A 144,179-nucleotide genomic window follows, 5' to 3' on the forward strand; every position below is an offset into this window, starting at 1 on the left:
CAGGTCTCCTTCCCTGCGGTTTGCTGGCTGGCTCCGGGACCGAGAGAGCAAACCGCGGGGAAGCTGGTTTCCTTTCCCGGTTTGCTCTCTCGTCCCGGAACCCCCCTTGAAGCCGCCCAACAGCGCTGCAGTGTGGCCACATCTAACACCGCTGGTTGCTGTAAGTGTGGCCACTCTGCAGCGCTGGCCCTATACAGCTGTACTAATACAGCTGTAACAACCAGCGCTGCAAAATTTTAGATGTAGACATGGCCTTAAAGAGTCACTGGAGCAGGGATCCTGGGTCTACCCCATCCTGTGTGAGTGCTGTAACCAGGTTACAGAGTCAGTCTCATACGTCTGCTCTTACTCACTCACTCTCTGTGTCTGGCCTAAATGACACCAAGTATTTATCCACAATGCAACAGCTTCAATAGAGATTCAGGGAACCCACACCCCAAATCAGGATATTCCATAGCCCAGTGGTTTAGGCACTCACCTAACAGGGGATAAAGCCCATCCCTTCTCCCTGTCAAGTGGAGGGGGACTTGAACTGGACATATCCCATTAGCTACCTTACACAGCTCCCTTCTGTTGGCTTTTGTGAATTGCAGTGTAAGGCACCCATCTCTCCCCATTCATTGTACATGAGTCTAGGTGCCTGACTCAGAATTTGTGAATCGCAGGGATTTTCTAGGCACCTAAACATTAGGTGCTGTGATGCTCAGAATCACAACACTTAACTCCTTTTGTGCGCCCTGGCATACGTGACTTCTGTAGGACAATACAGAATGTAAATGAGCACAAATGTTGGTCCATTGTTCTTTTTATTAAATTAATTCCACCTCATTTAAATCTTCTTGTTTCGTTGGTTTCTCATTTTGGGTGTTTGTCCTCTCTTTGGACAATAGCAGGCGAAGCTGAGTTGCAATCAGCAGACACTGCTAGGATTCACAGTAATGAGCTTTGCATCTTAATTAAAAATATTACTAACAGAGCAAAGATTGTATTGTGCAGCTCCCACTATCTGACCTCATCATTGCCAGTTCAGGTTGGGAAGGGACTGACAGTTTGCGTGGCGTGTGGGTCAGGAAAGGTGATGATACATGGCAGTAAGCACTTATTAACCCCTCCCCACACACACACAAAATTTGGTTTTACAATCTTGTGCAAAAGATAATAAAAATATCACACCTCCCCAACACTTCCATCAAAATGGGTTCAAGTGTAATATGCTCAAGAGCTTGGTCATTCTCCTTAGAGCAGTACAAAGAACAAGGATTGGGTAAATTGTGTGGACTTTTCCAAACAGGTCAAGCTGCTTTGGGGATGTGAAAAAAATGTTTTGAGTTTACAACCATTTTTTACGCCTACCTTCTAACCCTCAAGCTTTCCCCACACTTCAACAATAACTCTGTTTTAAGAGAGAAAACATTTTTACTACCTAAGGGAATTTGAGCTTTATATGACCCCATCCCCAAAGCAATCTAAGCTGGTGTAAATGGAATATGCAAAGCATATACCAAGGAATTATATACTTGCTGGGCCTGATTCTACTTTCAATTCACTAGCATGTGTCACTAATAATTCCATACTGTAAACCGGCATAAGAAAATAATCAGGCCCAGTGGATTTTTTTTGTTATAATTTATCTCTCTTTTTCCCAAATAATATACACTCTGAGCAGACGTTCTGAACCCACGGTGCTCAAATGGGTTTGAAATTAACCAAAACAAGTTTGTCCACACCTAGCAGCGGCACCAAAAAACAACTTTTAATGCCTTACGGACACTTACCCACATACTTAACTTGCTTGCAAGATCAGGGCCTAAGTATCTGTGAGGCTATCACAGAGCGTGTGAAGTCCATTGGATTGGGTAGTTTATTTTTCAAGTTCAATCAACACATTTTTCATAATACTGAAACTAAATTCCTCCCACTGATTTGGAGTATCTTCAGGCAGAAGTCAATAAAAGATTAACTTTTAGTCGCCACCTTGTGGCTGATGAAAAAAAACACATCAAAATGACAAAGATACAGTATCACACCTTTATGTAAATAAATAGACAGCATATATTGAATTAGCAAGATTGTTTTCCTATTGATATTACTAGCAAAAACAAACATCTGATAAACACAGGAAGCTAGGCTACAAAGTTCTCAGAAAGTTAATATAACTTAGATAATATTTTTACTTCAAGGTCCCAGAGACACAGACAAGGTTTTCATCTTGAGGCTAAAAGACCAAAAACATCAAGACACTTGATCACAGCCTTGGATAAGCCAAGCGACTACTCACACTTGATCTTAGTTCACAGAGAGCCGAGAAGCATACAGATACATCACATTTATGGCCTGATTTTCAGAGAGCCTGAACACCCCATATCTCCTTGATGTCTATGGGAGCTGCAGATGTGCAGCGCCTTTGAAAATCAGGCCATTAAACGACATCTATGGCATTTTTTCATGGCTGAAATTTTAACTATTGTACAGACACAGAAAAAGGCACTGTACACTGAATATTACAAACCCCTCTCAGCAAAAACATCATGAAAAAGTTCTGTCACTAGTACTAGCTCCTTGAAATAAGTGTCAAGATCTAAATTGCCTCAGAAACAGCAATGACCATCACATACAAAGGGAGCATTCAAGGGGTGTTGATTTTTAAGGGAAAGTTTAGGAAATCTGAAGTTAAGTGGGCAAATATAGCCAGGTTATTGAAGGATATATATATACAGGCTACTGTACTTGTTTTGTGGCCATTTTTCTTATATGACAGGTCCAGCTCGCAAGGATCCTATATGCAGTACTATTTATGAGCCACGTCACTCCTCTATCTTATAAAAAAAGAAATTCCCACAGTATGGGGTAAGAGGGAAGAAAACATCAATGAGATCATTCTGCTAGGGAGGATGGGATTATCCCAAGCCCTCTGCATGTATCCCTTGAGTCCCATATTGAACATGATGGAGGCAGAGGAACATTCACACAGATGTCCTCTGACTCCATGCTGTTGCTACACCTCCTCCATGCTATTCTCCAATGCTCTTCTATCAGTACTGTGCTCCTCTCTTGTGACCCCCTGTTCTTGGGTGGGGGTTCTACAGTGGGAGCATTCTTTATTCAGAAGTTTCACTCCAGGCTGTAATGACTTCCAAGTCAATTCCCTGCAGAGAGAGAGAGAGAGAGAGAGAGATGTGCAGGAGCCTGGGAAGTGTGCAGGGGGGAGGCGAAAGGTGGAGGAAGGGCGCTGATAAGGCATCTGACATCCTCCATTCCACATGAGAAGGAGGAGATCCATGCATAGAGGATTTTCTTTGCATATAGATCGGCATGAGATGTTCTGGCCTTTTCACAGGTTGTTGACATGCTCTGGTGTGCCTTTTCTGCTCTTAAGGTCAATGTGGTGAGGTGTTATGCATCTCCAGCTCCTGCTGAAGTCAACAAGAATGGATGACACTCAGCACCTTGTAGAAGGTATTCAACATCTTCTAGGACTGAGGCTATATCTAAGCAATCTTAATGATATAAGGCTTGATCCAAAGCCCATTCAAGCCAATGGAATTTTTTCCATTGACTTCAATGTGCTTTGGATCAAGCCTAGAGAGTGTTATTCCTATGTGGTGGAGAGTAATTAGGGCAGTGAAGGCTGCTGCAGGATACAGAGTTACAAGTGATTGTTGTTAGCTGTGATTTAGGGCAGTGGTTCCCAACATTTTTGGGCAACTGTACCCATATACCAAATAGTTCCACTATGCCAGTTAGCAATTTCCTCTTCTCCCTAGCCCTACGACCAGCATCAATCTTCCCTGTCAATTTTAATGATAATCTCCCGACTGTAGTGAGCACTGCCACTGCCCACTCCCATTTAGCTGTGTGCCCTCTAACCTGCAATGCGCATTATACTCCAGAGGATTTCAAATCCAAGAGTATGCTCAATTTTGAAAGATCGAAATTTTGACTTCCACTGCTAGTTAGCGTGCCCAAGTGATGGGAGAGGGGTAGCAGTGGCACAACAGGGCCATCATTCTTATGCAAAGGGATTAGGCTTTGAATTCACTAGTACAATAAAAAGCAGTGACTACTAGACTGGGAACATCAGTACCTGAATGCTAAATTGATGGGAAACTGACCACAAGCAAAAGCTAATTTAATTGGGCAAGATGAGGGAAATGCAGAAAAAAACAAACACACCTACAAATTGGAAAAAGTAAATTGGTTTTACATTTTTAAATGTAAATAATTTGAGGTATTATTAGTAATGTAGTTAAGGAAATGTTTGAGCTTAACAACATTTGGGGCCCAAATTGTGTTTAATTTGAACTCAGAGTAACTCCATTTAAGATAATGGAGTTATTGCAGGTTTATACCAGTTTACCTGGAAGCAGAATCTCTCCCTACATTTACAATGAAACCTCAGAGTATTCATTTCGGTAGGCAATAAACAGCTAGAACCTTGGGTTATCTAAACTTGCAATAAATCACCTTAGTAAAATATTCCAAATCATGATAAATTTGATGTTCAAAAAAATCCTTGAATTTTAAGATTATCTGCAAAAGGTTTTCTTGACATTAACATAAACATAATGTAACAACAACAACAAACAGGAATGACTTTAAAATCAAACACAATAAATTCAGTTCAGTAAAAACTGGTCGGTTCCTTTTATACATAGGATCGTGAAGGCTGAATGAAAAGTCCGGAAAATGCATACAAAATGAGTGAATTGTGTACTTTAATCCTGTGCGTAAATGATTCCCTCCATCTGTAAGCCCAGCATGTGCACAAGCTAAAATGGAAGTAGCGGTTGAAAACAAAAAATGGATCCCATATCAAATTCAAGTAAAGGCTGGAGAAAAAAGTCCAAATCTCACCATCTACTGGTCTGTGGAGGAACCATTATTATGCCTTTAAGGAGCAGGCTGAAGCCTACAACCAAACTAGTTTGGGTGTAATCAAGGTCACCCTGCCCTGGGGTTGGGTTAAACAGGAAAAGGAATTGGAGCAGGATGAAGGGGGTTAGAAGCTATGTAGGCTGTGATCTCAATGCCTTCTCTAGGGCAAGACCAGAGATTTTGTTTTCTTACTAACTTTGGAGGCTCTGAACCCGGGATCTGAGGTAAGGACCTTATGAACTCCCTTAAGATTGCTGCTTTCCCTGAGCCCTTCTTAAAGGGGATATTTGTTTTGTTACCTTATAGACTAACAGACGTATTGGAGCATGAGCTTTCATGGGTGAATACCCATGCATCCGATGAAGTGGGTATTCACCCACAAAAGCTCATGCTCCAATACGTCTGTTAGTCTATAAGGTGCCACAGGACTCTTTGCTGTTTTTACAGATCCAGACTAAAATGGCTATCACTCTGATACTTGCTTTGTTAGTATGTTTTGGTCTGGATCCATTACATGCTGCTAAGAATAAAATATGTAAGAATTGTTGTTTGGAGAAAACACAAGTTTAGTTCTATAAATGAGGAAAGGAAGCTTTGTTCAGAGTACCAGGAGAACAGACTTGTGTGTTTATCAGGCCAAACTGTAATTCAGTAATTTAACAAGCGTTATGACTTACACCAGTGGAATCACCATTCTTACCTGCTTGATGTATTTATTTGACCCGGATTCAGATACTGCGGAATACAAACTTTCATTTAAAAACAAAGCTTTCCAGCCCTCCTACCGTAAACTACCATAGCTCTGTTTAAAGCAGATTGAAATAGTTCTTAGATGTGGAGACTGCCACACTGATCTCAATGCTGGAAGCTAAGGACTTTAATAGCAAATTTTCTTTTAAAAATGCCAGTGTCAACTGACCATACAAAATGTGCATGTATCTGGATGCTTAACTTCTGTAACTGTGTATGCAAACGATCAAATAAGTGCAGTTTATATAGTCACTTTTCAGAGGAGAATCTTGTGTCAGGTAATACTCACTGAATGACAGATTCCTGGTTTTACTGGAATTTGGCTTTTAAAATAAGTATTAATGATTATGGCCCTGCTCCTGCACACCTTTGCTCATGTGTGTAATCCTTACTCTTGAGTATTTTCACTGACTTACAGGGAATTTCTCATGTGAGTAAGAGAGTACTCATACGAATGAAAGTTTACAGGATTGGGCCAAAAGGATGAAATTCGCCCTTTGGATTCAAGACCCTTTGAGCCAAAAGGTGGAGTTTCACGCTCTCTCAGAAAAACGATGGACCAGCAGATATAAGTGTTGTACTGCAGCTTGCTGGTAGTCCCCCACACCCTCAAATAAAGCCAATTTATTTGATCTTTGTGAACAGGCAGTTGAACTTCGCCTTAGCTGACTACATGCAGTCATGACATGCAACTACATAGCTTTAAAATAATTGCAACTTGGTTTGATTATTAAAAATGGAAAAAATACAATATATTAAAGTGATGTTCTTCCATCAGTCTATCAGAGATCCACATGTTTAGCCTAGAGCTGACTAGGAAGACAACACTGAAAATCACTCAAACTATTCCTGAGCATATGACTTCATTTTGAATGTACAGTAAAATATACTATTTTATTACTACTTTTATGAGCATTCATATTTACAAAGTACATATAAATACATGCTATAAAAGTTTATGGAGCTGAAGTCAGGCAGCACACAACAAAAATGAAACAACTCAGCATTTTAGATCGCAAGTTCAAGCAACAGCAACATAATTTAAATTGCTTAATTTGTTCTCTTGTATTTACAGTTTTTTAATGTACACCATAATAGGCAAGAACTATGAAGAGTCATGACTTAGTCCAGGGGTAGACAACCTATGGCATGCGTGCCAAAGGCGGCATGTGAGCTGATTTTCAGTGGCACTCACACTGCCCAGGTCCTGGCCACCCATATGGGGGAGGCTCTGCATTTTAATTTAATTTTAAATGAAGCTTCTTAAACATATTTAAAACCTTATTTACTTTACATACAACAATAGTTTAGTTCTATATTATAGACTTATAGAGAGAGACCTTCTAAAACCGTTAAAATGTATGACTGGCATGTGAAACCCTAAATTAGAGTGAATAAATGAAGTCTTGGCACAGCACTTCTGAAAGAAGAGGAGTACTTGTGGCACCTTCGAGACCAACACATTTATTTCAGCCTAAGCTTTTGTGGGCTACAGCTCACTTCTTCCAACGCATAGAATGGATCCGAAGAAGTGGGCTGTAGCCCACGAAAGCTTATCCTGAAATAAATGTGTTAGTCTCTAAGGTGCCACAAGTACTCCTGTTCTTTTTGCAGATACAGACTAACATGGCTGCTACTCTGAAACCCGTCACTTCTGAAAGGTTGCCAACCCCTGACATAGTCATATGTCAAGTAACAACTCTGATGCTGGTCCTTGGAGCAGAAGATTAGCCTCTACTATATAAATATTTTCTTTTTTGCTTTGAAAAGGTGGGGCCATATCCTCAGTTGCCGTAAAACTGTGTCATTCCATTGGCTTGGATTGACACCAGCTGATGATCTCATCCTTCAATTCTTTGGTAATTGTTACACTACTATCTCTACTTTCCTGTCTTCCACAGAATTCCAGTCTCCCAAAACAAACACTTCATCCCAAACATGGTCCTGAAACAGTGCCCAGTCCTTGTTGTAAAGTTACTTTCTGTGCCACATGACAGCAGCGTTCACTATCTGGAGTTATTTCACCCATTCCTGAAATTGGAACCCAAATAAGGTGAAGTAGAGCAGGACAGTGCTATGGACAGTAGGTGGAGATGTATATAAGTGACTGAAAAGAGACTAAAAATGTATTGGTGCTTCAGCAGAAAGCATGTGGAACACACCATGTAAACCTTCTCTCCAGGGGCCTGATTTTCAGTGGGAGCTACAGAGCTCAGCACATTTGAAAATCACAATCTAATGGGATCCATCATTTTCCCTTATTCTTCAAACCTCATAGGAGAGGTGGGACTGATCAGAAAGTACAGAAGTTTCATCTAGAAAGTTTGTTGGAGAGGAAGAGGGAGAGGAAATCACAACAGAGCAATAAGACAGTTGTCAAGTTCCTCAGAAATGTTCCGAGTAGGCTGGAAAAAGGGCCTTGAATATAAATTATTGGGAGAGGGGGAAAGGTTCAGGCAACAAAAAAGGCTTAAGAGATCATTATAGATGCCATATGTATGAGCCTGAAGGTTTCCTTAGGCATTTAATGTGGGACATTCTGGACAAGGAGTAACCATAAAATCAATCTATAGCTGTCCCAGACTGACTAGAAAAATGCTATACTAAACACTCCATCTTTTCTGTCCACTGATCAGTTTGTTTTAGCCAAAGAAATTCTTTAGAGTTAGGGAAAGCAGTGCCACAAAACACAGTAACTTCAAAAGTATAGGGCAATGGTTACTTCTGTGTCTTTGGTCTAGACATTGAAATAAATGTGTTATTATCATAATTCTTGGGCTACCTTGCTCCTGACAACTCTCATCTCTTCCTGCTGACCAGGTAGGAGAAATCACACTAAAGAAAGATATGAAAAAGAAAGACTCCAGTTCCCAGGGACAGGTGTCCATGTCACGAAAGCCACCACCACAAATGGCAGCCTCAGCAATGAGAGGGAAGAATGGTCTGAAATACTGAATTACACAGACCTGAGGAGGAGGGCTGAAAGGGGAAGGCTACCACTCTCATTGCTCAGGATGTGTAGACAAATAACTTCATTCAGTAGGGCTGTCAGTTCACTTTTCACCAGCATGACAGTCACAGCCTTTTTTTAAAGCTATGAAAGAGGAGCTGATTGAAGTGAGAAGTTTGGAATTGCTGGGCTTTAACTCATTCCTGCTCCTGGGAAATGGTAACATTACTCCACTGGGCTTAATTTTGCTTCCAACATTTGAGGGGAAAATATTTTCAAGGGTTATTTGAATCCAATTACTGTCACTTGTAACAGTGTGATTTTATGTAGACAAAACCAGGCTACTGTCTCACAACAAACTTATCTTTACTGAAAAAAAAGGGAAGAAATGCATCTTTTCTCTAAACCATTGTGGGGCTAACCCTGCAAGCTATTCAGTAACTTCAACCTCCATTGCATCACTAGGAGCTCAGAATGAACAGGAGCTTTCAAGATAAAGGGCCCAATCACAAGAGAGTGAACATAAGAATGGCCATACAGGGTCAGACCTGTAGTCCCATCTAGCCCAGTATCCTTCTCCTGACAGTGGCCAGTACCAGAGGCTTCAGAGGGCATGAACGGAACAGGGCAATTATCAAGTGATCCATCCCTGTCATCCAGTCCCAGCTCCTGACAGGCAGAGGCTTAGGGGCACCCAGGGCACAGGGTTGTATCCCTGACCGTCTTAGCTCATAGCCATTGATGGGCCTATCCTCCATTATTTATCTAATTCTTTTTTGAACCCAGTTATACTTCTGGCCTTCACAACATCCCCTGGCAACGAGATCCACAGGTTGACTGTGCACTGTGGAAAGAAGTACTTCTTTATGTTTGTTTTAAATCTGCTGCCTATTAATTTCATTGGGAGACTCCTGGTTCTTGTTTGTGAAAGGGTAAATAACACTTCTTTATGCCCCCCTTAGTCATATCTTTTCTAAGCTGAACAGTCCCAGTCTTTTTATTCTCTTCTTATATGGAAGTTGTTCCATGCCCTTAATCATTTTGTTGCCCTTCTCTCTACTTTTTCCAATTCTAACATTTTTTTGAGATGGGATGATGTGATGGAGTATACCAAACCCTCGGAGGTCCCCTGCTGAAGGCCTCGTGGCCCTGCCACACCCTGCCCCCCAAAAAGGGCAGTGGAGCGAGTCCTCCAAAGTGCCTAGAGTGGCTGTGTGGGATACAGCCAACCAGGGCCCAGCAGCCTCGTATAAGAAGAGGTGCAGGGCCAGAGGAAGATAAGTTCCTTGCTGGAGCTGTAGGAGTGTGGATGGTATGTTGTTGCCTGACTGAGCTACAGAACCCCAGACAGGGCAGTGCTGCCAGAAGCTGCGGAGAGTAAGAAGGACCCGTGAGCTAGTTGCTGGGACTCTGTTAGGACAAGGTCCTGAGGTAAGGGTGAAGACAGCGCAGGGCTGTGGGGAAGTGGCCCAGGGAATTAGAGAAGCTGTGCAACACAGTTAAAGGAATACAGCAGATGGCTGCAATCTACAGGGTTCCTGGGCTGGGACCCAGAGTAGTGGGTGGGCCTGGGTCCCCCCTACCTCATCCCCCATTAGCCACTGGGGGGAAGTGGCCTGGACAGTGAGGCACCCCAGAGGGGGAACTGAACTATAGTGACCCAGATGGAGAGCCGTAGCCAGGAAGCCCCAAGAGGGCAAAGCCATTGTCTCCAGGGAGGGAGCCCTGGGGTGCTGCTCTATCCCAGAGGAGGGATAATCAAAGTGTGTGCACTTGGCCAAGGGGGTGCTCATGAGAGATGAGTGCACGCTGTTACAGGTGACCAGAACTGCATGCAGTATTCCAAGTGTGGGAGTACCATGGATTTATATAGTGGCATTATATGATATTTTCTGTCTTATCTGTCCTTCTCTGAACAGTTCCTAACATTCTATTCGCTTTTTTGGCTGCCACTACACACTGAGCAGATGTTTTCAGAGAACTAAGCAGGATGACTCCAAGATCTCTTGCTTGAGTGGCAATAGCTCAAAACATTAAGAGGGTCACCTTCTGTATGACATAAAGCAGCAAAACCTACAAGGTGGACTTTAAGGAAAATAGTCTAAGACTACAACAAAGGCAGCTGTATAAAAATATTCAGGCCATATCCTTGGCCTATCACCAAATGAGCGGATGGCAATTCTGTAGCAGCGGTATGATCTTAACTAACAGAATCTCTTCTGATTCAGAAGATTACTTCAAAACATTCTCTGCTCCCCAAACCAGTCTGATTTTGTGCTCTTCTCTCAAGAATCAGACTTTAACTTTGCATAGATGAGCCTGGCCAGTTCCATTCTCTTATAAAATCAACAAAACTCTTCTCCATCAGAAAGAAAAGCAAATCTGTCTCACCCTATATGGCACATGTGTGTCTCTGCTCAATGGAGAGTGTATGGATTTGATTCTCCTCTCACACACTGCAGTGTAAATCAGGAGTAACTCCACTGAAATCAATGAAGTTACATGGGTGTCAGTGTGAGAAGAAATCAGACATTTTATGTTTTCCTAACCTTATTCGCTAGAATCTTCTTACATAAGCAAGTGTCTACTCTTTGAGTAAAGACCAGTGGAAGACATTTGTCTTCAGAGAAAAATATTCCCTGTTGGCCCTGCTAGTTTAAGGTCCAATGTACTTAAATGTGCAGAAATTTGCAGCAAGAACAATTTTCTACAAGATTTCCTGACCAGGAAAAACCATGGTCCCTCCACTCTCCAGCAGTCAGCAATGCATTGCCAATTTACTAATTAATTATTCTTCATTATTTAAATGTACATGATGTTTGCTTCACACCATTTGTTTTTAACTTCTTGTCCCCTGTTGGTTTCTTGGAAGGAACATAATTATTAGCATTACCATTCTTCTTCAGATTTGAACATGCCTGTGTTTTTCGCCCCTGGGTGGGGGCAGCTGAACTATGGAACTTGGGGGATTGTTTGAGGGGTCTAATATTACCAATATCCTGAATACCAACATCCCGAATCTTAGAGCTGCTTGCACAGGCCTGCATATTGAGAAGTTGCAGCTTGATGACTGATCTCTTTTTCACCTCATTCCTCATTTCACAGGCATGTCTCTGTGGGGCTGACGTGCCACCCATAACCTCAGCAACTTTTGAGTGACTTGGATATGCATTTAACTGGCTATTTTCTTCACAGTGTACATCTCTTCTGTGAGCTGAAAGGCTGGTGGGGAGCTTTATAACACCTTCTTTGGGAGTTAACTGCTTATTAGGTGAAGGGCTATGCAACGATTTGCCTTTGCCAGGGCTTTTTAGGGTCCGAATGATACTAGGAGCCGTCTGAGGCCTAGCTTTGGCTGTCTTTCCTTTCTCGTTCTGTATAGTTTGCACCTGCAGCCACTCCAGCTGCAAAAGCCGATCGATATATTTCTCAATGAATCCTGCTGGTTGTGGTCGAGATTCCGATTTACACTCTGTGTTAACAAACACTGCCAGCTGCTGCAGGTCCCAGGAGTTGAAAGGAGGTGGAAGGAAGTCAGGATAATAATATATTGATTCTTTATAACCTGCATCAAAGAGGTGTTCAAAACATGCTGGGTCAATTTCTTCAGCTCTGAGGTTGAGTTCCGGCAGTGTGCAGGGGGAAGGGGGAATAGGAATTTTTTCTGAGTCAGAAAGGTCACTGGCACTATCCTCAGCAGCATCCTCTTGAATAATTCTCACTGACTGAAAGTCAAGAAACATCTCATTTACAGAGGTCCTTGGATATTTAGAAGTGCAAGGGACAGCTTCAGTCACATGCTCTCCAAGACTTCTTTGAGTTTCTCCTTTTTGATTGGAATAAAATCTTTGCATCAGTGCATCTTCTGCCTTACTGGAGCCACCTTGTGAATTCCCCTTCAAATTGGAAGGGATTCTGCATAGTCCAGATTCACTTTGCCTTCTTTCCATGAGGTCTTTCTTTGCCCCTCGTACTTTGTACAGTGATGTGCAAACACTCATCATTCTATATGAAAAGAAAGAGCACTTACAGTTAGATCATTTAACCCCTTTTGGAACTCCAACTACCCCAGGGCTTGCTAATTCCACAACCTCTGGAGCCCCAGTTGCGTCCACAAGATGAGTCAAAGACTGAAAATAAAAGATAAGAGAATTGGTATGACTTGAGAATCTATGAATGAGATGACATTAATATTAAACTTGCAGAAATAACCTTGCCTAATGTCCCATTTAATGGTTTGACTATTTTGATGGACATCACTTACAATGTGTTTATATGTACAGTGTAGAGTATATAGAAGCAAATTTGGATCTGCAGGAAAAGGGAGGCTCTTGCAAGAAGAGATCTGAGACAGAAATAAAATAGCAAATAAAATAGCTAGGTTTTGCGGGCCCTATCACCAACTCATGTAAACTGATGTAGCTCCCTTGACTTCAACTGAGCGTTGCCAATTTATACCAGCTGAGGAGCTAGCCCTCTGTGGGTTAAATGGTTAAAAACCAGAAAACTTCTGCTCTTAGCTCCTAAACTGTAAATATAGACATTAGCCACCGTTTGCCCATGGGTACAATGAGGTGAACTGGAGAGATCAGTTTTTAATTATACTTAGACCAGGAAATAACAATGGTAAGCGTGTGGTTCCTGTTGGGAAATGTTATCTTTATAAACACAACTGACTTTTTTTTTTTCTTGCTGTCTCCTGTTTCATTCAAATCTGATTTTGACTATAAAGCTCTTTGAGGCAGGATAGCAAGGTTCCAATACTGGTAACTTAAATCTGTGTTCCTGATAACTGAACAGGAAGGGTGATATCATGGCCCCAATTAAGTCAAAGGCAAAACTTCTATTGACTTCAAAGCCAGTATTTCATCTGAAGACTTATGTGCAGTTCTGAAAAATCTATGGACATCAAAAGACAATATAAAACACTTTACCTGTTTTGCTGATGAGCCTCATCTAGCCTGTTTCTTTCCTTGTAAAGAAAACTTGGTTGACTGTCATCCTGGGTGCAATGGAAAGTCTAGAAAATAGATGCAAATATGTGTACCTAAAACTGTAATAAAGAACAATCTGACATAAAATATAAGCACATTTTTATATATGCAAAGGATTTGAATTGATTTACCTTTTTGGTGGTATTTAAAATACTTTTGCTTAAGCTGCTGGGAGAAGGTCTCACAGGAGAAAGTGGTTTCTCTAGTCCTTTGGTACTTGGATGTCCCTTTCCACCACTGGAACTAGCAATAAACAAACAAGATATTGTAATTAATTAACAAGATACTTGACAATCACAGCTTCAGTACAGATTTTCAATGTACATGAATTTTAAAAAGGGGGCAAGAAAGAGAAGGTCATAATTACACTGAAGTGTTCCTTAGATTTAAGGGATTTCTCATTTATGCTTCACTAAAACTTTTTCATGCATATTTGGTGGTCCCTTTTAATTTACATGCCACATAAGTGCTTAACTCACAAATAGATAATTCAACAGTGATACTTCACACTTTTATAGCACCTTCTATCCAAGGATCTCAAAGCAATTTACAAACATCAGTAATTAACCATATTGCTATTGTTTTGCACAGTGCATAATACAACGAGGAACTGGTTCATGACTCGGACTAGGTGGTTCCACAATACAACTAAAGTAATTATAATAATATGCAGTATTAAGAATATAGCAAGCCAAATCTTGCTTGCCTTTTTTATGTGCATAGTGCCAGTGATGCTCAAGGGATTACTCATGAGAATGTAAGCAGAATTTGGCTCAGAATGTGCAGTCTGTTACAATATTAATAGAAGCTATTTAACAACAGTGGCACAAAGTAAAATTCAGTTGTGTGTGATTACAGGGTGGTGCTTAAAGCAGGAGCAAAAAATCCCACACACATTCAAACTGAATGATATGCATTACTGACCTGGACAATTTGACATTATAATCCAGAGAGTATTTCCTTAAATAATCCAGACTCTCTCTGGGGGCACAATAGAAAAAAAACAAAATATTTTAACATTTAAAATAATGCATTCTCTAAGAATAAGAAAAGTTGTATTTGCACTGCACATGAGCACTATATCTTTTTTTTTAAAAGAATGCTTGAAAATGTCACTTCAAAACAACCACCATATTTTACCTCCACGTCTGCTTTCAGATGGATTGCAGTAAAATTCACTTCTGTCAATACATAGTATTCATTTTTAGTTGGGAGTCAGTAACGTGTTTTGTTTGGAAAAATGATGTGTTGCCCCTTTCATGGATTATAAAATAATGAAAGCAAGTCCCAGACCCTCCAGCATGGAAACAATCACCTCTAACTTTGTGACCTGCGCATGAACTATCTGATTATCTGTTTCGTTCTGAATAAACAAATAGATAAATGAAAATGAAATAAATGACCCTGGCTCACCCACTGAATCACACAATCAGTTAGATACTAATCTGCAATAATTACGTATTTCCCTAGCAAAGAGAGAGAAAACAATTTCCTTACATTACCATTCCTTTGTGGGTTTCATGGATTTGGCTGTCCTTTTTCAGTGTCCCTCGTTGCAGTAGTAAGGGATAATCTTGAATGCCTGGTCCCATTATTATTCCTTTTAAAGAGTACTTGCAAGTTACACTTTTTCTTTTACATCGTTTTTCACAATCTTAAACAAAGGACTCCAACCTTTTCTGCGTACAAGACAGAGTGGAGTGGATACATATATCACCACATCCTCTGGATGCAGTAAACAAACACCATGCACTCCCCCCAGAAAACACGTGATTTAATCTTTATAACAGTAGGATAAAAATACTCAGCTAGCCAGCTGTGCTGGAAAACAATATTTCCCTCCCACAAAGCTTGCTGAAGAAGCAGCTGCATTGTTCATCTGCTTATTGCTGATCTTTGCTGAGCTGCCATTCCCAGGGCTATTGAACAGAGAGCAGCACAGGGCCCCCGCCCCCGCCCCCTTCCTCTTCCTCCCTGAGGAATAGGTTGACCATTAGAAGTGCAAAGCATTGTGGGTCAAGGATGGCAGGGTGCTACGCATACTTTTCTACAGGAAGCTCGGCGGCGGCTGCTGCTGCAATATTTATCAGGCACAGGCTGCTAGTCACTCCTGCCAAGCAGACCCTGGATTAGGGGAGGCTGTGCCAGTACCGTCCCAAAGCATGAGTACCCCTGGGAATTTGTTGACAAACAGGGCTCTGCACGCTCACTTGTAAAAGCAGAGGGCTGTATTTAAATGCACAGCAGCACTGGAACAGCGACCCTTCGTACTCTCCATTGTGATTTAACTTCCTCTTGCACAGAAGTATTGGGTGGAGCTGAGTCGCATTTGCCAATGGGTGTGGGTATCTCTGCTTTTATAACAAGAACAGGTGATCAGGCACCTGCGCTTTCCCTTTGAGCTGCCCTTTTGTCAACAAAAAAAATATGCATAGACCTTGCATATATTTGTAAACACTGGCAAATTTTAACACTACATCCATTTCATTTTTGCTTCTCCTTCCAAAACTGCAATCCTAAATCTGAATTGTATATCGAAAATGCCTGGACTAGAGCAGTCTATCGGCTGCTCTCTCTTATCCCCTTGAAACTGCATTCTCTGGACCAGTGATAAAGAGAGGGAGGTGATGTAATTTCCAGAAGGTGACAGATAACCAGTTCCAAAATCCCATCCCCTCACATGTCCTCGGTTCTGATGTAGCAAAATGCAGTTTCTTAAACATTTCGCTCTTCATCAGAAATCTCATCCCTTGGACCAGGAGAGAGGACACGTGGGGATGAGATTTCTGATATGTTTCTCTGCCATCCTTCCGCAATTGCTTCAACCACTTGTCTTCTGCCCTGGCAGGGGATGTGATTTCTGATTAAGCAAAACATCTCAGAATTTGCACCCTCAGTCTATTCTCGGTCTTGTCCCCCTGCCTCCTCCAAGGGAGCAAATTTTGCATCACTCTCCCTTCAGAGAATTTTGCATCACTTCTTTGCTTTAAAAGCTGATGACTTTTTTTGTTACTTTTAGTAAACATTACATTTTACTTGGAATGTCTCAATTCTAATTGTACTCCAGTGGGGAATAATATTTTAAATGCTACTCTATAAAGATATAATGATGAGCATTCTGTTGGGAAGGAACACCTGTTCTCATTTTCAGGTAACAAGAAGTGGGCAGCATTATCTCCTGCAAATGTAAACAAATTTGTTTGTCTGAGCGATTGGCTGAACAACAAGTAGGACTGAGTGGACTTGCACTACAGTACTTGTATTAGGTGAATTGAAAAATATTTTGTTTTCCAGTGCAAATATTTGTAATAAAAAATAAAGTGAGCACTGTACACTGTGTATTGTGGTGTAATTGAAATCAATACATTTGAAAATGTAGAAAACATCAAAACATATTTAAGTGATATTCAATTATTTTTAATCATAGACTCATAGACTTTAGGGTCAGAAGGGACCAATATGATCATCTAGTCTGACCTCCTGCACAAAGCAGGCCACAGAACCCTACCCATCCACTTATATAACAAACCCCTAACCTATGCCTGAGTTACTGAAGTCTTCAAATTGTGGTTTGAAGACCTCAAGCTGCAGAGAATCCACCAGCAAGTGACCCATGCCTCATGCTGCAGAGGAAGGCGAAAAACCTCCAGGGCCTCTGCCAATCTGCCCCGGAGGAAAATTCCTTCCCAACCCCAAATATGACGATCAGCTAAACCCTGAGCATGTGGGCAAGACTGACCAGCCAGCACTCAGGAAAGAATTCTCTGCAGTAACTCAGATCCCAACCCATCTAATATCCCCTCACCAACCACTGGGCATACTTATCTGCTGATAATCAAAGATCAATTGCCAAAATTAAACTATCCCATCATACCATCCCTTCCATAAACTTATCAAGCTTAGTCTTAAAACCAGATATGTCTTTTGCCCCCACTACTCCCCTTGGAAGGCTGTTCCAGAACTTCACTCCTCTAATGGTTAGAAACTTTCGTCTAATTTCAAGTTTAACCTTCCTAGTGTCCGCATGATTAATCTTTTTAATTGCTTGACAGCCCTAATTTATTTTAGAAGGCTGACAAACTATGGAATAGTATAAAGTAGGAATCCTCAAACTGGGGGTCAGGACTCCTCAGGGGGTCGCGAGGTGATTACATGGGGGTTTGTGAGCTGTCAACCTCCACCCCAAACCCAGTTTTGCCTCCAGCATTTATAATGGTGTTAAATGTATAAAAAAATGTTTTTCATTTATAAGGGGGGGGTCATACTCAGAGGCTTGCTGTGTGAAAGGGGTTGCCAGTACAAAAGTTGAGAATCACTGGTATAAAGGCTTCTAAGTCTGCAGATGTGACAGTTTAGCATTCAGCTCCCTCCCCACACACCTCTCTTGAGTCCCAGTGTGCATTTAACCTTCTAGCTGTTAGAGATTTGACCCCTCCCACACAGGCCTATGATTTTTTCCTCATGCCTCAACTTACTCCACTGAGGCTTCTGTCAAGCAGGTTCTCACCTTATAGGGGCAGAGACTCAGATTGAGGGCAAAATACATACCACTTGCTCCTTTATTCTGGTATTCTCCTTTCCAAATTAACCCCCCGCCCCCCATGGGAGAGAAGTTTTGTGGTAATTTATACAGGCACATAACATGTCATTCGCTGCAATGGTACCACTGTGAGGCTTTTCAGTTGTGTTATCACAGTGTAACTGAAGCTGGCATGTGGTGACAAACTAATGCCACCTAGACTCATGGCAAGTAGCACAGTTATATGCACCAAGATGTCATGCAGTTTTGAACTGGCAACAGGACTTTGGTCATGATTACCAACAGCATATTCTCTCATCTGTCTCCTCAAAAGGAAATCACCTCTGTTACGCTGTTTCTGTATACAGTATGATTGCCATAGCTTGGTTGGAGATGAAAGGGTGGGAAAGTGGTAGCAGCAGACAAAGGAGATAAATTAAGAATATCAGTGTTGTGTTACCACAGCTTTCCCCAATAAGGGCTGGAAGAAAGGACCATTTTCTGAGCTGCATAGACTTCTTTCCCCAGGTGTTGCTATGCCCATGAAGAGGGTATAAGATTACCATTGACCCCGTGGCGACCCATGTGCTCACCCCTAAGCCAGAGGCCAGCATTCAAAAACACAGCTGTACACAAAAACCATGGCAAACAACAGCCAGAATCAGTGATGTCCATGCATATATGTTGGTTTCTGACAGACAATCATGCTGACAGTGAAGTAGTCTTTTCAATTATGAAGAAATGACACAAGAATGATCCTAAAAGAATAAAAAACAGTCAAGATGAACTCTTACGGGGAAAACTGAGAGCAAGTAATCACCATGCCACATGCAAGCCACACACAAGGCAGCATGCTCTGATTTGTACTGTAACAAGTGTGACATGCACTTGCAGAAATGTCCCTACTCTCCACACAAAGCAGCTGTTTCCTCATGCAGCTCACTCTGCTTATCTGGCCGCAGACAGAACAGGAGCCCCGTGAGCACTCTGTCACAATCACAGCCCCTTTGGCTTCCTACCTACCATCTTCCTAGTCCAGCATCTTTGTCCAGACGGCAGCTGCTCCCTCTCACACACACCCCCCATACCCTCCAGTAGCTGCCTTTGCCCAGGGAGGGGAAATCATAGAACTGGGAGGGACCTTGAGAGGTGGCCTAGTCCAGTCAAGGTAGGACTAAATATTAGATCATCCCTGACAGGTGTTTGTCCAACTTTCTCTTAAAAACCTCTAATGATGGAGATTCCACAACCTCCCTAGGCAATTTATTCCAGTGTTTAACCACCTGACAGTTCTGAAGGTTTTTCCTAATGTCCAACCTAAACCGCCCTTGCTGCAATTTAAGCCGGCTGCTTTCTGAAGGGAAGGGGGAGCCAGAGCGTTTGCAAAGCAAAAGCGCTGCCCTGCGAAAAACACACCCAGCTCACCCTCCCTGTTTCTCCCCCCCACCCAGCCAGCTAAGGTGCCACCAGGGACTGTCCCCCACCCCGGGCCACCCGCACCAGCCCCGCTGGGAGGTGAGGGCTGCTCTCAGCACACGCAGCAAACCCCTACAGCGGGCAGCCCCTCGCACTGCCCTGGCAGCGCGGCCCGGCCAGGCCCGGCTCCAGCCCGCTAGGGGAAGCACAAGCAGCCCGGCCAAGACTCCCGCGCCGGGGCCGAGAGCAGGGAAGTGAGCGGGGCCCCCAGGAGCCGGGCAGCAGAACCCCCGCAGAGCCAGAGCCGCGCTGGGGCGGGACAGACCCTGGGACAGAGCCCGGCCCGCCTGCCCACGCCCAGGCGGGGGGAGGGGAAACCCGAGGGGGGGGAGCTTCCCCCGGCTCCTGTGGCACCATTATAAACCCCACACAAACAATCCACTGACGCACTGCGTACAAGTCTTCTCCCGCCTTTTTGCCTCCCTCTCTCCCCCTTTGTCCCGCGTCCCCCCAGCTCCTTCCTGCTCTTGCCAGCAGATCCCGCCAGCCCCTACGGGCAAACCGAGGGGGCCGCCCACGCGACAGCGGCGTCGTTTCCGCTAATGCGCATGCGCTTAGGGGAGGGGGGGGGGCGGACCGTACGATTTGTCGCTGAGGGAAGGTGCCTGGGAGGAGGCGCTACCATTCTGGGACAGAGGGGGCGTTGCACTAGAGCGTCGGAGGGGGCGTGGCCTGCGTGCCCATTTTGCAAACCAATCTGCCCGCTGACGCGCAGAGCGGCTGGAACCCGGAGCGCCCTGGGATTTGGCTGCGCGGCTTGCAGCGCTCGGCCTGCGGTGGGGCTGAGTCTGGCTCCCGCCCTGCAGCGGACGGGCGCCGTAGGAGAGTAGTGTGAGGGGCGGGGTTACAGGTGGGCTGCAGCGCCGCCTCTTCCCCCCACCCCAGACCTGGATTCCTGCTTCTCCAGCCAGTGACACTGCAGCGATTCCTCCACGCGTCATCCTGACAGCCTCCAACCTCCTCCAGCCTGTGCAACAGCCTCCGTTCTGCAGCCCAGTGACCTCCAAGACCCTTCCAACCTGTGCAGGAGGCTTGAATCATCCAGCATCAAGTGGGACCGCTTCGACCCCTGCTCCAGTCAGGGCAAGCGTCTTGGAGCCATCATAACAGCCTCCAGTCCCTCTTGAGTCTATGCAACAACCTGGAACCGCATAGTACCCACCACAGCAGCTTGCAGTCTGCCTTCAACAGGTGCAGCAGCCTTGAATCCGCCAGGATCCAGCACAGCTGTCTCCAGCTTTTGTGACAGCCTCAAGTCCACCTTCATCCAGTGTGACAGCCTTGATCCCACCTAAGCCTGTGCAACAGCTTCGAGTGCTCGTGCTCCACCATTCAGCGTAATAGCCTTTTAGCCTTGAATTCTCTACCCTGTGAGACGTGTATCCTTCCATCCAGTGCATTAGCTTCAAATTCTCTTCAAGCTAGCGCAATAGCTTCCAGATTCCTGTCATCCGTTGCAACAGCCTGTACCACTTCAGCCAACGCTAGTTACACCATCCAGCGCAATAACCTCAAATACTCAGTCACAGCCTCTGTGACTGCTGTCATCCCGGAGCCCCCTCCCTGTCACAAAAGAGACAGTTTTCAGTAGCTGCAGCACCAACTTTGTCACCTTGCCTTCAGGAAATAATGGAGGTACGTGTCCCTCGGAGGAGCCCTAGTTACCTCTCTGATCTGTATCAGAACATGCTAAGGGCTGAAGAAGCATTGGGTCCAGGACGGTGGCAGCAGGAGCACCAGCCACTGCGTGGCAGCAGCGCCAGTCTGAGCACCCCACCCAAGAGGGAGCCACATCCAAGTCATCTTCAGAGCAGCACTACTATCAGCTGTGACCCACACCTGCAGCCTATCATTCGCCGACGAGCCAGGTCTTTGCCCACTTCCCCTGAGAGGCTGAAGAATACAGCAGCACAATGCCATGTTCCTGGGTGCAAGAGAAGCCGCATAAACCGTGTGAGATTTGCTGATGCATTGGGCTTGGAGCTGGCTGAAGTGAAAGTCTTTCAGGTTGGGGAGGACCCATCCATCCCCTTGCATGTCCTCTCCAGGCTTTCCATCAACTCGGACCTTTGCTGCAGCCAGCTGGATATGGAGATCACCATGCAGTGCTTGGTGCCTAACTTCCAGCAGCCTGTGGACTGTGTGGACTTCTCCACGCGCCTTCATCAGCAGCTGGTGTGTCTAGAATGTGTGACCAGCTCAGACCTGGGGCTCAGTGGCACTATCCAAGTTCTCAATTTGGCCTTTGAGAAGCAGGTGTCTGTGCGTTACACCTTCAACCAGTGGAAGAGCGTGCATGAAGTGTGTGCTCATTGGCACAGCAGCAATCCGGAGGTGGATGGGAAGGGCCAAGCTGATGTCTTCACTTTCTTTCTTCCCATGCCTCCTTTCCTCCTCCAGCTGTGCTCTGTAGTCCAATTTGCAGTGAGATATCGTGTCAATGGGCAGGAGTACTGGGATAACAACCAAGGTCAGAACTACAGCTTCACCTGCAGGAGTCACCTTCTCAAGATGCCGAGGGAATGTGAGGCGAGCTGGATCCACTTCATCTGAGCAAGAAGGAGATATACGAATATGAAATGGCTGCCGTGACCTTCTCTTCCTTGGTGTTCCTCTCTGCTTCTCTAGCAGCACAGAAATCCTTCAAGAGGCAAAGCTGTTTCAAAATGAGAGTAACAAGTGATCTGTACAAAACTTTTTTGTAAGAGCTTCAGAAAGGATAAAGGACCAAAATCTGCATGGATTTACATCCCCGGAGACTTCATGGGATTCAAAGAGATTTCATAGACAGGAATCAGGGCAGAACTGGCTCAAAGGGACACTGTCAGGCTAAATATATCAAAAGGAAAATTGTGTTACTAATAATACTTTACGTAAACAAAAATTTAAAATTCCAACTTTTTTGTCACCATTTTATACTGTTTAATTTTATACACTTAACTAACTGGAAAATAGGTTAGCTTTACTTTTTTGTTACAGTTTTGTTTGTAGTATTACCTTGGTTCTTGGGCATAATTCCAGTGCTGAAAACACTGCAGGGCAATGTTTATATCCAAATTATTTGTATTCCTATTTAAACACATAAAAATATTTCTATTGATATTTGGTTTTATTATTATTTAACAAAATCTAACTATTGATCTGAAACTATCTGACAGGGTCCCCATAAATAAGGTTTTAACCTGATTCTTTTTCTTTCTCTTATTATTTTTAATCTCCAGTGCTTGCCATTGATACAGTCAGAATGATTCTTGCTAAGATGTGTTTCTTAAGCCATAAGGCTGGCATCCTTGGGGAAGGCCTGATATTTTCAAGGGGAGATTCAAGCAGTTCTTTGGATAAAGTTTTAAAATACAAACTTGTTCTTTTCTTGCATAACTATTTTCACTAAACAAAACCAGTGCAGTTTTTGCACTTTTAATTGCATCTTCCACCTGAGGATCTCAAAGCCCAATACAAATGTTAATGAAAGAAGCCTTACTGCCCCCATGTGAGACAGGTAATTGTGCCTATTTACAAATGGAAACAGACACCAGAGGTTGAGTACCAGGGCCACACACTGAATCAGTTACAGAAACATGGAACAGAGCCCAGGAGTTGCGATTCCTAGCCCTCCCTTCCAATACCCTAACTATTACCATAGTATTTTGAGTCCTAAAATTAGGTAGTTCTGATCTTTTTTGACCAGTGGAACAAGAAGTTATGGGCTCCCTCCTCTCTAGCAAAAAGTGGGGTCTTCAGGGAGGTCAGTGGCATGGCTGGTAAATCCATGTCTGCTTGGATCCATAGGCAAAAGTCTCCCCTCTATGGCAGTGGGAACACAGCAACCACTTGGAGAGAATGGCCTCAGTACTCAGCTTATTGCTTTGCCTATTTGTTGGTGAGGATTTGAGCCTATACATTTTTTGCAATATATGCAAGCTTCAGTTTGGAAAATAGGAGATGACATCTGCAGTTATGAAAATGTGTGAAAAACTTCTCAGATAGATAGATACGTTGTTAATACAGCCTAAATATTAAAAAATGATTTGTGATCTTGGGTGCCTGAATTTGGAGTGCTCAGCTAAAGGCACCTTAAAGGGGACTGATTTTTCAGAAGGCAGGTGATCAGCACTTTCTGAAAATCAGGGCCCCTTTAAGGTGTCTCAAGTTGGATATGAAAAATTGAAGCACCAAAATCACTAATCACTTCTGAAAATTAAGACCATAAGCAACACACACAGCCAGGTGCATACTGATACAAATATGCACACACCTGTGTTATCCAGCACAGCCTTATGTCATTAAACACCTAAGAAGTGATTGGTATCCAACTACTGTGCAACTTAAAATGTTAATGCTTTTTTTTTAAAAAAAGTTCATTAAAGAAATAAGGAACAATTACTTTTTTAAAAGTGCATACATAAAATAATTGGACTGGAGATGTCATTCTAACCTTAATCAGCTTTGTTTTTTTATTTAAGCATTTTTAACATCCTGTCCTAACATTGATTTTAACAAAGTGGACAATAGGTTTTAGAGGCCAAAGAGCTTAAAAACCGCTCTTTTAAATGTACCGTCTGGTACCTAAAGTCTCTAGGTAACTCTTGGAATTCCTCATTTTCAAGTTTCAGTTGTCAATCACCAGCTGAAATTGACAAGGGATATTTCCCACTCTCCTCTGCTGGTTGCCAAATAATCAATACGTCTTAAAATATAAAAATCCTGTGGGGGAACTATCCCAATTAATACCATTAAAAGGCAGATTTGGCTGGTGGAAAGACCAGAGAGTGGCAATCTGAAAATCCAGGTTCTGTTCCCCACCATTCTACTGTTTTCTGTATGACTTTGGACAAGTCATTCAACCTCTCCATGATCTGTTTGTCTTATGTAAAGTGGGAATAATACTCACTTTTTATAATGGTTTTGATATCCATGTATAGAAGGTGCTCTCTATAATAACTGTGTTATAATCTATAATAAGAACACATACAGAACGTATATCATTTCAATATGACTCATTATTAAAGTAATATATGTAATTGGCTGAGAAGCTTGAAACCATCAAATATCTAGTATTATTACACAGGTCAGACCTAATGGACATTTTTTCTTCCATGAAATTATATTCTGATCAGTTGGGGAAACATGTTAAAGCATATTTCTTTAATGAAATGTTTCCCCACAATTTATAATATGGTAGTGTAACCTTAAGGTGTCTGATTCTCAGTTACTCCATAGCAGAAATGAGATAAGATGGCAAATGTGCCTTTAGGCCACTTTTGAACTACCTGTATTTTCGGTATTGCTGGGGCCCTGCTCTTGTGGGTCCTGAAAACCTGAGAACAGCTATGGTGCATTATGGCTGCTCACCCAGCACTACCCTCTACTAGGTCTGGGAGGAGGGCCAGAGTAGAGCTGTTATGACAACTCTTCATTGACCGAGTAGGCCCTATAGGAAGGAGGGATTTTCTACTCTCTTTAAGCCCCCTTTGCATTGCTACACCTGTGTAGAAAGGAACTTGTTGTAACTGAGAATCCCTAGGAATCTGCTGTCCTAATATATGTTGTTTTTTTAAAATCAACAGTTTCTCAGCTGACAGCTAACAGCTGAAAATGCTAAAAGTTTGCACACAGTTACTGTTATCTATTTGACAGGGTGTTAACAGGCCAAGGGGCTTTCAAAATTAACCTAAACTCTTTTTTGCTCATTTTGATTTTCCTAGCTCTGCAATGGCAAAGTATGCAAAACTTTTAAAATCAATCAGACATCCACACTGCTCAGTATCTTTTGAACTGCACCAGCTTCTATCTTTCATTTTCTATTTTTTAAAAATTGCCAGGGCTGGTACTATAGTAATGCAGTGGGCTGTCATGCTACAAGGAATGGCCTACAAGCTTAAGCTAAAGGGTTGAAAGCTCTGAACCACCTGGAACCAGGGCCGCCCAGAGGCAGGGGGCCGGGGACTAGTGGGGCAATTTGCCCCGGGCCCTACAGGGGCCCCATGAGCCCTGGCCCGGCAGCGGTCTGGGTCTTTGGTCTGAAGCCGCAGAGCAACTGAAGGGCCCCCCGCCACCGAAATGCCGCCAAAGACCCGGACCGCCACCGAGTGAATATAAGCGCCGCAGCTCCACCACTTTGTTCCACTCCCCCTGAATCCGCTGGAGGCAGTTTTATTAAGTACTGCATAGTTTAATGTCTATGGGGCTTTTGAATACAGCCTTCAAAACTGAAGTCCTGGCTGCTCTTTGTAGACATTAGAGATTCCTGGTGGCTGGTAAAAGTGGGGATTTGCCTCAATCTTCTGGCCAAATTTCAGATTTGACAAGACTGAGCCTCCAAGTATGCCCGTTAACCTGTGCAGAGTCAAGAACTGAAACATTGTTGGGCCTAGTATGTGTCCAGCTGGTTTAAAAAATAAAAATAAAGCTAGAGATGGAACATGAGAAACCCTCGGGGAAAATAAATTATATCTAAGCTTAGTCTCAAACCTATTTTTACAAGAACTGAAAGTTAAAAGCCTATATAGCTGCTAGTAAGAGCTATTCAAAGCCTAGACTGGTAGGCTAAAATGTAAAACTGAAAGGGGAAAAGCTCCCGGGTTTGCATAGCAGCTGAAAAAAACTAGAAAAGTTTAAGGAATTTTGTAAAAATAGTCATCCATTATTAATAATATACAGTTAGCTGTACATAAGTCAGTATTTCCATTGTAGATGTCGTGTAATAACAACAAACAATTCAAGCTTGGCTAACAGCTTTTGTTTTTGACACAAACCCAGAAACTATATTGTTATATAAACAGGTGTACACTTTCTGGATTCTTTATTTTCATATAACGTGTCTTATACCTTGATATACAGTGGTAACATAATCATCATGATAGGCTAAAACTGGTCAAATAATTTAGAATTAGCGAGGCAGTCCTCACAATAAACAATTTAACAACTAAAACTAGGATTTTCCAAGAAGTGTAAAGGAATCAGGTACCCAGGTTCCTTTGAAAATCATAGCCTAAAGTCAGGGAAACCACTCCTGTAAGTTGTTGAGCACCTTTTGCAAAGTGCTGAGAAAACTCAACTCCAGTTTAAGCTAATGGGAGTTGACTGTGTTTATCACTTTGCAGGATAGAACCCACTGACTGCAAATTAAATTGGACCTATGTATTTGACTGTATTGTTCTTTATATTTTGAATTGCAAAATGTTTGAGTGTTCCAACCTACAATTCTATGTACATAGCTGTAAAATCAATCTGAATTTCAAAACAGAATTCACACTTCTCAAATCAGTGTTAGCCTCATGGAGTTTAACATTGTGGTATTTAGGAGAGCTTACAAGGTAGTTAAAATTCCTATATTGAATGCTTACAAATTGTTTTGGTAGGGAAGAGAGAGGGATTTCTTTGAAAACAATCATTCACCAAAATTTGCCGCCTGTATTGCATTTCATACTGTAATTTGAATTTGCTTCTCAGTTTGCTTTGGCAAATGCTATTACTGAAGTCTCTGCTTATGTGCCTTTTGTTCTTTTAAACTAAAACAAACAAAAATCTAAGACGAGTAATATGACTTAATGTTTCTGCTAATGTACTGTATTATTCAGTACAATATGCACTTTATTCAGTGAGGGGTCTGTCTGACTATCAGAGGTGTCAAGCATCTGTCCTCCCACTGAATTCAGCTGGAGTTGTAATTACTCATCACTTCTGAAAGTCAGGCCAGCCCTGAGTGTAGATCTTTATTATAAATGACTTCAAGCTACTAGCAATGTTTTCTACAAATTGTGTATGTAAATTATTTCCAATTACAAGGATGCTGAGTTAAACTACCAAGCTTCCTGTTGTAAAAAACATAATTAAGGTTAAGATTTTGTCATTTGTATTTTTAGTAAACAAAAATTCATGGAAGCCCACAACCTGTCCCTGACTTTTACTGAAAGTACCCTGTGGAGGGAAGCGGGGGAAACAGATCGCTACCGGGGCTTGCAGCTGCTCTTTAGGCAGGGGCTGGCTGCTGCTGCTCCGGCCCAAGGGGGGATGACCGAACCCCTGCTGTTGTTCCAGAGTCTAGAGGCTGTCCACCGATCAGCTGTTCCAGCGACCTCGGGGCTGGCCAAAGGGCAACTGTTCCGGTGGCAGCTGCTCCAGCTGTGCCCCAGAAGAAGTCATGGAGGTCCTAGAAAGTTGCAGAATCTGTGAGCTCCATGACAGAATCGTAGCCTTAATCGTAATTTCTATATTCGTCTTTATTATAGCCTTAAAGGTCCTGTACAGTATTAGAAGAAAATGAAATGCAGTAATACTTGGAAAAATGATTCTGCAAAAATGCCACTGTGAGGTTCCAAGTTTAGATATAAATTATGTCTTTAAGGCACACTGCCAGGATCTGAGAGGCAAGCACAGTGCTCCTGGGATTGCAAATGTATGCACTTTGAAAGGGTGTGGCATGCTACCCACTCACCTTCCCTGTCCTCCAGATACAGGTCCGAGGAGTGGAGTATTAACACAATCTGTGGCAGCACTTGTGCTCTGCCAGTATAAGGACGGATTGTATATAGCCCTTGTGCAGGGATGCCAGGAAGAGTGGAAGGCTCTGGGCGTATCCAAATAAGGCTGAGCACAATCTAATCCTAAAACAGATTGTTTCTCAGTGGCTCCAGATTACATCTGCTCCCTTTCTGTCCAAATGCGTACCTCTTACGATGCAAAACACTTTCTCACTTGAGTATCTCATTAAAGTAATTGGGACTACTCGTGTAAGAACTATTCAACTGGGCCTTTATTTTTTGTCAGAAAAGCAGATGAAATGGAATACACGCAGGAAGCACTTATATTGAGCAAGAAAGTGCCACTTTTACATAGTCATTTTTTCTGATCATAACTGCCTTTCTTCCATTTGTAAGAAGCACTGAATTGCCTATGGGTGAATCACTAGAAATCTTTCTTTTTTGAATATTGAACTAAAAACCAGTTTATCATGGATGCTACTAAACCTGAATGTTTTCCATTGGTTTATGGTAGAAATACACTGCTGGCTTCCACTGGTAGAAATTCTAAGTGTTGGCAAATGTTTAAAAAAAACTTTAAGTGTGAGTGCAGGCAGTGCACAGTAATAATGCTGCCAGATTATGCAAGGTTGAGGCTCTCAGTTTAAAGGTTATGTCATATATATTGCAATGTCTGGAGAAGAGGGTAGAACTCAGTTGTATAGACTTTCAACATACGGTAGTTTTATGTCTCCTCCCTTCCTCAGCATTGAAGGAATTTACACAGGCAAAACCTCAGTATTTGCCCACTAATATGCAAGTCAAATTTTGCCTATTTGCCTAGCTTGCTCTGCTGGATAAATAAAAGCTAAAAGTAACTCTTATTAAATTATCTGTATAACATTGCTGACTATGTGGGTTGAGTTGGCCCAGCATGAAGTAAAACTGAGAGCAGTCTTGCTTTACTTTGATATATGAAATGGCTTTTCTTTGAGGTGCTTCTGAGTGGATAAATATTCACACACTACTAATGGTTCCTATCACTACGTATGACATATGACATACTCCTGCTTATATCATTTTTCCTTACACATATTCTGATAATCAGCTGGTTTTGAGCTATCCAGCCCAAGATCTGTATGTGATGGGTACATAGCACCTCCTGTTGCATTGTGAAGGCAAACTTGTGACCACTTTTGTAAATTCACAGGGCAACTAAACTTGTCTACATGTGCTATCTTCAGATTCAGTTTTTCCCATCTCATAGTACAAATTTTGTAAGAGTGAATTCTTCACAGACAGATTGCCACATAATGCACTTTACAAAAAATCAAATTACTGTATATTTAAAATGTTCACATAGTAACTGAATGTCGGTTAGTTTACATCTTGCAAGGATGTTTCAAATTCATTTTTTTTAAATTAAACATGTGGAATATGTGTCAATGAGAAGAGAATAAAGGCATTGTCATGATCTGTAAAATGTCTCATAATACTGTACAGAATAAAATTGATCACGAATTTACCACTGCACTACAACAAAAATACTTTTGCTTTGGTATATGTAATAACGTTTTGTGTATAGCACATATTATGTAAAATGCTCTATCCATTTAAAATAAATAATTTGAAATTTATAATTTTACTATAAAAATTGTGGCTATAAAGCATTCCCTTTTCACTGTTTTATGTTGTCGTTGGTCAGTGATACTTTTGTTGTATGCAAATACACAGCATTTGGAAAGCTCAATATGCAGTTTAGCACTATGTTATTGTTAAAAGAGTGAGAGACTCAGGTTACTTAGAAAATAAATAAGATGATGTTGGTTGATAGAACCAATTTGAATAAAGATGAAAATTTCAGACACAGTGGGCAAGTTCCACAAAGGGAACTTAGGCTCAACATAGCAATGCCTCATTTTAGGCATCCTGCTGAATCTTCAGCTCTGAGTTAGATTTCCACGTTCTCTTTTCAATGCATGAGGGGAGTTAGACTCCTAATCAGGGGATTCAGAGAAGTTGGCAAGCTGAGTGAGGAGCTGCCTAAACTAGCTAGTAGGAGAGGGTTGCTGTCTAAGCCTCACCTCTCAAAGGAAGCTAGGGTCCTAAGTGGGCTGGAGAGAAGCACCTATTTCCACTTGGGATTCACAGCCAGGAACCCCTCTTGGAGCTGGGTGCCTGAGACAGGTCAGCCCTTTCTCACAAAAAAACAATTGGGAATTCCATACACAGAGCATCTGTAGGACTAGTCTTAATGTCTATGGAAGTAGACAACACCTCACTCTTCTTCATCACTTGTACAGCCTGTTTATGTTGGCAATTCATGCCAATGAGAAAAAAGATAAATAGCTGCTGGGGAATATCTGGGATATGTCTACATCTTTTTTATTTCAAAATGGCACTATTGTTTCTTAAACTGCTTTATCATACTAGACATCTAGTCAAGTTCTGTTTGTATTACACATACTGATTACATTAATTTCCGTTAAGGAAGAATTGCGCTATATTATGGGAGAATTGCACAATAATATCCTCATAAGTCTATACACAACAGAGGAGGCATGTCAATTATTTTTTGTGTAATATTTATCTCTTGGTCTACTCTTTGTGCCTAGCTATCAGAGGATATTCTACCATTAACAATTTCCATATGTTAGTTTATATTCCATGTCTTAAATATTATTTGATGTAGTGTTTGTGAATAAGAATGTATACAGATGGAGGAATCTTGTTTCTACACTAATAAACAGAACTACCCCCATTGTGATAAAGCAGAACAGCAAAAGAATAGAAACAAGATGTAGTGAGCCAAATCCCTGTCCCACTGAAGCCAGTGAGAGTTTTGCAACAGACATTAATGAGAACAGAATTTGGCCCATGTAAATTGCATATGTTTTGCATCAGTTTTATGAAGTTATACTATATTTAAAAAAATATTTTGGGAGGATTAGCCTACTGGCTTTTTTATCTTTTAAGGTCAGGTGAGGGTTCAAATTTGCCTGAGACTCTTAAAAACTTTACCCTGGGTATACTGAAAATATATTACATGCAGCTTTCCCCCCAACCATGAACATCCAACTTTATTCTCTTCATTGTCTCCCTTGTTTTTACTGGATTACGTTCTAACTTCTTGCAGTTTTGCCCCCACCTGTGTCTCCTCTTTCCCTCTAATCTTCCCTCTGTACTTTTCTCAGTCTATATTGTTGCAATATTTCTCACAGCATATTGTTTTCTGTCACATGGCTCTTCAATATCTGTCCACCTAGGGTATATTAAGATACTCTTATTATGCACAGTGATTCCTTTAAAACTGTAATAGTTACAAAATGCAAATTTAGATTTATCCTCTATCTGAAATGCCTTTCCCTCAACACTGAGCAAACACCTATTTGAGATATGTCAGGTGTGTATGTAGATACAATTAAATATTTGAGTCATCAATTGCAGGGCTTCTTGTAATTCAAAAGAACAACCTGTAATTAATTGTGATGTATATCATCAATATACATTTTAATCAGAATTAATAACTCTGACATTGCATTGTCAAATTTATTTGGAGAAGAACACATCGCAAATGACAGACTAAATAAATGATAGTATTTACATTACTCTAGTTTGCTTAAGAATGTCAGTTTCACTTTGCAATTATAATATAAAAATTTTCATTGAAGGTGGGAGGATGTAAATTAGAGTGCTTTTAGAAATACATAATGTCATAATGCTGTCTGTATGACTCTCTTCCCCTTTTCCTATGCTACTGCCCTATGAACAGTTCATTATTTAGTACTCAGGTGAAACCAGAATGGACTTTACCCCTTTCCCTCTTCTTGTCTCCTTTAAATTATGTGTATACTGCAAATCTGTTGGCTGAAATGAGGTGGGAGTGGATGTGGTGGTTGCACAGACATATATCACCCATAGTTTTTATACATATGGCCAATTTCTGCACTGTTACACTAGTGTGAATCTAAAGTAATGCTATTAAAGTCCATGAAGTGATTCTAGACAATAGATTTGTGCCCATTGATTTCATATAGCACTTTTCACATGTATGCTAATACTTTGCAGAAATAATAAGCAATGGTAAAATCAGTCACAAGTTTAATTAATTTTGTTGCTTAGGTCATCATAGGGTTAAGGAGTGATAAAATAATAGCACAGCTTTGCTGATAAAATGACAGTATCTAAGCAGAGAGAAGCTATCTACTGCTGATCAATATACACACTAATTGATTGTAATCCCTTTGCAGCCATTAGTGCTATATTTTTACTGGAAAAGTGATCCCTGCTATTTATGTTGCCTCATTGTTTTATAGCTCCTGTGAATGGTATCAAGACTATTAAGATCAGGTGTTTTTCTAAGTTGCTGACTTCATGTTTCAATAAAGTGAAAATCTATCCTTCTGCTTTATTTCAGTGGTAGTTTTATAGTTTTAAACATATTTCTGTTGTTCTTTTATGTTTATATTACCAATCCCTGTTGTTTTTATTTGCCTTTTTTTCTTTACAAGAGAAATAAAATTGTTAGCTTCTAGTAATAAGTTATAAAGAGTCAGTTATAGCTATACTTATTTTAGAGCATAATCAGTGTCTAAGGTCTCTTATCTTACTATACCAGGGGTTGGCAACCTATGGCACGCGTGCCAGAGGTGGCACATGAACTGATTTTCAGTGGCATTCACGCTGCCCAGGTCCTGGCCGGGGGGCTCTGCATTTTAATTTAATTTTAAATGAAGTTTCTTAAGGTTTTTAAAATGTTTACTTACTTTACATATAACAGTAGTTTAGTTATATATTATAGACTTATAGAAAGAGACCTTCTAAAAACTTTAAATGTATTACTGGCACGCGAATCCTTAAATTAGAGTGAATAAATGAAGACTTGGCACACCACTTCTGAAAGGTTGCCGACCCCTGTACTATACATACTTTCGAGATTCACTTGTTAAAAACAAAGACAAAAAAGGGCAAGGTTAAACTTGTCAACACAAGTCTAATGTTACAAACAGCTTCTTCCCTGATTAGCTCTTCTGCCTATGATCTCAGACTCACAATTATTTCTGTTAAGGTAATCCAATATGACACCTGATACTGGAGCTTTTTGGCATAAACATCTTTGACTCTTCATAAGGTCTTCCCACATCAGTAGAGCTGACTCCTCATTAAAATATTTAAGATCATGAAGTACTAGAGTAGGAAGAACAAAATCTACAAATCCTTTTTTTCACAGTATTATAATACTCAGAACTCAATTTTATTTTGGGGACTTGCATAACGATCTGTTTTGCAAAGGTTTTTCTGTTATACAGTCAAATAGTCAAACTTTTTTCACTTTTTTTTATCTTATCATTATCCTTCAATTTTTTATACAATCTACAGGCCTAAAAGTGTGTAGTCACTTTATTTTTAAATGTCTTGTATGTCTTATTGCTTTATGATCTGCAACATTAATAAAATCATCCCATGGCGCACTTCCCCTCTCCTTTGCAATCATGTAGATCACCTCTCTTCCCATTTACAATCACATAACATTGTTGAAGCAATTACAGCAGCTGTTTATACAGAAAACACTAGGAAAATATTTAATATATTTTAGCAGTCTTTATTGATAATTAACACCTGGAAAACAAGGGAAATGAGTCAGCACCATGAGACCAGCCAGCTTCTTACAAGCCAGTTTGAGTACTGCTGAAATAGCCTACAAATGCTACTTATTCTCACACATAATCCATGCTACACAGAACACCACCTTAATCTGACCTTTCACTCACACCAGGCAGAAACATATTTCAGTAAGATAAAGGGTCCACTGTAATGGCAGACAGTGTCAAGATGCTGGGAGGGAAGACTGGTATTCTTACATACAGGTGCCTGCTAGTGTCTTTAGGATGGGCAACAGGCTCAGTGCACAATTTTTGGCAGTTTGGGGAGTGACATCTGCAAATCAAATATTAATCCCTTTAGATTCAGAGATGAGGAGGAGAAACAATTGGCGTGGAGGTGATGGAGGAGGAGTCATAGTGGGGTCACACAAGGAAAGGGTGTTGTGATGGTGGGATGGTATCAGGTTCATGGGGTACAGAGGGAAAGGGGGTTCATGGTGGGGGCATCACACGAGAAGGGGTGTCATGGGGCACAAAAGGAGGAGACACAAAGAGAGATGTAATGGGGGGGGGGGGGGGCTTGTGAGGCGGGGAGGGTTAAGAACATAGTGGCCAAACTGGTTCAGACCAATCAACTCGTCTAACCCAGCATCCTGTCTCTGAGCGAGGGGCTGACAGATACTTCAGAGGGAAGGATCAAGAGACTGCTCCCAGCTTCTGGGGGCTTAGGGCCTGCCGAGCATGGGGTTCACGGACAGGCTGCTACGAGGGCAGCGCCTGAGTCTCGGGGGAAGCCCGTGCAGACACAGCCTGGGGGTACCGTAACGGGAGGGGTCTGAGGGGGTTTTCACCCCATCGGTCAAGAAGCAAAACCCGCCCCCTCGACAGCAGCTGATTGGCTAAAAGGCGGAGTCGCAGCACACCGGAGGACAGGGAGCAGCGCGAAAACGCAAACACAGCGCTCAGAAGGTGATTGGCTGCCAAGACGCCGCGCTGCGCTCGCGGGCGGCGATTGGCTAGGAGCCCTTGCCCTCAGCAGGAGAAGCTGATTGGCTGAGAGGATCTGGCGCCCTTTTTGCTCTGGTGGCGGCGAGGTGTTGGGGAAGCAGTTGCGTGAGTCCGTAAGAGGACGAGTAGAGGGCTGCGCCCACTGTCCGTCCCTTCGGGGCTTCCCCGGCGCTGGGGACGGGCACGTTGTCAGTCACTAAGCGTCTGGGGGAAAGGAGTGGGCCACGGGGCTAGGAATCGGATTTCTCACCTCAGTGAATGGGGTGGGGGCAAAGTCCCTCTCCTCGCTGGCTGGGTCTGGAGGTGGTCCCAGGGAGTATACGTAGCCGCTCAATGACTAGAGGCAGGGGGCCCTTTCAGCAGGTATGCGGGGGCGGGCAATGCCTTTTAGAGTCCATAGGCCTCAGCAGGGGTCAGATCTCTCTCATGAATCCATGAGGGCTTGAACTCTCCCACCCCATCCTCTAGCACATCTGGATCCTCAGGCTCACCAGGGTGGTAACATAGAAGCTGCTTTCTATGGCCCTTGTTGTGTTGTGGCCCTTTAATTGTCACCATTTTTGACAATCTCAGCAGGGAGCTGAAGGATTGAATGAGCAGGATCATTTCAATACAACGGTGTGCCATTGCTTCAAAACCATACAGCAGGGGTTGCAGAACCCATTTTCAGAAGCCATTTGACACCTTGGAGAGGGCATGTTTGAGGCATATTAGTAGGGCAGTACAGAGAACATTGCGTTCCTGCTGTCTGCTGTTTCAGTGAACAAAAAGAGAGGAAGGGCTTAAGTTGCCAAAATGTTACTTGGAGTCTAGCACATTGTTGTGGAATATTGTGCTTGGTGTCTCCTCTGGATCAGTTGTTTTGATCCTCTCACCTACAAACCTGCCCCCCCACCTGTTATATATATAGTTTCCTCATAGCTGCTGATATCTGGACTACTGACCCTCTGCCACCTGCGGGGGGGGTGGATCTTTGGTTGTCAAATACCTGTTGTCAAATAGATTGTCTCTTTTTCACAATCACAGAATTATCGCATGCTAATAAAGACCTCTTATTGAATGTAAGATTTCTAAAAGTAAAATGGAATTTGAAACTAGTTGAAAATTCATTAAGCTAAAGCAAGGAATTGCTTGAATACTAAAAAATAATGTAGGCTTTAGGTGAAGTCTTAGGGCTTGATCTTATGCCCATTGACATCAGAAGGAGTTTTACTAGTGACTTCATTGGGTGCATGGTTGGTCTCTTTCAACAGAACATAATACTTATAGTGCCCCACTCAAATTTTTAGAAATTCTAATGTACTTTCTTACTAAAATCAATTCTAAACTGTACTGGAAAACCCATTTTAGTCATTTGTATTTTTTCTATGACATTTTATTCCTTTGTTGTACAGCTGATTATGTGAAGTTGCCAAAATGCCAGCTAGACGTGAGGTGCAGGTATGTATTTGTAAGGTAGGAAAACTGTGTTTACCATATTTTAGTTAGTTGGTTTAAATTAATTAATTTACTATCTTTTCTAGTCCCTAGTTGTAAGTAAAGATTTAAGTATATAACTCTCATTAACTCCCAAATTCTACAGATTTTTAAAAAATATTTTGATATAGGTTTATTATTTAACAATTGAGCACCATTGTGTGCTTATTGATGTAGAAAAATATAGGAATACTAGGTCAAGAACTCTAGTTCCTTTCCCCAAGGATTTTACAATGTGACAAATTAGAAAAAAACAATTTGGAAAATTGAAGAACGTAAGAAAATCATTCATAGACATCTGAGATGTTGAAGAAAGCTTGCATCACTATATATTGTTCTTGTTCCTTTTCAAATGACAGCTTTTCATCATAATAAAAAAGCTATGAAATGCTAGACAGACTACCCAATCTCTGAGTGACCCTAGGAATGGGACAAAGAATACCAATCTGTATTAGTATAGCCCTGCATGGATATAAAATTTGCATGCACATCTGGTCCATGAAAAAATGGTCCTCAAATGTAAAGCGTATATCTGCAGATTTGCAGGGCTTTAGATATAAAATTTGGAGCCACATCCTTCCATGATCTGCAAAAATTGGATGCAGGTATCTGCAGATCTAAAGCAGATATCCAGGGATTTGCAGGGCTCTAATTATTAGGTAAATTAGAAAATTAAGAAAATACCACAGAAATAAGATATATTTATTCTAAACCTTATTTTTTTTAAAGGGACAGGTATACACTTTTTGAAATGAATAAGTTGCTGTAACATCAATGTATTTTTTAAAAAAATGAGGTGGCTGAGAGACAGGGTTTCCTGAGGAAGAGCTCTGTGTAGCTCAAAGCACCCACCTTGTCTCTCACTAATAGAAGTTGGTCCAATAAAAGATATTACCTCACTCTCCTTGTCTCTCTAATGTCCTAGGACCAACACGGTTACAACAACATTGTATGCAATGTTTTTAAAAGTTGTATTAATTTTGCAAACTTTTTGGGAATTTTATTTTCAGCTTGAAACAATTTTTTGTGAAATTACTGTTTTAAATTCAGAACCATCACGTGTTTTGGCGTGTCATATATAGCTGTACAGTAAATAGAATTTTGATGGTATGAAGTAAATAATGTTAATGATAGAATGTCTTATTTATACAGTCTGCTGATTCTACATGCCTGATCCTGCAGACACTTAAATACATGAGTAACTTTAGAGAAGTGAATTCTATGTAGTTCTGGAATACTAGAAAAATGATTTTTTTCTTTACATGTTCAGCTTTTCTTTTAAACAGTGGTATGGTGGAACTCAATGAGATTACTCACAACTGTAAAATTGCTCATGTGTTCTGCTGTTAGCAGGATTGGGCCCTATATTTGATATTAAAGATATTGCATAATTAGTTTTATGGCATAACACTGAGAGGTAGCTTTTTAGCACTGTCCAAAAAGCTGAAGTGCTAACATTATACTGTATGAATGTTACTAACAGTTAAGGCTAAGTGTGTTTAACACTTATAATTTTAGATTATAATTTCAAAGACTAACTGTAAGGAAGTAGGACAGTGTGGGCCCCAGCCTTGCTGCAACCAAAATCCGTGGAAGTTTGCTATTGACTTCAATTGGACAAGAAGCAGGCTGTTGCTTATTTAAAAAATAATAATAATAGTTTTTGCTTGATTTTAGTTGATGTCAGGCTAATAAGAAATGACAATGACCAGTGTCTATCAACTGTTGTCTTTTTCTCTTCACTTAGACATCTGATCTTGCAAAGTGATAGTGTTCTATTATGTGCTTTTCACGTACTTTCAGTATTATCATATTAATATTGAAAAGCACATTATTAGCTAAGGATCCTTTTTGCAGGCATAGAGGGTGCCCGAGGCAAGCAACAGTGGTTCGTTGCCCAGAGTGCGTAGCGCCAATAAACACACCAGGGCGGAGAAGGAAGCAAAGTTTATTTGAGATCTCAAAGCGGTGCAGGGAGGCTGATGCCTCAAATCAAGCACAGCTAAAACAAGCAGTCTGTTCCTTTATATCCCATGAGAACTTTTCTTGCTGACTAACAATCCCCCGTTTCCCCTCCCTCTTCTGTCCGGCTGCAGCATTCTCTTCTCACACACTCCTTTGTCTTCCCCCTTCCTCTCCCCCTTTCTGCTACAGAGACATGTATGCTGTATCTAAAAGCGGCCTTGAAACTTGCTTCAATTTAGCTCCAGTGTGTTACAGCAGGGAACTGGCTGTTACAATCAGAAAACTAACTGCTGACATTACATTTTACAGCTCTTAACATATTAGGTTACACTAGGTTACACGAAGTGTTTAACATGGAGGAACATTGGTTCATTGAGGCCTACAACAGGAGGGCTTCATTGACACTTGTGGTCTACCACCCTCCCGAGTTACCTAGGGTTATGCCTAGTGACACCAACATCCTGAAGAGGAGTGTGTTAAAAAAATTGTGTATCAAACCTTGTTAAAGTAATATAAAATCTCAGCATATAGTAATATAGTTTTTTTTTGTTTTCTTTGACAGTTGGAAAAATGCATAGATGATGCCACAAGAAAAAATAACTTCCAGTTATTAGAACAGTTTCTGCAAACAGAAGGATGTGACAATGTCTCTCATAAGTGCAGCAAACAGTTTTTCAACAAATTTGACAAACTTATATGCCGGGTAATTCGCTTTTTATTTCAAAAAGTTCCAGGCTATTATTGCTTGTGGAATATTGCAAAAAGCATTATGTGAGATGATCTGGATTACATCAGCAATTCACTGGAGAACTGAAAAATAATAAAGACATCAAAACTCAGGGTTTGATAGTGTTCTTAAATTAGTATTTCCTTCAGAGAATGAAATATTTGTTATTAAATATCTACTATTATCTACTGTTCAAATTTATGACACTGACCTTAGGTGCCTTGTCACTTTTCTATCTGTACTAATTTTCTTAATACTCTTCCACCATCTCAACTTACCTAAGGGCACCTTCCTGTGCTCCTTGTGCACGCAAAGTTCCCACAGAGATCATTCTCTTCCATTTTCACTTCCTTTCAGCAAAGAACTATGAGTCAGATTTTCAAAAGTCCTCTGCCTTCATAGGTAGGACCATCTTCCAAAAGAGCTCAACACCCAGAAGCTCCCACTGAGAATATAGTTACTCAACTTATTCAGCAGGAGCTGCTTGGTGTGAAATATTTTTGAATAATCTGCCCAGTTGTTTAGGTGCCTAAATGGGAGCTGTTGTTTGGTGAGTTCTTTTAAACATTTGGCCCCTTATATTTAAGTGATCTCTGCCCACTTAAGGTTCAGTCCTGCATTTCTTTTCCATCCAAAACTCAGTGTGCATGTGCAAAGAGAGGTTGCTGAGAGCTTCTCCTCCATCATAATCCCTATATAGAGGCCAGGCACTCTTGCTCTCTTACTGGGCTAGTGCTTCTGTTGACTCCAACCTCTATTCCACAGAGATATATATGAGAGGACATTGGGGCAGAGTGTGGTGCAGAAAGGGACACATGGTTCACCTTTAAGGATGATGCAGTGTCTGTCCTCTGAGCTCCAGAAAGTATTGCATTTACCTGACCTCCCTCAAGGGCAGTATGATTCCACATTGTCCCCAACATGTGCTTGCTTAATACCACAATTTAACTCTGATTAATTACAACAGTAGAGGTCTGCGGGTTCTAAGGCTACTAATTAACCTTTCAGGTAATTTATACAAAAGTTTTATGTTTGTCTGACCCATTGAGAAAAAAAATGCAATTATATTGTCTGTACGATCTGTATTGCTACAAAAATATAGCAGAGGTTTTAGCTGCAAATGCTTTGCTCGTATATAGCCAGCAACCTAGCGAAATATGTCTGGTGCATGCTACTAGCATTTTTTTCTTTAAAAAGATCTTCCTTTATGACCACAGTATACTTTTGGATATTTGGATGGATCACACTACATTATATTAGTTTTCCTCTATAATGGTGACATACTTCTTACTTGACCATTCTAAAGCACCAAATAAATTCCATAGCAGTCATATCTTTTAGTGTTACATTCAGAGGAGTTTACAATGGCATTGCTGTGCTTACTTGTATGTATGTCTTTAATATCAATGCTCCCCATGTACAGTTATTCAGTAGTCCTGTGTTAGAAATACTAATCTGGAAAAAACACATTTCATTTTAATATATGTTAATTATACCAATTTAAACATAATGAAATATTATAATCCTACTTTTTCTAATTGAGTTACAGAGTATGTAGAAGAATGTCAGGAATCTATCTAACTGTTTAAAGGATAGACAGAATTTTCTTTTTAAGTGTCTTGAGGTGTGAGATGCTGAACTAGAATTAATATGCAAATTAGATACAATTAACTCAGGCTTAAACAGAGACTGGGAATGGTTGGGTCATTACATTAATTGAATCTATTTCCCTATGTTAAGTTCTCCTCACACCTTCCATGGGTCATCTTAATTATCACCTCAAAAAAATTTTTTCTCCTGCTGATGATAGCTCATCTCAATTGATTAGACTCTTCCTGTTGGTATGCATACTTCCACCTTTTCATGTTTTCTGTATGTATAAATATCTCCTGTCTGTGTGTTCCATTCTATACGTCCGAGGAAGTGAGCTGTAGCTCACGAAAGCTCATGCTGAAATAAATTTGTTAGTCTCTAAGGTGCCACAAGTACTTCTGTTCTTTTTGCAGATACAGACTAACACGGCTGCTACTCTGAAACTTAACAATTATTGTGACAGGTTTTTTTTTCTTTTTTAAACAAATGCATTTTTATTTTTGAAAGTTTTACTTGCTTACTTGTTCATCTTGAGATTGTTCGTTTGTTCCTGAGGTAAGGTGATTCTCTCCCCAGGAAGATAAACTTTTTCATATATGCATAAATTAAGATTAGTTACCTCTAATTTTTCAAGAATAAATCTCAACATACTGTTTAAAAATATGTAGTTTTGAATAAAAGCCTCAGATTTTATTTGGTTTTTCTTTCTCTGACACTAAAATTAAATATCTCTAGTGACCTCCAGTGGTAAAGAGTAGTAATAAAAGGGTATAGATTACAACTGAATCACTGGGGCAGCGGTCCAACATTTAACAGCAATTTTTTTTTCTCTCTCTCTCTCCAACTGTTTGAAGGAAAAATATTATCCAAGCATATGTAATAATTTTTGACAACACAAAAACATTTATTTTGCTAAATGAAGTACAGATTGCTTTATACTGTACACTGAAGCTTCTATTGGTATTTCAATTTTAGGAACTTGACAAACAAGAAGTTAAGAATGTTTCAACTTTGCTAAATTCTCTTCATAAATATGGTAAAAATATCATCATACCAGGTGGAGACGGTTTTCAAGCAATGATCAGATATGGTCTTGTTGAAAAGATAAGTATAACAAAAATCATATGTATTGCACTATAAATTCATAGATTCATAGATTCTAGGACTGGAAGGGACCTCGAGAGGTCATCAAGTCTAGTCCCCTGCCCTCATGGCAGGATCAAATATATATAAAGCATATATAATGCGATGGGTAGTTTAATAAGTAAACATTTTTTCAAGATTGTCGGAAATTTTGTTAATTCAGAAATAATTGAAGACCAGAATAACTGATTAATCAGTTCTAAATATTATACAACAAATTATATCTTGTAAAGAGAGGTTGGTACAGCACAGTGAAGTCTTCATAAATAATGTAAGGTGTAATGAATTTTGATATTCTAGTAATTATTGTAATAACAATGGTGATAGATATTTCATGTGAGCTTTGTTCCTGGCTAAATTAGGAACCCTCTGTATTTTTGAAAAAGAGAGAAGAGAAAAGAAGTTCTGTTTTAGGTTTTCATAAAATATTGCTTTAGTGCCAGAAACTGGAATTTCCTGGTGCAATGTGTTAATAAATTTTGTATTAGAGCTAGCAATAGTAGCCTCAGATCTAGCACCTTCAAGGGGTTAACATACAATTTCAATTAATTAATACCAAATCAACCTGTACAATCCATGACTCAAACCTGTATATAGACCACTGATATAGACCACTTCCAACTTACATTCAGTATCTGTTTCACTGAATAGAATTAACAGTGGTAGACTTAGAAAGTGTTGCTGCTGTCTTGTTTCTCAGTTACCTTCAGAAAAAAAGAGAAAAATGACAAAATCAGTGATAATGGCATGACTCTATTCACATTTATAAACAAAGTTTCAGCCAGCCTTGAACCCCCCTCCCACTTTTTTGTGTAAACAATAGCAGTCCCAAAACTGGGCACATAGTTATTGTGAGTACAAATCATGCAATAGGGTATGTAGTTACAGAAGTGATCACTTTGATCGATAGAAATCAGCTGCATTTTCTTAAGTATATGTGCAAAATGGGAGCCTGCGGTTGTAATCTACTCCTAGAAATCTGGACACTTTAATAAAGAATAATCTGGAAATATATATTACAAAATGTTGCTTTTTTGTTTCATGTTTAATAATAAAAGTAATGTTTTTCCCCTTTACATGGTTAGTTGGTTTGAAAAGGCAAAAGAAATTCTGATATCTAGAGGAAATGAAAAAAATGAAGCACTTACAAGTCTAGTTGAAGATTTCTTCGATATTTTGATGGTAAAAATATTTCATAAACCATTTTATAAAATAATTAGCATGTATTTGTAAAAACAGTGATTTAACAGCAAAAGCTATTTTCAAACATTCTTTTCCTATTTAATTTTCTTTTTCAGCTAATGTTGCACTCATGTGGTTTTTTTTACAAAAATACATTACCAGCTCATATTGTTAAAAAATACTATTCTTGCATTCAGACTTAAATAGTAGGAAATACTGCCTACTAATAAAAGACTTGACCATGCAAGTGCTTAGTGCACAAAATTTCCCACTTTATCCTATTATTTTATCCAATAGGTAGTAGCAGTGCATGTCTACTAAGCCTCTGAGGCCCTGATCATGCAAATAGTTTACATACATGCTTAAATTTATGCAGAGAGACAAGGTAGATGAGGTAATTTTTTTTATTGAATCAACTTCCGTTGGTGAGAGAGACAAGTTTTTGAGCTATACAGTGCTCTTCCTTGGGTCAGGGAAAGGTACTCGAAATGTCACAATTAAATACAAAATCAAACAGATAGTTTAGCATAAGTAATTAGTGCACATTCAAGCTGTGACACTGAGTACCTTTTCCCAGATCTAAAGAAAAGCTCTTTGTAGTTTAAAAACTTGTCTCTCGGCAACAGAAGTTGGTTCAGTAAAAGATATTACCTTACGCATCTTGTCTCTCTAATTTCCAAGGGCTGACACAGCTACAGCATCACTCCATATAACTTTATGCAGTTATTGGCACTACTCATGTTCATAAAATTGTGAGCATAAATGTTTACACCATTAGAGATTTAATTATTGACATGTTTATTCTATATTGGAATTGGAAAAGGTTCAGAAATCATGTGGTAGGATCATGTAGTTACAGAAGTGATCACTTTGATGGGTAGAAATCAGTAGTAGGAAAGGTTCAGAAAAGGGCAACAAAAGTGATTAGGTGTATGGGACAGCTTCCATATGAGGAGAGATTAATAAGACTGGGACTTTTAAGCTTGGAAAAGAGACAACAAAGGGGGGATATGATAGAGGTCTATAAAATCATGACTGGTGTGGAGAAAATAAATAAGGAAATGTTGTTATTTATTCCTCATAACACAAGAACTAGGGGTCACCAAATGAAATTAATAGGCAGCAGATATAAAACAAACAAAAGAAAGTATTTCTTCACACAATGCACAGTCAACCTGTGGAACCCTGCCAGAGGATATTGTGAAGGCCAAGACTATAACTGGGTTCAAAAAAGAACTACCGGTAGATAAATTTATAGAGGATAGGCCTGGCTCTGGCTATTAACCAGGATGTGCAGGAATAGTGTACCTCACCTCTGTGTGCCAGAAGCTGGGAATGGGTGACGGGATGGATCACTTGATGATTACCTGTTCTGGTCATTCCCTATGAAGCACCTGGCATTGGCCACTGTCAGAAGACAGGATACTGACTAGACAGATGTTTGACCCAGTATGGTCGTTCTTATGACAGAAGTATTAAAATAATATACATGTCTTAGTTGTGGGAGAGAACTGTAAAGTCTGAACGTTGACCAAATATTTTTAGGTATATGGACACAAAGTAAGTTACTCTGCATCTTAATATGTAAAATGTTAAAAATGTATTCATATTCTCATTTTATTATAGCTTGTACATGATACCGACAGTGAAGGTATGTACAAAAATCAGCATTTAAGTTACTACTAGTTTGCTAATCATATCCACTTTTTGATTGATCACTAATGAAATAGCTTCTTTATATTACTGGCAAAGGATCTGATCTAGTCAAAATCTATGACCTTTGAAATCATGTGTATTCTGGAAGGTCTTGGTTATTTGATCTAGTATGGAAACCTCCTGTCCTAAACAGATGGTTAAGGGTTACTGTCTCTTTTAACTGTAAAGGGTTAAGAAGCTCAGTGAACCTGGCTGACACCTGACCAGAGGACCAATGGGGGGACAAGATACTTTCAAATCTTGGTGGAGGGAAGTCTTTGTTTGTGCTGTTTGTTTTGTTCGTTGTTCGCTCTTGGGGCTAAGAGGGACCAGACGTACACCCAGGTTTTCTCCAAATCTTTCTGAATCAGTCTTTTATGTTTCAAAATTGTAAGTATAGCCAGGCAAGGCAGATTAGTCTTATGTTTGTTTTCTTTCAACTTGTGAATGTTTTTCCTTTTGCTGGAAGGATTTTTACCTCTGTTTGCTGTAACTTTGAATCTAAGGCTGGGTGAGGGAGGTCCCTCTAGTCTATATGAATCTGAATACCCTGTAAAAAATTTTCCATTCTGATTTTACAGAGATAATTTTTACCTTTTCTTTCTTTAATTAAAAGCTTTCTTTTTAAGAACTTGATTGATTTTTCCTTGTTTTAGAATCCAAGGAATTGAGTCTAAACTCACCAGGGATTGGTGGGGGGAAAAGGAAGGGGGTAGGGTTAATTCCTTGTTTGTTTAAGATCCAAGGAGTTTGGATCGGTGTGAAGCTTCCCAAGACAACCCAGGGAGGGGAAAGTCTTGTGGGGGGGAAAGGTTAATTTCTCCTTGTTTTAAGACCCAAGGGGTTTGGGCCTTGGGTTCCCCGGGGAAGGTTTTGGGGGAACAGAAGTGTGCCAAACACTATATTTTGGCTGGTGGCAGCGTACCAAATTTAAGCTGGTAATTAAGCTTAAAAGTGATCATGCAGGTCCCCACTTTTTGGACGCTAAAGTTCAGTGTAGGGGAAAAAACCTTGACACCTCCAAGCATTTGTGGAGCCACCTAGAAACACAAGAGTCAAACAAATGAGCTTTTAAGTCCTTGAGAAATTAAAGCTCCTCACTTGTAGATACCAGTGTGAAGGTAGCAGAAAGTGTTCCCACAGTATGTTGAAGCAGTTCTGTGTGGTCATGACTGAACCATGTGCATACAGAATTGTATTTTGCCAAACGTGTGACATTTGTTAAATTGCTGTAGCAACTATTAAGCACATTCTTTTTCAAGTATGTGTCCATGAGGATCTCACACTATGTGGAAATCAGCATCTTTCAAACAAGTGTCCATTGGCCCACACCAGTGCCATGCATATCCTCGTGCCCCCCCATCCAAGATCATGAAGGGCAGAGTGGCTGCAACTGTTTTTGTTTCCTCTTACCATCCATGGCCGCGAGAGGGAACTAGGGCTTTGTGCCTGCTACCCTTTAGAAGATTTCTCTTCTATCAGTAATTATCTACTTACAGTTAAATTTCCCTTCTTTATTGTTTTGTTTTTCTGATTCAGATAAAAAAACAGAACAATCCCCAACCCTCCCCCCCAGATTTTCTAATTTTTTCCTGTCTGATCAAAGGCAGATCCCATTAGGAGGTGCTGCAGCCTTGAACTATGTCCTTCAGTCATTCACTCAGCTGGGCCTCATAGCTAACTATAAGAAATCATCTCTCATTCCCGCACAGACAATAGAATTCATAGGAGCTGTATGCAACTCCAAAAATGGCAAAGTCATATGTTTCTGAAGACAGATTTGTCTCATTAGTTGATAGTCACCTCAGTATCAAATTGAAGCCAGCAGCGACAGCATGGAACTATCTCAGACTTTAGGTCACCTATCACCCTGTACCTGATGCTGCTTGCCAGGCTTTACCATCATCTATTACAAGCCTGGCTAAAGTTGGAGTATTGCCCTGTGAGATATCAAATGTACATGCAGATTGTTGTTTCATCACACAGTCTGTCATCTCTGAACTGAAGACCCCACTCTGACCTGCAGAAATTTGAGAAAGGGGTCTTTCTCCTATAAAGACACTGATCATGGATACATTGGAGACAGGTTGGGATGTGCATTTTGCCACCTCTAAATACAAGGAACTTGTTTTCAAAAGGATATGGCTCTTCACATACGTGTTCGGAAGCGAAGAGTGATAGCATGGCATTCTATCCTATCATGTGGAATTCCACAATGCAGATTCTCACAAACAACACATCTGCAGAGTACTCTAAGCAAGCAAAGAGGTGCTGCCCCTCACCCCTGTATCAACAGGTTATCAGATTATGGATATGATGTCAACAACATGGAATAACTCCAAGAACTCTTCACCTCCCAGGAGTCAACAACAATCTAGGAGACTTTCTAAATAGACAATCCATGACCAACTGCAAAGGATATCTGAAGAGCTCCATCATCAAGCCAATATTTCACCAGTGAGGCAATTCAATAATATTCTGGTTTGATAACAATGACAATGTGGAATGTCCAGCCTTTTGTTCTAGGGCAAGCATGAGCCCTTGATCTGACGGTATGAGGAAGGTTCTTTTGTTCAAGGTCTCATGTATACCTTTCCAATCCCCTTGACTCCCTGAGTGACATACAAGATCAGGCAGGCTGTAATGGTACTAATCCTGATGTCTCCATGTTGGCTGAGACAATGCTAGTTATTTTCTCCACGTCTATTTCGTCTCCTATGCAATTCCAGCACAAAAGATCCTACTGCAAAGTAAGATGCTTTCCACAAGGAAAACACATTCCTGTAAATGGAAAAGGGAGGAGGGACAGCTCAGTGGTTTGAGCATTGGTCTGCTAAAGCCAGGGTTATGAGTTCAATCCTTGAGGGGGCCATTTAGGGATTGGGACAAAAATCTGTCTGGGAATTGGTCCTGCTTTGAGCAGGGAGTTGGACTAGATGACCTCTTGAGGTCCCTTCCAACTCTGATATTCTACAATATTTAATCTGGACAGCTCAACACAATCTTGACATGGTGAAGGCCCTTATTCCAAACACTCTGGACTATATTCAGCATTTAAAATATTCTGGTTTGTGGTCACTCTGCACTCTGAGGAAATGCACAGTGCAGGCCTGGCCCACTACTATTTAAAAGGTTCTGAGCTCATGTTTGTGGGGCACATGCATATCTAGAGTTGAATCCACACAGCTGACATCAAAGAATCTCATATATAAGGTAAGCAGCCATTCTTTTTGCATTTTAACTGCAATATATGGAATTTAAAATGTCCGTACACTAAATATCAGCAATCTTGTGTGACTTTGGAAAGGAATTATTAATATGGACTGTTTCATTGGATATATAATAATGCTAGACTTGTGAATACTGTTGAAATGTGTGCAAAACCTCTTAGTTCATGGATAAACTGGTTTTTAACTTTTTTTTTCTTAATTGATTAGGTAAAATACAAACATTAGAAAGCTTTATACTGAGAATATGTACCCTTGTTGCCGATGTAAGAATCAATGTTTATATTCAGCAAGAGGTAAAAAAAAAAAATTAACCAACATTTTTAATAGGCATTTAACAGAAGATTGTGAATTTCCTTAGTAATTTAGCTAGACAGATGTTGTGAAAAGGGGAAGAACAAAATATTTGTAGAAACATTTAATGATCCTTCCATCTCTCTAAGAATGTACAAAAGTTTACTTGCCTAGACTAGAAATTCCATTTTAGGCAATAAAGTACAAAGTATATGCTATTTGTCATACAAATACTATGGTGATAAACATCATATACAAGCATATAAAATAATATTCTATATTGCAATTGCCAGGAATATCTCTCTTTAAAGTCTGTTAATGTAAAATGGTTAATGTAAAATACTGTATCTGCAGTATACGGTATTTAACATAATATGCTTTCATGCCAATAAAATATCTTGGGTGAAATCGTGCCCCCGTTGAAATCAATTGGAGTTTTCCCATTGATTTCAGCAGGGCCAGGATTTCATTCCTTGGGTATGAAACTATTATAAAATCATTACCTTTTATAGAAAGACACTCTCCATTAAGGACTAAATTTTCAAAAGCCCAGCCTTTTTTATGGATACAAATTGCCCACATTTGTTGCATCCATAAAAATTGCAGATAATTTTTGCTCCAGCAATGAATTGCAGGCACCCTGATTAACATCAGCAAGTCAGGATGCTGGCCTTTTAAGTGCTTATATCAGTGTCCATGTTAATGTAATTAATTGAAGTCCAATTGTGTTAATTTGGATGTACACTAGTGTAACTAAGATCGGCACCTGTCACTCTTTTTTATTTTGCTTTGTGTCACAACCTTTGTTATTTAAACATGTTCTTTTCTACTTAATATGTTGTAAACCTATATCACTGTAGGCCCACAATGTAATGAGAGAATAATTTTAAAACTTTTTTCAAAAGTTTAATAGTGTGTTTCTTTGTAAACATATTATTTTTTCTCCTCCTTAGGCTGTAAGAAAACTTAATTCAATGCTTGATACCATGCCTCGAGAAGCCAGAAAAAAAATTATTTCCACAAAGGAAATGTTCCTTGTCATGTAATTAATCAATCTTTTAATATACTTTTTTATATGAATATATTGTTTACATAGTTGTGAAGAAAATTTGTTACACCTGACTATTTTATTGGATCCATTTATCTGTACAAATATAAGCTCTATTCAACCCATGATTGCCTTCGTCACTACATAGCACATGGAGACTGCACTTTAATCCATGCAGGTAATTCTTCCTTGGATGCTCAGATCTGCCCTTCTCTCAGTCACAGCTGAGTCCACCTCACCTGATTGTCCTAAAATAATTGGTTCTTGGGACTCACTTCTGAGGAGTCTTTACAAATGCACTGGTTGGCGGTAGATTGTTCATCCAGGGAAATGTCTTGAAAGGTCTGCATAGCCAAAAGAGAAATCTCCAGGCTGACACGTCAGAAACAGAAACATGGACCTGTCATCCATGAAGAAAGATCCATGGAGTCTGTGAAAAAATATTGTAATTTCAGAGGAGTGGAATGTGGAAGATAGAATGAGGCTACCAGCGCCTTTTTCACATGAGTAGACCTTCTCCCTGGGGAGGGATGATACTGCTATATAGGATCAGCTGACCCCCTCTCCCTCGCACACTTGCCCTAGGTGGATTTGAAGTGAGTGGCCCTTCATTTCTTCCCTCAGCTACAGGTTTGCTTCTGGTTTCTGTTTTTAAAAACATCTCAAGCATGTGGGACTTTTTCCAGTTTCCTCTGGTGGACATGGGGTTGGGGATTTACTGTGGCTCTAAAGTTTTTTTGCAGAGCCACAGCAGAGTGGCAGAAAAAGAAATTTGGATTGCAAGTCTAAATCTTCTACACAATCCAAGTTCTTAAACAGAACAGGGAGTAACACCAAATGTGGAGTGGGAAGCAGGAGGCATGGCGAGTTCATTTCTACGGTTCTTCACTACCACCCCCAAAGACTCAGAACAAAACAAATGCATCTAAAGGTCTTTCACATGCAATTAAGGATGCTCACTAAACATTTGGCCTGTAAATTCCTACATTTTAAAATTACTAATTTGTCTGGAGCCAAAAACACTGCTGTTTCATGGATGATATATTGGCCCCGTTGACATCAATAGCAAAACTATCAATGAGTTCAGTGAGACCAGGATTTCACTCCATATTTTGAAAGTTATTCTCTCTGATGCCAAGAGAAGCTTTTCTTATGTACTTCTATATTGCCATTTTATTTGAGTCAAACTGAATCATCTACATTGTTTATTTCACAGGAATGATATGGGAAAGAGAATTTTAGATGCTGGAGGTAAGCACAGAACCTCACTTAAGAGGTTCATTATTAAACTGTTTAATTACTTTGATGTTATATACCCATTAAAAACCCTGGCAATAAAAAAAGACAAGAATATATTATTCAGTCATCTGAAAAATGTATTTTTCAGAATGGCAGCTAAAAATGGCACATATGCAGTATTAATATACATTTAGAAATTTTAAAGCATTTGGAGTATTTTAGGCATTTATATATATACCAGCTCTATCAGTCCCTTCTGGCCTTCTCCACCATAGAAGTTCCAAAATGAATTGAAATAGTGTGGACCTTTGAGGACCATTATATGCCAGCACAGGTTAGAGCAGACGTCTGGCAGACAGTAAGCTGGTATACAGCCACCTATCATCCTTTCACCTTCCATGTGTGTTGAGTGCTGTTCTGGTGCACCTGGGGATCTAGCCTGTAATACTTATTTTTTAATAGTAGTTTCTTTAGCAGCTTTATAGCCGTTTTTGTAGGACATCACTGCATTATATGGTGGCATTTTATTTAATACCAATGTAAGAACATCTAAAATGTACTTTTAGTTTCTTTTTAAGTTGAAATAGCTTTGTTTTTTTTTTATATAAGACCTTATATTCAACAATATTAGTATCTGTTTCCTACATATAAACTTTTAAGTTTGGCATTGGATTTAATAGTACTGTTGCTGTAAAATGTATGTTATAGACTATGACTTGCAAGTAGCCATTACTGAGGCTTTATGCAGAATGACATCAGAAAAACAAAGAGGAGAACTGGCACGCCAGTGGTTTTCTATGGAGTTTGTGACCAATGCATTTAAAGGAATTAAGGACTCTGAGTTTGAAACAGTAAGTCATATAAAACACTAATTATTTTCAGAGAGAGAAAATGTTACATTACTTAAAGGTTTTCTGCTTCTTAATAGGACTGCAGAAAATTTCTTAACCAGGTGAATGGAATGCTTGGAGACAAAAGAAGGTAAATGAGTATTGCTAAAGGAAAGATGTTTTCGGGTTGGAATTGAATGGCTATTCAGAAAGAAAATGTCAGGAAAAAAATCCTATTTTAATGAATTCTGAGCTACAATAATATTAGCAGAAGAACATGATGCTGCTCTGTTGCAAAAACAGCCAAGGTGCCATGCACAACTATAACATTTTAGAATCAATAAATAGCAAATATAATGAGAAATGCTGAAGAGTTTGGTATATGTTCATTGTTGTTATCTTTTATAACTAGATTCTGGGTTTATAAAATTCCCAAATGTGTGTTTATAAAAAGATAAATTCATAGATTCATAGACTCTAGGACTGGAAGGGACCTCGAGAGGCCATTGAGTCCAGTCCCCTGCCCTCACGACAGGACCAAATACTGTCTAGACCATCCCTGATAGACATTTATCTAACCTACTCTTAAATATCTCCAGAGATGGAGATTCCACAACCTCCCTAGGCAATTTATTCCAGTGTTTAACCACCCGGACAATTAAGAGCTTTTTCCTAATGTCTAACCTAAATCTCCCCTGCTGCAGTTTAAGCCCATTGCTTCTTGTTATATCATTAGAGGCTAAGGTGAACAAGTTTTCTCCCTCCTCCTGATGACACCCTTTTAGATACCTGAAAACTGCTATCATGTCCCCTCTCAGGTTTCTCTTTTTCAAACTAAACAAACCCAATTCTTTCAGCCTTCCTTCGTAGGTCATGTTCTCAAGACCTTTAATATTCTCGTTGCTCTTCTCTGGACCCTCTCCAATTTCTCCACATCTTTCTTGAAATGTGGTGCCTAGAATTGGACACAGTACTCCAGTTGAGGCCTAACCATCGCAGATTAGAGCAGAAGAATGATTTCTCGTGTCTTGCTCACAACACACCTGTTAATGCATCCCAGAATCATGTTTGCTTTTTTTGCAACAGCATCACACTGTTGACTCATATTTAGCTTGTGGTCCACTATAACTCCTGGATCTCTTTCTGCCATACTCCTTCCTAGACAGTCTCTTCCCATTCTGCGTGTATGAAACTGATTTGTTCCTTTCTAAGTGGAGCACTTTGCATTTGTCTTTATTAAACTTCAGCCGGTTTACCTCAGACCATTTTTCCAATTTGTCCAGATCATTTTGAATTATGACCCTGTCCTCCAAAGCAGTTGCAATCCCTCCCAGTTTGGTATCATCTGCATACTTAATAAGCATACTTTCTATGTCAACATCTAAGTCGTTGATGAAGATATTGAACAGAACCGGTCCCAAAACAGACCTCTGCGGAACCCCACTTGTTATATCTTTCCAGCAGGATTGGGAACCATTAATAACTACTCTCTGAGTACGGTTATCCAGCCGGTTATGCACCCACCTTATAGTAGCCCCATCTAAATTGTATTTGTCTAGTTTATCGATAAGAATATCATGCGAGACCGTATCAAATGCCTTACTAAAGTCTAGGTATACCACATCCACCGCTTCTCCCTTATCCACAAGACTCGTTATCCTATGGAAGAAAGCTATCAGATTGGTTTAACATGATTTATTCTTTACAAATCCATGCTGGCTATTCCCTATCACCGTACCACCTTCCAAGTGTTTGCAGATGATTTCCTTAATTACTTGCTCCATTATCTTCCCTGGCACAGAAGTTAAACTAACTGGTCTGTAGTTTCCTGGTTGTTTTTATTTCCCTTTTTATAGATGGGCACTATATTTGCCCTTTTCCAGTCTTCTGGAATCTCTCCCATCTCCCATGATTTTCCAAAGATAATAGCTAGAGGCTCAGATACCTCCTCTATTAGCTTCTTGAGTATTCTTCAAGTTAGAGTTGTTAGGGAATAATTATTTTGAGAAATACATACAAAGAGTATTACAGTTTTTAAAAATAACTAAGAAATAAGAAACAGAAGTGTTCAGTTCTCTATCTTTGGTGCAAGATGAATGGAAACAAGGTCATATATGCATTGTTTGCAATCACATTCTTCATGTCTCTACTGCAAGATTCTTAGTCCTGGAAGAAGGTGCCTCTCTTAAGTACTGTGGGTCTGATTATCACTGATTCCAATAGACCTATACCAATTTACATCAGCTGAGAATCTGGCTATGGGTATTTATCCCGTGATTCCTTTTTTTAAGGGTATTTTTAGACTGAGATAATGCACTAGTCCAGGATGATACCTATTGAAGAGGTCAGACCTAGCAGAGGTGAAGAAATATAAATATATGTTCAGGGTACTCCACATGTCATTTTAGTCTCATGAGTTGGCAGGATGGTTAAGTGATTGTGTGATATGCTCTCATGTCAAGGGTTTACTCAGTTCTTATTTTAAAATTATTGCAGCCAAATTCTGTTTTTGCTTAAATTGTGAGGATGCATTGTGGAAAACTGGAAAATAGTTATATTTTTATAAGTATCATATGCCCCTCATTGTATGTTTGTCATATTATCCTGCATGAATGTGTAGTTAGAGGAAAGGAGTTGTTTAGGAAACCAGGCAGGAAAGATAAAACAATGGCCTCAGTGAGGAGCTGCTCCTCATGCAATAGCCAGATTTATAGCCGTGAAGAAGGACTCTTCAGATCCTACTCTGGCAGCCGGGGCAAGATCCTGGAAGATCAAAAGACCTGACCACTTGAAAAGGTGCCACTGCAACGCTCGGAGGAGTGGTCAGCATGTCATGAAGTTGACACAGGAAGTTTGTGTTGCAGGCTGGCAGAGACTGATTGTGAGCCAGGATCATAAAATCTTAAAAATGTAGAGCTAGAAGGGACCTCAAGAGGTCATCTAGTCCAGCTCCCTCACCAAACAGAAAGCAGGCTACAATTTGATCTCCAAGAGAACAGGAGACACCAAAGCTAAGTCATGTCTACCTAGGGGCTCAAGGGGAACACCAAGCCTGGACAAGACAATATGTGTATTGGTCTCTTTGTTACTTTAATCCACTTCTCTAAGCATTGTGTACCTTTTGGTAAAATAAATCATACTTTGTTCTGGAGAAGCTGCTTCTGTGTCACTACATAGTATTATTATCCAGAGACTGCCAGAGGAAAACCCTTCGAGATGCCAAGCCCATTGGGCCAGCTAAGTAACATGGTTGGCAACCAGAAGCAGGATGTAACCCAAAGATTGTGTCAGAGAGTGGTTGGGCCATGGGGCCCCATCCCAAAGAGAAGTGGAGGCACTAGCCTGTCACTTAAAAGAGATGCACTTGGGGGACAGGGAAAGAGGCTCTCAGCAGCAGCAGCCTATCCAGGGACTGTGACGTATAAATGTAATTTTTAATATTTTTAGAGTGCAATTTTTGAATGGTCAACCTTCCTGGACTATCCCACTGATTGTTTTCTACTCTTTTTCTCTGAAGTAGAAATTTTTGGTAGAGGGGAGGAGAACTAACCCATTATTTTTATGTTGTTCTAGTCTAGGTATAAAATAATGTAAATAATTTTGCAAAAACATTTACTAGATATTTTTCTTTTAGAGTTTTTACATATCCTTGTTTGTCAGCAATCCTTGATCAATATGAGGTAAGTTACAACTTCATTGTGAATTGTATAGATTTTCCCTTAATACAACTGATGTATAGTTCTGTCTGTAAGTAGAGAACAAATGGGACTACAGAGAGAGTAAAAAAAAGATTATTTTAAAGTGCCATACAGACATCTTGTATGTATTTAAGGTTTGTTTAAATTACCTACTTTTGTGTTATAATACATTATTTTGAGAACCTCCTGTTCCTCCTAAATTAATTTTTAAAATATATTTTAGCTACAGATACCTTTGGATGAAAATCTTGAAGAATTTTGGATTGATTTTAATGTTGGTAGCCGAAGTATATCCTTCTATGTTGCAGCAGATGATGAAGTAAGCTAACTTTCCTTGACCATATGGAAAAATATATATATTTTTCAAACAAAACAATCAGCCTGAAAAGAGATGTTCTCAGCACTATTGTGAAATTGGAGAGTGAATTGCAAACTAGTACAGTTCATTTTAAAATAAGTGCTAAGTGGAAATGCATAGATGGTATCTCGCTTATTCTTAAAACAGAAATATTAACAGAAAATGAATGGCAAGTACCAATTTACGGCATTATTCATTATTGTGGCCCACATTTTGTAATATGTTTATACACACAATTTCCTGTGCAGTTCTATGCCTAAGTTGTTTGAAAATCTGTTCTTGTGTGTCTTCATTCAAACAGGCAGTGGCATTACTAAACGTTCAGCCATAATACATCAGTTCAACTTCAGTTGGGATTCTTTCACTTTCTAAATCCCTTACATTTTTGTACACATTACATGTGTACAACTTCAGAATAGTAAAAATTAAAGGCTGTTAAAACTAAGAATTTCCCTTCTGAATCTAATTTGCAGCTGTTCATTGCTGAATGAGTCTGCATCAAATGTTCTAGTTTCATCTTTGGAAATGCCACTCACACTGTTGCCAGATATCATAAGTTCTTGTACTGATGAGTCTGAGCGTTCAGATGTGAGAAATATCTTTCCTTTTATAGAATTTTAGTTTCTGCATTTCAGCTCCTTCGTTCAGAATACATTCTTTCCATTCATTCCAGTTTGTTCTGAATTGATGGATTTGAAATCTCAATAAAAAAAAACTGTCACAAATGTCTTGATGTTCCAGGATGTTATAGTTAAAAAATAATTGTAATAATGCACATTTACATTTAATTAATTTAATATAAGTTTTTATTTTCAAAACATCTTGTTTTTTGTTTGAGGATCATCAATGGGAAACAGTCAGCATACCTGAAGAAGAGGTAGAAATGTACAGTATTGAAGGTATTGACACACATGAATGTATTCTTTTACTCCTGAATTATTCTGTCTACCTAACTATAAATTAATTTTGTATTGTGAATTACTCTGGATCAAATCCTAAAGTCCTTACTCAGTTCTTAAATGAGCAAAATTCTCATTGCTTTCAGGAACTTCAAACCCTTGCATTCATATGGGTACTGATTTGTCGTTCGTTGCGCAGTTGCTCTGCAAAATGCATGCTTAATTTGCTTGTGCAGTTACCACAGCTGCATACATATTTTGGGTGACTGTCCACAAGTGGCTAATTATGATTTCTTTGCATAATTAATTATATTTGGACATGCACATTAAATATACAGTTTTGACTTATTTTAAAATGTTATAAAATTACTTATAAACATATATTAAAGAAAAGCCCACAGCATGAAAGAGTGATGCATTATACATTATAAAACTCTTTGAATCCTGATTTATAAAATTATTGCAAAATTTTCGAAAATATAATAGTATTGCAAGGATTTTATTGGGAGAATAAAATTAAATTGTTCTGCTATTATGGTTATTGTGAAAGAGAAAATAAATATTAATTGGGCTTGATTTCTTCAGGGCCTTGTAGTTACTTAAATCTACAAAACGGGTGCAAAATGTTATCAGATTGGAATTCTCTACTTATGTACAACACTGTCAGTATTTTACACCTATTTGTCATTTTACAGAGGTGTTACCAGCTACACTAACTTCAAGGCAGTGGATAATCTGGCCTTTTTTCCAGAACATTACAAAAAATGTAAAGAATTAAACCATTCTTTCTACAGTACTTATTAATTAATCTGAAAATGCAGTAAATATATTTTTAAAGAAATTTTTGAAGGTTTAAAGTACTTTTATTTGTTAGAAAAATAACTTTTTCATACAGTTGAACTTTGAATTGTTTCATTTAAATACAATCCAGTTTAGATTTGATTAGAGAGCAGCAGGTAGGCAAATTGAGAACTCTACATTTCAACTGAGTTTTGTGTTCTTTCAAGTGCTAAACAAGAAGTGTTTGAAGCCTAATGAATGCTTCATCTTTATGCAGAAAAAGAGTCAAAGAAGTTACTAACAATAATTCTAAAAAATCCAGTAACTGTGGGTAATCAAGAAGGGGAGCAAATGTTCCTATATTTTGATCCTGTCTTGGAAATCATGGAAGTGGCCCGAAAGGTTTATGGTGCAAATAAATGTAAGGTAAGACTGAAATTTTCTTCCGCTTTCAGCATTTTCTGTCCAGCTGGAACAAAAAATTCCACTGTGGAACTGTTATTTTAAAATGGTTTCTTCATTGATACTTGTTCTGTATTGAGATGGTTGCGAACATTTTCACAATAGATGCTCCACCATTTCCATTGTAAGCTTTTCTGTTAAGGGTTAACATCTTTTAAAATATACTACAATTGAATTTAATGAGCTATAATGGGAGTTTAATTGGAGATGCTAGAGGTTGAGACGAAGATTTATAGTATTGTGTGTCTGAAAAAATGTATACAATTATTGGATGCATGCAAAGGCAGCGAATGCATTCACATGGACACTTAACTGTGTGTTTACCACTGTTATGAGCACAACCCTAGTAATTGTGCATGCAAGCTAGCAACTAGGTAGTGTCTTTTTGTGTGTCCTTTTTGAACAGGGACCTTTTTCCATTCTATTAATCTGGGACTGAATTAATGTTAAACCAAATAATTAGTTTAATTCAGAATGTAACAAGCCTTCTTCTGACTCTGTTTACAAATCACACAGAGACCCTTATGCTGGTTCAACACCCTGTGCAGTTTATTTATAATTGTATCCCACCATAACTAGTGCCTTTACAAGCAGGGAGAGAGCAGTCTCTCTCTTCCTCTCACTACCTGCTTTCTCCCCTTTTCACTTCCTTCCTGTGTCTATTTGCGGGCTCTGGCTAATGGCTTAATTAGTCTTTCTGCCATGCCCCATCCACAAATTAGGCACAGGTCTGCCTTGTCAGCTCCAATCTGCTTTGCCTGATTTGAGCTGCTGTGAACAGAGTGCTGACTCTGGGTTTCATACCTAGCACTCTGTCACACAGGAGCAGTACAAACCTCTGTATACAGTATGCCTCAGCTCATTCTGATCTGGAGGTGCAAATCTAGTTCACTCTCCATGCTATTCAGTCTCTGCCATCTTTACTAAGACTAACATCAATGATCCCAGTCATGATCATTTTCTTTTTATTATGTGGACACCTGTCTACTAGGAATTACACTACGATCTTCAATTTATTTCACATAGGCTATAGAACAACAAAGAGATGCTAGCTACTTTTAGTCACTACTGCCCTAGATCTGATATCCCATGTTATGATATTTTCTCTTAGCCAGCCAGTCCTTTCCCTACTTCCAGGCATTTACAACTTGGCCTAAGAGTTTGCTGTAGACTAAAACCAAATACACAAGCTCTCCATCTGGAAGCAAATTTTTAAAGTAGTTCTCTTCCAAAAGTCTCCCCAGCTGCCAAAACTTCAGGCTAAAACAACTAATGAGGAATTGAGCTTCTTATTAATGAACAAAAGTGCTCATTATCTCCATTGATCAGGATTAAAAAAACATAATGGGCTACTTTTTGCTAGTCAGAGCTGGAGCTTTATTTTTCAGTGTTGATTTTTTAATTCATGCACACAGGCAACAGTGGAAGGGCATATTTCCAGAAATACCTGATTTATGAGGCAGTAGCAAAGCTATAAATATTTACAGCATCCCCAATCACAGGCGCCGACTTTTCAAACTGCCAGGGGGTGCTCGACCCCAGGGTATGCCCCAGGCTCTGCCCCCACTCCACCCCTTCCTCCAAGGCCCCGTCCCACTTCTCCCAACCCTTGCTTCCCCCCACCATGCCTCTTTCCGCCCAGTTCCACCTCCTTCCCTGAGCATGCCCCATCCCCACTCCTCTCCCCCCCCTGTCAGCCTCCCTGCACACCACGAAGCAGCTGATTGCAACAGGCAGGAAGCACTGGAAGGAAGGGGAGGTGCTGATCCACGGGGCCTGCCGGCAGGTGAGAGGCACTGGGGGGAGTTGATGGGGGGGCTGCCACCCACCATTTTTTCCCTATTGGCGCCTATGATTCCAATTACATGTTAACCTTGCCTAATCAACTTCATAGGCTATACAGATTATTTAAATACAAACAACAATTTGGAATCCCTGTGGTGAATTTTTTTGGTCCGTTTTTGTTTTATTTTTTCTTAGATAAGAAAAGGCATTTCTAAAGATTCCAGAGATTCCTTCTGAACTTCATTCTCATTCTTTTCATTGTCATGTATTTCAGTGTACCACATTTCTTACAAGTGAATGTGGACCAACATCCTTGCCATACAAATAATGGACCATATTGTCCCATCCTTCTCTGCAGATGGAGGGAGTGAAAGCAATCAAATCCTGGTGGGGGGAGCCTCAGTAGAAAACAGTGCTGCTTTGGTGGCTTTCTCTCAACTTTGCAAAAGTCCCTCTGTAGGATTTGGGATCCTTGAGTTGAGGCAGAGAAAGAATGGTACAACAGATGTTGTCTACATCACCTCTCCCATAACGTAGCGGGCTTTCTGTGAACATAATAGTGATTCTTTAGCAGGACATTAATGAACCTCACCCGCCTCCATGATGCGGAACATCCCATAAGGGGAATTCTAGTACCAGTGGCTTCCAGAGGAATCACTGACAGCACAACCACACCAGGAGAATTTGCTGCCAAGGAGCCAGCAGTTTCTGTGACCCAAAGCCATTGTGGGACTCCACATAGATGGTCATGTGCCTCTGGATATCCTAAAATTTGATGGTTTGAAGAATTTAACTCCCTATTACTTGTGTGGATTAGCAAACTGCTTTTCCCTGAGCGCCATTTGATGGAAGAATTCATAATAAATTCATCTGGTGCAAAGTTGAAGTCTTTTCCCCTATGTGGGAGTAACCTCTGTTGAGGATTATATAATCCTGTGAACTTAATGTTTTAATTGGGATTCATATAAAAATATGAGAAAATTTAGATGGTAGAGCAAGTGTATATGTTACATTAATTATTTGTGTTTTGTAGGGATTTACCAAGAAGCAAGCCACATCAGTTGCCAAAACATCAGTTCATATAATTTTTGATGAAAGTGGATCACAGGTACGTTACACAGTTCTGGTTGGGAAATTATTTTAATCATGAGGATTTTCAGACCCAAACCATGTGTCTTTTCTGGGGCCTTACACAGTTGAGAGAAGCTGCCACAAATGGTGAATTTTGTTAAATGGATTTCTCTGTTGGTTATAGCGATCATGATCCAATCTAAAGACATTTAACATGTATTTCTTGTATGTTGATGTTCTCCAATAGCCAGCAATTCTCTTGTTTATTAGCCAGTTTGGTTGTTATAAATCACCGTAAGAACAGAGGGGCTTTTAAGGCAGATAGTAAATGGTTGGAAAATAGATAAACAACTAACATAACAAACTTTTTTTATTTTGTTTTCTTAAATAGAAATCTTGTATTTATTTTATCAAAATGCTGCAGCAACATGCAAATCATAAAGCTGTTTCGACAAAATCTATGCAAAGAAAACACACTGAGTGGCTATGATAACAATGAGTATGATTCAGGAAACTGTCCATATTCAGGATAGCACTTAGATGTTTTCCTGAATAGGAATGGACTTGAGCACATGTTTAAGTGTTTTCCAGAATTGAAGCCGCTAGTCTTCCACACTCCTTAAATTTCCCACCAGTGGCAGCAATGGTGGGAGTTATGCTATAGACGAGGCTCCAAGAAGCTGCTGGCATTTTAACAACTAGGTTGTCTAACACTTTTTTATAACTGGCCTATTTTTATAACTGGCCTATACAAATATGGTGAGTACCACTGACATACACTAATACATTGTTTGCAATGTTAGCAACACTGGAAAATTTTAGGAGGAAAATGTAGTATAGACAAGACCAAAATATACAGATGTAGTAAGAATACGGGGAACTGCAGAGGAAATCATTAAAACATTCTGAGTCAAGAACTTTGAAAGCAAACCAACTGGAGTAGAGTTTTTAGTGTCTCAATTCATTCTGTATTTTTCCCTTCACTTTTTTGTGCCACATTCCACATAAACCGCTACTCACCTTGCATGTAGGAAGACAATCGTGAGAGAAGCTGCACTGGTGGACCAGAGTCACATACAAAAGATTGTAAACAGTGATTAATCCTGCAGCATTAATTAGGGCTTGTTCTTGTAAACTGTCCCACTTGTCTAGTCATACCGCATGTGAAAAGTTTAACTGATGTTAACAGGGCTACTATTTAAGTAAGGTTTTGTGGAATTGTGGGTTTTTTAAAATTTATTTTAAAATAATATATTAAATATTACATGTGATGTCATTTTCCCCAAAATACTGAGTAGATTCTTGTACCAGAAAGTCAATTGTCACCTTGCTTGAAAGAAAAATCAAGAATGGAAGGGAAATCCAGTAAGTCTGTAAAACAACAACTTCCTGTACAACAAAGGAATCAGAATGAAAAAACTAACCAAGACAACTGCAAAAATATTCAATCTAAGGTAAGTATGTTTATCAAAACAGAAATAGTTTAGCATAAATAAAAATTAAATTAAATTCTTGGTTATAGAGCCATGACTAATATATTGTAGTTACGCTGCAGTTCATAGACTTCAAGGTTAGAAGGAACCATAATGATCATCTAGTCTGACCTCCTGCACTTTATAGGTCACAGAACCTCACCCACCCACTCCTGTAATAGACTCATAACTTCTGGGTGAGTTACTGAAAACCTCAAATCATAATTTAAAGGATTCAAGTTAAAGAGAATCCACCATTTAGTCTGCTTTAAACCAGCAAGTGACCCATGCCTCTTGCTACAGAGGAAGGCAAAATAAAACCCCAGGGTCTCTGTCAATCTGACCTGGAGGAAAATTCCTTCTCAACCCTAAATATGGTGATCGGTTAGACCCTGAGCATATTGGCAAGGCCCACCAGCTGGACACCTGGGAAGGAATTCACTGTAGTAACTCAGAGCCCTCCCCATCTAGTGTGCAATCTCCAGACATTAGGAATATTTGCTACTACCCTGCTGCAGAATGGCTATGTGCCACTGCAGGCAACCTCATCATTCCATCCTCTCCATAAATTTATCAGGCTGAGTCTTGAAACCTGGTAGGTTTTTTGCCCTCACTGCTCCCCTTTGAAGGCTGTTCCAGAATGTCACTCCTCTGATAGTTAGAAACCTTCATCTAATTTCAAGCCTAAACTTGATGATGCCAGTTTATGTTAATTTGTTCTCATGCCAACATTGGTACTTAACTTAATACTAATTATCACTAAGCTATATAATTGAAGGTTAACCATCTTTCTGAATTTTTAACTTTTTGGTTTAAAAATTAATACAATAGAAAATGTTATTTTTAAATAGGCCCCTTGCAACTCTGAGAAGAATCTTTAGAATTTTTTCTTAATTTTTTAATATATTTGCATATCCCATGGTAGATGGAAGTTTAAGTATATTTTAGCCCCTTGCTGGCCTGTTAATAACCTTCAGTATTAACATTTCTCCTTAGAGTCAGGTTTCTCTCTCTCACACATACACTTGTGCATGCATACACCCCCACACAGAGTGCAGCTCTAGGTGAGCATGTGAGAAGCCTGTAAAGAGGATCTGCATCCCTTGTGTATGCAAAGTACAACTCTGTATGGATCTTCCTGTGCATAGGTGATACTGTAAGCTAGGCCATTTGAGGAACAGAATCAGTGAATTTGTGAGTGCATAGGTCCACTAGTCATTATTCCACACGGTGGTTCTGCAGCCTTAAAGTTACAAATATAGCAACTGAGTGGCTCTACTGCTTCATCATAGCCTACTTGATGGATTCTGACACCAGTGGAACTCCTTTTAGTCAACCAGTTACTTGTGCTGTGTATTGAGAAGAGGATTTGTCCCTTGCTGAATTACTTCAGAAAATCCCAACGCATGATCTCAGTTACAAATTACATGCTAATTAAAACTCATTATTTTATGTCACATTATTCTCTTAGTGTTTGAGAAGTAAAACTTTAAACACTGCCATCAGCATAGGGTGCAAAAACTGAGATACTAATAGTTAAAATATTGAATGACTTCAAGAAATATAAAAAAACCCACAGTGTCCTAAGCTGTGGTATTAAAATGAATTGTTTGTTTGTTTTTTATGCATTTCAAGATTACTACGCCTACTAAAAGGAAAGTGTCTGAAGCATCAGTGATTGTCCCAGGTACTGGTAGACTGCCTCTGAGGAGCCCATTGGTATTTGTCAATACGTGTAAGTTGGTATTTATTTTTAATGATAAAAATATGTTTAAAATCGTTTTTGTACTTTACTTGTAATTTAAATTTAATTTCTTTACCCGAGGCATTATGTGCTGATTGTTAACACTGCCAAGAGAAAAACTTGCATTATGTTACCACAATCAGGCATGAACTATGATATGTTTGTGAAGCTGGAAACAAGGCTAAAATGTTAATCATTGGATTTCCCCAGCAAATGCATAATCCTTAAGTTTCTATGCCATACTACTCAAAGACCTGAAGAGATTCTGAAGTGCAAATTATAAGGAACTCTACCACCTTCGTTGGCATATTAAGTATCATTGTCAGGAAACTCAAATATAAATAAGTGGCATTTCATAAAGATATTGGGCAGCATTTTCAGTAATGTGTACAATGTCTACAGCAATCACAGTGAATCACATTTGTACACCCATCAACCAAACTTTACTCTTGTCTTCTTGGCAAGGCACCTCATCAGCTTTGTCAGAGTCATTCAGCAGCACCTTTTCCCTAACACTTTTTGTGTGTCTCTTCAAGAACAATCTGACTATCTTGCTCACTGATGAGGTGTGGGAGCACTGCAGGTCTGGGTAGAAGAAACCAGGTCTAGAACTGCTTACATTCTCTTCAGAAGAGAATCACTGCTTGAGGAGGAAGTGGGGGAGGACCTTTCCCTAGTCATTCCTGGCTCACCTCCAGGATCTACCATCTTCCTACTGGCAAACCCACTAGCAGTCTCCCATCACTTGCTCCTTTCCCTTTACACAGAAGCTGTGTAGGAGAAAGGCCAGTAAGAGTTCAAATGTGACAGGAGAGGAACTGGTGGTTGAGGAACATTCATTGACTTAGCTTTCTCACAGAATCCCCTTAAATGCACAGTATCCTCATACTATGTATAATATACAAAGCTAAGTTAAAAGAATAATGAAGTTGCAAAACCAAGCTTTCAAAAATTAGGAAATGCCAGAATGGCAACCTTTGGTTGACTCATCTGTGCATATGCATTATAATAAAGACTTTAATTACATGATCAGGTGCTCTTTTTCACAGGACTCATGCCTCTTTCAGTACATAGAATCACTATCTTCTTATCCAGTAGTGTAGCTTCCTTAATTTCACTGGCAGTATTTTTGATTTTCACTTGTATGATGTCAGAATTAGGCTAAAATTGTTTAAAACTTTATTAAATGAATGTAGTGATGAGAAACAACCTTTAAATGTTGCGATGCCACTGGGATCACAATAATTTTAATGGACAAAAGTAAAATTAACAAGTCTCTGGTTTGTTTTCAGCAACTCCCCGAAAGGCCCGCTTTAAACTGCCTTTGCAAATGATGAGCTCTTCTGAAAAAAATAACATTACCAGAATAACTGAGAGCGGAATAAAGAATTTAGATCTAGAGCATACAGGGCCACGTATATCTTCTATAGCTGACTCTTTTAAAAGGCGTAATGTTGCTGCAGAAAAAGTAAGTTTTTAGAAAAGAATAATCCATTTTCATCTTTTCTTTTCTTCATAATACTTATTAGTTTCATCAGGTTTTGTGCTGATACAAAAGTGGTCTTGTTGATCTCCATTTTTTTTCTCTAAATCCTTTTTTCCTCTAAATCCTGTCTTGTTTCAGATTCACGCTTTCAGCTGGCTAAAACTGAGCAGTACTCCTACTGGCAAACAAGGATACCTATAAAATTATGCTTGCAGTTTTATCTGTATTGGTCCCAGGATATTAGAGAAACAAGATGCGTGAAGTAATACCTCACCCACCTTGCATCTGTAAAATTATTCTAAGATCTGCATTTTATATCTTAAGGCTGACCATACCTACTCTCACCCTCTGGCAAACTTGCTTTTTCCTTTCCCATTCTCGTACACGATCTGTCAATCTTTTATCCATTGTAGTCTCCAGTTCACTGAGTGTAATAGTCCCATATGCTATAGTGTTCAAAGGTTAATGAGCTTTTTTGGACTAATAGGATAGTTTTACATTACTGACATTTAATACAGAAAACATTTACATGCATTAATTTTTAAATTGCAAAACAGACTTTCTTTGAAGTGAACACATTTTTACTGCAAAGTTTCAAGGACAATGCGAATCTAAAGAAATGGAGACGATAAAGGTGTGGCCTATTTATATCCAGCCTCTACCTCTGCAATGCTATCAAAACACAACCAAAAATTTTTAGTGCCAAATTTTTAGACAGTTTAATTGTCCGATTGTGTTTCTACTTTGTGAACACAATTACTGCAGACGTTTGGGCAAATCAGATAGTTGAATGATCAAATGGATTAGGCTTGTTTCCATACACCCGGGGTAGGCAACCTATTGCACGCATGCCGAAGGCGGTACGCAAGCTGATTTTCAGTGGCACTCACACTGCCCGGGTCTTGGCCACCGGTCCGGGGGGCTTTGCATTTTAATTTAATTTTAAATGAAGCTTCTTAAACATATTTAAAACCTTATTTACTTTACATACAACAATGGTTTAGTTCTATATTATAGACTTCTAGAAAGAGACCTTCTAAAAACATTAAAACGTATTACTGGCACGCGAAACCTTAAATTAGAGTGAATAAATGAAGACTCGGCACAGCACTTCTGAAAGGTTGCCGACCCGCTATATACAATCTCTGAGTTTGCATGAGCATATTTTGTGCATTAATTTAATTGTGCACCTAATTCTCTGGAAAACCATCCCTTGAATGTTCAACTTTATTAAAACTCACTGTCATGAAATATTTTAAGGAACAAACAATAGCATCATCTACATCTGTGAAATGACATTGTCTTCATATGGTATCATTGACATTTCTGCAAACTGATGGCCTGGCCCAAAGCCTATTGAAGTTAATGGAAGCACTCCTGTTTATTTCATTGTGCTTTGGATCAGACCCTGAAACTAAAGGTTAATGGGGTTGCACAGATTCAGTGAGTATTTAACCTGAAGACACTGGTTTTGCACTGGTGTAGGTGAGAGTATAATTTGCCCTAAAGAATCTCTCTTACTGGTGTGAGATGAAAATATCTCAGTTTGACTGTCAGAACCATGTTGAGTTTGTGGGGCTTGAAGGTGGAAAAACATCTTTTTATTTCTATTTGAGCAAATGTCATATAGAAATTCCCGAGACACAATGAATATGTAAAAATGATATTTTGGGATTCCAAAGCAATTTTTCAGGGTAGAACCATGCTGTCTGAAAAACATTTTGTAAGAGCCAGAAAAATAGTTTTCCAAAATTTATTCTTTAATAGTAAAATTACTTACTTAACATGACTGACTTCTGCTTTTTAGGTTAGAGATGGCTCTGTACTGGACAATGTATTTTGTGAGACTCAGCAGAATATCAGCAAAACAATCAGAAATGAGGCAAAACTCCCTGAAAAGATTTTGGGAGTCATTATTTTCTAATATTTAAAAAGAACTTCTATTCTAAATAAAACATATTTTTGTATATCTCCATGCCAATATATTCTTTGTAATTTTTCAGCAGCATATGTCAGCTGAAAAAGTTTTGGAAATGATACAAAATGAGGCAGACAGTGAGACCAGCCAAAAACAAACACTACGTAAGTATTTCTGCAAATTTTGACAATGATATTTTTAAATCATTCTGTTTTCATATTTTTACAAAAGAAACTGAGAAAATTAATGTTTAATATCAAATTTAATATATCTTTCATTTAGATGATCTATTAGATATTGTTCCCGATTCTCAGCCAGTAGGCAGAAATGACAAACCTTTGTAAGTATTAAAAAAAATGCTAAATAACTGTTTGTTTTATCTAAAAAAACACCACCACCTTTCAAAAGCTATATGTGCAAGTATTGCCAAAGACAGAGTGTTTCTGAGATTTTGATAATGATCTCCAGAGATCTCTTCCAGCCCTACATTTTTATATTAACATTAATTAATCAGCAGTGTTTTTATTTGTAAACCTCTTACATTTAGCAATACTGACCAAATTTCTTCAATTTAGTATAAATAAAAAAGGATTATTTTTGTAGATTGCCTGGTCTTTTGGAAAGTTCTGCTGATGAAAATAAAATCTGGAAAAAACATGCATGCTCTGTACCTGAAAAGCTTATAACAAAGTGTGACAAGCAGAAGAGAAGTACATCATCAGGACATACATTCCAACAAGGTTAAGCTTATGCCCTGTTAGTAATAAGTTTTTATGAATGGCAAATTAAGTTTTTTGTAGTCAACCTTTTTTTACAAGTTTTTATCTTAAAAAGATTTTCTTTTTTGTTTGCATTAGTTCCTGTTCTCAGTGAAAGAGCTGCCAAACAAAAAGCTTTCTATTCAATATTTGAAAGTACTTCTCCAAAACAACAAGTTCAGAGTAGAAAAATATCAAAGAAGCAACAAAATGAAACCGAAAAACAAGAAGAAAACTGCATAAGACACAGAGGACAAACATCAAACAGTTCTATCCATTTAGAACAGAAAATACTAACTACAGAGGCAAAAGAAGTTCCCACCACACCTGAAACATCTTTTAAATCAGTTCATCCAACTAAAATGACTGAAAAATCTCTGGGATATTCAACGAAATTAGTGTTGGCCAGAAATTCTAAGGAGGAAGTTGATGTTTCTTTTAGAAAAGGGACTACAAATCATAAAAAATCTGAGAAGGTGATAGATTCTCATTTTGGTTCCTCTGACTTAGCAATAAAGGGAATGGTATAGTTTCAGTGTTCTCTCTACCATATTTTCAATATTTCATTGTATCCACAATAGCATATTTTTAATCCTATTTATTTCTAAATTTGTTTATCATTTGGTTTACACTAATGCAGATGAATAAGGGGTCTACCATATTTTCAAATGTAACTCATTTGTATATATGTTTTGTACTGAAAATTTAAAATATTAATCTGTTTTGATTTCAGGGGGTTCCTTTTGTTTAAAAATATGAACCAGTCCTTTGTTCTAGTGACACTTGTGACTGTTACAATTTAAATCAAGATGCCTGGTGAAACATCACAGTGCAAGCCCAACCCTATTTAAATATTGGATCAGAGATAGGATTTTAAACTTTGTCCATTAAATGTAGCTGGCTTACTGATAAAAGTATCCAGATTGCTGTCACTTGCATCGAAAGCTGTGGTCATTTTGTAGGGAAATTTCTGTGAAGGCTTCCTTACATTGTTCAAGTAGAGGGGTGTGATTTTCTTCCTCTGGAAAAGCTGCCCTCAAGCCTGATGAATCCTGAGAGATCCATGGGTGTCGAGTGCCAACTACATGGAGTCTTTGTACCCAAACTGCAGCTCTGCCCTTTTATTGTACAAAGTTTACTTTCAAAGTTAACAGGTTACTTACAAAGTCTGTTGTTACAGAAAGCAAAATCTAAAGAAATGGCTGAAACAATAGAATCAATAATAAGTAAAATCAGTGACAGATATAAACAAAAGGATGATATCGAACATGCAAGAAAAGCAAGAGAATTTTTCTCTAATAACAGGTATAGTATAAATTGTTTTCTCATAATAGTTTGAACAGCTTGATTGTGACTTACTTCCTTGTGCACTTGCAAAGAAGAGAGAGCACATAAAGCCTCTATGCAGCAACTCCCAGTTTGAGTAAGGATTTTGAAGCCAGCCTCTCAGCCCAGGTTGATAGACTTGGTCTCCTCTAGGGCTCTAAAAATAGCTGTATAGATAGAGCCTGAGCTCCAGCCTAAACTGCAATTTTAAAGTGCTGCCTCTACTTCTATTTTTAGAGCACTAGCAGAGGAACTGTGATGCTCAGAGTTCCTTTAAAGACTACGATAGTTTAGTTGTATGTAAACTTAATCACATAAAGGTGTGATCTTTAGAGATGCTTAACCCCTGCATCTTCGATTGACTTAGTGGGAGCAGTTGTTGCTCAGCACCTTTGAGAAGCAAGTCATAAATCACAATTTAAATAATTTTTATAGTTATCTAATTGTGAACAAATGCATCAATATATGTTGTAAAATTGGTTATGAAAATTATTTTGAAAAATGAAAACAGTAAAACAAAATAACTTGAGGTTATACTTATATCATAACTCATGATATTTGGCAGTTATGGGTTTGTAACTTAGTTCATTTTAAGTGCTATTTGTTTGCAGGCAGTTCCTGCCCAGCTCTCCCTGGAATTGGTTCTCTTCTGCTATGCAGAAATGGAGAATGCTAGGAATTTGGGGGATTGGAATGTGTAGTCACTGGTTCTGTGACTACGCAAATTTTCAGTACTACCTATCCCAGTATGTTGGGGTGCAGATGTTGCTGCCTGGGGATTAAAAATTCTGGGACAAATTTTTCACCAGTGTAAATGGGTGTAACTCCCCGCTACTGTATCAGTTTACACTGCAGAGAACTGGGCCTTTTGTTTCTAGTGCAGCAAACCTACACAAAGAGCAGTGACTTGGGGTAAAATTTTTAAGAGCCTAACACACTGAAATCAATGGGAGTCTGGCACCTAGCTGTGTCTGAAAATCCCTCTAGGCTCTTATGTATATCTAGGCACTAAAATACCTTTAAAAATCTGACACTTAGGCTCCATGAAAATTTTATTCATAGGCTCCTAAATCACTTAGTTTAAAAATTTTATCCAAAGCATTGAAAGTCAGTGGGACTTTGACCCTTATAGTCTAATTCACTTTTGAAAATGAGACTTAGGCTTAAGTCACTTAGGCTCTTTTTATAATTTTATCTTTTGAGCTTTGTGCAGTAATGAGAATTTGGGCCTATTGGAAAAAAATTGAAGTTGCCTGGATTTGGCTTATAGTTGTGCAGTTTATTTGTAGACTACGTTCTAAGTTACTAGAATTTTAAGACATATTTTTACTATATAAAGTCACGTTATCTTAGAATCTGTTATTGAAGAACTCTGATACACTATACAAGCAAATATTTTCTTATCTCGTTATGGTTTTCATTTATATTAGTAATATATTGAACACATTTTTGGTATGCATTTGATGGTATTTGATTTTTTTTTTTTTAGATCATGTTTAAATAAGTCTGGTTTCAAAGTCAGTAAGGTACATTTACTGTTTGTTTTTTTTACATAGAAATTTCATCTGAAAGTTGATATTATCTACTAGAAACTACGATAAAATCTTGTTCATCATAGCACTTTTCATACTTGAAATATCTCAGTGTACTTTAGAAAGCAATGAGGTATAAAATGATATAAAAATATGGCAGTTGGTAGATGCTCCATAATAGTTCCCTAGCATTCCTGAATATGAAATCTCTTCTTTAAAAAGGACTGTTTGCCAAGTCACAGGGTTTATTCTCAGTCATTTTAAAAAATGATAATGGACTATTTAATTTGCATCTCCATTGGATATCCAAGAGTGACAGGCGTATGGGACCATAATTTTAACGTCCCATCCAAAACTGGTACATTGCTGCACCTACACACCTTATTTCTTCACAGCAGTGTCAGTTCATGTGTTGGTGTGTTTTTATAGCTATTCAATAATGCTTAATGTGATTCCTTTATAGTACCACCTATAACAGAAGTGAGCAAACTACAGCCCACGGGCCACATCCGGCCCGCAGGGCCATCCTGCCTGGCCCCTGAGCTCCTGGCTGGCCGCGGCCGTCCCCTGCCTTCTCCCCTCCCCCTCAGCCTCAGCTTTCCATGCCAGCAGCGCGGCTGGCTCCGGCCGGGCGGTGCGGCTCAGGAGCAGATTTGCCAATGAATGCAGGGTGCCCTAGCACAGGCCCCCCCAACAACAGGGGGACCCAGGGACGGGCACTCAGGCAGCTCAGCACCAGCGCACTTTCTGCAGGGGGGAGGGGCTGCACTGCAGGGGCAGGGGAGCGGACGGTGCAGGTGGCGGGAGTGGGGGAGTGTGGGTGAAAGACTCAGGAGGAGCACTGGGCGGCTGCGCAGCCGGCTGGAGAGAAGCAGCACTTTGAAGGGGAAACTGGCACTTCTCTCCAGCTGTGCAGCTGCCCCTGCTCCTCCAAGTCCTCCGCCCATGTTCGCAGGGCCACATTCTGAAAGGGGTTGGGGGGGGAGGTGAATGAGGGAAGGTTTCAGGGGGGCAGTTAGGGGCAGGGGATCCCAGGAGGGTGTGTCAGGGGACAGGAAGCTGAGGGAGTTGGATAGGGAGTGGGGTCCTGGGGGGCAGTTAGGACGGAGATCCTGGGAGGAGGAGGTCAGGTGACAAGGAGCGGGGGAAGGTTGGAAGGGTTGGGGGTTCTGAAAGGAGCAGTCAGGGGGTGGGAAGTGAGGGGCAGGCTGTTTGGGGGGCACAGCCTTCCCTACTCGGCCTTCCCATACTGTTTTGCAAACCTGATGTGGCCCTAGGGGCAAAAAGTTTGCCCACACCTGACCTAAAATAATAGTGACTGATGCTTATATAACACCTATCAGCTAGAATTCTCAAAATTCATGACAAATTTTACAAACTAATTTCATGGCAAACTGAGGTGTGAATCTATCCCACGGTAGCCTGCTGCACACTAATTGTCTGTGTCCCTGCAGATGTGCAGTAAAAGTTCTTCAAGTGCTTGTTCATGTCGATTCCAGTCAGGTGTGTGTGCGCATACACGTGCTTTAGCAAGCGCGTTCAACTCCAGTTGTTTGTATATCATTAGTTTATCTTAGTAGTTATTGATTAGAGTTGTTGGGGGTCTCTACTGCCCTTCCGACTCCCCAGAACCATGGTATGCCACAGTCCCTGGGGTTTAAAAAACTGTGGTCAACACGAAGCACATGCTAAAGAGCGAGCCACAATCCATGTTCATGGTGCCTTGGGGAGGATCACCAAAAGGATCGCTGTAAGGTCTGTCGCGAGTTCCGCCCTAGAATTCTTAAAGAAAGGAAGCAATGGCCTAAAGTGATCCTCATGGAGGCAGCTCTAAGCCTGCATTCGGATCCGGGCTCAGGCGGCTCATCTCCTAACTCTTCCTTATCAACGACGAGTGCCCCAGTGCTGTCATCAAGTTTGGTGCCAAAAAAGGACAGCTCCCGGGATGCTCGGCACCAACACGGCATCTCCCGAGGTTCAGCAGAGAGCAGGCACTGGTCTCACTTGCTGGCACCTCAGAAGAAAATGAAGCCAAAAAGTCAGTCACCTCCAGCTAAATCTAAAGAAGGGAAATCCCAGGTGGGCCACAGCTCAAAATCCCTGTCGAGGCAGTTGACTCTGGGGCCCCCACATTCACTGGTCCCTGTGGGACAGCAGATGTCACTTCCTTCAACACCGGAAGTTTTCAAAGCTGCTCAGAATCTTCTGCACCTTACGGTGCTATTCTCGCCCCCTAGGAGGGAGGAACGTCAGGCACTGGCAATTCTACCCTGCCCTCAGGTGCAGTCAAGAGGGAGGCTAGCAATGATATCCAGATATTTCCCCCTCTCCATGACCTTCGGCACCAGCCCACTCGGACAGAGAGCCTAGTGGCTCCCCAAGCTCTTGATGCTCGAGGCACCAAAGCTCGGCTCCCCCATGGTCTTCAATCTCGGAGACCTTGAAGTCAGAGTTTGACTCCTACTGCTCTTGGAAGAGTAGGAGCTGACGATCGAGGTCAAGGTGAGACAGACCAAAGCCCCAGGCTTGGCCACCGGAGTGGCAGAATCCACCACAGTGGCATTCTGGACCCCCTGGGCCTTTCACCAAAGCCAGGGAGGGAACAAAGGGCACTGCTCCACAGCATCTTCGGTGGCCTCAGTCACATTCATCCTGACGCCAACTGTGCAGCTTGCCTTGGTGCCTATCCACATGCTAATGCCATTGGCTGTGACACCATCGCCGGCACTGGTGACTCTTTCAGCCTCGGTGCTGACAGCATTTTCGGCACTGATGATGACCTTGGCACCGACAGCGGCACAGACAACGGCCCGGCCACCTTTGTTGGCTCAGGCAGCTGGTTCAGCACCGGCTCCACCAGCGGTACCGTCAGTGTCTCCAGTGCCCATTCCAACACCGAGTTCGGCATTGACAGCCCTGGCACCAACGGGCGCTCCATCAGCACCAAAGTTCCCCTGAGATCCCCAAGAGTCACAGGACCCTTTGGGAGCTGATGGAGGGAGCATCCACTGCTTATAAGGGCTTCCTCCTCCCTGTCTTCAGACGAGGCATTGCAGGCACAGCCATAGCCCCAGCACTTGAGGACAACAGGGTGTTACATCAGTTGCTGCTTAAGATTTAGGCATTAAGGCTGAGGAGTTGGTCGGGGAGGCTGATCACATGGTGGATATCCTCACCCCCTCAGGTCCTTCTCATATTGCCCTACCACTTATTAAGACTATTGTGGGCGCCACCAAGACCTTGTGGCAGACCCCAACTTCCTTGCCACCCACTGCCAAGTGCAACGAGAGGTGTTTTTTCGTGCCCTCCAAGGAGTACAAACCTTTTTCCTCCTCCCACCTCCCGATTCTCTTGTTGTGGACACACTGCTAATCAGCGTGAGCTGTAGGGTTTCTAGGAGCCCTCCCTTAAAAACAAGGAGGCTAAGCAACTTAACCTTGTCGGGAGAAAGGTCTACTCTACGGGGGTCTTCAGCTCTGTATTTTGAACCAGCAGTCAATCATTAGCAGATGTTCTTATAACACCTTCTAACCCTATGGTCAGCCGGTTCTTAAAAGGGCTCGACAGGTTATATGCTAATATCTGTCAGCGTATCCCTGCCTGGGACCTCAGTCTGGTCCTTTCTAGGCTCATGGGACCTCCGTTTCAACCATTAGCAACATGCTCCCTGCTCTACATCTCTTACAAGGTAGCGTTCTTGGTAACGATAACCTTGGCCAAGAGAGTGGCTAACCTCAGGGCCCTAACATCAGTCTCTCCTTACACCGTGTTTTATAAGGACAAGCTTCAGCTCAGGCCCCACCCAGCTTTCCTCCCAAAGGTTGTGTTGCATTTCACATCAACCAGGACATCTTTCTCCCAACATTCTACCGTAAGCCTCATTCCAGTGGCAGGGAGCGGAGCCTCCACTCTCTGGAGGTCCACAGGGCACTAGCTTTTTACATCAAGAAAATGAAACCGTTCAGAAAATCGGTCCAGTTATTTGGGTCAATGGCAGACAGAATGAAAGGTCAGCCTGTGTCATCACAACTCATCTCGTCATGCATAGCATCCTGTATTTGTGAGTGCTACAACCTGGCAGGTGTTCCTGCACCTCCAATCACCGCGCACTCCACCAGGGCACAGGCTTCATCATTAGTGTTCCTGGCTCAGGTTCTGTCATAAACAGATAGTTAAGGGTTAATGCCTCTTCTACCTGTAAAGAGTTAAGACGTTCAACTAGCCTAGCTGACACCTGACCAGAGGAACCAATGGGGGGACAGAATGTTTCAAAAGGAAGGAGAAAAGTTCCTTTTGTCTTGGTCAGTTTCAGCTGGAGTGGAAAAGATCAAGGAACCAGCCTCTTATCAGAGTAGTAAGTTTTAGAAAAGAATAAATAGGTTTATGTTTATTTTCCTTTGTGACTTTGTCTTTGTGCAATTAGAGGAATAATCAAATTGGGAATTCTTTTGTGTACTAAGTTTTGCCCAGAGGAACATCCTCTGTGTTTTGAATCTGTTGTCTGTGAGAGTAGCTGGTATGCTAATCTCTCCCAGAGGTTTTTTTTTTACCTTTCTTTTTTTTAATAAAAAGTCTTATTTTTAAGAACCTGATTGGTTTTTCCTTGTGTTAGAATCCAAAGGGATTGGATCTGGACTCACCAGGAATTGGTGGGGGGAAAGAAAAGGGGATGGTTAAATTCTCCTTGTGTTAAGATCCAAGGGGTTGGATCAGTGTTCACCAGGAAATTGGTGAAGAAGTCTCTCAAGACTACCCAGGGAAGGGAGTTAGTACTTGGGAGTGGTGGCAGCAAGACCAGATCTAAGCTGGTAATTCAGTTTAGGGGTTCACATGCTAGTCCTCATATCTGTACTCTAAAGTCCAGAGTGAGGATGAAACCTATGACAGGTTTCCACTCAGGAAATCTGCAGGGTGGTGACGTGGTCCTCCATACATACTTTCTCCACACACTGTGCAATTACCCAGCAGGCCAGAGATGATGCGGCCTTCAGACAAGCAGTGCTTCAATCAGTGGAAGACTTTGACCTCACCACCTAAACTTGGACTTGTGATTCTCCTGATTGGAATTGACATGAACAAGCACCTGAAGAAGAAAAATGGTTACTCACCTTCTCATAACTATTGTTCTTCCAATAGCCAGCCTCCTTCCCCTCTTTTGGAGTAGCTGACAAGAAGGAACTGAGGGGGTGGCGGGTCAACAGGGCTCTATCTTGAGCACCATGAAGGTGCAACTCCAGGGGGTGCCCAGATGAACCCAACGGATGTGGCTATGGGAAAATCTTCCGGTTCTCAGGCACGTGCATGGGCACACAACTGATTGGAATGGACATGAACAACACATCTCAAAGAACAACAGTTAAGAGAAGGTGAGTAACCATTTTTTCTTTAGTGTGCTTTGCTCTACCTTGTTTTGAAAAGGGGGTGATCAAAGCTCTCTAAGGCATGATTAGTGTGCATCAGTAGAGTCTTCATGGACAGTTAGTATGCAACATGCTAGTGTGGGGTAGATTCACACTCTTCTCAATGTGAACTAAATGTTCATGGAGACAAACCCTTCCCACACAGCATATAACGGGATCATTTAATTTATGACTGAAGTTCATTCTTCCATGATATGGAAGACTATACAGCAGTTTAAAAGATACATTTAAGAGAGAATGAGAATAAGTAGGAAAACATATTACTCAAATGGAATTTGGGCGTGGTACAGAAACCAACACTTATTTTTTTGAATAAGTACCATGAGATTTTTAAGGGCCACAGATGATGATTTTACATCTCAAAATATTTCACCTCCAGCAGTCCTGACCCCTAATACCATATTTGAATATTGTAAATTTAGCGAGATTTAGATTCAAAAGCAACTAATTTATCACCCAGGCTTTTGTTAAAGAACTTGCTGATGTATTGATGACTATAGATAAACATGTTTTGAATATTAGACCTGTGTAACTCTTTTTGTATGTATAGGAAAAAGTTCAGAATAGAAGCTGTAGAAACGTAAAAACTACAGCTGTGCTTAATATGACTACAGGACATATTGTGTAAGTATCTAGTAATTTTGTTTGAAAATGTTTTAATATCCAATTATGTTAAGAATATTCCTTGATTCACTAACTAAAGCTTTATTTGTATCTGTTTTGACAGGGATGATGTCTACAATTTTAACTTAAGTGGATTTGATGAACCTACGATAAAGCTTGGAGTAAGATTCCAGTAGTCTACATTAATGCAAACTAGGAACCTTTTAGTTTGTGCCCACAGCATCCACATACAGGAGTTACAGCGCAGCACTGTGGAGTGCACTGCTGTTCACATCCTTGTAGTCCGAATTGTAGGGCAATATAGACAAGTCCTGAGAGAGACTCACCTCATAATAACTAATAGCACAGTGGTTAGGGTACTCACATAGAAGATGGTAAGATATGGGTTCAAGTCTTTGCTCCACATTAGGCAAATGTAGGAAATTGAATCTAGGTTTCCCACATCACGGGTGAATGCTTTTTAAAGAATGGGCTGAAAGTTATAAGGGAGAGCACCACCTCCTCTGTATGTATTTTATGGGTTTAGACGTGCTCTAAGCCTTTTGAAAGGGAGAAAAGTGGAAATTCATGGAAACTAGTTCTTGGTGCCATGAAATCTGGCAGATCCATCCTCTAACTTTTCCGCTCTGCTGCCAACTCTGTCTTTAGCAGAAACTGTGATGTAGTAGTATACTTACTAAGTACAAACTGGAGAATATGGGCCAATATATAACTCTTAAGAAAAAGTTTAAAATATGCATATAAAAATAGTAATATGATTTATGTGAAATCTGGGAAGTTTGCATTAAAATATTCAAAGAGAAGATGTGAAATATTCTTTGATGTGTAAATTGACCATTGTAAATTATTGCAAACAAGAAATTTTGTATTTGGAGTAAAAAAGTCTTAGTGTTACTCTTTGTGTGAATAACTAATGTATTTTATATATATCATGGAAGATACATTTGCAATTATTTCTCATTTATTTGTACTTACATTTTAGGTCCAAGAATTACATGTTACTAACCTGAAAGCTAGTACAAAACTGACAGAAAAAATGTAAGAATGTTACATTGCATTATAATCATCTAAAAATATTTTTTCCTTAAAGATGGTAATAATGAATAGTTTTGTTTGCATTCTCCAGCGTCCCCCTGTGCCAGTTAAGATAGCAGGTGCAAGTCCATCTAATAGATATAAACAGGAAAAAAACACTCTTGTTGTCTCACTTTCCCTGTAAAGTGGGCTGGCATAACTTCTTCATTTATTTTCTTTTCTTCAGCAAGTAAAGGCAGCTCCAATGGCTTCCTCAGCTGTATTTTGTTTTTGGTTGGGTTTTTTTTAACTGTTTTCCTTTGGTAAATTTCTCCCTAATCCTTTCATTTTCATCAGATTACTAGTTTAATGTGTGGTATTTACTAATGAAGAGAGCTTCCTCATGGAGCACTCTGGGGAGGCAACCTAATGGTTTCAGTGTGTGTAGTTGTTGTGTGTCCCTGTTTGCCTCAAACTAAGAGGCTGTCATGTTAGATTTGCAAGTGAACTGTGGTTTTCAAACTTGCCAAAAAGAGATCAAGTGCATGTGCCTCATAATTCCCCTCCTAAACACATACATACCAAAAGCAGAAAGATGACAATAACCTCAGCAGATGTCTTCAGCTTTGGATGTATTTATTAACGTAAATATCTCTTTGTTTAAGGAATCCCGATGAAAGCAAAAGTACGATCCAGAAAAAAGTAGATAATAAAGTAAGTTTCTTAAACTCAGGGAAACTGATATTAAAAAGACCAGATTTTCAGTACGGAAAATAACCATTCTTTTCCCTTAAAATGATACAAAAAATTATAAAAACTGTAAGCCATCTTTCCACTCGCATGGTCCTTTTCTTGAATGGAGGTGGAACTGCCCCTTGACATAATTTAAAGCAGCCCGAAGTTATTGAATTTAATACTGTGAAAACTCTTGTAAAGATAGGCCTTTAGACTTGATTTTTGTAGCTCAAATGCTTCTTATATCTAGAAATACCACATACTTTTAGGTAAAAATTGTATTATAAATCTAAACAGAAATAAATGACCTTTAACTATTTTTGTTTTGTTTGTTTGTATAGAATAGAATGAATAAAAATAAGAAGCATCTCTTTAGTGACACTGACACAGAATACAGAGGTGATGACAGCAAGACAGATATCAGTTGGCTACAAGAGTCTAACCGAAAACCTAAACCCCAACTAGTAGATTACAGCAGAACTAAAAATCCGAAGAAATCTAAAAGTATAGAAGCAAGTAAGAAACTAATTGTTGAACATTTAGGGACTGCATTTCACTTACCTGTAAATAGTTCTTAAATTATTTAATTATATTTGCCATGCATAATATGTTGTGTGCAGTGCGTCTCAGTTCATGGTAACTGCACCTGTGGTCCTGTGAGGCCAACCACTCTAGATTCCCAGCTCCTCAGCCGCCACCTCTCTTGGGCAGAGACCGACAGTTTCTCCCTCCTGACCAAGAGATCTGTGATATTCCCAGCAGTCCAGTCTGCCTGAAAGGCCAGTGTCTGCACTATGCTTTCTCTCTGCAGTCTGTGCCCAGTGTATTGCCTGTAGTTACAAATTACCACACAGCTCTTTATAAGCAAGCACATTCATTCTTCAGGTGAAAGCATTACAGAGAAAACATAATTAAAAACAATAAAAGAAATACAAGCATGCTAAAAAGCTTTCTAGAGGTTACCCAACTTGAACCTTGGGCTCTGGTAAATGCCATTCCTTAAAATCCACAACTGTGTTTTCCTGTGACTATAAATACGTAATTTGTCTCAGATTCAGAACCAGTACAATCCTGGATAGTTCTGTCATTCCTTTCTACAGTTTAGGCTTTTGATCTTGGCCTCAAGTAATGGGATCAGCAGATGATGACTCACTCCTCAGTGTATAGCTTCAAAAGGTTTTTTTGCATTCACCTCCCCTTACATATCCTCCAGGAAAACCACTTAACATTTTTTGCTCCAGAAGTCCATTCTTGTCCGGCATCTTGTTTAAGATAATCCTTTGAACCTCCAAGTCTCACATCTGTTATCTCTTCCAATTTGAGAGCTTACATATAGTCCTAGCCCACAATAATACATGAAATACAACAGACTTCAAACATATTTAAACTTAATTAAATACAATCAAATGCAAATACCTTCCATAACCTATGGACTTCGAAATGTACTTATCCTCAGTATTTGTGAAGGTGAATATTGTAAAAAAGTTTTGTTTTGTTTTTTAGGACAAAAAGAATTCTTTTTAGCAAAACTGTATTACTGTCCGAATAGTAATCTGAAAGCAGTTTAATGCATTGATAAAGATCTGTGGGGGTATACATGATACCTTGTTCTAACAATTAAAATTGTAGATTGTCAACATTTTTTGGATATTAGGCTAGTTTTCTAAATGCTATTGATTTTAACAGCATATACGTTCCGTGACTCTGCATGTCTGATGGATAGATCTGAAGGGAAAAAAACAAAAAATAAAAAGGTAAAGTAAAATTGCAACTTAATTTTAATAGATATTTTTATCTATTTTAATTGACCATAGGATTTTTTTTAAATATTTGTATTAATTCACTCCTAACTTTCAATAAAATCCCTTTCAAATTCACAGCCAATTAAAATGGTTCTGACTGCTTTAATAATACAACAGAGCCAGTTACAATTCCTATTCCCTAATAATACTAGCTGAGAGTTGGAATGATTATGGCATTTTGATGCTTGCATTTTGTTTTCTAAGATGTATAATTTTTTGGTAATAACTAGTTACTGATTAATGGCAAGACAAACCATTGTATTTAATTATTCACTTTTTCAGTGATTGGATTAGGTAAGATAGCTTTTTGCCTCTGAATTATTCACTGCATTATAATACCTTTGGATTGTTTGTACGATTATTTAGAAAAATCATAAACCTAACTAAGTATAAAAGCTATAAAATGAAAAAGTCATACACCACTACCTCAATATAATGCTGTCCTCGGGAGCAAAAAAATCTTACTGCATTATAGGTGAAACCGCGTTATACTGAAGTTGCTTTGATCCACTGGAGTGCGCAGCCCTGCCCACCAGAACAGTGCTTTACCATATTATATCCAAATTCGTGTTATATTGGGTCACGTTATATTGAGGTAGAGGTGTACTTGAAGTTACGTTTATAAATAGTGTATAAATAATAATTAATAAATTATTACAAGATGTTATAAATGTGTTACAGACATGAGTATAGATGGTTATAAACATATTAGTGGACAACATTATAGATGTTTGCATGCTATAGTTCAAAGCAATCTATTGACCTGCTCGACTTTATAACAGTTGGTTAAACCAGTTATTAAAACCTCTATTAAGACTTTACAAACTATAAGTACACACTTAATATAAAGTGTGACAAATAGAAAATAATATGATAGCTAAGTGTGTGCATTAAATAATACAAAATTAAATGGAGAGTTCGTATTTTATGGCAATTTTATGTCAGTCATAAGCTTCAGTCCTTTTATAGATCAGGACAGGAGTATCAGGCCTATAGAAACTATATTGTCATAACTAAGAAGGAGGATGGAGAAACATTCACTCTACCCCCATCCTGAAGTCTTCTGTTGTTTTTCTTGGCTCTTCTTTTTACTTACGTATAACACCTAGCAGTAGATCATTATCCTTCAGTTATCACAACTTACATTTTCATCTGTTCCATTTAGAAGTCTATGAAACTTTTAGGTTGTCCAGTTCAATAAGTATATTCTGATCCTTCTCTATCCAGGAGAATGGAGAAGAGGGAACCTTTTCAATGAGTAATTATTCTTTAGCTTGTTAACCTTTCAGGTTTTGTCTTGGCCAGTGCTAAACTACCATTAAAGATTACTTGCTAAATTCATCCCTCCTGAAGTCAGTGGAGCTACATAAGAGGTATATTATTGCCCCTATGTTCTGTACAATAAACATGTAAAATTCTAAGGCTAATATGTGCTTCCTTTCTTCAAAATACTGTAGCTAGTTCCTGGTACATACAACATGTTGCTGTGCAATTGGTTATTTTCCATAGTTCTTGTCATTAGAATCTTCAGCTTACATCAACATTATTTCTTACAAAGGTACCCATTAGTAAAAAACAAAATACAAAAGCTGATGAGAGACTAAAACAGACAACCAGACCAAAATGGCCTCGAAGAGCAGCATTAGCAAAAAAAAGTTATAAGGATTACTCAAATTCAGAGTCAGAGAGTGAACAGGAATCTTCACAGTGCTTACATCGGAAAGAAAAATTAAGAGTACAGGTAAATAGTATTATTGATCTTCTGCAGCGTCTTTATGAAACTGGGACCCTAATTTTCAAAAGTGGCCACTGATTTGAGGTGCCTCAGATTTTGAGTGCCCAAGTGGGAGAACCTTGAGCTCATGGGCAATGGGAATAATAGGCACTGCTGCTGACCTGCCGCCCGACACCTGGGCCATAGTGGCCTCAACCCTTCCCTTCCAGTGCTCAGGCCCTCTGGAAATTATTCCCTATTTCTTTTTTCCCTACTCTAAAGTAGTGCATAGATTTATACATATAGAACCTTCTGTACTCCAAAAACATATGTTTTAGTGGGTTTTTAAATTTTATTGTAAAAGCACCTAAGCTGCGTAGGAGCCTAAAAGTTCCTAAGTTAGCTCTTTTAAATGATTTAGACACTTTTTTGAAATTTTAACATTAATCTCATTAAAACAGAAAATATGTTGACATCGATTATCGCAGTTAACTCAGGCGATTAACTGAAAAAAAAGTAGTTGCGATTAATCGCAGTTTTAATTGCACTGTTAAACAATAAAATATCAATTGAAATGTATCAAATATTTTGGATGTTTTTCTACATTTTCATATATATTGTATTCTGTGTTGTAATTGAAATCATGTGTATATTTTTTATTACAAATATTTGCTCTGAAAAAATGATAAATAGTATTTTTCAATTCCTCTCATACAAGAACTGTAGTGCAATCTTTGTCTGAAAGTGGAAATTACAAATGTAGATTTTTTTGTTACATAACTGCACTCAAAAACAAAACAGTGTAAAACTTCAGCTCCTACAAGTCTGTCCACTCACTTCTACTTCTTGTTCAGCCGGTCTCTGAGACAAACAAAGTTTGTTTACATTTACAGGAGATAATGCTGCCTGCTTCTTATTTACAAAGTCACCAGAAAGTGACAACAGGCATTATCATGGCACTTTTGTAGCCACCATTACAAGGTATTTACATGTCAGATATGCTAAACATTGGTATGCTCTTTCATGCTATAGCCATGATTCCAGAGGACATGCTTCCATGCTGATGATGGTCGTTAAAAAAAAAATGCATTAATTAAATTTGTGACTGAACTCCTTGAGGGAGAGTTGTATGTCCCCTGCTCTGTTTTACCCGCATTCTGCCATATATTTCATGTTATAGCAGTCTCGGATGGTGACCCAGCACACGTTGTTCATTTTAAGAACACTTTCACTGCAGATTTGACAAAATGCAAAGAAGGTACCAATGTGAGATTTCTAAAGATAGCTACAGCACTCAACCCAAGGTTTAAGAATCTGAAGTGCCTTCTGAAATCTGAGAGGGGGGAGAAGAAGTCTTAAAAGAACAACATTCCAATGTGGAAACTACAGAAACACCAAAAAAGAAAATCAATCTTCTGCTGTTGGAATCTGCTGCTTTGGATTGTTATCGAGCAGAACCCGTCATCAGCATTGATGCATGGCCTCTGGAATGGTGATTGAAGCATGAAGGTACATAGGAATCTTTAGCACATCTGGCATGTAAATATATTGTGACACTGGCTACAACAGTGCCATGCGAATGGCTGTTCTCACTTTCAGGTGACATTGTAAACAAGAAGCGGGCAGCATTATCTCCTGCAAATGTAAACAAGCTTGTTTGTCTGAGCGATTGGCTAAACAAGAAGTAGGACTGAGTAGACTTGCAGGCTCTAAAATTTGACATTGTTTTATTTTAGAATGCAGGTTTTTTGTACATTTGTAAGCTCAACTTTCATGATAAAGGGATTGCACTACAGTACATGTATTAGGTGAACTGAAAAATACTATTTCTTTTTTTTTTTACAGAGCAAATATTTGTAATAAAAATATGTGAGCACTGTACACTTTGTATTCTGAGTTATAATTGAAATCAATATATTTGAAAATGTAGAAGACATTCAAAAATGTTTAAATAAATGGTATTCTGTTGTTTAACAGTGTGATTAATCATAGTTAATTTTTTTAATTTCTTGACAGCCCTAAAAAGAAGAATACATTTGTTGAATGCCTAAATCAGTTTGGGATCAATTAAGCAATGGTGTGTTTTAATAAAGTACTGATGAAGTGAAAAAGAGATGTTTCACTCTTTTTTTAATATAATTTTAATATTATATCAAATAAAATTTATATACTGGATTAAACAGTTTCTGTAACATGACAAATATGCTCAAATCCCAGTGAAGTCTATGGGAATTGAAGACAACTAGGCACGTTTGAAAATCCCACTAGGTGCCTATCTGCATCTTTAGGCACCTAAATACTTTAGAACTAAAGGGGGAACTCGCCAGCTCTCCAGATTAAACCATGTGTCTGACTGGACAAGTAGATATATTGTACTGTATACGTATCTATATATACACATGTTTTAAATCTAGTCTGTTTAAATGTAATGCTTATGTAGATTTGTGTACTTCTAGCAAGAGCACAAAAATGGCCAAAACAAAGCTGTGAATCAACACAAGGAACTACAGAACAACGTTTCTACAGAGCCAAAAAAGGGAATATCAAGAAATCAACAGCAAATATTTACTAAATCAAAAGATCCTATAAAACAAAGAAAATTAGAAATGTCACCAGTAGCCTCACCTGAAAGCCCAGCATCTGTTGAGACGATGAGATGTGTGTATTATTTTGTATTTTTATTTTTAAAGTTGTCGGCTCCAGTTTTGGATATGAATTTAATTATTGTCTCTCTGTAATATCAATTAATTCCAATAATTGCTTAAAATTTTTGTATACACTATACCCTCTGTACATCCATTTAATGTACATTATATGTTAAAATGCAGAAAATACATAGGTGTGCTGTCATCATTGTTATAGATATTATGGTTGATATGTCATACCAGAGTGTAATAGAAATACAGTGTATCAGTGAAAAGAACAGTTGGTAATTTACTTTCTATTAAAATATACTGTAATGATGAGCAATACTAAGTAAAAGCAATTTATTTCTTCTTGTGTAGACTTTAAGGACAAAGCACTTGCATGAGAGTAACTCAATTGTGATATGAACATATATTTCTAAAAATCCATCTGTACCATATGAAATGTATAGCATTTTATTACAAAACCCAAATATTATATGGTCATGGGCAAACACCTGTTTTTTCTTTATATGGTCAACACTGGAAGTTCCAGTATGTATTTTACTTGACTGCTTATTCAGTTTCAAAGACAGTTTTTAATATGAAGGTATGCCTTATTAAGGGATAGGATTTTTATGGGGAAATCTCAGTCCATTCAGTTTGCAATTATTTTTTCTAACATTATGAACTGTATTTTCTAAAAAGTAATATAGTTCTTAGGTCAAATCCAGACTGTTGAGCACCCACAACTCCTGTTCAAGGTAACTGGAGTTGCAGGTTCCCAAAGACATTCAAGACAACTCCTTGAAAGCCAGCAACATGACTTCGTGGCCATCCTTCCATGGAACTCTCAATGACATCAATGGGAATTCTGTACACAGAGACGACTTGTGATATGAGGTATAAAAAAAAAGGTGTTAAGGCCTAATATCGTCAATTAAGTGTTTATACTTACTAGGTGCTGAAGAAGTACCAGAGGAAGCATTTACTCAGGAACATGTTTCTTTGAAAAGATCAACATCATCATATCTTCAGGACTCAACACCAGAAAAGAGGGAATCCTTAAGCATTGTGAAAGGAATTTCAGATAACAAGCTTTATACAACAAAAAAGAATAATCAAAGTGTACATCTAAAACAATCTCCTGAAAATGTCAAAAAGTTGGTATTTGGAAATGAAAGTTTATCACCAGTTTTAAGTCCAATTTCTTTGGTAAGAATTTAAAGATACTCTTTACAATTATTTCAATGTCTGCATTATCTTAAGTAAAGTATACAGTATTTATTAATTAATCATAACAGCTTCATTTGGGTGTTTTCAGGGGAACTGATTTAGTCTATTTATAGTGAATGAGAATTACTTCTGTTTAATATGAATAGAATTAGTATGCCATTCTAACAAGAAAGCAGGTCTGTAGAAAGTGGTTACATTGTGTTCAACCAGGTACTTTTGTAAGTGCAAAATTCCATGCTCTTTTTCAAAATAGAAGTATCCAAAAAGAGATTTAAAAGATGGAACATTAAAGCACAGATACGATAAATATAATGTATATTATTTTATATTTATATGGTTCAAGTATTTAACTTTAAGATTTGTTGTATTGTCTTTTTTTTACTTGATGTCATGATTAGGAAAGATGCATAATCAAGAAAATCAAGTAGTGAAATAGGCTGTTCTAATCAGGAATACTAGTATAATAATCATGGGAGGAAATTTACAATAATACAAATAGTATTGCTAAGAGGTCCCAACCAAGATTGGGGCCGGCCCCCTTCTTTTAGCTGCTTTATGTATACATAGTAAGAAGTAGTCCCTGCTTCAAAGAACTTGCCATCTATATAGTATTGCTAAGAATGAGAGAAAAGTAATTATTCCCATTTTACAGTTGAGGAACTGAGGCAGCAAGAAATTAAGTGAGTTGCTCAAGGTCATACAGGATGTCTTTAGCAGAGTTGGGATCTGCACTGAGAACTCCTGAGACCCAGGCCAGTGCCTTACACACCAAACCATCCTTTCTTCTCCCTCACATCTCTGTTTACTCATTGGTCAGTAGAAACAAACACTGATTTCCCTAAGAGAAATAATACTGAATATCTTCCACACAATGTATTTATATAGATTTGTATTAATCAGAGTTATCATTCAGTTGCACATGTCCATTTCAGTAAAGCGGTGCCAATGAAAATCTCCTCCTGTATGTATACTTTTCTTTATCTCCAGCTGGGGACATGGGTTTGAGGTTCTTCTTTGAGTGATTGCTCATATCCATTCCAGGTAGGTGTATGTGCCGCGCGTGGACGTCTGCCAGAAACTTTTTTACCCTAGCAACTCCAGTGGGCCGGCAGGTCGCCCCCTAGAGTGGCGCCACTATGGCACTTGATATATACCCCTGCCGGCCCGCCCGCTCCTCAGTTCCTTCTTACCGCCGTGTCGGTTGCTGGAACTGTGGAGTGCGGCTTGCTGACCTCCACGTCCCTAGCTCTCCTGATCGTCGTTTAACTTGTAGATAGTTCTTAGTTAAGTGTTGTTAATAGTTAAGTGTAGATAGTCCAGCGGGTGGGCCGTTGCCCTCCCCGGCACCCGGCCGGGCCCATGCCTGGCTCGCCGGGTTTCAAGCAGTGCTCGACGTGCAAGAAGCCGATGCCCACAAGCGATCCCCACGACGCGTGCCTCAAATGCCTAGGGGAATCGCATATTAGCGACAAGTGCCGCATTTGCAAGGCCTTTAAGCCTCGCACTAAAAAGGAGAGAGACCAAAGACTCCGCGCTCTCCTGATGGAAGCGGCTCTGTCTCCGGCACCGGCGGCGCAGTCGGCCGGCTCTACACCGGCACCGGACCGCACTGGCAAGACTCCCCGGCACCGATCATCTCCGGCACCGGGAGCAGATCTACGTCCCTCGGCGTCTGCGACACCATCAAGGCAGGCCCGAGGGGACCGCACGGCTCCTACCTTAGCCGCGGCACCACCTGCAGGACCACTGTCGACTCCGGGCCCGGAAGGTCCGTCGAGTCCAGCCCCACCTAGCTCCCCCATGAGATCGGTGGTTGAGCTCAGGGTCCCATCGACGCCGGAGACTTTCGCTTCGGCTCGGGACTTAATCGCGCTGACGGCACCCTGGGACGCTTAACTTCCAGGGGCAAGCCGATGCTCCGAGTCCCGGCGCCGATCACCCCGGAGACGTGAACGCTCTCGCTCGGTGCGCCGCTCGGAGTCCCGGCACCGGTCGCCCAGACGGTACCGGTCGTACTCGCGGCACCGATCACCATCCGCACGGTACCGGTCGGGCTCATCTCACCACCGGCACCGAGATTCCAGGAGCCGATCGCCTCAGCGTTCGGCTCCACGGTCGACCTCCCGGCACCGAACCGGTGGCAGGTCCCGAACCCGGTCGACCTCCCGGCACCGCGCTGGTGGTAGGTCCCGGTCTCCACTGCCGTCCCGGCACCGTACTCTACGAAGATCACGGTCCCGCTCCCGGCACCGACATCGCTCCCGATCCTGGTCGGGCTCGAGGCACAGAGCATCACTCCATTCTCGGTCCCGATCCCGGTACCGAGGTCAGTCACGGCAGCGAGCCTCGGCACCAAGGGGAATGTCAGTCACGACGCATGGAGCTGTATACTATCCAAGCTCAGCGGCTCCCTGGCCTTCTAGGGAGCCGTCAGTCTCGTCCCACGCAGATAGTGCCTATGCCCTGGCACAGGGCAGACACAAGGCCCTGTTCCAAGATCCATCACAAGAACGGGGGCCTCCACAGTGGGGGTTCTGGACCCCATGGGCATACACCCAGACCCAAGGTCCGCAACATGTTACCCCCCGCCCTGTAGCGGAGCGCAGACCTCCGGAGGCGACGGTATCCCGACCTCCTCCCTCTCCGGAAACAGAGGGGACTCACCGGGACCCAGAGCTACCTCCGGAAGTAGAGGAGCAGCCCCTCACAGATCCCCCCGTGGACGCTTTGGTGCCGGGGGTGTCCTCGTCCCCGTCTCCGGATGAGGCAGTGGCGGGTACCTCGTCCTCCAGTCCCCCTCCACTGGATTTGAGGGCGCACCAAGACCACCTCCGCCGAGTGGCACAGAACCTAAACTTACAGGCGGAGGAGGTGTCGGAAGTTGAGGACCCGGTGGTGAGCATCCTTTCAGCAGATGCACCCACCAGAGTGGCCCTACCTTTCATTAAAACCATCCAGACTAATGCCACTAACATCTGGCAGTCACCGGCCTCCATCCCTCCAACCGCTCGAGGGGTGGAGCGTAAGTACATGGCCCCCTCTAAGGGATACGAGTACTTGTACGTTCACCCGACCCCCTGCTCGTTGGTGGTCCAGTCAGTGAACGATAGGGAGCGCCACGGGCAAGAGGCCCCAGCGCCCAAGTCAAAGGAGGCGAGGCGGATGGACCTCCTGGGCAGAAAAGTCTATTCAGCTGGGGCGCTGCAGCTCCGGCTATCCAACCAGCAGGCCCTCCTCAGCCGATACTCCTTCAATACCTGGGTAGCGGCTGAGAAGTTTACGGAGCTCTTGCCCCAGGAGGCACGCCAGGAATTTTCCACCATCCTGGTCGAGGGCAAGAAAGTAGCTAGAACATTGCTACAGGCCTCCCTTGATGCTGCCGACTCGGCCGCTCGGACCCTAGCTTCAGGGCTCACGATGTGCCGGATCTCTTGGCTTCAGGTCTCTGGCCTTCCGTCGGAGCTCCAGCACACGATCCAGGACCTCCCCTTCGAAGGCCAGGGGCTGTTCTCAGATAAAACAGACCCTAGACTCAAAAATCTGAAGGATAATAGAGTCATCATAAGGTCGCTGGGCATGCAAACGCCGGCGACGCAATGCAGGCCATTCAGGCAGCAAAATCAGCAGCAGCAATGGCGGCCATATCCTCCGTTCCGCCCGCGACAGGACCCTTCGAGGCGCCGTGGCAGGAACAACCGCCGCAGACAGTCCGGTGGACAAACGGGGCAGAACCAAGGCTCCACCAAGGCCCCTCCAGGGCCTAAGCCTTCATTTTGAAGGTGCGCCCGAGGGCGCAGTACCAGTTTCCCCTCCGGATCCCTCCCCGCAGTTTTCCAACCGCCTTTCCTTTTTCCTCCCAGCATGGACCCATATAACGTCGGACCGTTGGGTCTTGCGTACGGTGCAGGCCAGTTATCGCCTGCAGTTTTCTTCGCCCCCTCTCTCCCATCCACCATCCCCGTCCCTCTTCAGGGACCCTTCTCACGAGCAATTCCTCCGTCAGGAAGTGCATGCGCTCCTTGCCAAGGGAGCCATACAGGCAGTGCTGGACAACGAGAAGGGCAAGGGGTTTTATTCCCGCTACTTTCTAATCCCCAAATCCAAGGGCGGCCTCAGGCCCATCCTCGACCTGCGGGAACTCAACAAGTATATCGTGAAGTTGAAGTTCTGCATGGTATCCCTTGGAACCATTATCCCATCTCTGGATCCCGGAGACTGGTACGCCGCCCTCGATATGCAGGACGCCTACTTTCACATCTCTATTGCCCCCCAACACGGGCGTTTCCTCCGCTTTGTAGCCGACCGCCGACATTTCCAATTCGCGGTCCTTCCGTTTGGCCTCTCCACGGCCCCAAGAGTATTTACAAAATGCATGGCAGTCGTCATCGCACACCTTCGGCGTTGCCGCATTCACGTCTTCCCCTACTTGGACGACTGGCTGATCCGAGGCACGTCGGACTTGCAGGTCCGCGACCATGTAGACAGGATCAGCACCCTCTTTGCGGCCTTGGGCCTCGTAATCAACATGGACAAGTCTACTCTACTCCCCACGCAGCGGATAGAGTTTATCGGGGCCGTTCTAGACTCTGCCCTAGCCAGGGCCTTGTTGCCCTTGCCCAGGTTCCAGTCGTTGTCGGGCATCATTCTACGGTTGCAAGCGGCCCTGCTGACCTCAATACAGACATGTCTGGCCCTCCTAGGCCACATGGCAGCATGCACATTTGTAACGGCACATGCCCGACTCCGCATGAGGCCTCTTCAATCCTGGCTCCTTGCACAGTATCGGCCGGCCAGACAGTCGTTGGACACAGTCGTCACCGTCCCTCAGACGGTACTAGACTCTCTTCGCTGGTGGCTGGACCAATCCGTAGTCTGTGCGGGGCTCCCGTTCCATCCGCCCCAACCTTTGGCATCCCTGACCTCGGACGCCTCCGATCTGGGCTGGGGGGCTCACTGCGGCACCCAGAGAACTCAGGGCTTATGGACTCCAGAGGAGATCAACCTCCACATCAATGTGCGAGAGCTGAGAGCGGTCCGCCTTGCTTGTCAAGCATTCGTCCACCTCCTTCAAGGTGTTCACCGACAACACGACGACTATGTTTTACATCAACAAGCAGGGCGGCACCAGGTCCTCTCCCCTCTGTCTCGAGGCAATACGTCTCTGGGAGTTTTGCATAGCCCATTCTATTCACCTTTCCACCTCCTATCTCCCGGGAGCGCGGAACACCCTAGCGGATCGGCTGAGCAGATCCTTCCGTTCACACGAGTGGTCCCTCCGTCTGGACGTCGCCCTCTCACTCTTCCAGAGGCGGGGTCATCCCCGGATGGACCTCTTCGCGTCCAGGGTGAACAGGAAGTGTCGAACATTCTGCTCCTTCCAGGGTCGGGAGCCGGGGTCTCTAGCGGATGCATTCCTGATCCCATGGACAGCCCACCTGTGTTATGCTTTCCCGCCCATTCCGCTGATTCACAGAGTTCTCATCAAGGTCCGCAGGGACAGAGCCCGGGTGATTCTCATAGCTCCAGCATGGGCCAGGCAGCACTGGTACCCCATGCTGCTTGACCTCTCGGTGACCAACCCAGTTACCCTGCCCCTGCATCAGGACCTGATCACTCAGGACCACGGCAGGCTCTGTCACCCGGACCTTCAGTCTCAGCACCTTACAGCATGGCTCCTGCGTGGTTGACAGATGCCGAGTTGCGATGTTCCACACCGGTTCGCGAGGTTCTCTTGGGCAGCAGAAAGCCTTCCACCAGAGCGACTTACACAGCTAAGTGGAAGTGTTTCTGCTGCTGGTGTTCAGAGAAAGCTTTTCACCCTATGGAGACTTCCATCACCACTCTCTTGGACTATATTTGGTCCCGTAAGGCCCAGAGTCTGGCATTGTCATCCCTCCGAGTCCACCTAGCCGCCATCTCCGCGTTTCATCCCGGAGTAGACGGATGTTCCGTCTTCCCTCACCCTATGGTGGCGAGATTTCTGAAGGGGCTGGAGCGGCTTTATCCGCAAATTCACCCTCCGGCCCCTTCATGGGACCCCAACCTGGTCCTAACTCGACTCATGGGTCCTCCATTCGAGCCATTAGCTTCCTGCTCCCTGCTCTACCTCTCATGGAAGACCGCCTTCCTGGTGGCCATTACCTCAGCTAGACGAGTGTCAGAGCTGAGGGCACTCACGGTGGACCCACCGTATACCGTCTTCCACAGAGATAAGGTACAGCTGAGGCCTCACCCTGCCTTTCTTCCCAAGGTGATCTCAGCTTTCCATGTCAACCAAGAGATTTTCCTCCCAGTCTTCTTTCCCAAGCCCCATTCGTCCCGCAGGGAGCAGCAGCTACATTCGCTAGATGTCCGACGGTCTCTAGCATTTTATGTGGATAGAACCAAACCCTTCCGCAAGTCCCCTCAGTTATTTGTGGCAGTTGTGGACTGGGTCAAGGGGCTACCGATTTCCTCCCAGAGGTTATCTTCATGGGTTACGTCCTGTATCAGGACCTGCTACGACCTGGCCCAAGTTCCGACGGGCCGTGTGACTGCTCACTCCACCAGAGCGCATGCGTCATCGCTGGCTTTCCTCGCCCGTGTGCCAATACAAGAGATTTGTAGGGCAGCGACCTGGTCATCGATCCATACATTCGCTTCCCATTACGCCCTGGTACAGCAGTCCAGAGATGATGCGGCCTTTGGCTCTGCAGTACTCCAGGCCGCGACCTCTCACTCCGAACCCACCTCCTAGGTAAGGCTTGGGAATCACCTACCTGGAATGGATATGAGCAATCACTCGAAGAAGAAAAGACGGTTACTCACCTTTGTAACTGTTGTTCTTCGAGATGTGTTGCTCATATCCATTCCACACCCGCCCTCCTTCCCCACTGTCGGAGTAGCCGGCAAGAAGGAACTGAGGAGCGGGCGGGCCGGCAGGGGTATATATCAAGTGCCATAGTGGCGCCACTCTAGGGGGCGACCTGCCGGCCCACTGGAGTTGCTAGGGTAAAAAAGTTTCCGGTAGACGTGCACGCGCAGCGCGTACACCTACCTGGAATGGATATGAGCAACACATCTCGAAGAACAACAGTTACAAAGGTGAGTAACCGTCTTTTTTCCCTAACCCACAGACACATTCCAGATTGCTCAGTCTAGATTCTCACCAGTATGTGTTACACTCATGTGGGAGCATGACAACTCTACGTTTTCACTCATGGAGCTTTTGGAAGTCCTGTTTACTTGGCAGTAGGTTGGGCCCACATAATCCATGAATACATTAAATTCCATGTGGATATTAGATCAGTGGAGTTCAGAATTATCTTAAAATGCCTTCAAACTGTCTCCCACTCCTTGGCTGTCCTCTCATCCTCATGGCAGCAAAACTCGTTCCATGTTCCCATGGGTACCCCACACTAACCACTTTCTCCAAGTCATGCTTTAGAGATTTCAGATCATGAAGGGGGAACACATTTAAATTAATAGACTATGGTATTAACTCAATCAGAGGATTCCTGCATGGTTGAAGGGGTGAACTCTGTGGAAAGTGTGCTCCCTTGTGAAAGGTTTCAGTTCCTGAAGTACACTCTCAGAGGGGTGTTAAGGTGGGGAGAAGGGAATATCACAGAGTAGGCACTTTCTTCTTTTATGTCCCCATCTCAAGTCTGAGTCTCTGACTTCTTGGATCTCTGTCCACTTCATTTGTAGACACTTAGGTTATGATCTGTCCCTTAATTATTAGAAAAGTAAAGACAACTAGCTCATCTTTATATCACACTTTCATAGGATTATGTACATGTTTACAGTCATTTTTATTTTAATTATGCATCCTGGTATATGCTGAGATTTTTTTTTAAACTTCTGTTTAGATTTCCTATAAACTGATAAAATCATCTTCTCCATTTGGCTGATGTAAATGTAGAGCAACAACTATAATTTTACATTTAGATGGTTAAGCCAGATAATTGTATCTGGAGTAGCAGAGTGTATTGCTGTGATGCCTGTTCTGGGTGACCAGTCACACACTGAAGAGTCTTTAATTTTCCATTTTTGCAACAAGTATCCACATCTGCCATGGTTTGTGTGGATGTGGTTTAGAGTTGTCTATGAGCTTCATGGGAGATCGAAGCCAGGGATCTTCTGCATTGGGTCTTTCATGTGGTGTTTGTGACTTCTTGTGAACTCCATTCAGCTTTCCATGCTTCATCAGGGTTGAAGTTGCATTATTGAAGGTTAAATGTGTGGGTCCAAAAGGGCTTACATGACTTCAAGCAGTGGTGAGGGATGTTGTTAAGGTCCTGGTGGAAAGAAGATGTTCATTTTCCATGATCCTCTGAAATTCCCAAAGAGTTGTGGCATCACAGAAAATGTGTGGGGGGGAGCAATGTGCAACAGCACTGGCAGCCAAGGTGTTGGGGTCGACTTGAGTGTTCCAGTGATGCACCACATTGCAGGGCTTAGCTGGACATCAACAAGTCATGTTTACTTCTGGTCCATACCAATGCACAGTACTCAGCTACAGAGTACACAAGGGCTATAAAATTAGTATATTTGAATACCCATTTTCAACAATTGTTTTATTGTTTTCTTTTGTGTAGCCTAATCTAACTCCAGTAACTATGGACAAAGCTGTCATGAGTGGAAAAGACATAAAGGTTACTGACCCTGAGGTGGAAATATGTGATATTAGTGAGGCAGTGAACGTTACAAATTACCTTTCAGACAAAATCTCCATTAACGCAAAACTGAAAGATCATACTAAAAATATGCAAAATAAAGGAGAGGTATGATAGAGACACATTTGAAAAGCTGCAGTTTTGTATGTTTGTTTATTTTACAATCGGTAGCATTAGGGAAATGTATGTATAGTGCTTTAAATTTTTAACATTCTTTTCAAACATTTTCTTGTAATCTTGCCTGCATATTTCAGTTTAGTATAAAAACAGTGTTGTCTGGGATGTCATTGAGACTTTGTCTATATTATAACTGTAAGGAAATAATCTCTCATCCCAGCAATAGCACTGATAATTTGTATTTTAACAAAAAACACAAAACATATCTTTGCTTTTGCCTTGAATTTTTTTAAAATGGAAAAAAATTCAAAAAGAAAATGATTTGTCACTTCTGCATGCAGAAACTTACAAAATAAAATTAGGTAGTTTCTTGTACTTTTAGCTGTAGGCTATTAATATAAGTCCTAGAGAATTAATGATTATTAAAATTTTTGCCACTGAACCAAAGTACTTTGACAAAACTGGCATGTGCAGACTGATTTGTTCGTCGTAACTGTACCTTAGTATTTTGATATTTATATTTCTAGTTTTTAATAAACACATAAAGGTTCATTTATGATGAAGACTATCTAAATGGGTTCACTTTCCTGGTGGTTGTTAATATCTCTTTTTTTAAGGAATCTGTACCGCCATCTCAATTATGCACTTCCAGTGGAAGCAGAGAACGGTCATGGTGTGAAGATCCCTGTGGCACCATACATGAATCCGGTATGTAAGTGTCTCTTATGAAAAAGCACTTTCTTTGGATATCTGTAAATAGTTAATGAAAAACTTGCCTTAGATACAAAAATATGGCCCGATTCTTCAAGCCCTACACGTGGAAATGGAACTCCTATAAACTTTATTTAGCATTTTTTACCAGTGTATTTCTCTTTTCATATATACTCAGTTTATTCGTTCCTAAAGTTAGTGTTAATCTTTGTTGTTATTGATAGGAAGCTACTGTTAGATGTGAATGTTTTTCACTTAAGCTTTAGAAGCATCAATTGGGAGTCATATATATATGGAGGCTAATATATCCCTTGGAACCCCATTGCCACACTTAATTTAGGAGCCAAATTTAGTGCTTTTTGTGAGAATAGTCCCTTCATCTTGATTTAATTAAGTACTCAACCTTTCTCTAGAAGGTTTTTCTGCCCATTAGTCTGTCAGGAGTAAGCAATCTGCAGAAGCAATTCCCAGTGGAGAAAGGAAGCATACTTATTTTAACAGATGTTCTCCAAGTATATTATGTCAGCAGACCCACACTAACCGTATCATCCATCCTTTTCTGCTTCATTGGAATCTTTGCATGGTATATGGCCTAAACACACTGAAGGTGATTGTGGCAACAGCCCCTTATATTGAAATGCACCAAACATCCAGAGCCGTGCACAAGTCCTCTTGCAAATGCAACATTCATTGATTTCTCTATAGCTCTGAAATTAAATATGTTTGTCATACTTTAAAGGGCCTTCAGTACAAGTGAATCTCAAACGAATGTACCACAGTGATGCAGAAAGTGATTCTGATGAAGTGGAAATGAGGAAGGAAGAAGAACAGAGAAAAACAAAGCTTCTCCCTAGAAAATTATTTAAAGCAGATGATGATACTGTGTATAAAGGTTAGCTGGAGCTATAGTCATACAATAAATGTAAACCAGAAAATTGCTTAAAGTTTTAACCATGAACAATAATATTGCAATCCTAATTAAAACCCTTAAGATAGGGTGACCAGATGTCCCAATTTTATATGGACAGTCCTGATATTTGGGGCTTTTTCTTAAATAGGTGCCTATTACCCCCCACCCACCCCAGTCCTGATTTTTCACACTTGCTATCTGGTCACTCTACTTTGGAACATCTCAATAAGCTCCATTTTTATTGCAGACATTTAAGAAAAGAGCATTACCTGTTCTTCTCTGAGACATTGATACAGAATGCTGTGGAAAAATTTCTTTCCTTAACTAATAACATAAATGTTCAAGAAACACAGCAGTCGACTTCTTATCATTCAGATGAATAAACAAACAGAAGTTTGATCACTTATGGTCAATAAAGAGCTAATTGCATGTTTCACAAGAGATGCATCCCAGTATTCTCTCCAAACTGGAATCTGAATGTTTATATTTTGCCTATCTAAATTTGTAATAGTTTACCAGTTGATAAAGTGTTGTCTGAGATCACTTTTTCCTCTTCCTGAAACATGAACACATTCTCCATAGACTGTTATGTCTCTACCTATTAGGAAGTAAAGAGGCAAATAATTCAGAGTCACTGCAGGTGTATCAGATAAACAAGTGCCCCCTACTCTGTGTTCTTCCCTCAACCAGTTCCTTGGCATGAGACTTGCTGGGAATAGGGAAAAGAGCACTAACTGGAAGGAAAAACAAGTAGTAGAAGATAAAAGGCTCCATCATGCTCAGTATTTCAACAGTGAAACTGGTGGCCTGGGACAGCAGGGCTGACCATGAGCTTCACTTAGGACTCCTAGAGGAGGAGGAGTTAACATTGAGAATACCTAGAGGTCAAGCCCATGGACATAAGATACTCTGGTAGAAGACCACATTCCTAAGGGTCTCACTCCCATCCCAAAGGCCAGTAGAGAGACACAACTGAAGGTCCTGAATTCTGGGAACTAGAGCTGGATGACAGTCTAGCTCCTTTGTCCCTCTTCTTCTGCTTGTTCTCCTTTCTTGCTTTATCTTGTCTCCTCTTCTTTCTTCCTCCTCACCATCTTTCATCAGACCTGAAGAAGAAGATGCAAAATTAGGGAAATTTGCTGAAGCATGGGTTCAGTGCTTGCAATAAGAGTGGAGGCAAAGAAGACTTAGACTTGGGGAGGGCACTTTTAAACCCCCACTGTCTGATAGAATTTGTTGTGTCCTTGCTTTCTGCTAGATAAATCCATAATGCAGTGTGCAAGGACTCATTCCTTTTCCAGAAAAGGGAAGAAGTGGGCTGCAACAAACGAAATAACTGGTAAGAAATCTGTCATCACTTTCTTTACTAAATTGCTATATGTTAAACTGTTATGCGCGATATAATAGCAGCTGCATTTCATTCAAGAAGTCATTGGAGTCTTTTTGATGGAAATAACAATGTCTGTTTTATGTTTGTGTTGGTGTAGGTTTAAATTTTTAAAGCATTTTGAAATCCTTTAGTAGTAAGGGTGGTATGCAAATTCAAGGTATGGTTGGGTCATATCCTGAAGTCCTTATGCAGGCTATCTCCTTCGGACATAATATTTTCCCTTCTGAGAGATCTACCCATTTGGGTCCTAATTTTAAAACATTAAGTATGCAATGACATGCCAAATTTGTGTGTGCAATATTTTTGGGCAGATTTTCAAAAGGTCTAATATTGGCCTGCTTTTTTCATGCTCAACTTTTTAAAGTTTTGATATAATGTCATTTATGTATTTAGAGTGATGTTGCCCCTGTAAACTGAAGAGGTGGGGGTGAGAGAGTGTGTATGTAATACATGTGTACTTGATAAATCTCAAGATGTTTCAGTGACTGGGTGGATAATAGGCTTTTCACCAAATTTCTAAATAGTATATTTAATCATTATAGATTTCAAATCTCTGGTCAATAATGTCTCATTAAAATGTAACATGTTTAAAAAAATTAGAAAGAAACAGATCAAACATACAAATGAAATCTGTTAAAGACAAAGCGGTTAGTAAAATATATAGAAGGTTAGGAGTTTAGTTTCTGAAATTAAACTGGATGCAACTGAAGTTGATATGAGCCCTAGTCTTGGGATTTATAAACCCAGCCATCAGAACTGCAATAATTTATATTGTACAGATGATACATTAATATGTTCCTACTTTGCTAACTTTATATATGATCTTTTACAAATTTTCAGTGTCCGAGAGCATATCTACTGTGTCTGTAAATGAGCTGTCTATTTTGGATGGAGAGGTCTGGGACCCTAGTTGTTCAAGTATAGGGATAGGTCAGAAGCTTCATAAGGAATTTACTAGGAAAATTCAGGTAAGGCATATATGTGTATAGAAAAATATACAGTTTCTTTCATTCATTCATTCTCATATATGATACTCTTAACTAGAAACATCATTAACAGAGCTACCTTATATATTATTGCATACAAGAATAAATATGAAAAGAATGTTAAAGTCGTTATGTCAGACTGAGAACTTAGTAAATTCCAGAATAAAGGTTGTCTGCGCAACTTTATATGGCATTCTTTTTGCATATGCATTATGATACATTCTTTTAATTACATGATCATTCCTCAGGACCTCTTCCTCATTCAGTGCACAGGATGGACTCTGCTCAAGGATTGTGGCAATTCTTCAATATTTCTTTTTATCCTTCAGTGGTGGTCCCATGTTACATTTACTACATACCAAACAAACCGTGCCCAGCATTCAGAATTATTAATTTCTTCTGGATCTGTTTTGTTTTGTTTTTGTTTTGGCACTCATCACTGTTGCATCTGAGTGCTTCAGAAACATTCATACATTTATCTTCACAATTCACCTGGCTGAGGTAATGTTGTTATCCCCAATATGCTGAAGGGAGATTGATGGACAGTTGTCCATATAGACAGCAACCTCATATATTTCAACAACCTTGTTTCACTGCCTGAGTTCTGTTCATCCTGTGCATTGAATGAAGTATGGGTCCTGTGGAAAAAATGTATGTGATCATGTAATAAAGATTGTATCATAATATATATGCATAGGACAGGCAAATTAAGGTTCGTCAGGAAATCTCAATTCTGGCATGACTTGACTTTGATAAAACAATGTTCAGGTTACATAGGTTTTTTTTTCCCCAATGTAATTTCCTAGCTTTTAAAAAACACAAAATGAAAAAACAAATTCCATTATGCGGAATTGTGTTTATCCTACATATGGGTCCATCAACAGAGTTGGAACCTTTAAATCCACAGCAAAGACCTCTGTGAGTTATGGAGTAGTTGATACTTACTAGAGGGAAATGAGAGACACTTTGCAGTGAATTTCACGTTTACTGACAACAGAGGAATGTTCAGACTGAATCCTGACTTCCATTCCAGGTTCTAGAGGGGAGCATGTTCCAGTGATTAGACCCTTTTGTCCCTGTGTCCCCTAGTATGTCTTTTTCCAGCTTGTGTCCCATGTGTCTGTCCCTCTCTGCTCTTGTCCCCTCCCAGCCTGTCCTTGTTCCTCCTTCTCCAGTTCCAACCTTCTGCTGCCTTGTAGCGCCTTCTCTGCATTCAAGTCCTGCTACTTCCTCCTTTTCTACTCACTTGTGCAATGCAGGGGAGCATTGAGAGCATAGGAGAGAGAGTCTACCTACTCTCAAGTCTGGTATGCAACAGCCCCTGACATGAACAAACAGAAGAAAAGACCAGCTCAGTCTAGACTACAGCATGCTCAGTGAGCTCTCTGGAGGTGGCACATGCTCAGTAAAGATAGAATGCTTGCAGAATTTTGCTGTCAGCCTCTAACTAATCTCTAGTAAGCATATGCAAACAGTGATTTTTCAGAGACTTTTGTAATCAACTAAATTTTGGTGCATTTTCAAGGGAAAGCAAAAGGAACGTCACTGATATGAAGGTTAATGTTGACTTTTGTCCACTATAACCTATGATCTTATATAACTAATTACTATGGTTATATTTTATAATACAGTATTTTATCATTCTCTTCTCAGTTAGTCAGTTAAACTGAAAGTAATCTTAATGCATATCTTTCTAGAGCCGCTCAAGAAGAATGGATCACTTTACCAAGCAATCCTTGAAAACAGCTCAGCAGCATTTGACAACAATGAGTTGTCAGTTGCATGAATGCAGGTGTGTAGCAGAATACTTATTCAAAATCTTATTTGAATGACATAAATGCTTTTTTATTTTTAGTTTATTTCTGTTTTGGTAGGATCAAGCAGCTGGACAAATTTCATTTCACCATCGTAGAGGAACTTGAGAATTTTGAAAAAGATTCCCAATCTTTGAAAAACATGGAGAAAGAATTATTGGTTTGTATTTAAATTATTTACTGGAAAAATCTGTTTTCTAAAAATATTGGATTTTTTCCCTTTTTTTTTTAATTTGGCATTTATCTGTGGACCATTACTAATGGCTCTGAGGAGATGTGTTTTATAACTTGCTATAAAAAAAAAAAAGCTAAACATTTTGTGTAAAGTAAAAAAATTTGCCATCTTCCTGGCATTTGGCTTTATTTTTATTTTCAGAGAAATTAACAGTCAAATTACAAATAGTTTATTCAGTCCTTTTTAAGCTTAGCTACTGCTATGCACTTAGTTGCTCAGTACCAATTCCAGATTGACTCTCTAGAGCAGGGGTAGGCAACCTGTGGCACACATGCCGAAGGTGGCACGCGAGCTGATTTTCAGTGGCACTCACTGCCCGGGTCCTGGCCACCAGTCCGAGGGGCTCTGCATTTTAATTTAATTTTAAATGAAGTTTCTTAAGGTTTTTAAAATGTTTATTTACTTTAAATTATTGTTGTATGTAGTTATATACTATAGACTTATAGAAAGAGACCTTCTAAAAACGTTAAAATGTATAACTGGCACGCAAAACCTTAAATTAGAGTGAATAAATGAAGACTCGGCACAGCACTTCTGAAAGTTGCTGACCCCTGCTCTACAGAGAACCACTCCCACCTCCATAAAGAAGCCACCTGTCTCACTGCGTAAGGCTAATCCTTTCCCAGCATGATCCACATTACTAAGTGGTTAGGATGTTTCAGGCAAACAAATCCAGCCTTTGAAATTGAATTACTGTGTATTCTAAATAAACACCTAGCCTCCATAGGCCTTAGTTAACTCAGATGTAAACTTATTTAGTATCAAAATGGCTCACCTTGGACTTGGTGAGTCTGCTGCTAGCTCTGATGTAAAAGTAGCATTAAGAATATTAATATTAAGGTGAAGACAGAATAGAGTAGTACAATAGGTTTTTACTCTGGAAAGAGCTTAAAATCAAACTTAAAATCACACACTAGAACAAATTTAGTCTCATTTTACCCACATTGAACCCTATTTGGAATGTCTGATCAAAGTGTCTCAGGCCTTCTATTTGCCAGTAGGGGAAACAGCCATTCACAACAGATTTTGGGAAATATGGGCTGAAATTGCTAGTTGAGTTAAAGGTGAGTGCTTTACTGTTTGATCCTGCCTCACTTTAATTTTTTAAAACACCTGAGGATATAGGCTGTCGTAGAATGCCTAATCATTCTGTTCTCAATCTCATTATAGGTTATTTGGGAACAGGAGAAACCTTTTTTTTTTTTTTTTTTTTTTTTTTAAGTCCTATATTCTGTGGATTAATTTCTTACTGGCTCAGTTAATTATTATATTTCTTTTTAGAACTTTTGGAAAAAACATGCACTTACGTTTAATGCATGCAAGAAAAATGAACAGCAGAGGTTAGTGGGGTTTGTTAATGTTGTTATGATTCTATTCATGGCTCTGCAGTTTACTCAATATGTGACTTTGAGCCAAGTAACTTTTAATGCTCTACACCTTCGTTTCCTCATCTATAAAATGAGGATAATAATCCTTGCTCATTTATATGTAAAACATATTGAAATCTATGGATGAAAAGTGCTGTATATGAAAATATTAATAAATAATATTGTTATCCACATAATTTTCTGCCAAAGTCTAGTGCAATATTACACTAATAGGGATAATAATGGTCATCGATGTTTTTAAATAGTATATTAGACTAAAAGTTGAATTGCCCTATTCAAGATCTTTGTGGGATTTTCATATACGGCAAAGATCTTTAATTTGCATTTTTGTTGTTGTTAGGATTCAGATTCTTAAAACTTCATTTGAAAAGCACATCTCCCACGGTGTTAACTATGAGGAAAATATTTTTACTTCTGAGGTATGACATTTGTTCTCTTTAGTTTTCTTTTTATTTCTTACATTATAGGCCAAGTCTTTACCTTCAGCATTATACTAATGTTCTCTAGATACTTTTTAATGACTTTTTTCGTTAATTTGACCATAACTTGTGTGACATTAAGGGCCTAATTTTGCCCTTTTAGAAGAGATGAACAGTTAACTTGATAATCAAGGCAGAAATTTCATGGCCAGGCAGTATAGTTTATATTATATTCTGCAGCTTTACTTCCTAGTATTTCAGTTATGCAGGAAAGAACCAAATGGAAATAAGCAGTTTGGCAACTGTCCTCTTAGTTTTTCCCTCTTCCTCAGGTTTTTTCCTGCTTCACAATTAAGAAAGCAGCAAGCACCCCTAGCTTAAGGCACCCAAACTTGTAGTTTTTTGGGGAATATAATTAATATCTTGAATTTCACCAGGGAGGGAGTGAGCAGTAGGTAACTGCAGTCTTTTGGAGTACTAGTATAATATGTTCCTTGTAACCAACACTGCTCAGTGAACAGGACACTGTATTGTGCACTAGGTGTACCTCCTGAGTGGGGCTAATCTTGAAATCTATATAGAGACCATTACAATAATCTAATCTGAAAATCATAAATGACAATATCCATATTGGAGAGAAATGGGTACTCACAAACAGATGAAAAAAATGTCACTTGTGGCTACAAAGGTCACACAAGGTCTCCGAAATAATGAAAGATCTGGAAGATCCAGAATTACCTTTAAGTTGTTAACCCCTTTGACAGAGGGCTGCTATGCTTCCTCAATAAAGGGGGATCTCTAGATATTTCCCTTTATTCGACATCTTTGCTATATGTAGATAGAATTGGTTGAGACTCAATCATATCTAGGGCTCTGATCTTGAAAACACTTAAGTATGTGCTAATCTTTACTCGTGTATGTAATCCCGTTGAAGTAAGTGGAACTACGTATATATTTAAAATTAAGTTGCTTAAGTGCTTTGTTGCATAAATGCCTGCTCCTTGCAGGATCAATTCCCTAAACCACTGTCTCAGCCAATCTGAGGGGAAAAGTTGTCTGAGTTCAATAGAGAAGATGTAAAATTTCATATTTGCATACTTGTGGCACCCAAGCTGATGCTATTATGAGAATTTGGAGTAGATGCCATAGTACCTAGGTGCTTCTGCCCTAAAAAGATAAATATTTCCCACCAGTTTCCTGGACAGCCTTATTTTGACCAATGGGAAGACTGAGCATTAGTACAATCTGATTTTACATTTAATTTGAGGAAATAATTATCTTCATTAAAATATATTGTCAATTGTGAAAAGAAAATGTGTGTATATGACATATGTTGCCAATTTTTATAGATGAATCTAATGAAAGAAGATATGAAAGGGCTTCAAGAGAAGCTTCTTAAAGAAATGGTAAATAATGTTATTTTGTCTCAATTTGTTTTTGTATGCTTTCCTAAAAGAACATAATTATCTGCACATTCACTTTTTAAAAAGTTCTTTTCAAGATGCAATATCTAGTACACTGTCATTTGAAGCAAAAATAGAAATACTAAGTACACTTCTATCCCGATATAACGTGACCTGATATAACACGAATTTGGATATAACGCAGTAAAGCAGGACTCCACAGCGGTGGGGCTGCGCGCTCCAGCAGATCAAAGCAAGTTTGATATAACACAGTTTCACCTATAATGCGGTAAGATTTTTTTGCTCCCGAGGACAGCGTTCTATCGGGGTAAAGGTGTAATATCATTAAAACAATGCTTAACTTTTAATACATTAAAAATGATATAGGTGTATATACTCTTTTAGTTTTATGCTTATGTGGTGCCTCATTTGTATTTTAATAGAGTTAATACTAGCACGAGAAGGAAAAAGATCATTTTCATGTTGCAATATCTGTCTGAATTCTGTGATACTTTTAAAAAGTTTGTTTTAAAGTGTATAATAAATGCGATACTATTCTACCATAGCATGAAGAGGAGCTGTTGAATGTTCGCAGAGGATTGCAGACACTGTTTCTGTCAGAAGGGAGAAAATTCTAATATGGTGAATTCATATATATTGAAAATGTTTGTTTATATTAAGATTACTTTTCACTAATGGGAAGTTTTGACAATTGCATATTTAGTGAAAGCTTTTTAAAGAAGTGCTATTTTAAAAGGATCTTCACATAATAAATTAGGAATATTTATTAACAAGAGGTCATTTAAAAAGGTTTATTTAATTGACATAGAAAAAAGAAGTAATTTGCAATTAAAACTGAAGCAAGCGTCATATTTTGGATTTGCATGTGTACATAGGACTTGTATAGCAATTAATTGGAGCTGGGTTGTACATCCCCAGACACAGAATTTGACCATACATTCTTTAGCACATGAAAAGGAGATCAAATGGTATTTTTGAAAGTTGTATCTATTTACTTATGGTATTAGCTTTCAGCTGGAATTTGTCATTGACTAAAAAGGTTTTGTAAAAGTACATATATATGTTTTAACGATATTGAAAATGTGTATTAAACATTTGAGAAAAAATATACTTTGTGTCTTTTTTTCACATTTACAAATTTGTGGCATTATCACAAGGCCTGAGCAAAGTGGTGCATATTTTAGGCCATTTTGAACTCAGGGTCCCTGTAAATCTATGGTTGGTAAAGCTCTCTAAAACAGATAGTCCAGGATGGCCTGCCATTTGTATAGAAATACATCACATTAACCAGACTACGCATCTTCCTTTTTTTCCCCCTAAACCAAACCTGACTACAGATGATACAGTATTGCACACACTCAGTGTCAAGAGGACATTAGCTTTTTACCTGGACAGGACTAAGCCATTTAGAAAATCTCCCATGTTGTTTGTGTCTATTGCTGACAGGTCCAAGGAATCCCCAGTTTCCAATCAAAAACTCTCTGGATGGATATCTGGTTGCACTATCTTTTGCTATCATTCTAATGATCTCCAACCTCCTCCTAAAGTACTAGATCTCTTTCTGCTTCAGCTGCCTTGCTTAACAATGTCCTTATAACTGAGCTCTGTAGAGCTGCAACTTTTACCTCCATATGCACTTTTTCTAAACATTTTGCGGTAATTCAGACTCAGCTTTAGATGCTGTACTTGCCTCTACTATACTATCTTCACTTTTGAACTTTATTCCAAAGTCTGTTCCCATTCCACTAGAGGGTATTGCTCAGTAGTCACCTCAAGTGGAGGACCCAGGGGGACACTACTCAGAGAAGAAGGAGAGGTTTCTCACCCTGTGCAGTAACTGTAGTTCTTCGAGATGTGTGTCCTTAGCAATGCTTCACTACCTGCCCTCCTTCCCCTCTGCTTTGGAGTTTCTGCTATGGAACTTCACAGTAGAGAAGCAACTGAGGGTGGTTTGCCCATGCAGCTCTATATAGTCTTAGTATGGCGCATGGGGTTGTGTAGGGTTCATGTTTGTATTGAACAAGCAGTACTACTTAAAATCTCTTCTCAAAAGTGCATGTGCACTGCAGTGGAGCACCCATAAGACAACACCTTTTGAAGAACTACTCTTACTGCACACGGTGAGTTTCAGTTAATTTTGCATTGGCAATCACATCAATAAATACCAACTTCATTAAGGTGCTGTGCCTTCCATTAGCTGCTACTAATTTTGTGTTATTCATTTGGTGTTACGTTTGCTTCTTTATTTAGAGGAGATATATGAATAAATTGATTATAGGTCTGATCCTTTAAGGCAGTGGTTCTCAAACTTGGGCCTCTGCTTGTTCAGGGAAAGCCCTTGGCGGGCTGCGCTGGTTTGTTTTCCTGCCATGCCCGAAGGTTAGGCCGATTGCGGGTCCCACTGGCCGTGGATCGCCTCTCCAGGCCAATGGGGGCTGCAGGAAGCAGCACAGGCCAAGGTACGTGCTGGCTGCCCTTCCTGCAGTCCCCATTGGCCTGGAGCGGCAAACTGCAGCCAGTGGGAGCTGCGATCGGCCGAACCTGTGGATACTGCAGGTAAACAAACCTGCCCAACCTGCCAGGGGCTTTCCCTGAACAAGCGGTGGCCCAAGTTTGAGAACCACTGCTTTAAGGTGCTGAGCTGTTAACTTTCATGAACTTCTGTGGGAGACAACAGCTCAGCACTCCACAAGATATGGCTATTCACTTATAATATTTAACCTTTGAGCTTTGAATATACTTGGTGGTGGTGTTACACTCTGCTAACAATGGATATGTTCTTTCTATAGTGACAGTCTCTGCATCACATGGGCCACCAAACAATAATCAGATGATAACTGTTAGTCATGGAAGACCCAGGCCTCGATTTTCACCAGTGACCTAGAAGTGAAAAATTCTGTTGTCCCCTTGTCCCTAATCATTCTGCCTCTTCCACCACATGCACAGGTTTAATGCTTTTAGGAAGCTTGTTTTGTCTGAAATATCCTTGTGGTGGACCAAAGTAATTCTTAAAAGGTGACCAATCAAGTATTTATTAAAAAATGGGCTTGTGCTGGTATTTGTGCCTTTAGTATGTATATAAAAAGACCAAAAAGTTGAGCGAGGGAATTGCTTTTGTTTGACATAAATATATCAGGAATGACAAGTTTGGTCCTCCCTTTTAGCTAGAGGAATCGGGGATGCCTCAGGGGAGTCTACTGTGAGCTAAAGAATTAAGTCAAGGGGTGAGCATATCAAGTATTTCACAAAGGATTATTTTATCCAAAATATTAGTTATTAAACTTAACTGAGAATTAATAAAAAAAGAGCTTTAAACAGTCTAATTAAAAATTCCTTTCCCTTTTAGACATTCAGTTTTCACTTTCTTAGCTCTTGTGATGTCATCCTTCCAGTAGTTCTTTAAGTATAATAAAGAAGAAAAAAATGCAGAAGCCAATTTTTAAAAAAAATTCTTTGCAGGTTGTCTGATTGATCTTGAAACTTAGTTCATGATTGTCCGTGTAGCTTAACAAATGTTGATTAATATCTCCGCTGGTTATAGTTTATGATTAAGTCATAAATCAACTGGTAAATTCTCTCAGACTAATATGTGATTACTTGTCATTTCCACTAGGTGGACCTTCTGATATGAATCAAAGATTTCTTACCAGCACGCTTGAATTATTCAAGAATGCGTTAAACTAATATTTTCTTTGACAAAATTGCAGAGTTTTGAAGATTGTATAAAATACAAATGCTTTTTTTTACTTTGCATCTGTATGTTGTAAAAATAATACACATGTAGTTGCATTTTTAAAAAAAAAAGCTGCCCTGACTAATGTATCATTAATATTCCTTTGTGCTTATATTATTTTTCAGAACCATTTTCTTATCAAAGTAGTATTTATTAATGAGGGCTTAGTGGGAAGGTGAATCACTGGTAAACTAAAATGTTTAGCTCAATTCCAAACCTGGTACCTAGATTGCAAGCGCATAGGGGCAGGGATTGTCTTTTTGCGCTATTTGTACAGAAGATGAAGTCATGGTCTTTGACAGGGCTATGAGGCATTATGATAATGCAAATAATAATAATAATAAGTGTACAACCCATGATCTTGTTTATACTGCAAGGCTCATCTGTTTTCCCTCTCAAGTTAGAAAAAGTATTTCTTACTGAGAGGTGTTTCTTTAGTTGATGTTTTCACTCTTTTCTTGTATTACTCCTGAATTTTCATTCATCTTATGATTGTCAAATATCAGAACTTGTGGTTGGATTATTCTAATAAAAATGTTAGATTTCCACGATGAGGCTACCAAGTTCTAAAATCGGGTAATTAAAGGGACAAATCATTGGATTAAATCATGATGGTTACTCAGGCAGTTAGACTTAGGTCTAAGTGACCAATATTTATAAGGTTATACAAAATTAAATCTAGCTAGACATTAATCTGAACTGTTCAGCAGGTGCTTAATCATGCCTTGGACACATGCCCTGCAAAGATCCACAAATGGCCTCTAGCAATGGCTGCAACTAAGTATATTATCAGTATGTTCTGTACATTCATAACTCCTATTATTGTGGAGGGAGTACAGTAGATCATTGTAGTTAAATGAGACATTTCACTCCAGTGCTGATCCCTGGAGGACCAAAAGGAATTAGTCCATCCATTAGATGTATTAATTCTGCACACCATCCTGCAGTCATTTACCAGGAGTCTATATCTGTAATTTCCTTTACCTTTTATCTGTTTGCTTATTTGTTTTCATGTCTTCATTGGGGTCCTTTCTGCTGGCTTGAGGTTGACATGTCCTACCCAAAATTTTTTACTTTTAAAACTTTTACAAAGGATAGAACTTTAAACATCTATGGACAAAATTTTGCTTTGTATGTGTATGTGGCACTTCTATTACAGTCACTAAAGAAACAGAAAAACAAACACGGCTACCCCTCTGATATAAAGAAACAGAATATCTTATGCAAGTATCACTCACACTTTCATCAATATCACCTACTGTTAACATTATCGCTTACATATTTATGATTTTTAGCCAAAATTCCTTACTTAGGCAAATATTCTCATTGTTTCTGGATTTTGTTAAGTGTTGTGGCCTATCTTGCTTATAATCATTTCTGTTAGGTTTGTTTTTAGTAATTATTTATTAGTAGAAGGATCTTTTTTCCTCATCGGGAAGTTATCAAATCTCAAATACATTTTACTAGAAAAAGAATACAACTATCAATAGTTTGATAGTCAATAAAGTCTATTTAACAGTTTACCTATGTCATGTTTAAATTTGCCAAAGCTTAGTCATTTTTTACTGTAGTGATGGATCACATTTCTTACAAAGTCCTCAGCTGTTGTAGCTCAGCTTACTGTAACTCCAGCTGTAAACATCTCGTCCAATATCTTTCCTCCACAAGATGGGAAGACCATTGTCTAAATTCCACTGATTGTGGTCTCCCAGACTGTGTGTGTGCTGACTTTTGTGGTGCAGGAAATCTGGCCCATAATAATTACAAATCCCCCTCCACTTCAATCCCCCCCCCAGAAAAAAAGTATTTTAAAAGAAGTGCGCTCATTTCCTGCAATAAGTAGTCATTTAATTAAAGAACAAAAATAACAGGAATCAAAAATGTTGCAGCTGTGTTTTCGTTAGACGTTATATAAAAAAGAAAAATTATAATACATTAAATCATTTTGTATAACATGAACGTAAGCTTTTTACAAACTAATTGTGATTAGTTCAAAATGTCTTGTCAACATAATACTGAATGACAGTGCGTCATGTCCATTATGTCAGAGGCCCTGGAATGGTAAAGCCTGTACATGCACAACATCTCCTTTTCCAAGATATGCTGCAAAACAGTTTAAAACAAATGTTATAGGAGAGCAGTCAGTTCCTTCCAGTAGCTTTACTTCATTTGTTTTCAACTGATCCTCCCACCCCACAGGCGATCACTCTTCAGGCATCAAAGAGCGAAGTACGTCCTCTGGTAGCTCCTGTGTGTACATGCTGCAGAGATTTCACCTGCACAGTCCTTCTCTCAGACAAACGTCAGGTTATTGTGTACTGAACTTCAGGGAAAGACCTTTATACATTCCCTGATGTGTGTTCAGCAGCAGTATCAAAAGTAAAGACAAATTCTTCTCAGAAGAAAATCTCTATGGCCTGTGAAATCTAGAAGGTTATAAAAGAGAGACATTTTAAAAATCACTTTATAACCGCATTTTTTAAAATATATTATTGCAATAAGAAATAGTACTATTTAAAATGTGTCCATTTTGTTTAATACCATTGAATCACATTTCTAGAGCATCTTTTTTCATGAAAGATCCCCAACATGTTCTACATATAAGGCCAATATGACTAATAATATGCTAAGGTTCATAGCATTTTATCCTTTTGGTTTTGGTCCTGTGCTACTGATTGCCTCTGGCGAAAGTCGTCTCTGCATGTGGGCTTCCTCAACTACAAATTCTCTCTTCCTTGAGTTCTGTTATGTTCTTTTCGTTCTTCGACTCCCACTTCCAAATCTCCCCATCACGTATTTACCAATAAGCAGGATGGAAGTGAGGCTGGGAATTGGTGTGGGGGAAAGACTAGGAGTTGTGAAGAAAGGGATACTTCAGGGGTTTAACTTTGGAAAGGAAACAAAAAAAAAACTAATAGGATGTGCCTATCATCACCCTTACCACTTTGCTTGTATGTTAATTGCTTCTCTTTACTTCATTCTTTCTCTGCCTTTTTTAGAATGTACTCCCCAAAACAATGACTGTGGTGCAGATCTTCAAAGATATTTAGGCATATCACTGATTGATTTAAATAGAAGTTAGCCAACTAAATACCTTTGAGGCTGTGAGCCATGTTTTTGCAAAGTGCCTGCCACAGTTTGGCTTCTATTTAGATAATGATAGTAATAATAGATAGGCAGAATGCAATTTTGACATGACAATAGTAGCAAAACACCTGACTCATTCCAGCATGTTTGTAGTACATTATTGTGGTTGTAGAACTGAAGTGGCATCTTTAAAAGATTTTTAATGATGTAACAAGCAGTTTACAGTATCAGACGATGTTTTCAGCATGATTATGAATTAATTAGAATATCATTTTGGGCATACCCATTAAATATGAAAATGATGCTAGTAGACACATAATCTTCCGGGTTTAACAGTTACTGTTCAAATCATAATTGGTAAATGCCATATACCTGAATATACATAGCAAGGGGATGTGATGGTGACAGTAATTCCACAGCAAGCAAGCCTTGGTATAATGCATAGAATTATTTTAAAATCTATCATGAGATTATTCAAAACCTTTTTGTTAATGCATTTTTAGGAGGTGTGGTAGTGAAATTAGATATCTTCATAAGTTCTGATACCCTTTGACTTGTGTACCTCAAAAGTACCTAATGGATGTTATATATGATTGTTTTACCACACCTGTTTGCTGTTTTAACTCCTTCAATAATGGCAAAAAATGAGAACAAGCTAGAATAGTACTCAAGCTGATCCCTCTGTTGATAGCCTACATTTTCAGAAAAGTGTATGTGTGTGTTTGAAAATATGTGCACATTGTGGGTGCATCTGCCATGATTGCATGACCAGACACAGTAACTGCATGCACGTCATCAGTTAGCTGTCTGAAAAATCATTAGCATGTATAATTATTTGAGCATGCAAACACAATTGTGCATGAATTTTTTTAAAGATATGAGCCATCATTTTGTTTGTTGCTAATAATATACAATGATATGCTGTGATCCTGTCAGCTTTCACAAAATAAGCAACACTGAGTTGGTATTTTGATGTGCACCTTTTTAAAAAAATACCCAGCCAACCAGGTACTGCCACTAGAGGTATTGTTGATATACTAGGTGGCACTCTTTCCTCTGAATCTGTACAGAAGAAATACCCTGAGGCACTGGACAGTTCTTCTCTTGGATGAGATGTAAAAATAAAGTCCTAAACACTAGTGGCACGATGGCACTAGCTGAAAGTGGTTAGGAGTATTTAACCCTAGTGTCCTGGCCACATTTCAAAATGTGTCATTTTAATCTGTCTAATTAAACTCCTCAGGTAGCTTCAATTAAATAAACTATCCTTCGCTGCCAGACCTAAGCTACAGCCTTCCCATTGTTGTAGCTATTATTTTGTCAGAAGCCAGTGACATAAACCACATGGCTGAAGCTCAGGTTCTGTCAGGAACTGTGACAAATTCCCAGCTCTGTATATGCAGTCTGGAACTATCTAATGGTTAATATTAAACTTTGGGTCCATTTCATCCCTCAGATGTGTCCCATTTGAGAGCCAATGAGATGCTAATAGAAATCAAAGGACAGAATTTGACCATTACTGCTGCTATTCATCAAAGTGACTTTCCTCCAATATCATCTTTGCAGTAACAAAGATAACGTTCTGCCTCTTCCTTCTCACCTACTGGTCCACTGCCTCTCTCGCCACTTTCCTTACCTGTAAATCCCCTCTGTTTTTAACCAGATGATGTGGAGTAGATTTCAGTACCACCTATCAGCAAGTGCCTTGTCTTTTAATTTATACTTTCTAATTGATATAGATCTGCACATGCATTTAAATTTCCATGTGAATATAGTAATTGTGAATGGTGCTAGATTAACAGTGCTGGCAAGTGAGGACTCTTCTGTGTCAGCAGAGTATATGTGCTTACAGGCATCGGCACACTGCCTCACCATTTGGCTTCTACCCTCTCTAGAAGTGATAGTAATTTGGGGTCTATGCCCATATTATCTGGTCGTTGGCTTCTCTGCTGAATTGACACAGGGTTGCCAATTCAAGATTATTGTAATGGTGCGTTTTATGATGCTGACTCCCTTCCACTAGCAACTGGACTGAGACCCACTAAACATTTTACATAGGCCACTAAAACATCTACGTTCTGTTGAAAAAGCTGGCAAGACCGTGAGTGCGTGAATGATACTGAAACCTTCAAGCAGAGCTTTTTCTTTTAAAATCCAGCAGAGTGAATCCTTTGTGTATTATTTATAATCAGTACAGGTCTTCTATAGTACAAACACTTTCTTATTATTGTTCAGCATTGGTATTACAGCTGAATGGTGAGACTGCAAACATAAATACTTTGCCTATTCTGCTGCATTAAATCACATGTCATGTTCTCTGTACAGTACATCCTGTGTTCCTTCTCCAGTCATGGCCTTTTAAATCACAGGTACAAACAATATATTTTGAGGGTTGGGGGGTTTGGGAGGGAGTTGCTTGTCAACAGATGATAATCTAACAGCAAATATACTCTGAGATGAAGCAGAAGCACTTTCATATTTTTTCCCCAAGGTAAAGCTTTTTCTGCAGATTTTAGAGCCATGCAAGAACAATATATTTTGCAGATTCAGGGCTCAAAAGAATTGATACTGCAAGTAAAGGAAAATGAACAAATATCTGGATGACTGACCTTGTCAAATGCTTGCTTGATGCATGTACCTCCATTTCATTACTTTTGTATTCATTTAGCTCTTTACGAATTGCTGCCTAGGAATTGAAAATGGAAGTAAGGTTAAAAAATCATTTTTGCATTTGTAAACATTTTTTTAAAAAATAGCAAATAAGAGCCCTTAAAAATAATCAAAACAGCAAATTCCATGTAGAGTGTGGTAGGCTACAAACAAAGGACATGTGGCCAGCCAATATTGAGGAGAGCCAATATTCAGCTTCTCTCCATGCATACTGGTCACTGTCTTTTAAAGACATTGACATAAATACTATCATCAAAACCCTTATTGCAAAGGATTACTCCACATCATCAATCATCACTGACTAGCTGATGCTAAGACACTTTTATAGAAGCAGTCCTGAGAGGAACATAAAATCGTAATGCTCACTCCCCAACACTGAATGACACTCTGGTTAAGTTAGTGAGCAAAAGCAGAGGTTCCTCATCCAGCAACTGGACAGCTGAAATGTGCAGAATTTCAGTACTGGCCCATTTCAAAATAAAAATCAGACTGCATTGTCACAATATGCAAATAATGGACCAGATGTTATAGTTATTTACATGTATGGTGTTGCACAGTCGTATGTGACAGGAACATTTTCTGTCTTGGTGCATTATACTCCATAAAATCCAAAACAGCTGTAAATTGATTTGTTCCTTTTCCCCAAATGACTACTGTTAATGGCCTGGATCAGATTGGAGTGCTTTTGTAAATTTGTACATACTACTACTATGTAATATAGCTACCTAAACTTGTGAAGCTTTAACACACAGGCACGTGTCAGATCAGAGATGTGGTTTATTGGAAGAAATAAAAATAAGGGGGAAAGTACTATAACTCTTGCCAAGCAATAAATGGATTTTTTCAGCCCCTGAGATGTGAATGTAAGTTTGTCAAGTGAATGAGAGAGCTAAAAGTTGAATTCTATGCTTACTTAAAAATTAATAGCTCACAGGACAGGACAAATGGTTCCTTGAAAGGGTCGGACAATGACTCTCATGTTTCACACTAGATTAAGAACTAGGGTGAGCGGGTGCAACATTACTGATTTCTATGGAGATGCACCATTTACACCATGATTCAGTTTGGCCTAATGATTGACACAAAATCCACTCTTGGATTCAATAGGCTGCAGTACACATCTAAGGGTGGATTCTGGCTTAAATTCTTATGACTCTCAGCTCCAATTTCAGATAATAACTTGTAGAATAATTGTGTGTGCAGGGGATGTAACCCAACGAGCGGGAGCTCTGTCAGAAACCAAATATGTCATATATATTTTGATAAGTGTCTTCAGGAAAAGCACAACAAAACACAACAGCCTTGGGCTCTGCTCCCACTTTAAAAACACTACACGCATACTGTCATAAACAGATAGCTAAGGGTTAATGTCTCTTTCACCTGAAGCACCTGACCAGAGGACCAATCAGGAAACAGGATTTTTTCAACTCTGGGTGGAGGGTTTTTTGTGTGTGAGTCCTTTGTTCTTGGTCTTCTGCCTGCTCTCTCAGCTATGAGAAGGATTTTTCTATTTCCTGCTTTCTAATCTTCTGTTTCCAAGTTGTGAGTACAAAGTTGGTTTGTTGTTTTGTATTTACATGTCTATAGTTGCTGGAGTGCTTTAAATTGTATTCTTTTGAATAAGACTGTTTATTCATATTTCATTTAAGCAAATGACCCTGTATTTGTCACCTTGATACAGAGAGACCATTTTTATGTATTTTTCCTTCTTTTTATATAAAGCTTTCTTTTAAGACCTGTTGGAGTTTTTCTTTAGTGGGGAACTCCAGGGAACTGAGTCTGCAGCACCAGGGAATTGGTGGGAGGAAGAAGTCAGGGGGAAATCTGTGTGTGTTAGATTTACTAGCCTGACTTTGCATTCCCTCCGGGTGAAGGGGGAAGTGCTTCTGTTTTCCAGGACTGGAAACAGAGAGGGTGGACTCCCTCTGTTTAGATTCACGGAGTTTGCTTCTGTGTATCTCTCCAGGAACACCTGGAGGGGGGAAGGGAAAAGGTTTATTTCCCTTTGTTGTGAGACTCAAGGGATTTGGGTCTTGGGGTCCCCAGGGAAGGTTTTTGGGGGGACCAGAGTGCCCCAAAACACTCTAATTTTTTGGGTGGTGGCAGCTTTACCAGGTCCAAGCTGGTAACTAAGCTTGGAGGTTTTCATGCTAACCCCCATATTTTGGACGCTAAGGTCCAAATCTGGGACTAAGTTATGACACATACGCACACTGATATGAGATTCCTTCAGCCCCAAATCTATACAACTCAAAGACGTAGATCTGGATGTTGATTATCCCAAACTACCAATAAAACTTCTGCTTTACAGCATTGATTATCACATAATACCGTCCATCATAATACTTCCTATAAGCACTTTTAAATGAATTTGGGAAGGCAGCTAAGACAAAGATGGCAAATTAAAAATAAATCCTAAATGTTAGAGTTCTCTAAAACCATTTATTACACTATTCATATATTTTCTACCTTCTTGTTGGGAAACTTTTCAGCAGATGTGGGAGTGAGAAAGACGTGTCTGATTTCCTTAGCCCAGGATCAAGCAGTCAGCAATCTAGTCCTATATTTGCCGTTGTATCCAATAATTAGCTCAACATCCCCAGTTGTTCTCCCAGCCCCCTTAGCCAAAACTTTAAAACTTCTCATTCAACAACCATTCTAGCCTGATTCATCATAAGCCATTTCCTTACTACCCAGAAGGATGACCGGACAGCAAGTATGAAAAATCGGGACAGAGTGTGGAGGGTAATAGGAGCCCATATAAGCAAAAGCCTCGAATATTGGGACTCTCCCTATAAAATCGGGACATCTGGTCACCCTACTACCCAGCCACTTAAGTATGAAGTTTAGGATCATTTAATACTGTAAATAAATATATGAGAGAAACAAGGTGGGTGCGGTAATATCTTTTATTCACCCAACTTCTGTTAGTGGAAAGGACAAGCTCTGTGAAGCTCAAAAGCTTGTCCCTTTCACCAACAGAAATTGGGCCAATAAAAGATATTACCGCACCACCACCTCTCTCATGGCCTGGGACCAACAGGGCCAAGCAATAAGGCAAAAACAATAAATCAGATATATGGTAAGCATGGAATAAAGTGAAAATGTGTGTACTCTAGATTGGCCACTCTCATGGCAAGCGAAAAAGTGCTTTCCTTGGGAGTTCATCAGTAGAGAATAAAGTAGTGATGTGTACATGTTTGTAACAAAGATTTTGTACTGAGTAACTTTTGGGGGTAATGTTTGGTCCTAAATTTCTCAGACATTACAGTAATGGGTGGCAAAGATCTAAGATAGATCGTGTAGTATACTGCACTCCATACTTTTTCTAATAATTGTTTGTTTGTTTTTTTTAAAAAAGCCTTTTCACTATTAAAAGGTATGGTTCTTCTTCGAGTGATTGCTCACATCCATTCCAGTTAGGTGTGCGCGCCGTGCGTGCACGTTCGTCGGAAACTTTTTACCCTAGCAACTCCAGTGGGCCGGCAGGTCGCCCCCTGGAGTGGCGCCGCCATGGCGCCCAATATATATCCCTGCCGGCCCGCCCGCTCCTCAGTTCCTTCTTACCGCCGTGTCGGTCGTTGGAACTGTGGAGCGCGGCATAGCTGTCCTCCACGTCCCTAGCTCTCCTAGTTATCTATCGTTATCTATCGTTATCTCTAGTTTCATTATAGTTGTTAATTAGTTTGTTAAGTTGATAGTTAAGTTAATTAGTTGTAAAGTACTTCTATCGCCGGGGGCTTAGCCCTTCCCGGCACCCGGCACCGGGCTCATGCCTGGTTCGCCGGGCTTCAAGCAGTGTGCGGCCTGCAAGAAGCCCATGCCTACCAGCGATCCCCACGAAGCGTGCCTGAAGTGCCTCGGGGAATCGCACAGATCCGACAAGTGCCGCATCTGTAAGGCCTTTAAGCCGAGGACAAAGAAGGAGAGGGATCAAAGGCTCCGAACTCTCCTAATGGAGGCGGCACTTGACCCGACGGCTTCGCAGGCCGTGGTATCGGCACCGGCACCGGATCGCTCCGGCACCGAGAAGACTCCTCGGCACCGACCCTCTCCGGCATTGGAGCCAGAGCCAAGGCCGTCGAAGTCTAATACTCCGGCCAGGCAGACCCGGCTAGAGCGCCCGGCCTCGACATCGGCCGCGGCGCCGCCGGCACCGTCAGCACTGTTGACTCCGGGCCCGGCGGGTCCGTTGAGTCCGGTGCCGCCGAGCTCCCCCATGAGATCTGGGGTTGAGATAGTGGTCCCGTCCACACCGGAGACCTTCGCCTCGGCTCGGGACCTTATTGCCCTGACGGAGCCTACTCGGCTGCCACCCCCGGTACCTCCGGTGCGGGTCGTGTCCAGAGGCAAGCCCATGATGTCGGCACCGCCCAGAGACAGTCGTTCCCGATCCAGGTCCCGACGTCTTGGGCGCTCCAGATCCCGACGCCGCTCGCAGTCCCGGCACCGCTCCCCTCAGCGGTACCGGTCGCACTCGCGGCACCGGTCGGCATCGAGAAGGTCGCGGTCAGGCTCCAGTCGACACCGGCACCGCGACTCCAGGAGCAGGTCCCGACGCTACTCGCCGCACCGGTCGACCTCCCGGCACCGAGCTGGTGGCAGGTCCCGGTCCCGGTCTCGCTCGACCTCCCGGCACCGAGCTGGTGGCAGGTCCCGGTCGACCTCCCGGCACCGAGCTGGTAGCAGGTCCCGGCACCGAAGCGGCGCCCGGCACCGAAGCGGCGCCCGGCACCGATCAGGATCACGGCACCGATCAGGATCACGGCACCGTGACAGATCCCGGTCCCGGTCCCGATCCCGGCACCGGTATGACTCCTGGTACCGGTCCCCGGCACCGAGACGATCCTCCGTGCCGGCCCGCGCAGACCCGTACCATCCAGGGTCGGCCCCACCGTGGCCCTCGAGACAGCCGTCCGTATCCTCCCAGACGGACAGCGGCTATGCGCTGGGCACCGACCGGCAGGCGGCGCTGTTTGGTGATCCGCCGCTGCAGGACCAAGGCCCACAACAGTGGGGATTCTGGACACCCTGGGCGTACCATCAGGCCCAGGGCCCCCAGCAGCTCCCTCCTAGGCCGGCGACTGCGGAGCGTAGGGCCCCGGAAGCCTCGTTGTCTCGCCCCCCTCCCTCCCCGGAAGGGGAGGAAGGGTCCAAGCAGCAGGACTCCGCTGTGGCTCCGGAGGCAGAGGCGAGGGCTGAGGAAGACCCTCAGTTAGACACTCTCGGGCCGGGGGTCTCATCATCCTCCTCCCCGGATGAGGCGGTGGCGGGTACCTCCTCCAACAGTCCCCCCCCGCTGGATCTCAGGGCGCACCAAGACCTCCTCAGGCGATTGGCTCAAAATCTGAGTCTGCAGGCGGAGGAGGTCTCGGAGATAGAGGATCCAATTGTAACCATCATCTCCTCTGATGCTCCCACCAGGGTCGCCCTGCCCTTTATACGAACCATCCAGGCCAACGCCAACACCATCTGGCAGTCTCCGGCCTCCATCCCTCCGACAGCAAAAGGCGTCGAGAGGAAGTACATGGCCCCTTCCAGGGGATACGAATATCTCCATGTACACCCGACCCCGTGTTCACTGGTGGTTCAATCGGTGAACGATAGGGAGCGTCATGGCCAGGAGGCTCCGGCCCCCAAATCAAGAGAGGCCAGGCGGATGGACCTCCTTGGCCGTAAGGTGTATTCGGCTGGGGCGCTGCAGCTCAGGGTCTCCAACCAGCAGGCCCTGCTGAGCAGATATGCCTTTGACTCCTGGGTGGCAGTGGACAAATTTAAGGAGCTGCTGCCACAGGATGCTCGCCAAGAGTTTACGGCCATCTTGGACGAAGGCAAGAAGGTCGCACGCACGGCCTTGCAAGCCTCCTTGGACGCTGCGGACTCGGCTGCCCGTACCCTTGCGTCAGGTGTTACGATGCGTCGCATCTCCTGGCTGCAGGTTTCCGGCCTTCCGCCGGAGCTCCAGCATACTATACAGGACCTTCCTTTCGAAGGCCAGGGCCTATTTTCTGACAAAACAGACCCCAGACTCAAGAGTCTGAAAGATAACCGAGTCGTTATGCGGTCCCTCGGGATGCACACTCCCGTGACGCAGCGTAGACCCTTCCGGCCGCAACAACAACAACAACAACAACGCAGGCCGTTTTCCCAGTTCCGCCAGCGGCAGGACCTTTACAGGCGCCGCGGCAGGAACGGGAGGCGCAGGCAGTCGGGGAACCAAGGGGGGCAGAACCAAGGCTCCTCAAAACCCCCGCCTGGTCCTAAACCTTCATTTTGAAGGTGCGCTCGAGGGCGCAGTAACAGTTTCCCCTATGGATCCTTCCCCCCCGTTTTCCAACCGCCTTTCGTTTTTCCTCCCGGCGTGGTCCCAAATAACATCGGACCGCTGGGTCTTAAGCGTGGTGCAGACGGGATACCGCCTGCAGTTTGTTTCGTTTCCTCCTTCCCGCCCTCCTTCCTCGTCCCTCTTCAGGGACCCCTCTCACGAGCAATTCCTTCGGCAGGAGGTGCAGACGCTCCTCAGCAAAGGAGCTATAGAGGCGGTTCCGGAAAACGAGAAAGGCAAGGGGTTTTATTCCCACTACTTTCTGATCCCCAAGGCCAAGGGGGGCCTCAGGCCTATCCTCGACCTGCGAGAGCTCAACAAATACCTCGTGAAGTTGAAGTTCCGCATGGTATCCCTGGGGACCATTATTCCATCCCTGGATCCGGGAGACTGGTACGCCGCCCTCGACATGCAGGACGCGTATTTCCACATTGCCATTTGGCCGCGCCACAGACGCTTTCTCCGCTTCGTTGTGGGGGCTCTTCATTATCAATTTGCAGTCCTCCCGTTCGGCCTGTCCACGGCCCCGAGGGTGTTTACAAAATGCATGGCAGTTGTCGTGGCGCATCTTCGGCGCAACCGTGTCCACGTGTTCCCTTATCTGGACGATTGGTTGATTCGGGGCACGTCGGAACAGCAGGTGACCAGCCATGTCCGCGTGATCACCGGCATGTTTGCGAGTCTGGGCCTGTTGATAAACACAGACAAGTCCACCCTGAGGCCCTCTCAGAAGGTGGAATTTATCGGGGCCGTCCTGGACGCCACTGTGGGCAGGGCCTCGCTGCCTCTGCAGCGGTTCCAGACCATGGCGGCGATCGTTCAACGCTTGCGGTCAGCCCCGTTGACGTCAGTGAGGACATGTCTAACCCTGTTAGGCCACATGGCGGCGTGCACCTTTGTGACCGACTACGCTCGGCTCCGCATGAGACCTCTCCAGCTGTGGCTTATCAGTCATTACAGGCCGGCAAGGCAACCGTTAGACATGTTACTCACAATCCCCCAGAAGGTCTTAGATTCCCTCGGCTGGTGGTTGGACCAGTCCGTATTGTGTGCGGGTCTTCCCTTTCACCCGTCTCAGCCCTCGGTATCCCTGACAACGGATGCCTCAGATCTAGGCTGGGGGGCCCACCTAGGGACCCTGCGGACGCAGGGCCTGTGGTCTCAGGAGGAGGTGGGGCTACACATCAACATGAGGGAGTTGAGAGCGGTCCGCCTTGCTTGCCAAACGTTTTGTCATCAGCTTCAGGGTCGTTGTGTAGCCGTGTTCACGGACAACACGACGACCATGTATTATATCAACAAGCAGGGCGGCACCAGGTCCTCCTCCCTGTGCCTCGAGGCGATACGACTCTGGGACTTTTGCGTAGCCCACTCCATTCACCTCAGGGCTTCCTTCCTTCCCGGAGTACGGAACACGCTGGCGGATCGATTGAGCAGATCCTTCCTGTCACACGAGTGGTCCCTTCGCCCGGACGTCGCTCTCTCCATTTTCCGGAGGTGGGGTTATCCCCGGGTGGACCTCTTTGCGTCCAAGGGGAACAGGAAGTGCCAAGCGTTCTGCTCCTTTCAGGGCAGGGAGCCGGGGTCGATAGCGGATGCCTTCCTCATCCAGTGGTCGACCCACCTGTACTATGCGTTTCCTCCGTTCCCTCTGGTTCACAAGGTCCTCCTGAAGGTGCGCAGAGACAGGGCTCGTGTGATCATGGTGGCCCCGGCATGGCCCAGACAGCACTGGTACACCATGCTGCTGGACTTGGCCGTAGCCGACCCAGTTCCCCTGCCCCTTCATCCGGACCTGATTACCCAGGACCACGGGTCTCTCTGTCACCCAGACCTGCAGTCGCTGCACCTAGCGGCGTGGCTCCTGCGTGGCTAACTGGTTCCGAGCTGCGCTGCTCCACGCCCGTGAGAGAGGCGCTCTTGAGCAGCAGGAAACCGTCCACAAGAGCCACGTATTCGGCGAAATGGAAACGCTTCTCCTGTTGGTGCGTAGAGAAAAATCTCCGCCCTATGGAAGTTTCGGTAACCGAAATCTTAGACTATGTTTGGTCCCTCAAAGAGCAAGGTCTGGCCTTATCGTCGTTGCGAGTCCATCTAGCAGCTATCTCCACCTTTCACCCGGGTGCGGACGGTCGCTCCGTTTTTCTCACCCGACGGTGTCGAGATTCCTTAAAGGGCTGGAACGGTTATTCCCTAACGTCCGTCCCCCTGCTCCAACCTGGGATCTTAACCTGGTGTTGTCCTGGCTCATGGGGCCCCCCCTTTGAGCCGTTAGCTACTTGCTCCCTGCTTTACCTCTCTTGGAAGGCTGCCTTTCTAGTAGCTATCACCTCAGCTAGACGGGTGTCGGAACTCCGAGCCCTTGTGGTAGACCCCCCATACACGGTCTTCCACAAAGACAAGGTGCAGCTTAGACCGCACCCTGCCTTTCTACCCAAGGTGGTCTCAGCCTTCCACGTCAGCCAAGAGATTTTCCTCCCGGTTTTTTTCCCAAAACCTCACTCCTCAGGCAGGGAGCAGCAGCTCCACTCGCTGGATGTCCGTAGAGCTCTCGCGTTCTACATAGAGAGGACCAAACCCTTCCGCAAATCCCCCCAGCTTTTCGTGGTGGTAGCGGACCGTATGAAAGGGCTTCCTATCTCCTCCCAGAGGTTATCCTCGTGGGTTACGTCCTGTATCAGGACCTGTTATGACTTGGCCCATGTCCCTACGGGCCGTGTGACTGCGCATTCTACCAGGGCGCAGGCGTCGTCGCTGGCTTTCCTCGCCCGTGTACCCATCCAGGAAATCTGTCGGGCAGCGACCTGGTCATCGGTCCACACCTTTGCTTCCCACTACGCCCTGGTACAGCAGTCGAGAGAGGATGCGGCCTTCGGAACTGCAGTGCTCCATGCCGCGACTTCTCACTCCGACCCCACCGCCTAGGTATGGCTTGGGAGTCACCTAACTGGAATGGATGTGAGCAATCACTCGAAGAAGAAAAGACGGTTACTCACCTTTGTAACTGTTGTTCTTCGAGATGTGTTGCTCACATCCATTCCACACCCGCCCTCCTTCCCCACTGTCGGAGTAGCCGGCAAGAAGGAACTGAGGAGCGGGCGGGCCGGCAGGGATATATATTGGGCGCCATGGCGGCGCCACTCCAGGGGGCGACCTGCCGGCCCACTGGAGTTGCTAGGGTAAAAAGTTTCCGACGAACGTGCACGCGCGGCACGCACACCTAACTGGAATGGATGTGAGCAACACATCTCGAAGAACAACAGTTACAAAGGTGAGTAACCGTCTTTTTACATCCCGTGGTCAGTGTGGCTTCTGTATGCTGAAAGTGCAGGAACATTTAAAGTACTTAAATCTGCATCAGCTATTAGTACCTCACTGAGAGAGAGAGAGAGAGATAGTGTGTGTAAGTAACTCCAGAGTACAAAATTTGGCTCATGGGGAGTATGGTGTGTCACTTTCACCAAGAGCAAACACTCACTCCAAGATGTATTTCCTTAGACTACTGAGACTTGTCTAGTAATATCACTTTACATGACCTGAGGTACCGCTTACAAGCAAAGCAAACAAAAAAACAGTAGTCTTAATTATATTTGTAAGTATATCTGTACCTTATCGGCTGCTGATAGTCTTGTCCATGGTTTGTCTGCTCGTCTGTCGTAGTCCTGTGCTTTTGCCACCTCTACATAATCGCTGAATCGAATTAAAATTTTTCTGTCTCTTAGTTCATCGACTGTAGGTCTCTGATTGAGCTGTATCAATAAGTTTTGTAAAGAAGTAGATCGGTATGAATAGGAAGTAAAATTGAGACACATTCAACAGCACAAAAATGGAATCACATGCATTTTAGTCCCCATCTTCATTTTGTATATTGTATATTTATGTATACAAAATATACATCTGAAAAGATTTGAAATTGATTAATTCGTCTTAAATGCACAGTAACACTGAGAAATAGAGCCAGATTCTGATCTTATTTACATGGGTAACACCATCATTCCAGATTCACAGTGTTATAACTGGGTTCAGAATCTGTCCTACAGTCAGTGAGTGAAACTTATCTATGATTAGAAACATTAGGATAGTTTTTGTAAAGGAAAACAATTAATTTTAATACTGTGCTATCTTTAGTCATCTTTCTACACAGTCATTTTTCTATTAACTAGACTTCACTTTCCATGTGCCTTTATCTCAAGGAGCTACTGAAACGCTTCTGAGTATTATTGTTAAACAGTAATAATGGGGTAAATGGAGCTGAGGCCTATTGTTCAGTGGCTTTATAATGGAACATCTTGTCACACACAGCTTTCTAAAGCTGAAGTTGCAATATATTTCAAGTAATCACAATGAATTACAATGTAAGGGTTCAATCTTGCAAAATTCCCATAACTTTGTCTGAATAAGGGCTTCAGGATTGGGCCAAGTGTAAGAACTACAGACCCAGGCCTTAGCAAACTATCATCACAATGTGCCTTTGAATATTGCACTGTTACACCACTGACTCCTGCAGGGACTTCTGCAAACAGAGCAATGACAGGATCAGGCCTGGAATCTGATAGACCTTCAAATGAAAAGGTCTGCAAACAGAAATTTCAGGCAGGAATGCACCTGCTGCTCAGCAGGGAGGCAGCTTACTCTGGGATTCTCACTGGTACGAACAGTGGAAAGGAACTGCTTTCCTAGCAATATAGTTGCAAAATCTGCAGTATGAGGCAAATGATCTCAAATTAGCTGATTTTAGGTTCTTGTGTAAATTTTCCATTAGCCTCTCAAATACAGTGAATGCCATTTTAAGAGCCAACATTTGTGGATAATTATCTGAGATGTTGTAGTTATTTTCTATTCTAGTTATTAAATACTACTATCTCACATATCATTGTGTATACAGGTTGACTTTTTAATGGTGACCACCATGGCTGTTTGTCTTTAAAATTATTTAAAATATTTAGATACTGTTTTTACTCTGGGCTCTCTGTTATTAGTTTGCACTCAGCTTTTTAAATGTCACTGAAAACATTTCAAGATTTTACCTTTCTTGTCAGCCTCTGCTTGATTTCCCTTCTTTCTTCCTGCTCTGTTTGATCATTTCTTTCTGCAGAAAAAACAAAAAAAGAGATGACTTTCCTCATGTAGGAAGATCAGCTGTTTCCAATACATCCAGGCAATAAAAGTTACAATATGGAGAAGCTTGGTGCTGTTCCTTAGTTCTTCTGAATTGCTAGCTCAGTCCTTACTATGCCTGCTTGGTGCATTGCCAGAATATACAGCTACCTTTTAATGAGGACACAGAAGCATGTATGCCAATGTCAGCTTTTCCTGTGACATAACCTCCAGTTACAATGAGCTTTAATAAACATAAAGCAGCCAGTCCAATTCTTCGGCTAGATAAAATTTTAGAGGGAAAAGCAATACCTTTAAAATTATGAATGAAGGATTGTTATGCCATGTCTTTGTTAGAGTCCTGTCACACTTGCATTAAGATGCTGAAACATTTTCCTGTAGCTACTTCAGGGAAAGCATGCTCTCAGGCTTCATATTTAGTTGGTCAGGTTGCTATACTATTCATCCTTGACTTACACACTATCCTTTTCCCCTCTTCTATTCAAGATATGCCAGTTGTATTAGAGCCTCTTTATACTCACAGGTTTTCTTTTGTGATCTTCTGTTCTAACCTAAGCCAGTTTGCTTTTGTGTGTTCCATTAACATTCAAGCCGTGATAACACCTACACACTGGATCTAAAAATAGACTCGAGTCCTGTACCATTGTGTGAAATATAGTCTTTGCCTTGGGATACTACTTAATGGATTTTCTATTTCTAGTGCTTTCTGTTACTAAATTTAGACTCAAGTCCATGACCTAAACAATGCTAAAGACCCAGGGAAAAGATGTTTAACCATTCAGTGAGCCTGGAGATCAATGGTTTTCAACCTTTTTTCATTTGCTAAAAAAATTTGTATGGAGATGCATACCCCTTTGGAAATCTTATACATAGTCTGCAGCTCCCCAGGGGTCTGTGGACCACAGGTTGAAAACAGCTGCTATAGATAACAGTTATCATCCTCTCTCAGTTAAGCAAAAGTCATATTCTGTTAAATGTTGTCAGTGTTAAACTACTGTGTCTTAAAAGGCTAATTTTGGGAATGAGCCTTTTCTTGCCCCTCCCGTTTTCTGTATTCTTTAGATTACATTGAAATACAGGCACATGGATCTATTTAAAGAAGTATTGTAGCAACATGTCTGCAACCAGGTAAACAGAAAACGTAAATCAGAGAACTTAAAATCACACCGTACACTAGAGTGGTGGTGTATATGACTTTGAAGTAGAGTACATGAGACTGATGATATGGCAGTGCTTCAGAAGTGTCAGTGAGATGACCAAAGATTTAGATAGCAATTGGCTGCAGTTTCTGAGGGGGAAATAAGAAGAAAAAAAAAAAGATGCCTCCAGGAAGTAACTAACGTGCCTAGTTAAATATTTATTATCCCCTTTTTGATTAGACCTTTATGGTTGTATTTTGACTTTTAAAAAAAAAAAGCTGTTCTCCATCAATCTAAATGTCCTTCAGAATATAGTCATGATGCATTCTACATGGGCACTAGGTGGTTTTCTAAGATGGAAACATGAATATGCCTATCTGGACTGAAGATTGCTTTTTGTCAGTTTGAAATGCTAAGCACACATCATAGTCCGTATCGATAATGGCACATCTAGATTTAGATAAAGTTAAACTCGTTTTGCTTAACAATTGTGGAAGTACGAAAAGCAATTCATCAGGAAGCAAATGCAAGATCTTGGTAAACTTTACCTATCTGATGGAAGGAAGTGTCAGCAGGGATATTACAGAATGCAAACATTAATACAGAGAAGAACTAGAGAGGTTTTCACAGCAACCTCATATTGCTGTATTTGGATCCGTTTATTAGTAAATGGCTGACTTTAACACTACACATCTCAATGGAGTAATAGTCCCATTACACAGTGTCACATGCAGTAGTGAAACTCACACCCTTGCTCTGTATGAGTTATGCAGGGAATTCTAAACTGTGCATGACACGGAAGCAATCACCAGTGTTAAGAATGAAGCAGGGATTGTACAATCCGATGTAAGAGAAGCTGCCTCTTTGTACATGAATATCAATGGCTTGCTCTCAGAATATAATAGAAAACCCATCTAAACTCCTGGGACTGATTTTTAGGTTTGAACACACTTACTGTGGCAGTCATGCCCTGTACTGAACAAGCAGTGTTCTATATTTAAAGACAGAGGAATGAATAAAATCAATAAGATTATAAGTAAGTGCTGGGGGGGGGGTTAAGTACCTCTCTTATCCAAGAGTCACCTCTATGAGGGAGAGTAAAAAAAATATTTCACTTCATCTCCTGAATATTTTAAAAAAGTAACAGCATAATAGCACTTACAAGTCATGAGGTCACACAGATTTCAATGGGGGTTCTAACATAATCATGGTTTGGCAGGATCAGATCCAATCATGCTCTCATTAAAGTCATTGGGAACAGTGTCAGTATCTCTCTATCACTAACTTGAACACTGACTTTTCAACTGTTTCAGTCAAATTATTTACCCTTCTTTGTCACCCATTCTAATGTCCCTGCTGGCTCAGTGATGACCTGGGTTCTTTGCAATGTAGCTGACATTTTTATGTAATGAAAAAGGTAACATAAGTACAATTGTGCAGCTTCTGATCCAAGTGCACCCCATGCAAACCCAGAGTAACTGCAGTGAAGCTGACAGAGTTAGTCCAGATTTATGCATGGTAAATCTAACCCAGTATCTTTAATTCTGCTTCATCTTCTGTTCTGCTTTAGCTCCTTCTGTAAGCTCATTATATGAATGTAATGCAATGGGTTTTTTTAATATTAAAGCTGGTCAGTTTAACCTAGATTAAGGATGTAGCCAGCGTACATCAGAAAGTTACAAACATGAAGGGCCAGATTCTCAGAGAAGCTGGGCTCTGATTTAGACCAGAGAATGAAGGGAGCAAGTTTTCAATGGGAGATGCAGGGTGTTCACTCTTTTTTGCAAATCTGGTCCCATCTGATAGAGAAATTTTATCTCAATTGCTTTTCCTTTTGATGGCTGGGGGTTGAGGTTAAATTGGGTTAATATGTTTACAGGTCACAAGAATTTGTGTTATGTGTTATTTGTAATTTGAATATGCGTAAATGACTCTGTGTATGCGTTGAGTGGGTAATTAATTTACATATCACAAGAACTATTTACAAAGTAAATGGTTTGATGTACTTGAATAACTGAACCAACTGAAGATGACCAAGGAGTCCCCTTCAGTTCCCTCTGTCTCCAAAGTCTATTGACTTCAATGAGAGCAGCATCAGGCCCTCTTGTATAAACTGATAAGAAAGAAAAAGCAGCATGCAATCCAAATCCTCAGAAATTAAGTTGACACTGTAATCTTTGCGGTCATGCTGCTGTTTTCCTCTTTGTTAGTACAATTTGCCTATACATTTCTAGTTTTCTCCTTCAGGAGAAAAATTGGGATGCACAATTTAATTCTGTAAAGACGACCCTTCCTAAATCTAAACCATTCTGGAAAACTAATGTCCCCCATGTTCATAGGGCCTTTTTTCTTCATCAATTTTGTGTACTAGTGAAATACAATCCTCGAAATTATTAGATCTGATTTAAAAGACAAAGACAGCATTGCTTTCATAGAATGCAAACACATATTCCATTAAATTGTTCAAGCTTGTTTGAACAAGTAATTGGTTATTTTTCACATAATAATGTCTTTTACATTTTTGGTGCTAAGATACACCATTAATACAGCAGAATGTGTGATATTTTTCCTTAAAGCAGTGGAACTCCACCTTTTCCATCTAGCTTACCCCATGTGACAACAGAAACAATTTTCAGGATTCCCCTGTTCTCATCATTTTGGGGATTCCCCGGCCATCTAAAGGAAGTTCAGCAAACGTCTCCAGCTGCTCAGACAATAGTAACAGGCAAGGAGTTTGATACCCTTGCACTGTCTCAGCTTGCCTTTTCCTGTCTTTAATTCAGTTTCTGTTTAAATTAGAAAGGTCAGGAATGGATCTGATGCAATTTACTTGCTAGGAAAGTCACTGTTCTGCAAGGATGCCTGTGCGCTTCACTTTGGCATTGATGGATTTTAATTGACAGTGTGCCTTGACTCTCTGCAAAATGATAATCGAGGTGATTGCTAAACTGACAAAACAAGACTGTGCTTCCTTCCTCATGCAGCCATAACAGCAGGAATTATTTGAAAACCTACATTTGTAGTATTGCTTTTTTCTGCATTAAGGGGGATGCCTTCAGACAAGTACACATATTAGACACCAGAACACACCCCCAGTGAAAATTCCATTGGTTACAAATCCATTCCCAAAAGGAGGGCATGAACTTGTTTATAGCGGAGAAATGGCTCTGAGAAATGTATTCAGTAGTTTAAAAACAAACATACAAAATGCAATTTTTTTTTAAAGTACTCACGTTTAAGTATATTCCTTCTTTCAAGCTCCTCGACAGCAGGTCTTTGGCTCAGGCGCCTGCGGAAAAACACCAAAATCACATTTTGTACCATGTTTGTTCTTGCAAAAGTCTGTACTGGGCTGAGTGCAGGTGTTGGGATTTTCCTTAGAAAATCATCTCGGGTCAGTGAAGAAAGGGAATCCTAAAAGCTGGATATTCAGTCCTTTTATTCTTCCCAAATGCTAGCAGTGCAGGTGGAAGTTTTCCTCTAATTTGCTCTGCTATAAGTGTAATCCTTCCCTGATGTATATATTCTTTTCATCCTATTTTCCAAAAAAAGTCAGCTGAAAATAGTGCCCCACTACAGTTAAATCCATTCTTGAGGAGGCATTTACCCTGAGAATCAAATGGGGTTCTTAGAAATCTTCTGGAGCAATTACTGCCTTCGTTCATGTAGCAATGGGCACCCCTTTTCTAGCATCGACAATGATACATCCTGAAAAAACAATCGCCTTGCTAGAAATAAAGCCTCTCTGTGCAGGGTGGTTTCTTGGTTACAGATATGACAGAGGAGTCCACTAGCTTTACTGGTGCCTGGCGAATAAAATTCATGTGCTGCTCACAGCTTCCTGCTGTCTGAACTGAGTGAATGTCTTCTGCAGCTTCACCTCCCCTTTCAGTAGTGCTGCCTCAGGATTGAGTCTTCAAATCATATGATCAGTGCCAGAGCGATTTTATCTTGCATACCAAATGAGACTTCCCCAAGAGATGCTGCTAATATCTGCAGAGAATCTCAGGTAATTGAACACCCACACACAAGCATTTATAGTTACTGCATTTGCTAGCTTTCAAACAATAATCCAGCCAACAGCGATACGAAAAGGTTTCTACTGATTTCTGGTGATATTAAGGATCCTCGCTTCCTGCCTGAAATAGATGTTACACAGTAGGAGTCTGGAGGTTCCAAAGCTAACGTGATTGCCAGCAACGGGCTAACACAGAGACTCACAGGCACCAGGAGAGTGATTTTAGTATCACAGTAAATAAAGGGCAGAAGTCAAAAATGATCTTATAACATAGCATTGTGTCGAATACAAAAGAGAACAGACACTAAAATGATGAATTAACGTCTCTGATGCTAGGTTTTCCCCCTAGCATTTGTCACCTGATCAAATTCACTACTGAAATCAGTTCCTTGGATTTGCTTGGCAGCATCAGGATTCAAGCACAAAATGAACCCTGGCAGCCTTCATGAATGCACCTCCTTTTCTTTTTGTTTATTAATTCCCCTAAAACCACTGACAGGGCCAAATCTACTCTCAGTATCAGCGGTGTAAATGTGGAGTAACTCCACTGAGCTCGGCATAGCTACTCCTGATTTACACCAATGTAAATGGTAGCAAGATATGGCCCCATGAGCTTTAGTGCTTCAGTACCAACCCCTGTACCCAACTCCAGCCATGCTTCCTTCTACCCCCAAGGATTTTTTGTGGGTGTCTTTGATTTCTCCTTAAACTTAATGGAGCAGGTCCTATACCTCAGCCTAATTCTACTGAAGTGAATGGAGCTATGCAGAAATGCACCAGTTGAGAATGTGACCACATGTTTTTAATTCACAGGTGGGCAAACTTTTTGGCCTGAGGGCCACACTGGGTTTCATAAATTGTATGGAGGGCCGGTTGGGGAGGGGGTCGTGGCCGGGCTCCACCTCCTATCTGCCCCCTGCCCCCGGGACTCCTGCCTCATCCACACACACCCACTCCGGGTTCCCTGACCACCCCTGCACCTCAAACTGCCCCATCCGACCCCTCCTCTCATTCCTGATGCCCCCCCCAGGACCCCTGCCCCATCCAATGACTCCTTCTCCCTGTCTCCTGACTGCTCCTGACTGCCCCATCAACCCCCCCTTCCCGAGTGCTCCCCTGGGACCCCTGCCCCCATTCAACCCCCTGATTCCCCCCTGACCACCCCGAACCCTATCCACACCCCCACCCCCTGACCACCACCATGAACTCCCCTGCCCTCTATCCAATCCGTCTGCTCCATGCCCCCTGCCCCCTTGCCACGCTGCCTGGAGCACTGGTGGCTGGTGGCACTACAGCTGCGCTGCCTGGCTGGAGCTGGGCCACGCCGCTGCCACCACACAGCGCAGAGACTGGGTCAGGCCAGGCTCTGCAGCTGCACTGCCCCAGGAGCTCACAGCCCCGTCGCCCACAGCATGGCGCCAGAGGCGGAGTGAGCAAGCTGAGGCTGCAGGGGAGGGGAAACAGCAGGGGAAGGGCTGGGGCTAGCCTGCCAGGCCAGGAGCTCGGGGACCGGGCAGGACACTCCCCTGGGCCGGATGTGGCCCGTGGGCCGTAGTTTGCCCACCTCTGTTTTAATTCCTATTGTCCCTCCTTGCACCTCCCCTCCTCATCATAGACTCATAGACTTTAGGGTCAGAAGGGACCAATGTATGTCTCAGCACTGATACAAGTCCCTGAGGATGTTTTGTTTCAGAGAGATTAACATGCTCTTCACAGTCCAGATCAGGGAAGAGTGACTTACTCTGTGAGTTTATCTGTAAATCAAAGGGCCACCAGGCCTGCTGTTCACATGTCTCTCTATCAAACCATTTTTAATTACACCACGTCCATGTGATGTTTATAGATTCTCCTAGGAACTGTACATTAGATTCTGAAGGACCTTTAAACTAGAGGATTAAAAAATCTAACCAAGAATATCAAAGCAATTAAAGCAGTGTTCTGAGTGCTTATGAATATTGATGTGTTATGGTAATCCTGGACTTTTTAAAATCCACCCTCCCCTTTTTTGCATCCACAAATAAAACCTGTAAATCTCTCACTGGAAAAAAAATGGTTTGTGACAGAGTCAAGTCTCCACTGACAATCAGACAGTTGAAACCAGTTTTCTTCAAAGCACTAGTGCCTAAATTCACTACCACATGATGCAGGACCAGATTTTCACAGTTGTGTGAACACACATCAAACCTGCATATGTAATTACAGAAACTGCACATGTAAATACACATAGACATGACCAGGTAGGCAGCTAACAAGCCCTTTATACAGTACTGACAACCTCAAATATTCAGTGATCAAGAGTCAGCCCGCTCCCCAAAAAAATCATGAAATTGGCTTAAAAATATAACTTTTAAAAAATATTTTATTTGCCTTCTTGTTTTTGAACCTTTAGGGTGCACTTGGATCAAATTTGCAAGCTTCTCTCCACAGCCATGAGTGCTAGAAACTCACTTGTTCTTAAAACAAAAGTTGAAAGTCTCGTGAAATGACATGATTCCAGAAGCTGGGGCTTTAAGAAAAAAACCATATATCCAAACCCTTATTATAACATTGTCAGCAATGTTAACATTATTGATGTGTGAGTACCCTGGTTTCATTCCATACAGCTGTTATACATACTGCTCAGGGATATTTATCTTTATTTGTAGTCCATCACTGTGGCATGTGAGCACTTCCATGGTTTCTGAACATATAGTGGAATGTAAAGGCATCTTTCATTACAGCTGCACTCACACACATACGGGAGAAGGGCAGTCAGCCAGCAAAGGTTAATGGGTCCAGCTGCTTCCCTCCCTTTGCTCTGATTGGAAAGGAGAGATGGCAGCTGTGTGTAGCCCAGTCAGGGAGAAGAGGGTATCTCTAATTGTAGAAGCCCTCTTCAGAAAGGGAGAGATTGAAGAGAGAAAAGCTTTCCTGGCTGAGAGGTTCTCAAAGGGCTGAACTGTTTCTTGATGCTGTTGCAGGCTGCTCTGGAGCAGTCTGTATCTGTGAGTACTGGGCCTTGCTCCCTTTTCTCTCTACTGAAATGTTTCACTAGGCCTCCTGCAGGAGGGGAGTTTTCTGCTTTGAAACAGAAAGTTGGGGGGTGAGCTGAGAACTTCCTGACTTTGCATATGTCCTCGGCCTTCTGCACAGCACTTAGCCATTCTTAGGCCCAAGAAACTCAGTTGCTTTCTCAGTACTGAGGGCTATGCTCACCTCAGCTGTGGAAGCACAGCTAGCCCTGTTCAGGGGGACCCACGGAAGTTTTCCCTGGGTGCTCTGTAGGCCCTTACCAGATCACTCAAGCTTTCAGCCACACTGGCCAGGCCCTCAACCCAGCCAGCAGCACCCCATTTCTCCAAAGGGGGGGTTGCAGCCATCTTTTACCCTGATGTGGCCTCTCCTTGGCAGGCTGCCCCTGCCTGAAGCCCTCTGCCTTGTTTCACCTCAGTGGGATTAAGAGTAAACGAGGAACAACTGTGGTTCTGAACTGCAGGCTCCTCCACTGTCAGTGACTCAGTGTGGTGTGGAACGAGCTGAGGATGTGCCTTGGTCAGAGGAGTGTTTCTTTTTTAATATTTTAGCTGTCTGGAGGGTTGCCAACCATCCAGGATTGTCCTGGAGTCACTAGGAATTAACAATTCCTCTTGAATTAAAAGATTGTCATGTGATGAAATCTCCAGGAATTTGTACAACCAAAGTTGGCAACCCTAGGTCTGTGTTCTGAACCTGTTAACATCTCTACTGGGGAGAATTCCACTTCAGGCTCTGTAAGCAAGAAGCCATCCCTTCCCTACTTGGTAGTCCATGCTGAGAATTCAATAGCACTCTTTGGATTTTCCCCTCAACCTTAAAAAAAATAAAATAAAAAAAAAATCCCATTTTCCCTGAGCTCTGTGAGCCTCCCTGAAAAGAGATTAGCTTGATCCTCAGGATGGCAGCATTACTGCCTTAGAATCTCCTCTCTGTGCAAGGCAGTCAAGTGTAACTTGGCATGAGAAATGACTTCTCTTGGGGACTTGGGTTTGTTTGTTTTTTTACCCACTATTAGAGGGAGCAGGTGCTGTCAAAGATGAGGACTTGTTACAGGAAACACTAATATCCTCTGTAGGCTTTAACATCTCCAGCAGTTTAAAGGCTAAAAGCAGATTTCAGGCCACAGCTGGGGAGCTCTTGCTTTGTAATTTTGGAGGACGAGATGGCAATCAAGTTGAAGCCTATGAAGAGGCTGAAACTGAGCAGCCAGTGGACTTAGCCAGACTAACTGTAGTGTCTGTGCAAGATCTCCCTGAAAGGGTGAAGAACCAAATTTTAAGAGTTCAATTGATTTGTAAAGGATGGAAGAGCTGCTATCCTTGATAATATGACTTTCACATTGACTAGTTAAGTTTAGATCCCTACCTATTTCTGACCACCGGAAAGAGCATCCAGTCTGGGCCCATTATGTACTGTAAAATGCACTGAAATCTTAGTGTTAGTATCTGAATTATTTACAGAGGCAGGGACTGCCACCTCTCTTTGCTCTAGGTACCATACATAGCAAGCCATTTCTGATGTAAAGTTACCTTTCATTCGTTTAGTTTAACACCATGTTTCTGAGAGCTTTCAGGAAAGTAACGTCTATTGAGCCTCATCCTCAGCGGGTGTAAAGTGGTGTAATCTCCTTGAAATGTTTATGGTGATTCACACCAGGTGAGGTCTAGCTCAGAGTCAAATTCTTTCCTGACTTACACCCATGAGCATCTCAAGGGCTGTCACAAGTGTGAGAGGCAGCATCTGGCCTAGGTACTTTATTTTACCAAAATGCAGCTAGCATATGAAACACTGAGCAGAATGTGCAAGGCTCCAGTGGTATTTCCTTGTGACCACCATAGCAAATCTGGCTGGGCATCTCTGAGTAATTAACTCCCGTTTGATAAAGACCAAATAATCTGATCCAAAATGCAAGCACTATGTTACTTTTCACAACCACCACCCCGCCCGTTATGAGAAAACTATGATTTTTCTGAAGCTCAGAAGAGGTTACAAAACTCACATTAACCTGGCATGGGGCAAAATGAACCATCAAAACCCAGATGTTCTTCTGCTATTTACCAAAATCCAGCTTTAATGCTCAGGGCCACATTTTCATAAAAAAGAAGCAAAATTGCACTAGCCAACAGTTAATTGCATATGTTTGTACCCACCTGTGGCCAAGTCCTTTGCTTACTCTCAGATGTATTTTCACTGAAGTCAGATGTATTTTCACATGGGGCTATGCATGTGAGTAAGGGGAACACAATTGGTGCCAAACACGTCATTACAAACTGGCCTGCACAACGACCCACTCTGCATGGGCCAAATCGCACTAGCACTGTGTGAGTATAATTCAGATCCTGAATAGAGATGGTGACACTTCCCAGCTGAAATTCTTTTCACTAAAAAATGCAGACTTGCAACATTTTATGAATTTGTGTTGATTTCTCCAAATTGTTTTGGTTGGGGAGGAAAGTCTCAAAAATGCAAAAAAAAATTGTTTTCACAATTTCAAAACAAAATGTTTTGATCTCTTTAATTCAAAATGACTGTCTTGAAATTTACTTGTTTTATTTAAAAAATTTTAATTAGAAATTCAAATGAAACAAATGTTTAGTTTGACACCAAACAAATTTTTTTCCACTGTTCATTTTGTTGAGAATTTTTATTTTTATCTTTTTGAGCAGCCAGTGAACTAAACAAATAAATCATATAGCTCTTGTGATAATTTGAGAGTTTGGAAGTGGCTCTGGGCTGTTTTCCCCTTAATGTGCATATGTAAATCCTGTGAGGTTCCTAGGGGCCGCTTGCTGACAGTGAGAAGGAAACACTGATTCTGCTCTTTCTCTCTTGATGCCCTGATGAAAGCATCAGGCATGCAAGACCAGGCTGCCTGTGGAGACAATTACCAAAGCTCCTACTAGCTCAGTCAGTGAGAGATACTTCACCAGCTCACTTGGTAGAGCTGTCACTGTCTTTTACCACGAGATTCCCAGTTTGAGGCCCAGCTGAGGTAACGTGCAGGAGTTGTAGGACGAACACGCATGTACAGTCACTGGCTCCAGCTTGCAGGGGAAATCACTAATTGACTGTCTCCTCCAGTGCCAGGTCACATATGGTCGGTTCAGCAATACACATGTAGGTGCATATGTGTATCAATCAATAGGTCAATACGTACTTCACACACAGAGATTCTCTTCACGATGCAGGGAATTAACCTGAGGACTAGTTCAGTACCAAAGTGGATGATGTTGTGCTGCTGCAGATCAATCAGACAGAGTGATAAACATCCAGAGCCCTCCAGGGATTTGCTGGTTACTTTAATCGACTTCCAGGCAGGAGCTGAGAGTGGAGCCAGCATGTTTTAGACCTCAGAGGAAATTGCCTAGTGCACTTTCCTTTGTACTCCCTAAATTGAGTTCTTCACAGGATCTGCACCATCCATCTGCAGGATATGTATCCTGGCTAGGATCTTTGGACACTTGATTATGACATGATCTGAGGTGTAGCAGCTGCATGCGCAGAAGGCATGTTAAAGTGTTGGTTGGATCTTTATCTGGTATAAATAGGCAGAGCTCCATTGAAACCAATAGTGCGACTGTGATTTACACCAGCTGAGGAGCTGGCCTTCTGTTCCTAAGTCACTGTAGGAAAGGGAGCTGTTGAAAGCTGCTGCTGCAGTTGTTGTAGACAGGCAGAGCCTGAACACAGAGCCTGGCAGCCTCCATATTTTTGGTTTTGCAAAGTTCGGTGTAAAAATATCTGCTGGTCCATGTCATCTGATTTCTCACATGCACAGAGTTTTTTTTCTTCAGTTGAGAAATTTGCATGATCTAGCAAGATCTTTCCTTGAGATGGATTAATGTCTCATTTGTACTGAACTGTGGAGAATACAATTTCTAGTTGCTCCCCCCCCCCCCCGTGTCTTACAAATATGCCCCTGTAGCTGGGAATCTGAAAGAAAGACATTTGCACGGGTGTATGTGTGTGGGGTGGTGGGGGGGTAATAGGCATATGTTAGCCAGGAGTAGGAGCTAGAGCTTAAGGTAAGCTAGCAAAGTTGGGACACCCTTTGCAGGAAACACTGGGCACCATGACACCCATGTAAGCTGTTTCACCAGGGGATGGGCCTTCCTCACCTGCCTGAGGCAAACAGAAAATAAGTATTTTTTAAAGTGTAAGCAGCAGCAGCTCCAGACACCAGTGCTCCAAGCGTGTGCCTGGGGCGGCAAGCTGCGGAGGACACCCTGCTGGTCCCTGCAAGGGCAACAGTTAAGTAGCCTTCGGTGGCTTGCCTGTGGGAGGTCTGACGGTCCCGTGGATTCAGTGGCAATTCAGCGGCAGGTATGCCGAATCTGCGGGACCGGCAGACCTCCCGCAGGCAAGCTGCCGAAGGCAGCCTGCCTGTCATGCTAGAGCCGCCCCTGAGTACAAGGATCTAAGAAAAATAATAGCTCTTACACGGATTTTCTGAAGACTTAAAAAAAGTCAGCCTACTACCAATGCCTCCCTAAAGACCATGGAGCCAAATTCTGCATTCGTTTACACCAATGTAAACTGAGAGTGAACGCCTCTGATTTCATTAGACTTACTCTGGATTGACAATGAGAGATGACTCTGGCTTTGCATGAGCCACCTGTGTCAAACAATCATGTATTTTTGGTGTTGTATTAAGTGTTATAAAGTGGATTTCACAGGAAGGTTAAGGGGGACCTTGCGTAAAATTCTTATTCTGCACTAGGGAAAAAACAGTGTGCTAGAATGTATAGAAAAGTGAAGTGAGTTCAGTATGTCAGCATAAAGTATCGGAGGCCTGGTGCTCCTATGAGACATGTGCCAACGCTGAACATCAGGAGGAAATGCCTGAATTTTAAATGGGCATCTCTATTATCAGAACATCAAGCACAATTCAACAGAGAGTTTATTTTCATCCTTCCTGTTAGTAGCTGTAAAGAGAGTGCATGCCAGGCCTTTGAGTCATCCCTGTATTTCACTGAGACAGGCGCTGCAGTACTGTTTTCAATGTACAATTATGGGTAGTAGTAAATCTTTGGTGGGAGTTGCTTGCTTGTTAGTAGAAGCCTGTATACAAAATTAGGTGGGCACCAAAGACATGAGCTTGTTTTTTCCCTGGGTAATTTTAGGGGCATAAAGTGGTGTGTGGGTGACACATCTTGTTGAAAAACCTAAAAGATCAACTACTGCTGCTCTGTGAGAACAATCGGCTAAAGAGCAGAAGGAAGAGGGTGAATGTTACTGCATGTTCTGCCATGTATCCTTAGTCATCTAACAATTGTGACTGCCGATTTATTTAACTGGGCTATATTTTTTAAGCACATGGCATACTGTGGCTACAGTGTGGGTGTGGATCCTGGCAGAAACATGTAAATCAGGGTATTTGGAAAGAGAAGATTTTAAATGTGGCCACTGCTATTCTGTTTGCTTGTCCAAACAGAGTAAGTTATGGAAACAGCTTAAAAGCATGGGTGTAGTTGGGGGAGGAGGGCACTGCTGCCTTGAACTGCAAATCTCCGGCAGGCATTGAATTTGCCTCCACCCCACATGTGGCCCCACTGGCCTGACTGATGCTGCCCCCACAAAATAGAAGTCAAAGTATGCCTGTGCTTAAAAGTGGTACCTGAATAATAGTGCCTTTAATAATGTTACACGTTGACTAGAAAAATTGCACAGGCAGATTAAACGCATTTTGGTTTTGAAAGAATTAGGGGGACAGATTGTTTGTTTGTTTTTTAAGTATGCAACTGTTCATGCAAAACATGAGCCTAATTTGCACTTGTAGTGCAATTTAGACGTGTGCACAGATAAACCTAACTAGTCACTTGAGGTGCAGTTTCTGATTGGTGTTGCAATCATGATAACTATCAGCCAGAACCTCAGCCTCGGGCAGGGGTTCTCAAACTTGAGTTGGGCCCCTCAGGGGGTCACAAGCTGTCAATTTCAACCCCAAATCCTGCTTTGCCTCCAGCATTCATAACAGCATTATAAATTAAAAACACTTTTTTTATATATTTAAGTGGAGTGGCACTCGGAGGCTTGCTAAGTGAAAGGGGTCACCAGTACAAAAGTTTGAGAACTATTGGCTTAGAGTCACTCTTTTGTGCTGCTCCAGCAGTGTACGAGAACGTAACTCTGCCCTAATGAGAGAACTCCAGAGACACAATCTTATACCACCTCCTGTACCCCAGTTGCACATAGGGGGCATACCCTAGATAGGTTTTGTCATGAATACATTGTGCTACAATGATCCTGAAATGGAGGAGCAAGAGTGAGTGAGTTGTTATATGATCATAAACTAGAACAACGTTATGGCCGCTCTAGGTTGTGCCCAGGGCTAGTCTAGCACCAGGATAAGGGAGCCAGGAAAGTAGCTCAGAGCCACCTTTGCCTCCCCAACTGCAGCTATGTTGAACATGAGGTTGGTGTAACTGAGCCATGAGCCCTACATGCCTAATTAAAAACAAAATCTGACCTTTGGCTACTTTACTAAATAAAAATATTTTCAAAAATACGTTATGCGAACAGCACTATGCAACTCTTACATAATGTAGGGCTGTAGCACATGGTAGGTTTCAAATTGCATGTTATACTGTATCATGGGCCATGTCATACCTACTACAGTATTGCCCATAAAATACCTCTCTCACCCAGAGGAAAGGAGCCACTGTGGTGTTATCAATCTATATCTCATAAGTCCAATACATCAAACTGTTATACAAATGCCATACGACTAACATAAGTTGGATATTTTTGTCCCATTTAGGACACCATCCTGAATTCTGTCCTTACTCCTCAAGGCTGTAAATCAGAGTGGTGTTTGGCCCAATGTATGTGTTTGATTATGTTCCCATCGCACTCCCCCACCACTGAGTTATAGTTTACCAACACTATGATCCCAATCACATAGAAGCCCAACAGTATGATGCTCAGATACTACAGATGAGTGCAGAATAGAAAACCTGCCATCCACACACTGCAACCCATCCTCCCTGGATGACTGATAGAGTCCTTAGGCTGGTCTGTTTTTGCACAGTACTATATAAAGATACGCTGTGTGGGGGCTGAAATACACAGTCAGAGCACCACTGTGTAATGAGGTGGGAGCATTCAGATGGAGAATGCTACAAAGTAATCGCTGTTTTCTCCCATGTGAAAACCCTAGAGTACTTGACCATTGATCCTAGGGTGACCAGATAGCAAGTGTGAGAAACTGGGAGGGATGGGAGGTAATAGGAGCCTATATAAGAAAAAGACACAAAAATCGGGACATCTGGTCACCCTAATTGATATCCGAGTTCTCTAGATCTGTTAGAAGGGAAGGCTACTCGGAGCAGCTGAGCAGCAACTGTCTCTCTACCTCTGCACTCTAAGGGCCCAATCCAAAGCCCATAGAAGTCAATGGAAATCTTCCCATTGACTTGGCTGGGCTTGGCTCATGCCTCCACATGTGTCGTCCCCGAAATGTTTGGCCTTTGCCAGCCTAGGGAAGAGAGAATCCAAAGTCTCCTGCGTGGCATAATAACATTCTGCAGCTGTGATGCTGAGGCAGCTGTGACCTGATTTGTCTGATCCAGTCTTGCTCTCATCCTTATTGTTGTGCAGTTAGTGGGATATTTTCATCTGCAAAGCAGAAGCATGAAGCAGTACTAAGGAGGGTTGTATATAGTATCCTTTGGGTAATAGTTTCCAGAGAGGGAGTGATTGACTGATCTGAATTCTAAGTACTCTCACTAAACATATATATTTTTTTTCTCAATAGCCATAGATTCCTCTTGGAGCTTGTACTGGGATGATGCTCTACTTTTTACTTTAGCAAACCTGAGTTTTGTATTTTATAGTCACATAATTGCTAGTTTTCCACCACGAAAAGGAAACAGTTTGCATGATTTTTAGGGCAAAAAGTCCTTGCTGGCATCAATGGCCTGTTCTTAAGAGGTTCTGAGCATTGAATTCAATGGGAGTTGCAGGATCTCTGGGCACCTCCCAGGATCAGGCCCAGTTCTCAAAGGCCCCTAGGTTAGGACTATCCTTGAATTGTTAATTGTGTTGGCTAACATGACTATAAATTCTAGTGTAGTCAATAGAAACGTCTGTTTCAGGACACACATCTCTGCTCCCAGCCTAGGGTTAAACACAACTAGCAAATAATGTTTGTTTTCTGTCTGGAATTTACAGTCGTGTTAATTCACGTGTGTTAAACCGCAACTGAACAAACATTCAACTGTAGGCACACATTGAACCCCCAGTGAATGTTGAAGGCATTCAGCATCTCCTAGCATGAGGCCCAGGATTTTCATTTAAACGTCTGGTGAGCAGCCTGTGGGGAGAAAGTGAACCAGTGAATGACTTAGATAGCACCCTGCTGAGCTCCACAAGGTACACGCATACCAGGAGCTCATCTCTTAAGTCTGTCGTCTGCTTGCAGGTGGACAAAAGAGGGCAACTTGCTTAGCCATGAAACGCTAGTCGGGGGTCAGCAACCTTTTAGCAGTGGTGTGCCGAGTTTTCATTTAGTCACTCTAATTTAAGGTTTCGCATGCCAGTAACAGGGACGCTCGGGGAGAAGTGGGGGGTGGCAAGTGGGGCAATTTGCCACAGGGGCCCCCATGGGAGTTTTTCAGGGCCCCTGAAGCGGGGTTCTTCACTCACTCCAGGGGCCCCAGAAAACTCTTGCGGGGCCCAGGCCCCTGGAGTTTCTTCTGTTCCGGGTCTTTGGCAGCGGAGGGTCCTTCCGCTCCGGGACCCACCACCGAATTACTGCCAAAGACCCAGCTCTTCGGCAGTGGGTCTCACTTCGGCAGTAATTTGGCGGCGGGGGAGCCCCGCCGTGGGTCTTTGGGGCACTTTGGCAGCGGGTCCCAGAGCGGAAGGACCCCCCCCCACCGCCGAACTACCGCCAAAGCGGGGGCCCCCTGCTGCCAAAGACCCCAGGCCCCCTGAATCCTTTGGGCAATCCTGGCCAGTAATACACTTTAATGTTTTTAGAAGGTCTCTTTCTATAAGTCTATAATATATAAATAAACTGTTGTATGTAAATAAGGTTTTTAAATGTTTAAGAAGCATCATTTAAAATTTAAATTAAAATGCAGAGCCCCCCGGACCAGTGGCCAGGACCTGGGCAGCGTGAGTGCCACTGAAAATCGGCTCACATGCTGCCTTTGGCACACATGCCATAGGTTGCCTACCCATGCTAGTCTTTGTTTTGAAGCTACAATAAAATTGGAAGCCCAGCATGCCCAAGGAGAGGAGAACGAACCAATGTTTCAGACAAGTTACCAGCATGTCTACAATGTAAGCAGGTTGGTGCTTCCAAGCAAACAAACGCCTGCGATGTAAATCCCTGGGATTAATTCTGACTGCATAATACGTTGGATTTTAAAATAGAGACATCTGTCATTGAAACAGCAGGAAAAACAGAGAGAAAAACCATTAAACACACAGGCAATATGCACAGTAATGAGTGAGAAAGCAAAAAGCACAATATAGAATCTATTCCCAAACAGCAGGGAATTGGAGGGTACAGAAAGGGGAGCAAACCCCATGTGTTTCTCCATTTCTCTCCTCTTGGTATTTAACAAGAGCTTTCAAATGCTCTGGCCAATGTGCTCTATATCTCCTGGAGGCCTCTGCCTCTGGAGTGCAGCAGAGTGCTAGGAGCAGCCTCTCTGTTAATCACTTTGGAAACTCTGCTCCATGGGTTCAAATCCAGCATGCGTAGCATGAGCAGAGTGGTAGCAAGCGGCTGCAGTGGTTGGGCTTTCCAGCAAAGCCATATAGGGTTAATTTGCAATTAGGCAAAAGAGATTCTGAATGTATTTGTGGGTTACTACGTGTCAATGTTTCTTTAAGGGCCTATGCACAGAAGGGCCTTTTAGGTTTAATGTGCTGTACAAAGGTGAGTTTAGTCTGTAAACAGCCTGTGGAATTGATTCCTCATTCACAGAGAACTCAGCAGCCACTGAACTGGCTGGCATGAACAGTGCCCTAATGTACTAACATCTGTTCCAGTTCAGCTAGGATGCACAGGTAGCTCTACAGCTAGTTTTGAGATCCTGAAATTCTGCACACTTAACCCACAAACTGTGGTCCAGGTGCCCCTAGAGTGAGATTTGGGATACAGCAAGAAACCCCGGCATGACTGGTCAGCTAGAGAAGATGTTGAGAAGCACTGGTCACTAAGGCCTGGTCCACACTACACTGTTAAATCGATTTAAACAGCGTTAAATCGATTTAACGCTGTACCCATCCACACTACAAGGCACTTTAAATCGATTTTAAGGGCTCTTAAAATCGATTTCTGTACTCCTCCCCAACGAGAGGAGTAACCCTAAAATCGATATTACTATATCGATTTAGGGTTAGTGTGGACGGAAATCGAAGTTATTGGTTTCATTCTTTTACTGAGCTACCCAGAGTGCACTGCTCCGGAAATCGATGGTAGCCTAGGACCATGGACACACACCACCGAATTAATGAGCCCTAGTGTGGATGTGTAAAATCGATTTTATAAAACTGGTTTTATAAAACCGGTTTTAATAATTTCGATTTTATGCGGTAGTGTAGATGTGGCCTAAGCTGTGTTGACAAGCACCTGCAAAAATCTCCTTCCCCTGCTCTTCTCAATTCATGCAAAAATCTTTGAGGATGACGATTCTTTTCACTGATGCAAAATGCTGAGAATTTCCCTGCGTGATGCAAGCTCTCAAGAGAAATATTGTTTCCCCCTGTGAGTTGAACTATTTATAAAGGAAGCCCTTGGCAATCTGCAAAGCCTTTGAAGTATTAGAAGCATCTCTGTAATTATAGCCAGTGAGAAGCTTGAAGGAACAGCCAGGCTATGGCCTCTACACAAATGGTCCAGCTAACCCAGCCCTAATCCTAGCTGCAGACAGCAGGTGCTGGCTGGGGTGTCAGTTTCTCTGGCAAACAGTGAACCTTCTCAGTCCTGGTAGTAAGTCTATGAAAACATGATGCTGTTATGTTCTTGTATAATCCCAAAAGCAAAGCACAAAATGAGATGTGATTCCTAAAACTGCAGATGCTTCTGGGACAAATAGCCCCACTTGATGCCATATGTACAATCATTCGCTTGTTAGAACTGCAGAGATCTTTCTGGCCATATTCTCCTTTGTAACCAAAACCCATCAAGGCCTCTCCCTTCATCCACCCACACAGCATTTTCAAAGGATGGGGTATCCCTGCTTGCAGATAGCATGTCACCAGTTGGGTGGCAAGAGCATACGCTGCACTGCTTTCTCATTCTCTCACAGACACTGTTTTCCTCCTGGACCATGGTATCTCACAGCTCAGTTAGTGTCAGCAGGATGCAAAGCAGACCTGAGCCATCCATCCATCCCCCTCATATAACAGGTTCTGACAGTGCATTGTGGCTTTCTTTAAACTGGCACTGCACTCCAATCTGTTATGTAGCATGCGCTTAGAAAGACCTCTCTCTTAATGTAACACTCTTATTACGGTGTACTTGGAGTACACACGCTGATGGCAGGGTGTA

The 144,179-nt window shown here is 41.3% G+C and overlaps 4 protein-coding genes and 1 long non-coding RNA gene across 15 annotated transcripts in view; 2 read left to right on the forward strand and 3 right to left on the reverse strand.

Annotated features, from left to right (window-relative positions):
* Window positions 1-10,513: 10,513 nt before the first annotated feature.
* FAM217B (family with sequence similarity 217 member B) lies at window positions 10,514-19,973 on the reverse strand. 5 transcript variants are annotated; one of them, XM_030533347.1, is made up of 5 exons: window positions 19,962-19,973; window positions 15,067-15,169; window positions 13,701-13,812; window positions 13,510-13,595; window positions 10,514-12,580 (listed from the first exon to the last, which is right to left on the reverse strand). In XM_030533347.1, exons 2-5 carry the CDS (start codon window positions 15,159-15,161, stop codon window positions 11,374-11,376), a joined length of 1,500 nt encoding a protein of 499 aa, XP_030389207.1. In that variant the 5' UTR covers window positions 15,162-15,169; window positions 19,962-19,973; the 3' UTR covers window positions 10,514-11,373. The 5 variants fall into 5 exon arrangements, with proteins under 5 accessions (XP_030389207.1, XP_030389205.1, XP_030389204.1 ...); XM_030533345.1 differs by lacking the exon at window positions 19,962-19,973 and adding an exon at window positions 19,112-19,318; XM_030533344.1 differs by lacking the exon at window positions 19,962-19,973 and adding an exon at window positions 18,682-19,318.
* A 271-nt stretch (window positions 19,974-20,244) lies between these two features.
* On the forward strand, window positions 20,245-23,910 carry PPP1R3D (protein phosphatase 1 regulatory subunit 3D). Its single transcript, XM_030533341.1, has one exon. The coding sequence runs from the start codon at window positions 21,194-21,196 to the stop codon at window positions 22,115-22,117; it is 924 nt and encodes a 307-aa protein (XP_030389201.1). The 5' UTR covers window positions 20,245-21,193; the 3' UTR covers window positions 22,118-23,910.
* Window positions 23,911-36,053: 12,143 nt separating this feature from the next.
* SYCP2 (synaptonemal complex protein 2) lies at window positions 36,054-102,147 on the forward strand. Its single transcript, XM_030533403.1, has 41 exons — window positions 36,054-36,077; window positions 38,641-38,781; window positions 41,374-41,502; window positions 42,619-42,723; window positions 44,350-44,374; window positions 47,856-47,941; window positions 48,893-48,981; window positions 50,204-50,238; window positions 50,935-51,077; window positions 51,155-51,207; window positions 54,691-54,736; window positions 54,978-55,073; window positions 55,951-56,011; window positions 57,069-57,217; window positions 60,072-60,146; window positions 61,408-61,563; window positions 63,217-63,316; window positions 64,618-64,793; window positions 66,619-66,720; window positions 66,815-66,893; window positions 67,012-67,069; window positions 67,333-67,469; window positions 67,587-68,011; window positions 68,668-68,792; window positions 70,303-70,339; window positions 76,316-76,389; window positions 76,493-76,550; window positions 77,372-77,427; window positions 78,069-78,117; window positions 78,480-78,654; window positions 79,825-79,892; window positions 81,499-81,681; window positions 94,094-94,279; window positions 94,906-94,996; window positions 95,739-95,891; window positions 97,168-97,248; window positions 98,140-98,267; window positions 99,983-100,077; window positions 100,160-100,259; window positions 101,616-101,674; window positions 102,063-102,147. The coding sequence occupies exons 1-41, from the start codon at window positions 36,054-36,056 to the stop codon at window positions 102,145-102,147; spliced, it is 4,293 nt and encodes a 1,430-aa protein (XP_030389263.1).
* LOC115635112 lies at window positions 38,713-68,932 on the reverse strand. The gene is made up of 4 exons (XR_003996529.1): window positions 68,847-68,932; window positions 42,168-42,245; window positions 40,189-40,260; window positions 38,713-38,888 (listed from the first exon to the last, which is right to left on the reverse strand). It is a non-coding gene; the product is annotated as an uncharacterized LOC115635112 (long non-coding RNA).
* A 7,025-nt stretch (window positions 102,148-109,172) lies between the features above and the next one.
* PHACTR3 (phosphatase and actin regulator 3) overlaps window positions 109,173-144,179 on the reverse strand; it is a 168,378-nt gene continuing 133,371 nt past the window's right edge. For all 7 annotated transcript variants that reach the window (XM_030533758.1, XM_030533757.1, XM_030533754.1 and 4 more), the window contains exons 9-13: window positions 128,871-128,926; window positions 124,408-124,469; window positions 122,989-123,129; window positions 112,995-113,071; window positions 109,173-109,724 (exon numbers count right to left, since the gene is read on the reverse strand). In XM_030533758.1, the coding sequence (XP_030389618.1) occupies window positions 109,709-109,724; window positions 112,995-113,071; window positions 122,989-123,129; window positions 124,408-124,469; window positions 128,871-128,926 (352 nt within the window). In that variant the 3' untranslated portion in view covers window positions 109,173-109,708. The remainder of the gene's footprint in view (window positions 109,725-112,994; window positions 113,072-122,988; window positions 123,130-124,407; window positions 124,470-128,870; window positions 128,927-144,179) is intronic.

Source organism: Gopherus evgoodei, chromosome 14 (genome assembly GCF_007399415.2).
Source record: "Gopherus evgoodei ecotype Sinaloan lineage chromosome 14, rGopEvg1_v1.p, whole genome shotgun sequence".
Classification (NCBI taxonomy): Eukaryota; Metazoa; Chordata; order Testudines; family Testudinidae; genus Gopherus; species Gopherus evgoodei.

Bases quoted from the DNA above. Each gene is read 5' to 3' on its own strand.
- FAM217B (XM_030533344.1), bottom strand. From the start codon at position 18,763: ATGGACATCACTGATTCTGGCTGTTGTTTGCCATGGTTTTTGTGTACA. The intron at 15,170-18,681 runs GTGAGCACATGG...ACTCTTTAAAAG, and splicing joins TGCTGGCCTCTGGCTTAGGG to GAATAATAATGGGACCAGGC. The intron at 13,813-15,066 runs GTAAGGAAATTG...GTTTATTGCTAG, and splicing joins ACCCACAAAGGAATGGTAAT to TTCCAGTGGTGGAAAGGGAC.
- PPP1R3D (XM_030533341.1), top strand. From the start codon at position 21,194: ATGGAGGTACGTGTCCCTCGGAGGAGCCCTAGTTACCTCTCTGATCTG.
- SYCP2 (XM_030533403.1), top strand. From the start codon at position 36,054: ATGCCAGCTAGACGTGAGGTGCAG. The intron at 76,551-77,371 runs GTAAGATTCCAG...CTTACATTTTAG, and splicing joins AACCTACGATAAAGCTTGGA to GTCCAAGAATTACATGTTAC. The intron at 98,268-99,982 runs GTAAGGCATATA...ATATCTTTCTAG, and splicing joins AATTTACTAGGAAAATTCAG to AGCCGCTCAAGAAGAATGGA.